The 143,358-nt window shown below is 40.9% G+C and overlaps 3 protein-coding genes across 12 annotated transcripts; 2 read left to right on the top strand and 1 right to left on the bottom strand.

Annotated features, from left to right (window-relative positions):
* Positions 1–5,474: 5,474 nt before the first annotated feature.
* Positions 5,475–27,613, bottom strand: PRIMPOL (primase and DNA directed polymerase). Its single transcript, XM_081332841.1, has 14 exons — positions 27,377–27,613; positions 22,832–22,906; positions 18,565–18,749; positions 17,820–17,911; positions 15,701–15,839; positions 13,757–13,904; positions 13,311–13,589; positions 9,846–10,008; positions 9,296–9,393; positions 8,156–8,242; positions 7,964–8,072; positions 7,446–7,528; positions 7,312–7,358; positions 5,475–6,161 (listed from the first exon to the last, which is right to left on the bottom strand). Exons 2-14 carry the CDS (start codon positions 22,839–22,841, stop codon positions 5,850–5,852), a joined length of 1,752 nt encoding a protein of 583 aa, XP_081188967.1. The 5' UTR covers positions 22,842–22,906; positions 27,377–27,613; the 3' UTR covers positions 5,475–5,849.
* Positions 27,593–43,485, top strand: CASP3 (caspase 3). 3 transcript variants are annotated; one of them, XM_081332842.1, is made up of 8 exons: positions 27,593–27,667; positions 27,995–28,059; positions 33,173–33,254; positions 34,632–34,756; positions 36,218–36,346; positions 37,348–37,523; positions 39,490–39,607; positions 40,570–43,485. In XM_081332842.1, exons 3-8 carry the CDS (start codon positions 33,181–33,183, stop codon positions 40,794–40,796), a joined length of 849 nt encoding a protein of 282 aa, XP_081188968.1. In that variant the 5' UTR covers positions 27,593–27,667; positions 27,995–28,059; positions 33,173–33,180; the 3' UTR covers positions 40,797–43,485. The 3 variants fall into 3 exon arrangements, with proteins under 3 accessions (XP_081188968.1, XP_081188970.1, XP_081188969.1); XM_081332844.1 differs by lacking the exon at positions 27,593–27,667 and having other exon boundaries at positions 27,812–28,059; XM_081332843.1 differs by lacking the exons at positions 27,593–27,667; positions 27,995–28,059 and having other exon boundaries at positions 33,088–33,254.
* A 9,830-nt stretch (positions 43,486–53,315) lies between these two features.
* On the top strand, positions 53,316–99,761 carry IRF2 (interferon regulatory factor 2). 8 transcript variants are annotated; one of them, XM_081333176.1, is made up of 10 exons: positions 77,522–77,592; positions 79,496–79,632; positions 81,959–82,053; positions 83,301–83,400; positions 85,173–85,349; positions 88,821–88,867; positions 90,857–90,971; positions 92,239–92,400; positions 93,230–93,279; positions 98,114–99,761. In XM_081333176.1, exons 3-10 carry the CDS (start codon positions 81,967–81,969, stop codon positions 98,432–98,434), a joined length of 1,059 nt encoding a protein of 352 aa, XP_081189302.1. In that variant the 5' UTR covers positions 77,522–77,592; positions 79,496–79,632; positions 81,959–81,966; the 3' UTR covers positions 98,435–99,761. The 8 variants fall into 8 exon arrangements, with proteins under 8 accessions (XP_081189301.1, XP_081189303.1, XP_081189305.1 ...); XM_081333175.1 differs by lacking the exons at positions 77,522–77,592; positions 79,496–79,632 and adding an exon at positions 53,316–53,527 and having other exon boundaries at positions 98,114–99,760; XM_081333177.1 differs by lacking the exons at positions 77,522–77,592; positions 79,496–79,632 and adding an exon at positions 53,322–53,532.
* Positions 99,762–143,358: the final 43,597 nt, after the last annotated feature.

The raw sequence follows: 143,358 nt of genomic DNA on the forward strand, positions 1-143,358 counted from the left end.
TTCCAGCAATTATTATGAGAAGAAACATCTCGGTGTTTGGGCTGCCATATTGATAAGGAGCACCTGTGGATCCCAAACTCTCCCCCCTCCCCCATAACTGTAGTCAAGCCTAGAAACACTACAGCGGTCCTAAAGACAGTAGGGTTCGTAGCTTGACGGGCCGGCCCCCTGGAAGGGAAGGGGAACCTGGAAAACAAAACGGAACACACACCATGGCTTATTAATTTTTTGCTTGTACTAGTTCTGGCTTCTGGAGGTATTTAAGTGTGTAATCGTTTTACCAAACAATCTGCTTTTCCGTGCTGGGCTTTTATCCATCTAACTTCTGATATTGAATAATCCTCCCACTGGATTAAGTACTGCAATTTCCATTTGTGGATTCTAGAATAGAGGATTCGCTTAACCTCAGAATGCATTTCCTATTCTACCATTACTGGGGCTGGGGTTGCCTTCCTCACTGGTCTCATTGTGGATCCCCTGTGTGGCTTCAGCAAACTGCAATGGAATACCAGGTGCACTTTTCCCAACAACCTTGGTAGCTTTAGCTCTACTGTCACTGGGTTAATTACTTTTACAATAGAGAAAGAACCTATGTATTTCAGCCCCAGCTTCTTGCAAGTTTTTCTCAACTTAAGATACTTAATAGACAGATACACTTTTATCTCCTACATGGAACATTACCTGGGGAGCTCGGTTTTTATCTGCTTGTTTTTTCTGGTTTTTGGATGCCTTAGTTAAAGCCTTCTTAGCATCGCTCCAGACCTATTGGAACGAACCCACCCAATCACTCAGGGTACTCAAGGATGGGGTTCCTGTGGGCACTCTGGTATTGGCACAAATTCCACTATTGTGGGTAACTTAAATAAAGTGAAGCCAGTGTTGCTGTGTACGGTTGTTATATGCCACTTCTGCAAACGGAAAAAGCTCTGCCCAGTTTGTTTGCTGGTAGTTAACAACACTGGTACTGCTCCACTATGGTGTTGGCTCATTTTGCAGATCCATTTGTACTCAGATGAAAAACAACTGAGCCCCTGGGAGGACCCTATCATCCTTACAAACTCCCTCCAGAACTTTGCAGTAAACTGGACCCCATAATCTGAAATGATGCACTTAGGCGCTCCAGGTAGCCGGTAGATATGTTGCAAAAACATCACTAGCTTCTGGGCTGAGGGGAGTTCAGCACAGGAGATGAAGTGGGCTTGCTTAGAAAATAGGTCTATTACAGTTCAAATCACTCCCCTCACTCTCCAGCAGCTTCACTATAAAGTCCATGGCTATCTCCTCCCAGGGTCTGACTGGATTAGCCACCTGCTGCAGCAGTCCCAGACTCTTCCCTGGCAATCTTCCTGACCGTGCAAACTGCATCTCTCCCTACACAGTTCTCAATGTATTTCTTCATTTTTGGCCACCAGAACTGACGATTGGTGAGGTGCAGCATGTTCAGGAACCCAAAATGACCCACTGCTTAGCATCGTGGCTGCTTTGTAGGACTTGTAGCTGCAGACGGTCTGGAACATACAATTTGTCCCCTTTCCATGCCAGCCCATCCCTCATGGTCAATTCTCTCTGAAAAGCCACAAACCAGGAGTCAGTTTGCAGCTCTTGCTTCAGCTATTGGACAAATGTATTGGGGTGTGTGTGTGTGTGTGTGTGAACTCTTTCTCTTGTCTGGTTGTTGCTTGTGCTGCTTGTTACCTATCGGGAATGACGGAGCTCAGCACTTCCTGCCGAGTGCTTTTCAATCGGTGTATGCAGGACAGGGCATCAGACAGGAAGTTCTTTTCCCCCTGGAATGTATTTTAGTTCAAAATCAAATCTTTTGAAATAGTGCCCATCTGACTTGCTTAGGAAAAAGCTTGCGGGGAGGGGAGGTGTTGTTTCAAGGCTTCTAAGTTTTTATAATCAGTCCAACACTTCAAAGGGGGCTTTGCTTCCCTCTAAAAACTGCCTCCAAGTTAGTAGCACCTATCACACCACAAAAGCCTTTCTCCCACACAGCCCATTGCCATTCTGTCTTATTTAGCTTGCCAGGTATGTACATGCACAGCTGTAGGTTCCCCTCCTCACTGCATTGGAGGACAGCTTCCACACCCACGTCACTGGCATCTGCCTGGATCACAAAAGACTCCTCGGGATTTGGGTGTTTTAACACTGGTTCAGTGGCAAATAGTCCCTTTAAGCTTTTGAATGCCACTTGGCACTTCATTGTCCAGTTCAAGGTTTGATTCGGCCAGGGATTGTCTCCCCCTTTTCCAGTCTTTAACAACTCAATGATTGATAAGGCAATTGTGGCAAAAGAGGGGATGAATTTGCCTGTAAAAATTTGCAAACCCTGGGGGAAACTGCAGCTGCTGTGGGTGCTAGGGACTTGCCACTCCAAGATGGACCACAATCCCCGGGTTCATCTCTTATCCCCTTGCAGGATACACAGTAGCTCAAGTAGTCCAGTTTAGATTTGTGAAACTCACATTTTAAGAGTTTGGTGTACAGCTTAGCCTCCAATAGCTTTTTCAGCACCAGTTGCACGAGCTTCATGTCCATGGTTTCGGTGTAAATGAGGATGTCATCCAGATACAGTAGAACCCCCTTATAAAGATGCTCATGCAACACCTTGTTTATGAGTTGCATGAACAAAGCAGGGGCCTCCTGTAGTCTAAATGGCATCACTTTGAATTCGTAGCTACTAAAGGGGCAGTTGAAAGCTGTTTTCCACGCATCACTTTCCTTAATTCTCACTCAGTAGTATGCCATCCTCAGGTCTAATTTTGTGCATATCTTCCCTTTGGCTAAATGTCCTAACATGTCCTTCATGAGAGTGAGGGGATACATGTTCTCCACGCACATAGTGTTGATCCCAGAGAAATCCATGCATAATCTTAGCGACCCATCTTTCTTTTTCTTTAATAGTACTGGTGCTGCTATTCGGGATTTTGCCACTTTGATAAACCCTCTTGCTAAATTCTTATCAATGTACTCCCTCATCTCCTTCAAAGTCATGGAATACATTTTCAGTTTAGGAAGTTTCGCCTCAGGCAGGATTTCAATAGTGCAGTCTGGGGTGGTGAGGGGGTAGGATGTTGCACTCTTTTTCACTGAACGCCTCTATAACGCTCTCTTGCTGCACTCAGGTTTTTTTCATGCCCCTTCCCTTCTCTGGCTGCTTTCTCCTTGTTCAGAGGGCTTGGGGCCCTCTTGCTCATAATCATACGTTTAGAGGTTTTCTCCCAATAGATCCAGGGCCCCCACTTGGCTAACCAAGACAGGCCCAGGATCATGTCCTCTGCCATCTTTGGGGCAACCATAAAGCGAACTTGGTGGTCCCCCAACTCTAACTGCACTGGCTCCGTCAAATGGGAAGCAGCTTTGCCTCCTATCAGCGTGCCCATCAACCTGTTCAAACTTCACTGTTTCTGTTTCTTGACTTCCTCACATGTAATCCTAGCCTCTGCACTGCAGCCTGACTGATTAGGCAATGGATGCTGCCTGCATCTGTGAGGGCTTTTACCATAGCCCCTGAGCAGGATGCCTTGACGTCTACCCTAACTTCAAGGTGGTTGACAGGTCCACTCACCATCAGGTCATCTTCTCCCTTGCTCTCGCTGTCATAGAGGATCATTGGCGCCTCCTCTTCAGTTAGAGTTCCCTCCCCTTCGCTCTCTGGGGAGTGGACCTCAATGATTGGGCTGATGCTCATGATTTCTCCTTCCCTTTCTTCGGTGGCTTCTTTGGCTTTGAGGGGGTCACTGCCGCGGGAGCCATCCAGGGTGGTGATGCTGGGCACATCACAGCCCTGTGACCCTCCTAACCACAGTGAAAGCACATGATGGGGGTGCGATTGGACGGTCATGCAACTGGGGCTGCTGCTGCTGCTTGCTTTTTCCCTAAAGCGTGTTTCTCTTAGCTCTTCTTCAGTCGTGCTCCAAAACCCTCGCAGCCCTTGTACACCAAATCTAGCTCCACGATGGTGACTAACTGTTACCAGTCACTGAGCCAATTTGGGATCCCCCGAGCCAGACAAAGGTGAAATAGGTCGTGGCTTAGTCCCTCTCAGAAGTATTGGGTCAAGAGTTGCCTTAGCCAGTGTCTCAGCTTCCCCGCAACCTTCCTGAAGTCTGTAATGTACAGAGCCACAAGTCTACCCACCTGCTTGACATTCTGGACCTCCACCTCCACTCATTGGGTCTGTGTGGGGTCCCCGAATCGGGCTTTGAGGCCACAGAGAAACATCCGGATGTCCCAGCTCGGGGGTGCCTTTGCCATGGAGAATTGTCACCCACTAGGCTGCCTCCCCTGCGAGGTTGGCCACTATGACATCCACCCAGGCCGCGTCATCAGGGTATTCTTCTCCACGTCAGTCGAAGTGGGTCCAGACTTGATTGAGGAAGAGCACCAGCTTCTATTGCCCTCAACAGTGGTGTCCGTATGGGTACATCCATGGGTGAACTCCAAACCTAGAGGCTGGCGCTGGTCGCCAATCTGCTGAGCAGGCACCAGTGGTGAGTTGTGGGCCCTCTGTCCCGGACTGCGACTGGGCTGGGGAGGCAGGCCTGGCTGCAGGCTAACTGATCCTCCAGACACCGTGGCTGCTGCTCCTGCTGAGTGCTGGGATAAAGGGACCGGTGTTGATGCTGGGAACGGAGCTGAGCCCCCTTGGGGTCTAGGATCCAACCATAGGACCGGCTCTCTTCCTTGGACCTCTAGGCTGCTAAACCTCTGCCTCAGTTGCTCCTCCAATTAGCTGCCACACCTTGGCAAGTAGCGCTCCTTGGGTGCTGTCTACTCTGAGGCTCCTCACTCCCACCACTCCAGCTCTCTGCCCTATTCGGGCTGAGGGTGGTGCAATGGGAATTCAGCTTCAGTGGTTTTCTGCAGCCCCTCTTGCCACTTCTTCAATTTGGGTCGGTTGAATGCCATTGCTCCACTTGTCCAATCCGGGATCGGGGTTGGCTCCTTTAATTCAACTCTCAGAGCATGTCAAGGCCGGTGGGGTTACGAAGCTGCTTTCAGCCCCAGCTGGAGTCCTGCTGGTCGATCCCGAACTGTCTCCAGATGCTGCTCCATTTCAGCCATCTTTTGAATCTTCACCACCCCTCTGGAGGGTACCAGAAGTGCGTAGAGGCTCAGGATCCTTTAATGGAATTGGAATTGTTTAGAAAGCTAGCTTAGTGTCAAGTTCTGGCTGTATTAGGCATTAACAAACCGGTTAAGATAGAAAGGAAGCTAGCTCTGAGAATATTCCAGGAAATAGATAATGAAGAGAGTAATTCTTTCCCTCCCCTCTCTGACAGGTCACATTGTCCAATTAATCTTCCAGCAACTGTTAGGAAAAGAAACTTCAGCCAACCAAAACATCTCAGCATTTTCAGCTCTCACGTTGATAAGGAGCACCTGTGGATCCCAAATTCCGCCCCCTCCCTTCGTAACTGTAGATAAGCCTAGAAACACTATGGCGGTCCTAAAGACAGTAGGGTTTATTTATTTATTTATTTATTTATTTTAATCCCATTTATATCCCGCCCTTCTCCGAAGACTCAGGGCGGCTTACAATTTAAGCACAAACCAATGTGCTTAGCAATAGCCTTCATTCTATGTATATGCCTGCTTATTAGGGCTTTCCCCCCCCAGCGGCATTATTACAAAGTCAGCTTATTGCCCCCAACAATCTGGGTCCTCATTTTACCTACCTCGGAAGGATGGAAGGCTGAGTCAACCTTTTGTAGCTTGACACAAAATTTATTATATACATAATGCCAGAGTAGTTTTAGATAATCAAATTAATTTTTTGCTAGGTTTTCAGTATTGCCAAATGTATCTGCTAGTGTGATATTTAATTCATCCACAAGATTTTTCTAACTTTCCTTTCTCCCCTTTGCTTCATAATTTCTTAAAACATCTGCTAGGAGCTCATCAGGTATTTCATTCACAGTATAGTTCTGGGTATGAAAAATATCAGTAGCTTCAATTAGTTCCACATCTTCAGAAGCTTCCAAAAGGTAGGTGTCAAGCTCATGATCCCATTCAACACTGGAACTTTTCTTGTTTAGCTTGTTATTTTCTTGCATTGAAGTAAAAGGTATGCTGTCCAATAAGTCTGTAACATCAACTGTATTTGCTCTGTCTTCAGTGTTATTTTCACCTATTGTACCTACATAATCTTCATCCTTTGAAGAGCAAACATTAAAATTTACAATATTAGATTATACTTTTCTGGTGAGATTACCTTATAGCATACCAATTACATACTGACTAAACCTAACCCCAAAGTTCTAGGCTTATCTCGCTCTGAGCAACAGAACACTGCTGGGAGGGTATTTAGGACTCGGGTGGGTGGAGTAAACTGGCTGAGAAGTTCTGGAAAGTGAAGTCCACACATCTTAAAGCTGCCAAGGTTGAAAAACACTGCTATAGAGGATGAACTGTGATTATCTATGCGGTGTCCCATATTTGATGAATAGAGAGAGGTGGAATTTAACTTGTAGCCACTGTATATTTTATTATTATTTTTCACCTGCAGTGCCCTTTTCCAGCCCGTATTAATTTGTTTTGTTCCCATAGGGATATGCTGAAAAAAAGTATAGCTTTATCACAGCAAGTGGGAGGAACAAAACCTGGTTAATAGAACAACCTCCATCCTTCGTAGAAAAGAAACTCTAAGTACTGATACTTTGTTCTAGAAAACAAACTAGTTATATTTATGGTTTTTGATATGCAGTTATTGTTCGAAATAGGTGGTTTCCATAAGAATGTTGTTCTGCACAGAACTGTAAACATTTTTTTCAAATTTAAAGAACTGTATGCAAGCTGCTTAAAACTAGCAGAATATAGAGGGACAACTCCAGTTTAAAAGAGTTAAATGCAGTCTTCCATATCTCTCAGTTCATATAGAAATATTCTACTCAACTATTCCCATTCCAGGTTACTGATATTATTTACTTTGTCCTCCTCTAATGGAGGGAACAAATCTATTTTTAATTGCACACTGAACAAATTATAAGGATTCATGCTGAACTTCATTCATTTACAGTTTTGTACACCTATTCCTAGAAATCAGATTCCAACAAGCTTCAACTGATGTAGCACATACTGCTAAAGTAAGGTTTCCAAATATAGCCTTATAATACAAAATACATTTAGTAAAGTTTTATGGCTGTAATAATTAAGTTGCTTATAAGGTAAACAAAGATAAAATGGTATTATATATAATTCTGCTAAAGTATTACATATATCAGTTCCTATTTTGAAATTATCTTCTATGATTAAGCATATGTCTTATTTTATGCTGAATTTCAGTATTAAGAGAGAAAAATATACCTCTTTGAAAAGGAAGGGCAAACATACTTCAGCTGGTAGTGGAAAACCTACGTCATGAATACAAGTGGAATTATATTAGCAATAATTTATTTAAAATAGGTAATGATAATGTGATAATTACAGAATGTACTCACATTCTGACTTGAAGTTTTCAGCTCTGCAAATAGGATCATGACATTTCTGATACCAATTTTCATTTTTCAAATCTATTATAATCCTTAAAACATAAATGATTTTACAATGACAAAGTTTATTCTGTAATAAATAAATATTTGATTTCTGTATACCGTACCAGGAAATTAATTTCCCCCTTTTCTGTTACTGTTAAGAAAAATAGGACGAGCATTCATATAAGATTAAGCATTACTGAATGAAATTTGATTTACTATTCATGCTGAACTCTGCATGCATGCACACACATGTATATGAACATAGAGAAACACCCATATATTAGATCTAGAATGTTCATTGCCATGTAATGTGCTGACTAAAAATGTTCACCAGTCAAACTTATCCAACATACATCAAATCTTCCCATTACCTTTCTTTGCAAATTCTAAACATAATTACAAAAGCCTATACCATGAAATAAATATAATTCAGGTTCCAAAACATTAAGTAGATATTAAGAGTAACAAAAAAGTGAACCTACATTATATTATTACTTTTGTGCATTCTGCCAATATTTCTGCACCACCGATAGTTGGAGATGTCATATACAATAAGCTGTTCAAGTGAAAAGTAATTCCATCTTCTTATCCCTGAAAAACAAGACAGTCTATTTCTTAAAAACAGTATAAGTGCATTTAGAAAACATATTTCTCCTAGGTACAATTTTTTTTACCTCCTTGAACATTATCTTTCTTGATTAAAGTGCGAACAAAATTATCAATTTCTGGGTAAGGTGAACAATGGCATCCTTCTACTGGAGCTGTAAAAAAATTACATCTTTATTATCAGCAAATTTAAAGAAAAAATAATCATAGTAAGAACCAGCTAGGTTTCAATAGGGCACATTTGCATTATACATCAAAATATGTTTGCTAGTTCATCTCTTGACTAACAAGAATAGCCTGATTTTCAAACTAAGAAAGGGCACTGTGTATGAATGAGGCACTGGGAGGCACATTTACGATTAATCCATACAGTGGGTTAACATTTTGTAACAATATGCCTGGTGTTTTAAAACAAAAGTACTTTAAAAATGTTAAAAGTATGATTTCTTATTTCATTAACGTGAGCACTGATCCTCTCTAGTTAAGTCTGCATTAGAAAATACAGTACAAAAAGTCCTCAAGTTACAACTGTAATGGAGCCTGCCTATTATAGTTGTAAGTCATAACAGTTGTAAAAATGTTTCAGTCATGTGACACCCATTATACAGCCTTTTTGTGGCAGTCATTAAATGAACATGGGAGTCACAAGTGAACCCACTGTTTGGTATGGGCACTGTTGCCAAAAACTGGAAGTACTGGTTTTCAGCAAAACTGTTGTAAAATGTGGTCACATAACCATGAAATGCTTCAAACTGCCATCAATGCAGTGGTGTTGCTAAGCTCCAGTTGCAGTCATGTGTCTGGGGGTGGGGGGTGTTGACTGTCAGAACTACAAATCTGGGTTGTAAGTCCCCTTTTTCAGGTAGCTTATAATTTCAAGTGGACGCGAAGTTATCAATTGTAAGTTGAGAACTACCTGTAAGTATTTTCTAAGCTGCTTTTCATAATTAGTCATCGTCAATATTACAAATGCAAGAACCTTAGTCTTGCTCAGAAGCAAAACACGTTTTCAAATCTGCAATATTGTTTCATCAATTACCTTACAGAAATTTAAAGCAATAGTTATTTTACAGCACAGAACTTTTTGATGAAAATGCACTCGTGATGCACAGTTAAGTTTGAAAATTACATTTATTTATATACAAATACTGATGTCAGTGCCATACAATTACTAGAACCAACATTTCAATTTAATGTAATGGAAATACCCAGACAGTTCCTTGACATTTTATCTTCTAAATATAGGGATGGTTCTCTCGAATGCTCTTGGTTGTCACAGGTCAAAATTTTTAAGCAGTCTGAAAATCTGATGGAAAACAACAAGAATTATGAGCATAATTTTTTTCAAGCCATACTTCCCTATTCATCTTTTCCATTCTATAGTTGCTCATTAGAAAATACTATTTTGAGTTTGCAAAGTATTCTAAGAGTGTTTTCACTGCAATATATACTACATATAAAATGACAGAAGTTGACTTAAAGAAATTTTAAGATGCAGACTTGAAATAGAGGAGAAGCAAACCCGGACAAGGTTTTCCTTCTTCTATGACAGAGCATTTTATCTTCAAGGATCCGAAGCTGAGAAAACCCACCTCCTCAAACTAGTAACTCTTAGCATGCTTAAAGTCTAGTATGATTCTGTGTAACACAGTTGCATCAAATACTATTGCCTCAAGCATTCTCAAAAGACAAAAGGACAACAAACAAAGGAAATCACTGCTGCTACAAAGAAATAATGCAGTAACTTGACGTTACTACCTTACATTGCAGATCAAGGAGGACAAAAAATACTGTTCGTCTATGCAAGAATTGTTTACAGGTTTAGGAACAAACTTGTTATCTTCTGCAATATTCAAAGTGACCGTGTGTCCTGCTTTTGATGACATGTATAATCGAAAATTTCTATTTTTTGTATATACTCCTAAGGAAAGAAAAATATAGAAAGTATGGGGTTTTTTTAAATCCATGAATACAAATTATTTCAACACGCATCTTTAAGACTGGATTTCAGTCTGCATAAGTATGTTTAGCCCTACTTAAGTTTAGTCTTCAATTTATCATTGCATTCCTTTAAATATGAAGAGGCAAATTATACATGTGTATGAGTTCAAAAGTTAAAGTACAATTGTCTTCATTTTTTAAAGAAATACAGAATCCAAAGATTCTCCTTCATATGGCAGTTTTTTAAAGAAAACATTTTATTGAAACAAGTTTGCTAAAAAAATTACTTTGAAGGATTGCTTTTTATTTAAATGAGTGCTTTCCAAGTAAATTACCCAAATTGGGTAAAAGTGATTTTCTTTGGGTCACAACACACAAACCCATTAAAATGGTTTTGCAGAGCAAATGCTACCTTGAGATATTTGTCAAAATAATAAAGGCGGGATACAAATTAAATCACTGAAGCAGTAGGCGTGAGCTTAAATGGACTCCAGAAGATGGTAGAGGACAGGAAGGCCTGGAGGAACATTGTCCATAGGGTCGCGATGGGTCAGACATGACTTCGCAACTAACAACAACAACAAATTAAATAAATGATTGAGCTTAGGTCAGTCAATGCAACATGTTAATTGAAAAAAGGATTATCTGAAGTTTTTCTTGTTAACAATTTTTTTAATTTTTTATATTTTAATCCCATTTATATCCCGCCATTCTCCGAAGACTCAGGGTGGCTTACAATCTAAGAAGCACAAATCAATGTGCTTAGCAATAGCCTTCATTCTATGTATATGCCTGCTTATTAGGGCTTTCGCCCCCCCCCAAGCAGCATTATTACAAAGTCAGCTTATTGCCCCCAACAATCTGGGTCCTCATTTTACCTACCTCGGAAGGATGGAAGGCTGAGTCAACCTTGAGCCTGGTGGGACTTGAACCTGCACTAATTGCAGGCAGCTGGTGTTACTTAAGGAGGCATTAGCCCACTGCTCCACCAAGGCTCCTATATCACAATTCTCTGTGGTAGATGGGGAGGCTGTGATGCCATTTCCAAAAACCTACATGTATGAAGTAGGATTTTCCACACCTGCTTTCGTAAAGAACACAAAACTTTGTCAGGCGCAAAAGACTAGGTCCACATGTGAGGGTTTAATTAAGCTGATTTATTGTTAATTTATTTATTGCACAGGAATCTTATCAATTAACGGTCAGCACTTGGTTAGTCAGATAAGGGTAAAGAGCGCTCTAGGGGGGATTGGACATAGTTCACTTACGACTTCGTAGGGTTTCTGGATTGATCCCTCTTTTCTCTACACCCTGCCATTCCTTCTTCTACACTATTAGAATATTTTATTGACCTGTGTGATTGGACACACAAGGAATTTGTCTCCAGTGCAAAAGCTTTCATACAAACAACAAAGTAATATAATCATACCAATAGAAGATGGTAGAAAAGATGAGAAGGATAACAGTAATACAGTCATATTACATGGGTAAATCATAATCATAATAGTAAAGTTGGAAGGGACCTTGGAGATCATCTAGTCCAACCCGCTGCCCAGGCAGGAAACCCTATACCATTTCAGACAAATGGCTGTCCAGTCTCTTCTTAAAAACTTCCATTGTTGGAGCATTCACAGCTTCTGGAGGCAGGTTGTTCCACTGGTTAATTGTTCTAACTGTCAGGAAGTTTCTCCTTAGTTCTAGGTTGCTTCTCTCCTTGACTAGTTTCCATCCGTTGCTTCTTGTCCTGCCTTCGGGTGCTTTGGAGAATAGCTTGACTCCCTCTTCTTTGTGGCAGCCCCTGAGATATCCTTAGACTTAAGACAGTACTGTGGTAATTAAGTATTCAGCAAAGTGATGATCCAAGAGAAAAAAAAACTCTCTTTGTGTCTAGTTGTTTGGGTGTGCAATACCCTATAGCAGGGTCCTAAAGGGAGGAGTTGAAACAGTTTATGTCCAGGATGTGAGGGCTCCGTAGATATATTCTCAGCCCTCCTTCTGACCTGTACCGTATATAGGTCCTTAGTGGAAAGCAGGCTGGTTGCAACTGTTTTTTCTGCAGTCCTAATTATACATTGAAGTTTGTACGTGTGCTATTTGGTTGCTATACAAAACCAGATAGTTACAGAAGTACAAATGACAGACTCAATAACTCCTCTGTAGAACTGTATTAACAGCTCCTGGGGCAGCCTGAACTTTCTGACTATTTGTTGAACTATGAAAATACTTTTGGGCAATGAAGGAAAAAGTTCGGAAAGCACTGATTTAAACACAAATCAAGTTATTATGACTCAGAATTTAACGTTCTGAATTTTGAACTTTTCAAGTTTTGACATGTTCTTTAGTCTGAATGATAAGGGAACAATATTTTAAGCAACACTTAGTAGACACTGAAATTACTTTTTTCTTAAATAATAAATGTTCATAAATGAAAATACAAGGATATTAAGCAGCAAAATATAAATTTAAGGACATACGGTGTTAAAGACCAATTTGATGATAGTTCAATTCTAAAAATCTATTCAAAAATGAATTTCTGCTCTATTACCTGAAGATTATATTACACATATTAATTCTTCAAAAAATTATATCAAAAATGATACAATTGCCTATAATTTTTTGTATTTGTAGGTGCATATAATTGTACAAAAGAAGTCCTACAGGTATTCTTCCTGTTGCCCCCTTATAAGATTCATTTTTATACATGGAGAAGAAATTGAGCCTGGCCTACACTGTGGCATCAGATGCCATGTAACATTCAAATTTGAGCTAGAATTCTGAAACATAGAAGTATATTGGGGGGAAAAAGGTTAAGCAATATACAAATATTACCTGGAGTGCATAACCTATTCTATAGACTAAGAGAAAAACACATAATACTAGATTTAGACTTTCAGATGTATTTGCCAGCTATTTTCCTGTGAATGTCACATTTGAAAATAGTGGAACTATTCACACAACACAAGCCAATCGTGTTCTTAACTAATCAATACCTGATTGCTGTCCAACTCATATATATTTGTAGTAGCTGTTCATGACTTTTTTATACCTTAAAATGTTATCAGGCACATTGGAGTTTCATAGTTAAGAACATATCCATTAACCATGTTACCCACATGGAAATGCTCTGTTTGTCCCAATATGCTAATTCTGTAGTAAACCCTACACAAGCCAAGAATTACGGTTTTCAAAGCTGCATGTCTCAGGGAAAGAAACGTTTGCCATGTTAAAACAATTGTAGCATGCTATGCAATGCCTAAGTACAATATTTAGGTTAATATTTACCAAGATCCACAAACAGTTGCTTTTTTCCTTGTTTACTATTCACTATTAAAAAAGAAAGATCAGTATTTTCTTCTGATGTCCCTTTTTCTGATATTTTGTAAGAGTTGAGTTTCCAGTTCTGAGATCCATCCTTGACTAAACTCTTGTTGTCAAGACATGTAGGCAAATCAGGTGTAGTTTTATAACACTGACCAACAGAGTTGATTTTTGGGGGGTCCATTGCATCTTTACTCTTAGTTAAAAGAATAGCAGGTTGCAAAATTGTTCTTAAAAAGTTACCTTTAAAATAATCAGAATAGAGAAAAACAATATATAAACATTTGGAAAATCACCATAAAACCTGTAATTTTCTCTTGTAAAATGTTTAGTTACAATATTCATGTAATAGTATAAAGTTTATAAAAGCAATTGGATTGGAATGTGCATTTGAAATATGAAATATTTACCTATGTGGATATTATTCTTAAATGCAGCATTTTCAAATAAAAATATTAAATGACAGCTATATTTTTCTTCAGTGCTGGAATCCAATTTCAAAATATTTTCAGCTGAGCATTTTATTCCATAATATTCATCTAGTTTTCTATCTATAAACTAAAAGAAAACAATCACAAAGATACTTCATTTCATATTTATGTATGTTCATATGAAAAGGCAAACAATCAAAAAAATAGTTCCATATACCAGCAGCAATCTATAACATTTTTATGTTTTTGAGAACTTTTTTTTTTTTTTAAAAATCGGTCTCTGAGAACCACTGAGAATGTACGGTAGCTGTGGCTTCATTATCTCCTAATAATAGGTGGGACAATAAGTTTTGAAACTGGAAAGAAAATTTGAGGAGTGAAATCAGTAATCTTTGAAGAGGCTCGAAGTACTCATTTTGTCCTTTCATGTTCTATGCCAAATAGGAAAAACTGGCCCACATTTCAGAATTTAAGGAATCTTTAATGACTGCCATAAACTTCTGCAAGGCATCCATTTTGTATCCTCTACAGACCTGAAAAAAATCTGAAAAGGTTGGCTCTCTTCCAGGAGTGGGTGGGCTGGTGGTGATAAAATGGTCCCAGGGTAAGCATGGTGGCCTAGAGATTACATGTAGAGAAGACTCCCTCAAGCCCCTTATACATACCCATTTACAGGGAAGCATCTGCCATTTCTTTTCCCTCAAACAGCAACCTTTTCAGCTGTTCACTTTGATTATATCAACAGATATATTACAGACACAACAGAGCATGGGAATGGTATGCCCTTTGGATTGTAGCGGTTTAAAAAAAGTGGTGGTCTTAACTGACCAAAAAATAATTGTTACATAATTCAAATACTTTTGAACTGTTTTCTTAAATTATAGTTGATACTTCAGTTGTCATTCGCATAGTATGTGGTAGGTTAAAGTATGTAATCTCTTTTCCCAGAATCTCCACTTAGATTCAGATATATAAAAACATATACAGATAGTCCTCGAGTTACGATGACAACTGAGCCCAAAATTTATGTTGTTAGGTGAAACATTTCGTAAGTGAGTTTGCCCCATTTTATGACTTTTCTTGCCATAGTTCTTAAGTGAATCATTGCATTTGTTAAGTTAATAACTTGGCTGTTAAGTGAATCCGAATTCCCCACTGACTTTGCTTGTCAGAAGGTCGCAAAAGCTGATCATATGACTCCAGGACACTGCAACTGTCATAAATACGAACCACTTGCCAAGCATCTGAATATTGATGATGTGACCATGGGGAGGCTGCAACGTTCATAAGTGTGAAAATGGTCATAAGGCACGTTTTTCAGTGCCATTTAACTTTGAACGGTCATTAAATGAACTGTTGTTAAGTCAAGGACTACCTGTATTTAGTTTCCTCATCTGACACTGTAAAAAAAAATCCTTCAAACCAGGCTTAATTCCTGATGACTTTGTGGACACTTCATGTACACTATAGATTCTTTTTCAACTTATCACTCTAGTATTTCCATGTATTATTCTTGTCTGAGCTTTGCTTTGCTTCTAAGCCCAGCAGCCCTTTTCAGATGTCAGAATGTATCTTGAGCCCGACTGTATTGTGTTTCAGATACATAAGTTGATGCATTTCTACTACTGATTTAATTTTCATTCCTTCTTCTGAACCTATTCTATGCACTTCCCCATTTACATTTACATTCATTTTTATATGTAAAAATTTAAGATACCCTAATACAAGATATATAATTCTTATATATCACCTCTCTCCGGGCAAATAATATTTTCTAAAACTGTACTGCAACTTATTTTCAAATTTAAACTTTAATTTATAGACAATTTTCAGCTTCCATTGGCTATTAATTCTGACATTAATCTATTATTACAATTGTAAGCTGTTATGTTGCTAATTGCATTTTTCTTTAAAAAAAATTACCTTAATTAAGTCTGCTACCATCTGATTTGCATTGGCTTCCTGATTTGTTGGTTTGTAGAATTCCAAATCAAAGTAAAGTTTGCAAACAGCTGTTTCTGGGATAACTTCATAGCAATGCCTCAGTTTTCTTTCATATTTGCTATATTGAACACCAGAAATATTATTGTCATCATAATTAGGTAAACTATTTCAACTTCTCCCCTGTATAGTACTGGTGACTAAGGATTACCCCCTCCCAACTACCAGCAGTTTTAGCAAACACAGATAATGGTGAATTATATGAGAATTGCCATTCAGTAACTCAGTAACATTTGGAACACAGCTGTCAAACTTGATCGCATCATGTGATGTATCATGACACATTGTGACATTTTTTGCCTTTGCGGAGCTGGGGTGGGCATGGCCTGCACCTGATGCATTGAGCCCATGGGCTGCCAGTGTGACTCCCCTGATCTGGAAAGTCTTAGGTTCCTCAGCCAGGAACTAAAACATAGTAGAACTCTGTGATCTATAGAACCATCTCAAGAATACTAATCAGGGCACACACGTAGAACTGTATGAATGTTGCAGAAATATTATACAAGATATTTTATACAATATTTTACAATTGTACAATCCTTCATGTTTGTTTGGTTTCTGACTTGACAACTCTAGAAAACCACAATGCCAAATGTTAGCTGCTTATTTAGGCAGACTTTCATGAGTTACTATATCAAGAACACATTATCTCTAGCTATTCAAATTAAGCCTTAGATATCCCCAAGGCCTTTCAAAAAACTGTCAACTAAGACTGAAAGGGAAAGTCATTAAATGCATGGGAAAAATATTAACTATATTTACTTAATTTAAATGTAATATATCAGATTTATTTTTATCCTGGCTTTGACTTGTTAGTACATTTCTCATTTTTAAAGGACCACCTTAAAATCATAAAACCACAGGTGTACCAAATATAAGGTACTACATAAGCCAAAAACGTTTGAGAGTGAAGATTTAAAATATATCCATGTTATTTATTATTCCTACAACAGAATGCTCCCAGTGTTTTTTAAATACAGGTAGTCCTCGAGTTACTAATGTAATGGAGCCGGCCCATTCCATTTGTAACTTGAAAACTCATAGGAGTGAATCACTCCCTGCTCTTTAAAACGCATGCGGCTCGTTAAGTGAACATGAAGTATCTCAGGGTGGGGAAGGCCATGGAGGACCGAGTGATGGAACAGGCCCCCAAGGCTTCCCGGATACGTCATGCTTCCTCCTCTCTTCATGCCGCAGCAGACTCACCTTGAAAAGATCTGTCTCCTGTCTGCTGCGGTTCTTGCTGACACCCAGATCTGAGGCTGGGGAACGCTTCTGCGTGCCTCCAGTCCCCAGATTGGGCCTCCAGAGGGCCGCAGAAGCATCCCCCGGCCTCAGATCCTGGTGGCAGCAGCCTGGAAAAGGCCTCCGGCACCTGGATTCAGCCTCCAGAGGCACTCGGAACAGAGGCCTAAAGTACCATGAGATCATGCGAGATCAGTAGCGTGAACTCTCGCTACTGATCTTGCATGATCTTGTGTTACTTTAGGCCTCCATTCTCTTTGAACACACCAAAGGCCTGGAGCAGCCAAGAAAGCAAAGGATCTCGATCTTCGCAGGCTGAGTACTGAAGGCCCAGTGCCTAGGGAAAACCGGGGTGGGGGTGGGGAGGGAGGGAATAACCAGGGTGAATGCCACTGTGGCCACTCATAAGGGTGAATGACTGCTGTGGTGCCGCTATATTCGTAATTTCGGGATTTGATTGTAAGCACTAGGGGATGCTTATCACATAACTTCGAACCTTCACTAAGGGAACACTCGCAACTTGGGGATTACCTGTACTTCAAGAAGCTGTTTAAGAATTGATGCAAGATGTTTGATGTGCAAGACGTTTGATCAGCATCACAGCAAAAAGCTAGCTAGTCTGAATTTAAGCTTTATTTTTTAAAAAGTCTGATAAAATTCATTATATTTCATAATAATGGGAAAAATAACCCACAAATACTAAAGACTGCAATTCTACATACATTTTGGAATAAATAAACTTTGCTAGACAGAATGTGCATCAATAAACAATTTTGTCCTTGATCTTCAGACATACCTGTAGTAGAACCAAAGTTCTGTATATGTTGTCACAAGATAGAGCCGTTGATTATTTCCATCATACTTTTCCAAAGCAAATACATGAACATCCTTTTGAAATAACATCAATGACATACATAACTACAAATGTTTTTCTAAAAATCATATCCAAACCTAGTTATTTATTTCTGTTGTCTTATTTGGGCTTTTAACATGCAAGAACTTCGCGGGTAAACAATTTTAAATACGTATTTGTATTTTTATTATTTGCTGTGTATTATTATATCTAAATCCTCCAGTGTACTAAGTTTCTGCTTAATATACAGATGGTCCTGCTTCTTCCAGATAATTGTAATAATCTAAAAATATCTCCAAACATAATTATACCTTTTATTTTTTAATGATGCTGATTCAGCCACAATTCTGTAAGCAATATTAAGCCATTTCTATTGAAGGAGGTACTTGTTATTGACCGTTTCTGACTTCTTTCAAAAGAAATAGAAGCAAGTTGGCTTCGTGTATTTTAATTTTCACAGTTTCTTCACTATATAATTTAAAATGTGGCTGTTTCCTAAGCTTATTAGCTCATATTTTAATATCCAAGGATTTGTACCATAAAGTCAGACTAAATATGTGTTTATGAATATGGAACATTTCATAAATAAAAATCATTAATAAGAGATTAATTTCTAAATTGTCAAAATCCTATAACAGTTGTTAACATCCAATAGTCAAAAATGCTGCCCTATTGATTACTACTGTACCTCTTTACAAGTCTTGGCAAAGTTAAATGCATGAGTTTGCCGATAGAATAGTTTCCAAACTGAAGGTGGTTGCAATGGACTGGACAGTTTTGGCTTGTAACTCGAACAGAGAGGCCTCCGCTTATAGCAAGATGCTAGTTCCTCAACATTCTTCAGTTTTTCTTCCCACTTTCTCTTGGTTGAACCTGAAGCAATTAACAGTAAACACTTAGACCTTTCCAGTAAAAATCCCAATTCAATCCAATAGCAAGATTATATTTACCAAAATGTAAATGTATAAATTGTGAAGAAGTTTCATGGTACTTTACAAACATATTATACAATGTATTCCAGGATGTAGAAGAAAGTTAGATGTTTATTTTCCCCAAATGCCTGTATTTAGATTGGCTGTTGGAGCAAGTTGGGGATCTTCCTGCAGTCTGGCAGGATCCCAGCCATGGGCTTGTCTCATATAATCCTGGACCAGACATATTAGGCTGGAATCCACTTCTCCAGATTTAGGAAGCCACACGTTGTATTTGCTTTAGATACTTAGCAATCTGGATATGGAAGTTATTCCTATCACCCTTTGTCAGATCTCTTCCTAGTTGAAAGAAGATTAATTGTTCTATATGGGATGAGTAAACCAATCAACATGGTCTGCCACAGGATTTTAGGGATCAAAATCAATTCCAGAGGGCATTTGGGCAGTTAACCACTGATTTTGTAGAGTTAAGGTGCTATGTTAATGTGCTCTCTGGCTGTTTCTGGCCACTTATAGATTGGATCCTCTCCTGAGTTCAAAGATCAGAAGTGTGTGATCATCTGGGTCCAAACAGGCTTCAGAAGAGACTGATTCTGAAAGGCTTCTAGTCCCAAAAGCTAGCATCCTTTCCCTTGGGAAAGTTACTGAGGATATAATTACAGCACATTTCAAGAGCATAATAGAGAAAGTGAATTAGTAGGACTGTTTTCGGTCAGGATGTAGGCCTCAACATAGAATGAGACAATATCGGCTTTTTTAGAAGCTGGATGAGGGTGGCATATGTCTGGTTCTTTTAGATTTTTTGGGGGCCTTCTATAAAATTTAGTGTGGCATCTTTCTGGACCATTTGAAAAGATTGGGGATTAAAAGCACTATCTTATAGCAGTTCTGCTGTTTCTTTAGTGGGTCATTCCATTTGGGCAGTGGGAGGAGAGACTGGCCTGGTAAGTTGCTCCCCTATGCAGTGTTTCGTCTTCTTTTACGTGGTGATCCTGGGACATCGAAGAGATTTGTGAATGGCTTCTCCTGGCATCTGAGAATTATTAGGGGCCAGAAGGAACAAAACAACCCTAACCCTATTCAGAACAGAGCTACTGTTTGTACATCAAGGAGTTCTGTCAACGGCTGTGTGGTGCAATATCCCAAAAAGAACAGGTACTGGCAGGTGGAGAGAGTGGCAGCAACTCTGATTGTTGTGCCCGTTGCAGGCTTACTTAGACTGGGAGGACCACCTAATGGTGTTTCTTGCTGATCACTACAATGTATTCAAGAAGTAGCTATATTTGAAGACCACTTAAAAGTTAGATCTAGTCCAAAATGCAATAGTCCAAATGCTGGCTGGCATATGTTGGCAACAGCATTACACTTCTGACCTGACAACAGCTCTCTGTTCAGCTCCTGGTGCAATTATAAAGAGCTGTATAGCTTTGTACTACATTAACAGGGCCAATAATGATTTGACCTGCCTAGCAGTTTGAAAGCACGTAAAAATGCAAGTAGAAAAATAGGGACCACTATGGTGGGAAGGTAACAGCGTTCCGTGCGCCTTTGGCGTCTAGTCATGCCGGCCACATGACCATGGAGACGTCCTTGGACAAGCGCTTGCTTTTCGGCTTTGAAACGGAGATGAGCACCGGCCCCTAGAGTCGGAAACGAGTAGCACGCATGTGCGGGGGAACCTTTACCTTTTTTATATATGTGTCAGGAAATGTATTGGTATTTATTTGTTGCAGTAAGGGTGATAAGGCATACAAGCACTATTATTCAGTGAGTACATCTGCATTATGAATAGTTTACCCAGGGAAATTACACTGATCTCTCTGTAAGCTATTAAAAGCTAAATTATTTTGAGTGCCTTTGAAAGTCGAAATGCTATGATTGATATGGATGGAGCTATGTTGCCATGGTCTTTAATTTTGTACTACAGTGTGTATGTTTTAGGATGTTATTCTTATAACTAAACTGCAAAGTGCAGACTCTTTTGATAGTGGCAGGTACAAATCCAATAAATAAATAGTCACCATATGTAACGCGGTGGCTCAGTGGGTTAGGACGCTGAGCTTGTCGATCACAAGGTCGGCAGTTTGGCAGGTCGAATCCCAAGTGCCGCGTAACAGAGTGAGCACCTGTTACTCGTCCCAGCTTCTGCCAACCTAGCAGTTCGAAAGCACATAAAAATGCAAGTAGAAAAATAGGGACCACTACGGTGGGAAGGTAACAGCGTTCCGTGTGCCTTTGGCGTCTAGTCATGCCGGCCACATGACCACGGAGACGTCCTCGGACAAGCGCTGGCTCTTCGGCTTTGAAACGGAGATGAGCACCGGCCCCTAGAGTCGGAAATGACTAGCACGCATGTGCGGGGGAACCTTTACCTTATATGTAACTAATAGCATACACTGTTGGATACTTTTGCAACAATTGTGTAGCCAAGTATTGAAATCTGATTACAAATAAGGAAAAGCCAATAGCCTACAATGGGAAAGAAAAACCTCTCTATGCTGGTGTGTACAGGTAATTCCCGAGTTATGAGTGTGCACTTAACGCTTGTTTGAAGTTACGTGATGAGTGCGCCCTAGTGCTTACGAGCAAGTCCCGAAGTTACGAATATTGCAGCACCACGGCAGTCATTCCCCTACAAGATACTTCAGTGGCACTGCAACGTTCACCCCATTTCCCCCCTCCACTCCTCACAACTGCTTCCCCGGGGACTCCCTGCTACGTCGGACTCACTTACCTTGCAAAAATCCTCTGCCACGGTTTCTTTCCCTTTGGAGGAGAGTCGTCTTGGAAATGTTTTTTGCACCGAGAATGGAAGTTTCTGGAGTCCATGATCTCGCATGAGTGTTTAAACTTGTGCCAAATCACGGACCTCAGAAACTTTCATTCTCTAGGTGCCTGTCTCCTGCTCCTGCCCCCAACTCCTTTCTGCCTGACAGCAAGCCTAAAGCCTTCAACTGAGGAAGAAGGCCAGGCCCCTCGCACCCACAACCAGCCCGGCGGAGCTCGTCATGCTGGGGGAGGAGGTTGGATCCAGCCCTTGGAGGACTGCTCCAAGCTGCTGCCACCCAGAACAGAACTTCCAAGGGTCTCATCCAAGCCTCGGAGGCGTTTTCCTAGCTGTTTGCGCCAGGAGCGGAGGTTGGGGAGAGACTTCTGTATGCCTCCGGAGGTTGGATCCAGCCCTCGGGAGGACTGCTCCAAGCTGCTGCCACCCGGAACAGAGCTTTCAAGGGCCTGATCCAAGCCTCGGAAGCGTTTTTCTAGCCGTTTGCACCAGGAACGGAGGTATGGGGGGGAACTGCAGAAGTGTTCCCTGGCCTTAAATCTGGGCTTCAGCGGCCTGGAAAAGGCCTCCAGAGCCCGGATCGGGGCATGCAGGGGTTGCGGAAGTGTTTCCCGGCCTCAAATCTGGGGAGCAGCAGAAACCGCAGCAGAGAGGAGATGGATCTTTTCTAGGCGAGTCCAGCATGGCAGGAAGGGTGGGGGAAGCATGCAGTATCTTAGTGGGTCAGGGAGGCCTTGTGGGCATTAGGCCCTCCATGGCCTTCCCCACCCTGATACTTCATCTTTGCTTAACCAGCCATGTGTGTTTTAACGAGCAAGGGAATGATCTCGTAGCTCGAACAAGATTCACTCTAAGAATTTTTGAGTTATAAGTGGAATGGGCAGGCTCCATTACACTCCTAACTCGAGGACTACCTGTATAATCATTCCATTAGCTTAGCATCAAGATTCTCAAAGTACATTCTCAGTATATACATGAAAACATATTAAAAATGTTATTTCACTTATTGAAGGAATTAGGATACATTAAAAATGTGGTAATGAAATTGGAGGGGGGAAAGAGATAGCTTTTAAAAAAAAAATCTTTCCAGTTAACTTTCTACTCTTTCAAGCAGATTTTCATAGAATATAAAAAAGCAGAGCAAAATAAATTACAGAAATCAAAACTTAATTGCAAGCCTTTTTACTTGTGAGCAAATTCATTATAAACATTATCAGGCTTTCAAATAATGAACTTACCGATATTCATGACAGTTTCCTTGCACAGTAATCAATAGCTTTCAATCTTTAGTTTTCAAAAGTAAAGAAAAATATCTGCATGAAAATACATGAAGTATTAGATTAATATGCTGTTACAGCCAGTCTGTTACTGAACTTTTACCAATAGAAACTTGTTATCCTTGATGCATCTTAGGACATGCCTCCCACTGGACTTTGATAAACATCAATTTGCCTACAGGGGAAATAGGTCGACAGACGATGCCATAGCTACTGCTTTACACTCTGTAGCAAGTCATCTCGAGAAGCCTGGAAGTTACGTCAGGATGCTTTTTGTTGACTACAGCTCGGCTTTCAACACCATTTTGCCGAGCATTCTCATCGAGAAGCTGACTGACTTGAAATTCTCCCCCGCCATCTGCGATTGGATTCAAGACTTTCTTAGGGATCGGTTACAAACAGTGAGGGTCGGGTCTGCTTTGTCCACCCCCCTGAAGCTTTGCACCGGCACGCCACAGGGCTGTGTGCTTAGCCCCTACCTGTACTCTTTATACACTTATGATTGTGTATCATCTGACCCATCCACTGTGATAATCAAGTTCGCAGATGATACAACTGTGGTGGGTCTTATTACAGGTGGGGATGAGATAGCATATAGGGCGGAGGTACAAAAACTATCCATATGGTGTAGTAACAACAACTTGCACCTAAACATCGGCAAGACGAAAGAGATGGTGTTAGACTTCCGGAGAAAAAAGGAGGAACCTGCCCCACTTTACATCGGAGAAAACTGTGTAGAGTTTCCTCCTTTAAATTTCTGGGAGTCTACCTCTGTGAAGATCTGACCTGGAAAGTTAACACAACTCAGGTGGCTAGAAAGGCCCAACAGAGGCTTCACTTTCTTAGGGTCTTGCGGAAGAACAGGGTAGAACAACAGCTAATGACCCTCTTTTACCGGTCTACTATAGAGAGCGTCCTCTCGTATGGTATTGTGGTTTGGTATGCTGGTCTGACAGCCGCGGATAGGAAAGTATTACAGAGGGTAGTGAGCACAGCACAAGACATTGTGGGCTGTTCCCTGACACCACTGGATGACATCGCCAGGGCTCGTTGCCTTGGAAGAGTGAGGAAGATTCTCAGGGATGACTCACACCCTGGACGGTATCTCTTTACTCTCCTACCATCCGGTAGGAGATATAGGAATATAGCCAGCCATACCAACAGGCTGAAAAATAGCTTTTATCCGTGGGCTGTTGGGCTTTTAAATGGGACATAATCTTATGCAGAATTGAATTGGGAGGCCGGTGTGTGGTGTAGTTGGTTCACATAGTGTGGTGGGATGGAGGGTTTGTTGTCACTGTGTGTTGGGGGGAGAGAGCATGGGGGGAGGCTCAGCTAATCTCAATGTACACATGTTGTACTTTGACAATAAAGGTTTATTATTATTATTTGATGCATTTTTCAAGTTAATGATGAAGTGAGATTAGATTATTTTAACAGAAAAGGATATATATAGAATAATTAATACAATAGTATATTACTCTAATAAAGAAAAATACTATATATATCCAAAATGCTGTTAGCTTTTGTTTACTAAACTGTAAGTGAACTTATCTTTTTTCCCCCCTTCTGTTTAATTGTGTCTGATTCATGGAGACTGTCTGGACAAGTTCCTGTAGTTTTCTTGGTATTTATACATCAGTGATGGAAAAAGAATTTGATTTGAGTTTTAGTCTTGGATTGCCAATATGTGTTCACTTTATATTAAGAACTGGATCTCTAACAATGCAGCCTTAGTCAATATTATTTCCTGTGATAAAGGTTTAATGATGCATTTATACCTTGGATTTTAAGTACATGTAATACGTTTTTTCTAGTTTTCAGCTTTTTTTCCTTTTTTACAATTTCTTTTTTATATTGTAGTAATTAAAGTAGAAAATATTAAAAATAGTTGTGAAGTAATAAATATAATCAAGGTACATAGGTTATAACTGCAATTTTAGGATTGTGCCTAAACATTAGTAACATAAATCACAAGAAATGTAAGATTTAATCTTGACATTTTTATGATTGAAATGACAGCATAGAAAAGAGTATTTTCACAACCACAATGTACATATCTAGTCACTTATTCCAGTGGTTCTCAATCTGTGGTCCGCGGACCCCTGGGAAGGCCACAATGTCATCCCAGTGGGTTTGCAAAGGCTTGAAGAAATGTTATGATATAAATCTTGAGGTAAGTCGTGGTAGTATGTGGCCATGCTTCATGGCCACAAAAGGTATTTAAAGGGTGTCCATCATGAAGAAAAGGTTGAGAACCCACTTATTCTGTAATGGGTGTGTGTGTGTGTGTGTGCGCGCGCGTGCACACTCATTCTGAATCCAAAATTTTACAAAAATGCATTAAAGCTGAATGCATGCTGAGATGACTACAGAAACATGATCCTCAAATAGAAAGTGAAATAGGCAGAAATAGCTTAAGAATTTCAGCTAGTTTAAGAAACAAGAAGGTGAGAGAAGTCAGCTCCCCAGAGAAGGAAATATTAAAAAGGCAGAAAAATCTATTTCCTAAAAACAAATTGAAGAAGCAGGAAAGCATGCCCAGTTTTCTTAATAGTCTCAGGTCTCCTTCCCCCCCAAGCAGAAAACCAGTTCTATAGACATGCAAATGTGAGCATCAAGAAGGTTGGAGCCAGGAGCTTAGGTAGACAAAGGCTTAACATCTACACACTCCAGCCCCAGGGAAGCAGGGGCTGTGACATACCCACAGCCAGCAAGTTTCCTAGAAGGGCACACCTGGACTCAGGGTACGTGACACAGGAAATAGCCTCAAACAGGAACCAGAAATAACTCCAAACAATAGAGTCCAGGGGGTATAAAACCCCACTACCCACAGGTGGTCAGTCTTTTTTCTGGATCCATCTTGCTGTCTGGCTTTTTTCTGCAATAAACTGTAACCTTCTTCCCAAAGCAGTCTCCATGTTGTTTATCCCCGGCTTGGATGGAACCATGATGAAGACTTTTCTTCCTACAGAGGGATGCACTATGTAGGAAGAAAAGACTTCATCATGGTTCCATCCAAGCTGGGGATAAACAACATGGCGACTGCTTTAGGAAGGTTATAGTTTATTGCAGAGGAAAGCCAGACAGAAAGATGGATCCAGCAAAAAAAGGACTGAGCACATGTAGGGAGTGGGGTTTTATACCCTCTAGTCTAGAGCCTTTTGTTTTGGAGCTATTTCCTGTGTCAGGCTTTTTATTTCCTGTGTCACATATTTTGACCTGAGTCTGGGTGTGCCTTTCTGGTATTCTTGATGGTGGTGGGTTAATCCTATTATGTCCCCTGCTTCTCTGGGGCTGTGGCTGATGTTGACTCTAGAGATCTTTCTTCCTAATCCCAGTTTCCTGACAAGATTTTCCAGTGCTTTTTTTGTAAAAAAAAAAGGTGCCAGAACTCACACGTCATACAACCCGCCTTGCCTACCCTACAAGGTTCCATCCAAAAAAGGTGCCAGAACTCCATTCTGGGCATTCTATGACAAAAAAAAGCCGAGATTATCACATCTGCATTCCTGCAGACTTGGTTTCTGCTTGTGAGACTTGGGGGCAGGCTTGGTTTCTGCTTTTAAAATCCTTTAGGGAAATATACTGCTCAAAAAAATAAAGGGAACAGAAAATAAGACATCCTACTATTGAATTCAGTACATTGTGTTGTTTAAGTGTTCCCTTTATTTTTTGAGCAGTATATATTCTGCCCTTTTAATATTTCCTTCTGGGGGGGGGGACTTCCCACAACTATTTCATCAATGGATGTGTAAAATAAAAAGAAAATCCAGCCTTTCATTCTTCCATCAGTGAACTTGTAACAAAAAAGCCCACTGTTTCTCTGGTCCATAGGTTCAGCTACTGAAGGCTTTTCAAGAGACAAGTAACCCAGAGAAGAGCAACGAGCAAGTGGAAGGGAGGCGCCACTGCATAGTAGCCAAGTACAATGGAGGCATTTGCCCAAAATGAACTGAAGTGTAGCAGATGACTAAACCAAAACACTCCTGTCTGCACAAACTGGAAAGCACTTTTGATACATAGTGAGAAAAGGAGTTAGAGGCTGCCCGCTCAGATCGGCTGAGAGTAAACAGAAACTTGCATTCCGCCTGCTGCAAATGATTAATGGGCCACGCTCACGCTAGGCGTTTTGTTGTGCAAACGAGCCCATAGTTCCCAATTTCTCATCAAGTTATATTTGGCGGTTTGATTAGACTGCGCACACCAAACTGGACGTGCATCTCCTATAAGCTTTGAGAATTAAAGCAGCGCCTCTTCACAAAAGGTGTCCTCCCGTGTCTCTCCGCCTAATTATATGGACATAGAGAGAGGGCGGGATCTGCAGCATAGCAGTTTTTGAACCTTCGCTTCCTTGCCAGCCCTAAAGAAAAACTCAAAGGCCCGCGCAACTTGCAAAAACAACATGCAGTTGGGAAAACAAAAGAATCGGGAGGCCGCGTGATTACATCATCTTATACTCGTCCCAGCGACGGGGATGAAACGGAGGTCGCTCATCCCACCTACCTCGGCGGGGAGAGGGGGCGGCTTCCAAAGCAGCCCCTTCTCCAGGGAGGGCCGCAGTTGCCAGCCTAGCTTCGAAAGTCGGCAGGAAGAAAACCGCGCCCGCGCTCGCGATTGGACAAACGTCCCTGTTGCTGGGGTCGTCGTCAATACTAGGCAGCGGCAACTCTTCCTCCCTTCCTCCAGGGCGGGGTTAAAAGCGAGGCTGGGCTGGGGAACCGAGCGTAGAGAGAACGGTCGGAGGCAGCCCTGGAAGCGAGTAAAACCGTAGGAGCGAAGGAGGAGTCACTAGAGGTCAGTGATCTTGCCTCCGGTTGTGTGTATGTGTGTGTGGCGGGGTGTTTCCCACGTAAGTCATTTTTTCACTCCCAGGCTGGTGCTGGTGCTGTTGAGTTCCTCGAGCAGTTCTTTCCTAGCCCGGTGCGGTGTGGTCCTTGCGTCTCGGTTGGAAATAAAGCATTTTTTTTTCTTTAAACGGTTGCTTCCAGCCAAGCTAACCCGCTAAGAGAGGCGGGACGCGTTCCTGTTGCTGCTCTCTCGGATCGCCATTCTTTCCTTTCTCTAGAAGCTGCTAATTGGCGCCATCGTGGTTAATTGTTCTTGCTTACTTCTACCCCGCAGACTTTCTCACCTGCATAAGCCTCGGAGATTAAGAAGTGGCCGAGCAGCTGCTGGCAAGTTGCATAGTAGGTATCGGCGTCCTTCCTGGAAACAAAAGTCTTACCCGTTCTCTTCGAGGCCCATCCCGAGACCACTTGTGCAACAGTTTAAAAAAGATTTTTAAAAGATTTTGGTTTGGCAGTGGATTGGGACTACCTTCCTTTCTGTCTTTGTCCTTTGCTTCATGACGTTTCAATAAGAGAAAGAGAAATGAAAGTTAAAAATCAATTTTTATTACAGTCACAGACCAGCACTGAATATTAAAATAAACACCAAACAACCTACAGTTAACTAAGTGAAGAAAAGGAAGGCTCTTAATACTCAAAGCTGTATTCCTAAAAGAGAAGTTTAATTCTCAAAAGTATTAAGGCATTTGGTAGATTGGCTACTATAAATTAAACTACCCTTTAACATTGATTCTCCACCTCTATTTTGGCATCCCAAGAGCATGGCTTGCAAAACAAAATTTAACAATTTTGGGTTCACTATTAGTTTTAGTTCCTGACTTTGGGTTTGACAGGCCTTTTATATAGATCAAGATTACAATGAATGTATGGCAGTTTATGAGTTCATGAACAGTCTTCAAGGGGTAGTTCACACTGAAATTGCCTACCAAAACTACATCTGCAGTGTGAAGAACAAGCACTAAAGTGCTTCCTTAGAGACGTAGGACCAAATATTTTGCATAATTCTAGAAATATCTTTACCCAAATAATTGTCAGATCTTTAGAACAAGTTAATTTGGAGCCAAGTCTGATAAATTGCAGCACAATCTTAGTGTAGTTTATTCAGAAATACAGCCCAGTAGAAACAAGGGGCACTTGCTACCAAGAAAATGTTAATACTGTATGCAGTATCTATATGAAAAGCCTCCTTGAGAATGCCGTTCTCTAAATATTTGGCTTCCCTCAAAATTCTTTACCGTTTTCAACTGAGGACAGCATAAAATTAACTATTTGTTAGATTTATAGTCTCCTTTTCCTTCAGGAGTTAAATTATGGGTTGTATTGTATTTTCTAATTTTGCAGAGTTCTGAAACTAAAGTATTTGATGACATAACCAAGAGAAAATTTCATATAGTGCCTTTACACAGCTGGTGCAAAGAGATCTAATAGGAGAACACATGGGGATAAAATTGGTGACTTTTAAAAACTCTTAGAATGCCAGTAGATGACATTTCCTGACCTTTGCAGCAATCTTAAGAGCAGTTTACTATGTGTATCTTTTATATGCTAGTAGTACCTGGGCAGTGTAGCTTTACTTGCTAATAATGAAAGCTACACAGAGTAGAAGTGATATAATATATCCACAGATGGAACCAGCAACTCAGTCATTAAGCAGAGCGGTTGCTAAGTGAAATTGCATCTGTGCTTATGATTTTATTTTAGCTTTCCATTGTTTAACGGACTTGCAAGAATTGGTAATAGTTACTTTTTCATCAATCTTGTAACTGCCAATGATGACTAAACAAAGTTACTATATAGGGCTAGCTGGTTTTATTATTTCACTTATTTGTATTCTGAGGCTAACCTTAAATTATTTGATTTTTGTAAGAAGTTCATCACAAACCATTTATTTGCTTATTTGATTTATATCCTGTCTTCCATTCTAAAATTCCAGACAGACTATATGGTTTCATTTTATCCCAACAATGACAATTCTGGGTAGTGGGGTGAATTGATGCACTGTAATTGGTCTATTATCTAGTGAATTTTCAAGGCTTGAAGGTGTGCCTCCCCTTTTGTAGCCAGTGCTTTAACTACTACACCATACTGGAAGCAGATGTAATTGGAACAAATCTGTATTTTCCATTGCTTTTTGAAATGTAGCAATCACCTAAGAGATTAGGCAGATTAATCAAGGTTGCATGCAGGTTCTGTCAATAATTATAGCCTTCAACCATAAAGATTGGAAAAGGACCACTCCCAGCCTTCACTAAGAGATTAAGCAGATTAATGAAGGCTGCCTCCAGTTCCTGTAAATAAAGCATCAAACCACAAAGATTGGATAAGACCACGCCTACCCTATGCCTGTTAAAGAGTTATTTCAACTCTGCTTTCAATAAGGATTTTATAATCCAAGATAAAAATAATTTCTGGTTTCCCAATATATTGCATCAAGTTGAGAATGCTGTATGATTGCATTCTTTGCATTCCTACCTTTTCTTAATTTTGCTTTCAAGAATCTTTCAATTTATGAATTAATGGGATGCCAGCATAAAGTAAGTAAACGTCTCAAGTAAAATGTAGGTTGCCTCTCCGTGCCTCAAGTCTGATGCAGTCCACAACTGGAAGAAAGTGTCCTGTCCTGGATACTTCCTTGGTTCTTTATAGTTAATAGTATTTGTGACCTGCTCATTTAGTTGGGAATCTGGATTCTATTTTTCTTGGTATATCATGTTTACTATATTTAAAATTATAAATTACAGTAATGCTGAATGAAAAACATCTTACTGAAATGTATTTTAAAAGTATTTTAAAACATTACAATTTCTAGAGGAATACTACTCTAGGCAAGCAGTAGTTTGGGGAAGAATATGGAAAATCGTGATTTCAAATATTACCTAGAACAGAGGTCTACAACCTTTTGGGCACCAGGGACCGGCTCTGTGGAGAGAGATTTTTTCGCTGACCAGAGGGTGCATGGTTTTGTGTACTGCCTGCATCCAACAGATGGGGCTTTGCTTTTTTGTGCGGACCGGTTGCTGGCATGCAGTGGCCCTGTACCAGTTCACGGAGCAGGAGTTGGGGACCCCTGACCTAGAAGTTAAGTTTTATTTACTCTTCAGTGCCTCTAAGGAAGCCAACACTACCTATTATTGTATAAAAAGGGCTATCTTTAACTATATTGACCTAGATCATGTGACGTGCCGCAACATTTCGTGACTTTTTTTCCATTGCTGGCAATGGGATGGGCACGGTTTTGGCATGACGCATCCGGCCTATGGGCCGGCACTTTGACACCCCTGACCTAGATTATCAGATATGTCAGTTGTATTATTGCTAACTTTTCATAGAACCATCTTAACTTTCTTAATTGTGTTTCTGTCAAAGAAACTCAGGGGAGCAAGTGGTAGTACCAAAAAGCAGACAAGCGTAAACTTAACGCTTGTCTTAGACAGATTTCTTTTCCCCTTTGAGAAATGAAATCATCTTCCCCAGAGGAATGTATATTCTGCTTGATAGATGATGACATCAGTGCATTAGCTAACCAGGATGAGGTAATGCTTTGATACATGAGTGAGGTTAGTTGGTAATAGCATGGTCCTCTCAAGAGATATGTTGCTTCTGTATGTTAGTATCACTGTAGTGGAACAGAAGTAAATAATTGCTGACAGAGCATGTATCAGATTCTACAGAATTAGAACAGATGTCTACTTATGAGAAAGTCTTTTAGTAATTCTTTTTCCTAGGAAAATATATGGCCAATTTGCTTTTAGAAAATACTGTTTTTCAAGTGAAATTTAGTTATTTTTAAGCAATATTCATTTAACTCATGCAGGTAATGTTCTTTGTATTCTTTGAGTTTTCTTATAAGTATTTTGGTTTCTGTGTATTGACTGAATTTCCCCTAATTAAATCTATATGTTTTTGTGTGTTCTGGACATTACAAAAATTGAACCCTCAATTTCTGTAGCTAGATAAACATTTCTTCAGAATAATCAGCTAAGTCTTAGTAGTAACTACAGTAGATTGTATTTTCTTTGAGAATTATTGAAGGGAATCATTTAATTATTGACATGGATATGATAGCTAGCTAGTAGCCAATAAGTTTTTTTTATGATTCAGAGACAATAGGCTCAAATAAGGATGAAATGACCCCAAGATATGTGGAGTAAATATTAAGAATCACAGGAAAAAAGATACATCAGTTCACATCCTCATAGCTTTCCATCCATGTGCTCCATCACTGTTCTGCCTTGAACAGACCCACAGAGGAAGGAGAACCTCTTTTAAATGTCACACCCTTATGCTTGCTATCAGGAATCCAACGTCGGGACCTCAGAAAGTGTTCGCATAGATTCCTGCTGTAGGTTATCTGGCACATAAAGTTAGGGCAGTCCAATTGAAGAGAAGGGAAATAGCATCCTGAGACCCCTTCAAGTATTGATCTATCATAGGTCAGTAGACAAATTGCCTCACTGAAATAATTCCACATTCACTGAAAAAACACTGTATATATTTTGATCCCATAGATGCAGTAACTATTGACCTTGTTTCTCAAAACAGATTAACAAGGCAAGGATGCAATCCACAAAGCTTGCTAAGCAGTGGTGGGATTCAAATATGTGAACAACTGGTTCTCTGTGGATGCTGTTTTCGGAGATCCATTTGGGGTCTGGGCAACAAAAAATTGGCTACCGGTTCTGCTGAAGTGGTGTGAACCAGCTGAATCCCACCACTGTTGCTAAGTAACTAAGTGCATATGTGCAAGAATTTACAATACAAAGTCACATTTTGCTAAATCACATACTGTTTGCAATGGTTAGCTGGGTATGGTTTATTTATTATTCATGTATATAACTACCCATCTCACACAAGTGACTTTAATCTGGTTTACCAGATTAAAAACAGAACCTCCCCAAAGACTTCTCCACCTGGATGCCAGAGGAGAAACTATTAACCATCCATAGGCATAGAGCAGACATGTCAAACACAAGGCCCGGGGGCCACATCCGGCCCACGAAGTGGTTTCATGCGGTCCGCAAAGCCATCCTGGAAACAGTGAGGGAAGGGCCCCCACTGCCTTGGCCCTGGCCCAGAGACCCTCCTTCTGCCAGAGACCCTCAGATCTGTCCCACTCCTGCCCAGGCCCCCATAGGCACCCTTGATGCGAATGATGTAGAGCTGGCCACGCCCACCCAGTAGGCCATACGCACTCTAGCCACGCCCACCCAGCAGGCCACGCCTACCCTGGCCATACCCACCCGGCCCCCTGAGGGCAACCGCAGTGCTGATGCGGCCCTCAATGAAATTGAGTTTGACACCCCTGGCATAGAGGAAGAAACAGGTCTTCAGTTCCTTACAAAAGTCAAACCTAGTTGGGTATCTATCTTACATTTTAAGGTGCAAGGAAGCAAAAGGTGCTCACTATTTAATTATACAATTAAAATTATATTTTTCCTTTATTTACAAACAGAACCAACTATGGCAGAAGAAAACCATGTCCTGAAATCACCACATAGTGTAACAGACGCAAAGACTTTATCTGGTTCTGAAGGGTAAGCAGGGTTTATTGGGGGGAGTGGGGTGTCTCTTGGGTCGTGTGTGTGTGTACAATTATTTTTCTAGTTAAAGAATTGGTTTATGGGAAATCTCACCTATTTAAGCCAAAATTAATAGTCACATTGCATCCAGTTCCTACAATGAGCCTGGCATCAACTAAGAGTGTGTCAATCAGTAGTGGATGTTTCATTTGGCACTTCCTACCACTCATTGAGGGACGCGGTGGCTCAGTGGGTTAGGATGTTGAGCTTGTCGATCAGATGGTCGGCAGTTTGGCGGGTCGAATCCCGAGTGCCGCATAACAGAGTGAGCGCCTGTTACTCGTCCCAACTTCTGCCAACCTAGCAGTTCGAAAGCACGTAAAAATGCAAGTAGAAAAATAGGGACCACTACGGTGGGAAGGTAACAGCGTTCCGTGCGCCTTTGGCGTCTAGTCATGCCGCCACATGACCACAGAGACGTCCTCGGACAAGCGCTGGCTCTTCGGCTTTGAAATGGAGATGAGCACCGGCCCCTAGAGTCGGAAACGACTAGCACGCCTGTGCGGGGGAACCTTTACCTTTACCTTTACCTTTACCACTCATTACTGTATAGCAAAAGCAAAGAAAAATAAAGCTATGAGGAATGTAGCAGCACTCTTACTTTACATTCTGTATGAAAATTTGGGTACCTTGGGAAGTGCCAGTTTTCATAAATAAATAAGAGAATATATTAAACAGTAGGCAGCCAGATAATTACAAATTAATCCTAACTTAGTTCAGTGTCTTAAATTTTATAACTAAAAGTTCACTATGTTTCCTTGAGCTTGGGTACACACTCATCACAAGAAGTTTTTGGGACTTTGTGTAAATGCAACATCTCTTTTTTATTCATTAAAGCACACTGTCTTTCACTTAGATTTTCACATGAGCATTAAAAAAGATTCTGTTCCTTTAACAAGTCAGTTCTTAAAGCAAACAAATATTTTTTCAACTTGCATGAAAGCTAGAAAAAGACTGTTTAATGAATAACAGAGAGGTGTGTGTTTGTACTGGGTCCAAATCACATCTTCTAAATCATTGGGATGCACACAGCCCTATTGTGTACATCTCATTTCTTTTCAATAATATCATCTCGTACATTATTCTGATTTTATGTATCAAAAATTAACTCATTTTTTTGCATTAAATAGCTTTGAGATGTGTAATTATTTCACTCATTCTTCAAGATCTGATTCCTTATCATTTTTATAACTAGTATTTTTTTGCCAGCAACCCTTTATCTTAACATTGGTAAATTTCTCAGTGCATACAAAATGCATAGAATCAAACACTGATCTTCAATTTGTAACTTGAATGACAACATTAGCTTTACATTGTTTTATTTCTTCATAGGAAAAGCATTCCTTTTAGCAAATCTGTTGATTCTGTGATACAAGCAGATGAAAGTTATAGAATGGACTGTCCAGAAATGGGGATATGCATTCTAGTCAACAATAAACATTTCCTTCCAGATACTGGTAAATATGTTTTTATTTATTAAAATTAAAATATAAGCAGGTAATTTACTTGGAACAGTCAGATGCTTTTCTTTGAATTTGAATTCTTTGAATTTCCTAGAACCTGCATTCTCTCTATGGCAGGGGTGTCAAACTCGCAATGTCACATGACGTGTCACAATGTAGCATGAGTTTTTTTCCATTGCCGGCAATGGGGTGGGCGTGGTTTCGGCATGACACATCCGGCCCATGAGCCGGCAGTTTGACACCCCTGCTTTACGGTGTCAACCTTTGGAGTTATATTTCCTAAGGTCATCAACCTATGTTGTATGGTTAAGCGTGCACTTCTGATCACAGCTTTAAAGACATCCAATATCCCCTCCCAGTGATCCAAAAAAGGAATATTCATGGTCAGTAGAATGTCTCGAGCAAATTTCCAATATCCCAGTTCATCTCTAGGAACATTTAAGTCAGGGGTGTCAAACTGCCGGCCCACAGGCCAGAGCATCATGGAGAAACCACGCCCGTCCCATTTTCGGCAATGGGAAAAAGTTCCGATACGTTGCGCGATGTCACGTGACATCGCGAGTTTGACATGCCTGATTTAAGTTATGGATACAGAAACGTCAAATGGTAAAGAAGAGGCTAAAGGGGAGGAAAGCAGAAGAGAAGATCAAGCCAGCTTCATTTCTCCTAGTAACAAAGGTTGGAGATTTAGAATCAGTAAATTACAGTCGTGTACGGGCATGTACATCATTAAGGAAGAACCTGACTTCCTCTTGTTGTCTTTTAAAAGAGAAATAATTCCCTGAATACAAAGGGATAGAAATAACACTGCCGTGGAGTGAAATCTAATTCCCTTGACAACTTGCGTGGCATTTAAATAAAGTTTCTCATAATCTATTCTGCAGCCATTCTTCAGAATACATGCAAGTTCAAAGTCTGTAGGGTGTCACAGCTACACCCTGTGTCTGTTTGTTACATCTGCCCCACTTCCACGAATTCAGACACTCTAGCCATTTCTAAAAGAAGACTATGGAAGGGCATTACAGATACAGCATTCCTAGATTGTGGAAATAAAGGCACGTTAAGTGAACCCTCCTCTCCTTCCAGTGTCCCAGAGGACTCAGCTGCCTGTTAGATCATTGAACACTCACCATGAAATTCTAAAAAGACTGTTCTGAAGAGGTTGGTTTGTTTGTTTGTTTGCCCACTCACCTAAAATCCACAATTCTCAATGGCTTAAAGAGTAAATATAACTGGAAATTCTGCCTTGCCAGGATACCCAACTGTAAATACCTTCATGGCCTTGTATGATGGGACATCTGTTTGATGTCACATGTATAACTGTTATTTCACATTTTATATATTCTCTAGCTGGGCAGATGCTGCCTGTTAATATACACTGTCTTGCTGCATTATAGTGTTTTCAAAATGCAAGATGTCTTATGATTTCCCCCCCCCCTCTTTTTTAACATGAAGGAATGACACTTCGATCTGGTACAGATGCAGACGCAGCACTTGTTTTAGACACTTTCAGAACATTGGGATATAATGTGAAAACTTACAATGATCTTTCATGTAAACAAATTATTGATGTGTTGCAAAACAGTGAGTAGTCACTTTATGATGTATCATCAGTTGTACTGAAGTATATTACAGAACGAGCTAATATTTTAAGTTTGGAGCTATCTGTTCTTATTGACACATAAAAGTCTATGCCTCGAATTAAAGGAATTGTATGGCATATCAGTAAGAAAGTAGATTTTTGAAGAGTCTTGGTATTATTAAATTGAATCAGATCTACATTTCAGAATAAAATTTGCTGTATCCAAAGGTGTTTTGTTTCATTCAATTTTCATCATTTTTGTTACTTTCTGGTTTTAATAAAATAATGTTTAATGTAGAACATTTTATTGCTATAGACTAGAGTCAAATTATGTACAGGTAGTCCTTGATTTACGACCACAGTTAGAACCAGAACTTTCATCACTAAGCAAAGCAGTTGTTGAATGAGTCATGCCTTATTTATTTTGGTTTTCTTGCAGTCATTAAGCAAATCACCATGGTTATTAAGTGAATCACAGGGTTGTTAAGCAAATCTGGCTCCCCGCAATGACTTTGCTTCTTGGAGTAGGAAAGTTGCAAATGGCAATCGTGATCCTGGGACACAGCAACTTATCATAAATACATATCAGTTACCAAGTACCCAAATTTTGATCATGTAATCATAGGGACACTGCTGTGGTCTTAAGTGTAAGGACCAGTTGTACATAACTTTTTTCAGCATCATTGTAACTATGAACAGTCGCTAAAAATGGTCATAAACTGAGAACTACCGGTACTACATCTTGAAAGTTATGTGACTACTTAAAATAAGAAAGTACTTGACTATGACTATCCTGATGAAGATAGCAAAATTATAGATTGTTTTTGGAAGTGCAAAAAGCAAACTATTGCACTAAAAATGTTTCTCTGCTTCTACAGACTAATTATATCTTAACATTCAAAAGTCTTATTTTTTTTAACAAATATAATTATCTTGGTTAATTTGAAGAAAATTGTTATTTAGGAATTTCTGATCGCAATATAAACATTATCTTCTCTTTAAGTTGCCAAGGACGATCATAGAAAGAGAAATAGTTTTGTTTGTGTCTTGCTAAGCCATGGGGAGGATGGATTGATTTATGGCACGGATGGCCCTCTAGAACTGAAAACGTTAACCAACCTCTTCAGAGGAGACAGGTGTAAGACCCTGCGAGGGAAGCCAAAGCTCTTTTTTATCCAGGTAATAAGAAACACAAAGTAGAAAGATAGAAATCTTTCAGTAAAAGACTTCCTCAAAGGGCCAGATTGTTGCCCATCCCCCCAACATACACATTAAATTGGGAATAGTAATGAAGTAGAATCCTTTTAGCATCTATAGGGAAGCACTGAACCCTCTTTAGATGTTGCAATTATCCTTGTGCAGTATAGTAATACAAATTATTCTTACGTATCAATAAAGGAAAATATTTGTGGCTCAGGATTTAAACCAGGGGGCCTTGGTTCTCTCTGCACTTGTTTGTTTCCTTGCAGACATTTCATTGCCCAAACTAGGTAACATCATCAGTGCTAGTCATTAGCACTGAAGATGTTACTTTGTTTAGGTAATGAAATGTCTGCAAGGAAACAACCAAACTCAGAGAGCACTAAGGACCCCTTATTCATGTGTGTTTACACAAGAATTGACAGGTCTATCAGTCCCTCCCAAAAGAGTTACGTCCTTTCTTTAAGAAATTAAGCCAGATGCATTATTTTTTAGTGGACTTATTTTCAGAGTAAAGCAATCTAATTCATAATCCTTAAAATAACTAGAAATTTTCATATATTCTCCTTTAGAAATTAAAATAATCAAACTTCGCTTGACCCAAATCGAAATTATGCACATGATTTCATCTATCCATTGCAGTAGGGCAGTCTAAAGATGTTGTGAAATTTTAATATGATTTGGAGAGTAATGATAAAACTTCCAAACTTAATATAGAACTTAGGTTTTGCATATTACAGTTTATGTGCCTTTTGTATATAAAAGTGCACTTATTCTCCTCTGTTTTAGGGATACTGTTATATTCAAAGCTGATGTGGATATGGCTCATTGTATTTGTCAACAACATCTTAAGCCATGTCAGTCAGTCAATCTTTATTATGGTCATAGACCAGCAAATAAAAGCATTAAAATATAACTAAAAAATAAAAGACAGACATAATAATATATTGTGATTGGTGGTAGATTTTATTTATTTATTTATTTATTTAATTGGATTTGTATACCGCCCTTTCCCGAAGGACTCAGGGTGGTTTACAGGGAATTAAAACAAGAAATACAAAAATTAAAAACAATTAAAAAGATTATAGCAGTCCCTGAAAGAGTAAAAACCCCAATTAAAATTAAAATTCTCAGCCTGGGCCAGAGAGCTCGAAGAGCCAGGTCTTCAGGTCCCGGCGGAATGAATGGAGGTTGGGGGCAGTCCTCAGCTCCACGGGCAGCTGGTTCCAGAGGGCAGGCGCACCCACTGAGAAGGCCCTCCCCCTGGGCCTTACCCGCCGGCAACCTTTTACCGGCGGCACCCTGAGAAGACCCTCCCTGTGAGAGCGCACTGGACGAAGGGAACTTGATGCTGGCAGCAGGTGTTCCCTCAGATATCCTGGACCCAAGCCATTTAGGGCTTTATAGGTCATTACCAGCACCTTGAATCTCACAGTAGATCAACAGTAGGCAGTTAAAATTTGCCTGATTTTACATATAGCATAGCAGAATTTAGCCACATTCAGAGAAATTACTTCATATTGATCTGGCATGTAAAAAAGTTTAGTATTTCCTGGATATTTTATTAGATAAAGTGTTATAAATTGAGTCTTTGAGTCCTTATATAAGATGCAGTATAGCGGGACGTGTGCTATAGTTTCAATGGTCCCTTGTCCACAGGGGCACAGTCTCCACTCATATGGTTTTAAGCCATGCCTTTTCCTGGCCTTGCATGGTACTTGTCTGGACCCAGAGAGCTGTTTTGTGAGACCAGGAAAAGACTTAACTTCTTTAAGATGTTGCTGTGAGATACAGCAAATGCATCAATGCTGGATCCAAAATAATTTTTCTGCTTTGAATCAGAATACTGCTCACCTCTACTCTGTATGTACTCATTTATATCCCATCAGTGTTAGTGAAGAATGTTAGTAATATTTATGATATTTTCCTGTTTTGTATTGGGTAGGCTTGTAGAGGAACAGATCTTGATTCTGGAGTTGAAACAGACAGCAGCTCAGATGAAAGAATGTGTCAGAAAATACCTGTTGAGGCAGACTTCCTATATGCTTATTCTACTGCACCGGGTAAGATAAATTAATGGAAAATGCAACTTTTACGTAAATTTCATTAGATTTATAACCTTATCTTGAATAGATCTATTAACCTCAGTCCTCTTCAATACCCTAACTTGTATAATTCAAGTGTTTTCTCATTTTCACAAATGCAATATTCTCCAGCTTTGCCAGAGCTTAATTATATAATATAATATGGCTTCCTATTCTGACACTTCCTCTGGCGATCTTCCCTGCTGATCTACAATCCACACAGTCTACTCAGGATACATGTTGTCTTTGTCAGATTTCATCTCAATAGACAGGAAAGGAACATATTTTTATTCCTTTATAAGAAGAAATTAGCATTATTGATATGGATAATATGTACATCACCTCTGACCAATACATAGAGGATTCTCACCATAAAGACTAATTCTCTTGCCTTATACTGGTTGGTAGAACCAACACTATATCTATTGTGTCTATAAGAGGAGTTAAAGGACACATTTTAGTGTTCAGGCTATTTTGTTGGAAAGCATTTTTCCTCATTCTGTCCAGTCTTTTGTCTTTCAAGATATTTTTTGGAAGGCTTCTCAGATCAATTTCTGTTTCAAGCTTCATGTCGGGATACAACAGAGAAAGACATTCTGTGAATGATTTTGTGATCATTGATTTTTCTGATCAATGGAATGATTTACCTCTATTGAAGACTTTGGAAATAAATAGAGGTTATTTCTTTCATCCTTCCATTTTCCTTAAGAAAACATACTTGGAAAGGTTGGTGGGAGGAAGGGAAGAATGAGGTATGCCAAATAAATAATTTTGGGTAGAATGTGATCAAATGCTTTAAATATCAGAATATTGCTTTAGATGCTCTCATTGGATTCTATGCTGCTGGTTTGATAATTGCATAATATTGTGGAGAACAAATTCTATGGCTGGCTTTTATAATTATTGCTTGAACAATATAATTTATTTTTACTTTCTCTTAGGCTACTACTCATGGAGGAATTCCTTAGAAGGTTCCTGGTTTATACAGTCATTGTGTGTGATGTTGAAACAATATGCTAAGAAACTTGAACTTTTGCATATCCTAACACGTGTAAATCGCAAAGTTGCAGAATTCAGTTCCTATTCAAACAGACCTGACTTTCATGGAAAGAAGCAGATCCCATGTATTGTGTCTATGCTAACAAAAGATTTTTATTTTCCATTCTGAAGAGTTCTTTATCTTCTGATACAGAAGCTAAAAGAAGGGAGATGGCAGAATTTGTTTTATTCCGAGCTATGTTTATTTCCTGGTGCCCAGGTGGCATTAAGATTTATAAAGATAACTATTTCAGTCAATAGAACAATAGTACAGAATTGTGCAGATTTAGTGATAGAGAAATTGTGATTTAGAAAATGAAAAAAAATCCATTTGACTTGGAGTAATTTTCAATAAAAATATGAAAGATTCAGTAACTTTCTGTTGACAAAATAATTTGCAAGTAAAAAGTAATAAAGTGTACCATTTTCAGAATAAATGGTTAACTTTGGTAACAATGTTACAGCCTAATGTGAATAAACGTTCATCCAAATACTTTATATCCTTGTTAGTTGAAACTTCTTGCCAATCAGATTATTTAAGACTAGATTGTAATATCATGATGCAACAGAAGTTTTCCAAAATGGTGTAAAGACTAAACTATAAGTGGGACTAAGCTATTGAAAGTAGAATCAAATTCCTTATAGCTGTCTCTTTGTGCATTTGTGCTTTGTGCTCAGTGATGGACTTTTAGACTTTATTCAGAGCATTTTGCTCTTTTAAAATACCAGCAATACCTTTAAATGGACTTAAGCTTAAAAGATGACAAAAGGTGCTTAGAACTTGAGTCAGAATGGGATCCTGGATTTCAGTTTGTAATGCAGTAGTGTGTGGTTTTTAACTTGTAGCATATACACTTTGTATATTCTAAAAGGCATGCAAAAGTGTGAGTTCTCAATTCTAATTTTGAATGTGTAGTTTGTAGAAATATGAATCATTTAAAAATAGAATAAAAGAGAGAGGCTTCTAAAACTTAAGTATACATTTCCTGTGAAATTCAGACTTTGAGCATCTACAATGCATGTCTCTCTTCTTTTTATAAACTTGGGAATAAAGGTAAGGCTAGCTCACTTTTTAACAGTGTTTGCTGTTAAATTTTTCATACTGCTTAACAGAAATCTGTCTTCCTGGAACTTAATTTTGTCCTGGTTAAAGATTTGCTAAAGACTTTCCATTTTAAAGATCCAGGACCTCTGTTGCCTCCATTCCAGTGATCTTCATATATTCACTAGGATTTTTCAGAGTGATAGGCTAGAATTCTGAGAGCATACTAGGAACTCAGAAAAACAACAGATATTTAAAAAATATTTAGAACACATTTGAATCCTGAAGACATTAACTCATTTAATGTTAATATTTTAAGCTAATTCCTTAGCAGTCTTCAACTACAGTAAAATACTCTTCCTCAATTGTCACATAGTTTTAAGATACTAGTCTTTTGACAGAGGCAAGCATAGGAGCTCAGCACCTGCTTTCTTTTTTACTTGTTATAACATTCTGACATTTTTTATTAATTCAAAAGATTTTTCACATGCTTTGATTACTGTTGCCTATCTTTGCTGTCCTCAACTTGTTTTAAATTTTAACTTTCTAGACAGTGTTGCTTGCTTCACAAATCTTGCTAAGGCAAAAAGGGGTTATTTCTAGTTTTGTGAGAAGAATCAGTGAATAAACCATGGCTTATTTTAGGATTATTGTTTTAAATTGTGGTTGTTGGCTTATTGATTACACCCATGGCTCTGGGTGATCAGCAGAGAAAGTGTCAGGTGTCAGAAAGAGACTCATTTCTTTGTGATTTCCTGCATATTCTTGGATTATTACCTGTCCTGTCTTCCAATTAGTATCTCCTAACCAATAATAAAAGATTCAAAGTAATACAGATGGTCCTTGATTTATGACCATAATTGAGCCTGGAATTATTGTCCTGGAATACATTTCCCACCTTTTTCACGTAAGCCAATGCCATAGTTATCAAATGCTGCAGTCATTAAGTGAACCTGCAGTTGTTGAGTGAAACATTCATTTGTTTTTTGCCAGTTTGGTCTTGTGGTTAAGGCACAAGGCTAGAAACCAGGAGATGGTGCATTCTAGTCCTTCCTTAGACATGAAAGCCAGCTGGGTGACCTTGGGCTAATCACTAAGCCCAACCCACCTTGCAAGTTTGTTGTGAGAAAAGTAGGAAGGAATATTAGGTATACTTGCTGCCTTGAATTATTTATAAAAATAATAAAAGTGGGGATAAAAATAAATAACATAAAAACATACTTATAAATACATGCAAAACAAAGCTTCTACCTCTCCTGGTAATGTATATTGAAACAAAAGGATGCACAGGATGCACATTTTTATCAGGACAATTGAGTTTGCTTTGCTGGTCTTTGTTTTGGTTACCAATACCACAGTAAAAAAAATTGATTCTTATCAATTACAAAAAATGCAAATGGGTGGGACAGGTAAGAGCACTATAGCAACTGCTATGTTCTTGACAGAAAGGAAGATCTTAAGTAACAGGGATCCTAGAATTTAAGAAATATCCACTCTTACAAGGCTTGCTGAACAGTAGGTTGGTACTTCAGTAGTAAGCCCATGGTGTATTTGCTTGATACCGTAAGTTGCATATTCTCAGTTTATTGCTAAATAAATTACGGTAGTTGTAGAATAAGCATGCAGTTATTAAACTTTAAAAAGATTTCTTCGTCTCATACAAAAGTAATATCAAAGATATCCCCATTTCAAGAAATATTTAATTTATTAAATAATTACATTTGTGACTGTTTGAATTTTCATATGACAATTTAATAAATTGTATTCATTGTTTTAATCAACTGAGTGACCATCTTATATTTTTTTTGCACCAAAAAATGCATTAGGGCTTATTTTGGGGGAAACACAGTATCAGGGTGATCAGCCCAGCCTGGCATCCCACCCCCAGCGCATGCACAAGAGGCAGCGAGCGCATGGGGGGCGATGATGTCCTGCCACAGCCCACTGGCCCCTTGGCGCAGCACAGGTAAGTCAGAGCGTGGAAGCAGAGGCACGGGAAGGCAGGCAATCCTGATGCGCAGTGTGGCTGCCTGCCCCGGCACAGCTGTGAGCAAGCCGAGAGACAGTGGAACAGAGTGGGCGGCGCATTGGGATCGCCTGCCTCCCCCCCCATACCTCTGCTTCTGCCTGCTGCCAGTGCCACTATGTGAGCTTCCCGCAAGCCAGGCGGCCGCACCCTACATCCAGATCGCCTGCCTCCCACCGCATCTCCTTCTATGCTCGGACTTGTTCTGTGTGGGGTGCGGCTGTTGCCAGACACTGTTCAGCCCCCGTGCGCTTGCCACCTCCTGTGTCGGCCACACCCATCCCCCTGGGCTTATTTTTGGGGTAGGGCTTGTATTAGATGTACCCTACAAAATCAGGCTAGGGCTTATTTTCTGGGTGGGTCCTATTTTCAGGGAAACACGGTATCAACCGGTATCCAGGCAGTAGAATCTTCTTAATGTACAATTATGTCTGCACAGTTGCCATGGAAAGTTATTATATGCAAACAATGATACAAAGCTTAGTGTGCTTGACTGACTGATAAATTAATATGACCTCCCAACTTGAACATCTATGATTCTGGATTGTGTACATTAAACATCAAAGTAAAGAAACAACCAATAAGGTTATAAACAACAGAAATTAATAGGAATCAGGAACCCAAATTTATATCACAGCCTTCCTGGCTCTAATGCCTGATTTTGTGTTGATAGTACAATAAATTACAAAGGTTGAGGGGAGAGTGTTTCCCCCTTTTTACTTCACAAAGCAAGGTTAAATACTTTATATACTTTACATCTTCAACTTACAACCACAATTGGGTGCCAAATTTCTGTTGCTACATGAGACAGGCGAATTTTGCTCCATTTTACAACTCTTTGTGCCATAGTTAAGTGAATCACTGCTGTCATTAGTAACATTAACTGAATCTAGCTTCCCCATTGATTTTGCTTGAGAGTGATCACACGACCCTGGGACACTACAGCTGTCTTAAATATGAATTGCCAAGCATTCAAATTTTGATCATGTGACCATGGGGATGCTGCAATGGTTGTGTGGAAAACTATTATGTCACTTTTTCAGTGCTTTTATAACTTCAAACAATCACTAAATGAATAGTTGTAAGTTGAGGACTACTTGTACTGACATTCTTATGTGCCAACATCATAGCTAGTATAAAGGATCACTTATTAATCTCATCCATGTAACTGAGGTGTCCTCTGTATCCACAGGGTGTCACTAGAGATAAGGAAGTAAACCAAACTAAATAAAAATATTGTGAAGGAAGGGTGGAAATCCTATGCAAAGTAATCTTAAATGTAAACTGTATCCCTGTTAACACAAAGTTCCCAATAACTGGTCTGTTTCTGTTAAAATTTAATTTCCATGGAAAAAATGCATAAACTGCTAGAACGATCCTAATTTATCTACTATAACTAGAATGTATGGTTTTATATACCTCCCTGAGATTGTTGCAGAATCCTTTAGTATTTCTTATGGTACAGCTTCTTTTTCAAAGAATGCATGAAGTGTCACCCCTCTTGGTGGGAAAAAAATTAATTGTACATTAACTGTTAATAGTCCTGCTGTAGATGTCCTAAGTATTTAAGTATTTAAGACTAAAAATACCGTAGTTCCTTGCTATTGGTTTTGATTGAGATTGAAACCCAAACATTACTTACTATAGTACTATAGTAGTATGGTACTTCCTTAGATGGATCATCAAGAAGAGCTCCTCCATCAATTGACAGTGAAAAAACTGTGATAGAAGATAGATATTTAGTTATCCTTCTTGTAAGAAGGTTGAACTTTAAACAAGTCTTAAACTATTAACATTTTGAATTGACTTCATGCAACCTATTAAACAAAATGATGTTTTACATGGGGGAATTAGAATTTATTATAATGGCTCATCTTTTTTATCCATTTCAGTAGAACATGGGTGTCAAACTGCTGGCCTGCGGGCTGGATGCATCACGTCAAAACCACATTGCCGGCAATGGGGAAAAAATTGCAATATGTTGTGACACATGTGACGTCGCAAGTTTGACACCCGTGCAGTAGAATAACCAAAACCCTTCTCATACCTTTAGAGAGGAAAAAAATTAAAAATCCCACTTCACGTACGTGATCATCACTTTCAGAAAAGAAACTGAAATCTTGCCATTTTCATTCCTATTAAATTAGGCCACCATTCCCCTAAAATGACATGGAGGAGGTGGGTATTAGTGGAAAATTTTCTCTTCAGTGAGAAATTAATTACAAATAAACAAAAGAAATGTCTATTACATGTAGCTGAGTAGAAAACTATGCAAGAGTTTAAGTTACCAATATTATGAGCTTGCAAATACCACATGCAGATTTTGAACTGGCACTATAAATCTGTGGAATGTTTGAAATTAATTTGGAACAGCTTTTTCACATAAGATCAGAAACCATTGAGCTAAATGTAATTTAAAACCATATGAATGTATACAAAGCATATATAGTATACATTTTTAAACATCACATCAACTTCTCGCTTGGATATATGGCTGAGGAGGAAGATATATAATAATTTTTATGCAATTTTCTTTCTGGTAAAGGAGCTCCAACTGCTCTTTCATTGGTTTGTTTTCATTTTTTGAAATAGCAAAGTATTTCCATCTCACCATAAAGAATGAAAAAATAATTAAAGCTAGAATTCCCCCCCCCCAGATCTTATAAACAGAAGGATGTAATAGTCAGAGGTAGGAAAGCCTCAGTTACATATATCAAATAGAAATTTACAGTGATGTGTTGTGTCTTAACTCCAGTGTTATACTTTAGTTCCACACAGACGGGAGGACTAAGCTGGTTTACATGAGTATCTAGAGCTTATGGCTGATCTCATAAGCCTGTCTTGCCATGTGGATTTCTGCTTTCTTTCTGTGCTGCCATAAGGGAAATGATTTTCTGGGGATTTATCTGTACATAAGGTAATACTCTGAATTCCACACAAAACATTCTTTTATTTATGAATCAGCAAGACTCTCATAGCTGTAATTTCACAGAATGATGTGACAGATTGTCTCCAAAGATTGTTCATCTGTCCCAGAAGCAACTGCTTTGGTGATCATGGGCTGCATTTAAGATTTTTGATAATTCAACCTGTTCTCTTGAGAGCAACAAGGTAGCACACAGTCTTCCTTCATTTTAGTCCCATATCAATAATCTAGAGGGAAAGTTGCCTGAAAGAGAATGAGTGAAAGTCACTTACACTAGGAAATGGAAGATTACTTGCATTCTCCTAAAACACAGGTGTCAAACTCGATCATGTCACATGACGTATCGTGACGTATCATGACATTTTTTGCCTTTGCGGAGTTGGGCTGGGCATGGCCTGCATGTGATGCATCCAGCCCACGGGCTGCCAGTTTGACATCCCTGTCCTAAAATAAATGATTGCCTGAACCCTCCCTTATAAAAAAGTGAGCAAAAATCTAAGTGAACCTGGAAGGTGAGGGAGATGTAACAGCTAGGCGAAATTACGTGTGCCTCGGCATATAGTCATGCTGGCCACATGACCACAGAAATGTCTTCAGACAATGCTGACTCCCTCAGCTAACAAAAGGAGATGAATATCATCTCCTAGAGTCAGACATGACTGGACAGGGAAAACCTTTACCTTTAGGCTAAGTAAAAAGAAAGAAGAGATCATCAGGTATATCAGGAGTATCTTCAGCTACTAGTCAAAAAAGTCAAGATGGTGGCTGTTTTTTATGTGTTGTGTATGCATAGGTTTGATTATACATTGCAGCCACTATCTTTTTTCATTATACTATGTGAATACCTCCAGTGTACATGGAGAAGAGATCCTTGTAAAAGTCCACTGGCTTTCATCCTTCTCAATGGAAACAGCTTGTATCCTATCATTTCTGTTCGTATAATATTGTTAAACTAAGTTGCTGCCCTTGAGGACCACTCGGAGGCTTCAGCTGGTGCAGAATGCAGCCACGCGGGTTGTGATGGGGGTTTCCCGATACTCCCATGTAACACCTCTGCTCCGCGAGCTGCATTGGCTTCCGGTTGCCCTCCGGGTGAGATTCAAGGTGCTGGTGATGACCTATAAAGCCCTAAATGGCTTGGGTCCGGGATATCTGAGGGAACACCTGCTGCCGGCATCAAGCTCCCTTCGTCCTGTGCGCTCCCACAGGGAGGGTCTTCTCAGGGTACCGCTGGTAAAAGATTGCCGGCGGATAACACCCAGGGGGAGGGCCTTCTCTGTGGGTGCACCTGCCCTTTGGAACCAGCTGCCCGTAGAGCTTAGGACTGCCCCTAACCTTCGCTCATTCCGCCGGGACCTGAAGACTTGGCTCTTTGAGCTTTCTGGCCTGGACTGAGAGTATTAATTGGGGTTTTAATTGGATTTTAATTGGGGTTTTATATTTATTCAAGGTCTAAATGTAATCATTTTAACTGTTCTTAATTTTTGTAATTGTTGTATTGTTATTTTAAAAACCTTGTGAACCACCCTGAGTCCTATGGGAGAAGGGCGGTATATAAGTCTAATAAAGATAAAGATAAGTTTTAATTATTTGTTAATCAATTGCTCCACTGACTGAATGAGATAACACAATATTTTTCACTAGTTTCACTAGTTTTCATGTGTTTCACACAACAGGAAGCTGTGCCATCAATTTTCAGCAACTGTAATCAGAGCAATAAAATCAATTTTTTTCAATGAAAAAAGGGAGAAATATGATGAGAAACAATCATCTGGAGAACTCACAAAGTTGTAAATAATGTTGAAAGTTGTAAATAATGTTGGGCAATGTATCAATCAAACAATTTTTATTATGGTCACAGACATTACAGCATTAAAAACAATAATAATAAACATAAAGATAAAAGACAGACATAATAATATATTACAATTGGTGGTGGATTATGAGTGGGCCATTAGTTGTGCAATGTATATGTATGAATGTGAGTTTGTCTTATTCCTCAAATTCAAGGCAAATAAAACAATCTGAAATATTTTAAAATGAAACTAATATGCAGAGAAAAATATGACCATGAAGAAACTTCTATACAAAGACATAATAGCTCATTATGCTCACCATTGTATAGTTGGAAAGCTATTGTATTTATAATATTGCAGCTGCTTTCTATGGCACAAAATAAAACTCATCAAGTCTTATTTTGTGCCTGAGTATAGACAGCAGGTTGAGCACCTGGCCCTGTGGTAAAGCTGTAACAATCTGGAGCTGAACATGCTTAAAACTGTAAAGATGAGGGTGAATATCAGGAGGAGCCTTTCTATTTTACCACCTCTTATTATATTCAACAGCACGGTATCAGCAGTAGAGTCTTTCACGTTTTTGGGTTTTATAATCTCCCAGGACTTGAAATGGACACTCAATATTAGAACCATCATTTAAAAGGCACAACAAAGAATGTTCTTCCTACATCAGCTCAGGAAGTTCAGACTGTCCCAGGAGCTGTTGATACAATTTTACAGAGGAATTATGAGTCTGTCATTTGTACTTCTATAACTGACTTGATGCAGGATAGGTACAGACCAGCGAATAGTTAGGACTGCAGAAATAACAATTCCGACTAGCTTGCCTTCCATAGACAACCTACCGTATATTTTAGTTGGGTCAGAAGGAGGGCTGAGAAGAAATCTGCACATCCCTGGACATAAACTGTTTCCATTCCTTCCCTCAGGATGGTGTTTTAGGGCATTGTGTGCCGAAACAACAAGACTCAGGGACTGTTTTTTCTTTTGTGCCACACCTAATTCTCTCAATGCTGCCTAATGTCTATTAACCCATATACAGTGTGATTGTGGTATTATTTATGCTTATTATCTTCTTTACCCCCCCCCTTTTATTGTTGTTGCTGTTATTATTATGTTGCTTTCATGTGCATTGAGTGCTTCCGTACCAGAGACAAATTCCCTATGTGTCTAATCACATTTGGCAAAATAAAGTATTCAATTCAATTCAATTCCTAGAACAGACATGTCAAACTCGTGATGTCACGTGACGTCGTGTGACATATCGGAACTTTTCCCCCATTGCCAGCAATGGGGTGGGCGCAGTTTCATTGTGACACATCGCCATGGGCCAGCAGTTTGACACCCCTGCCCTAGAATGGATCAATTTTAAGACCTCACGAAAAATGAAAGGAGATGACATGAGTTATATTTTGCTGGATGCAATATATTGCATGAAACATGTTAACACATAGATCCTTGTCCCAAAATTATATTTTGCAAATAGCAACACATTTACTTAGATGAACTAAAGTAATTATACTTTGTACTTGAAGTCAGCCTTTGGTAAACAATCAATCAGATTAATTTCTAGACTCAGCATGTACAGTTATAGCATTTTACTAGCTTCTCATACTCTGGTTAGAGATCACTACCAACAATCCACATTTTTCCAAATAATAGCATTAGTTTATGGTAACATGTATATGGTTCAGCTCAACCATATACATGTCTACCATATAGACCAGGGGTGTCAAACTGCCGGCCCATGGGCCGGACGCATCATCCGGAAGCCGCGCCTACCCCATTGCCGGCAATGGCAAAACCGTCCTGATACATTGTGCAGTGTCACGTGACATCGCAAGTTTGACATGTCTGATAATAGACTTTTATGTTAAAGAGGAGAAAGAGATTACAGGCAATCTTCAACTTACAACATTTCACTTAGTGACCATTTGAAGTTGCAAAAGCACTGAAAAAAGTGACTTACATATATTGCATGCATGGTAAGGCTTAAGAGAGTGCTCAATATACTATGGCGAATAGTATTTTTAGATTCCTATGATTAAGTATTCTTTAAAGGATAAATCATATGCATTTAGTATTGACTTCATAAAATATTTTTGGCAACTCAGACTTGATATTTTAATTGATACCTTATTTCTAATGCAAAAAGTATAAATAATTTATTATTTGGTAGAACTGTAAACTAAAATACTGAATATTAATAAAGCAATGGGTAAGCATGTAAGAGTATTGAGTATGTTCCTTGTGATCTTAAAATGATACTATATCTGCCAAGCATTAGTTTTCACTTTTACTGGATATCCCAGAGGACTTTAAAAGCAATATGCTGTTAAACTCATTATGTAGCAAGTGTAAAATGGAAGAAAGAACATTTACTCAAATGACATAGGCTTTTCTTTCTTTTGCCCCATTTCAATTTAATATCTGTAAGTTTGTTAATATGGTGTTATAAGATCAGTAAGGTTTAAAGATATGAATGTATTTTGGTTACATATCAAAAATGTTTATTCATAATGAAATAATTATAAGTGGAGGTGAGAATGGAGAGGGGGTGGCAAAAAAACCTGTTCCTTAATGTGGGAAAGACAGTGTATTCCCATTTTAAAACTTTTTTTTTATTATTGACATGGATTCCCTTCCTACTTATTAACTATTCCTGCAGTGGAAAGACTAAGCAATATTGTTCTACATATCAAGATCTAATGATGTGATTAAAAACTAGACTACGGCTACACTAGTAGTCTTCGACTTATGACCATAATGGAAACTGCCCATCACAATTTTAAATCACAATGGTCAAGATTTTAAATCAAATGGGTTGATCAGATGACCAACCAGATTTTATGACTTTTTAGGGGAAGTTAAGCAATGTTGAAGTCATTAAGCAAACCAATGGTTTGCTATAGGTGGGTGCCAAAAACAGCAAAATCATTGTAAAATGTAGTTACATGATTATGGGATGCTGCATAAATGCGGCCCAGTTGCAAAGCCCCTAAAATTCAGTCATGTGACTATCAAAATTTTAAGTAGCTCCCAGTTAGGTCCATTGTAACTTTGGTCACTGAGTGATCAGTTATAAGTTGAGGACTACCTATATGTAGCACAATGTACACTATATTATTTCCTTTGCACTGTATTTTTTTAATACTACAATTAAATTAATGCATAATCCCAGTGAACCATTAAGATTCTTTTTTTAAAAAAAGGAAAAGTGAATGCAATTACTGAATAGCCAGTCCTTAAGGGTTTGGTTATTTGCCTCTTCAGAAGTGGCTACTAGGTTGTTACTGAGGAATATTGGCCAAACCAATAGCCTGCAGCTTGTGGGAATTGGACTACAGCCAGATTTTTCCTGGCTATTTTTGATATGATGACACAGCAAAGATGCAAACATTGGTGTCACCCATTTGGGGTTTATTTTTCCCATAGCGGGACTTGACATCATATCTCAAGCCTGAGCGTCTAAGATGGTGCACAGAAATGGCCTTTGAAAATTCTGACTCAAATTGGTATGTATCAAAACTGAGTTTCTCCAAACTGATTAAGGCAGGGGTGTCAAACTCAATTTCATTGAGGGCCGCATCAGCATTGCGGTTGCCCTCAAGGTGCCGGGTGGGTGTGGCCTACTGGGTGGGCGTGGCTAGAGTGCCTATGGCCTACTGGGTGAGCATGGCCAGCTCTACATCATTCGCATCAAGGGTGCCTATGGGGGCCTGGGCAGGAGTGGGACAGATCTGAGGGTCTCTGGCAGGAGGAGGGTCTCTGGGCCAGGGCCAAGGCAGTGGGAGCCGTTCCCTCACTGTTTCCAGGATGGCTTCGTGGGCCACATGAAACCACTTCGCAGGCCGGATCTGGCCCCCGGGGCCTTGTGTTTGACATGTCTGGATTAAGGGAAGAGAAAAAATCTCAAACAATTTGCAAGAAGTTTCAGAAGAATGTATTATTACTACTATTTTTTAGTGATGATGGAAGAATTGAGACTGAAAAAGTTCCAAGGGAGAAATTCCTTAGCGATCTCTTTCTTCAGGATTTAAGTAAACCCAGGGAGGCTGCAGACCTCTGGAGAAATAACTTTGCAATTAAAAGCCAGGATCTTCATGCAGATTCTTCAAGAAGCCCTCTAAATAACAAAAACATCTCACTTATTCCATGAACATTTTATCGGAAATGCCCTTCTCCTTTGACAGAAAAATTGAAAAGCATTTTTTTCCCCTTAAACGAGAACTACAGGAAATTTTCTTGGCCAGTCACTAGGTGAGGAAGCCACCGGTCTCCGAGCAAAAAAACAAAAAACAAAAACAAAACCCCAACCCAATTATAATAGTCCTGGCACAGGATGATTTTCTAGCTCTTTCCAGAGCGATGCACCAACGAGATCGTTTCTCTCCAGCCAAACGCCGAGTCGTGCAGCTGTAAGATTCGAGCTTCTCCGGCGACGTCCTTCCTCCGTGTAAGGAAATGCTGCAAGATGCTCCCATGTCATTCACAGCTCCAGAGACCGAGGCTCTGGCGGTTGGAAGAGAGCAGCCCGTTTTTTTAAAAAAAAAATGGGGCGGCGGGAGCGAGGTCTTTTGAGCTCTCCGCCTTTCCTAGCCAAGGAACGGAAATTTGTCTTCCGTCCTCCACTTTCCGCCCCCTCCCCGGTGCTGGTGTCGCTGTTGCTGAAGGGAAGTGAAAATGAAATCGGCTTTTCTGAGAAATGATGAAAGCGGCCGAGCCCGCCAATGAGCAGCTGCGCCCAACTTCCGCACCTCTTTCACTCCAGCCCCCACCTCCCTTCTGCACAAACAGGCCTCGGAGAGGTGGAGGAAAGGGTGGGGGGGTGGGGGGAGGAAGGGAAGGGAGGAGGGGGAGGAATTTCCAAGATTGGACTCCTCGCTCCTTCTCGCCTTGTTTTGCTTTCGATCTGGCGTCAGGACTAATCCCCGCCAAATAACAGAGGAGGAATAACTTTTAGTTTTGCTCCCGCGATTTATTCCGCCGCCGGTTTTCCTTTCCATTTTGCGTCTCTTGGCAACCGTGACAACCTTGAGGAATTACATAAATACCGGGAAACGCATAATTGGTAAGGTAAATTCAGAACAATCTTTTTTTGTTGTTGTTTTTTTACAACCAGAAAACCAAGACCCAATAACCGTAACACATTTCTTTCATCTGATTTTGCATTTACGCATATGCCGGACGCGTTTTAACCCAAATGCAAAGGCCGTGGCGGGTCATATGATGTTAGGCTCAGCTACTGGCAAGAGAAAGCCGGGCTTTTAATTTCACTTTTGGATTTGCAGGGAAGAGGCACGGGAAGGACGTGTTTCTCTTTCAGGCTCGGCAGTCGAGGACGGACCTGGGGTGGGGGCGGCTGGCGCGGCGGCGAAGCATGTCGGTGGCAGAAACCCCAAGCCCCAGCCTCCCTTTGGTTCTCTTTTTTCCTCTCGGCGTCGGCGGGCCGCGGAGAAACGGGCTTTCGGAGTGCGCAAAAACTCGGAATGTCACAGCCGAGACGATTCTCGTCGAGCGGGGATTCTCTTCCCCCCCCCGGCAATTTTCCTTGAACCCCCAGCGGAGACGAGCTCTTGGGAGTTGCGGAAAGGGCGCTGCTTTGCCATCCGCTGGCCAGGCGGATAGTCTCTCTGGTAATCGGAAAACCGAGGTGAGCCAGCAGAGCCCTCTGCTTTGCTTTCCCATTTTCGGGCAGGGGAAACGCGGGCAGGTCGGAGGAGACCTTGGCCTTCTCGGTTCCCACCCTTGCAGGACTTTTGACCGGCTCATGGCGGGATCGGGCCCTGTTGAGAGGCGCTGCCAAGAGCGCCCCGGCTGGGGAGAGGTTTTTGCCTGATTTTTCTCGATGTTTGTGCTGCAAGGGGAAGGCGGGCTCGGAAGGAGCGGGGGCCCTAAGTGTGCATCGCAGGGAAGGGTGCGTTTTGCTGTCCCCCGAGACACCGCGCCAGACTTCGCTGCAGGCAAGCGAGAGGTAGAACTCCGGGCGGATCAGCCCTGCCGAGGGGCAGGGGTAAGACGGGTCGTTCTCTCCTAACAAGTCATTGGTGCTTTGGGGAGAAGCAGGAGGGGCCGCTGTGTCAGCATAATGGCCCCCCTCCCCAATATCCCGCGAAGGCGGCTGTTACACAAGCCAGCTGGGTCACTTCCTTTTCTCAGCGGCCGGGTCAAGTCGTGACGTAGGTGCTCGTCTGGCCAATCGGGGAACGGATCCTCGTCTATAGAACGCCTCTCTCGATGCTTTTACCGCTCGCGCGCTACGTTGGGTTCCAGGAAGCAGGGAATGGGAAAGGGCCCAAGGGAAGCCCGACGACTCCCAGGCGCTGATCTGATGCTTTTCGAGTGGGAAGTGCGGAAGAGGCCTTCCTAGCCTGATGCCCCCTAACTGTGTTACATTTCAGGCTCCTTACGCTTTGAAAAAAAATATGGCTGGGAATGGTAGAGGTTGCCCTTCCAAGAAGGCTAAGGTTAAAGCCAGCACATCTGGTACAGGTACTAAATAGAACACAGTTAGATCAGGTGCACGGACTTCGGGGAAGTCTGTTGTGCTTCAGTTCTTTCTGCAGGCAGGTCCTTTAGAAATGGCTCTAAATGATTATGTGGGCGGCTGTACTGTACTAGATCAAGCTCTCGGGCTGGTTGAATTGATGTGGGGTATCTTTCACCATGCTTTAAGTATTGCACTTTCACCATGCTTTAAGTATTGCAGATTTGTGAGGGTTGTGAGAGCCAGTGTGGTCCAGTGGTTTAAGCACCAGATTAGAAACCAGGAGTTTGTGAGTTTTAGTCCTGCCTTAGGCACGAAAGAAGGCCTTGCAGGGTTGCTGTTGTGGGGAAAATAAGAGGAAGGAGGCGTATTAGGTATGTTTGCCATCTTGAATTAGGTACCTCAAAAAAGCAAAGCAGGGTTGGACCTGGTTTGTCCATGAATAGAAGACCACTAGGAGATACCAGGCTAGATTGGAAAAAGATACCAGAAGAAGGGAATAGCAAATCTTACTGTTGTCCAGATAGAGGCTTTACATATCTTGAAACACACATAGTGTTACCACAACTAAGCGTTTTGGTGGGTTTTAGCTGCTAGTGATATGAATGGAAGCAGCCTTGGGGATGCTAACAGCTAATAGCACAAACCATGCAAATACTGTTCACTATGATACTTAAATATTTTTGAGTACTGACTGTACTGAGTCTAAAAATAGGTTATCCTGAGTTTTGTGCATTTTGATTTTCGACATGAAACTGCAGTTAGCTTTGCAAGCAGCAATTAAAATCTAGTATTAATGTGTTTCCTTAATACTGTGCACTATACACAAAGCGAACAGATTAAAATGCATGGAACATTAAAGTTAATGTTCTATAATTATTTTTTCGATACAATAAGATTTTCTTATGAATTGATGTGCGTAAGAACAAAGCTAAATAATTTGCCATATCTTTTTCTGGTTTCCAAGTTGTATCTTGCAATGTATACCATTGCCTTTTTTTGTGTAGAAAAGATTATTCATCTGGAAGATTCAATTGTTGGAAGATAAGGAACATTTATGGCTTCAGTCTAGAAAAAGTTCTGGTGTTTTATTACGTCAATAAGACAACTTGTGAAATACCTGTATAATGAAGTGAACACATCTGAAATTTGAAAACTGAAAAGCAGATTTAATCTGCTTCTGTTTGGAAGAAGACATGTTACCTCTGGTATTATGGCAATATATGCAGCTTCATTTGTGTTTCTTAGATTTCATTAAGTATTTTTAAGTTATGTCCTTTCCTTAAATTCCTTTACTCCTTGTACATAAAGTTATTTATGTGCTCTACGTGTGTATTCAAAAATGAAATAGAAGTGGTATTTATAATTTTTAAACAGTACAAATAATTGGCTGAACAAATGAGCTTTAAGTTCTATAACTCTTACAAAATAGTAAAAAAAATATTGAAAACAATATCTTATACTTTTCTTTCTTAGATGATAATTAGGTTTCAAATATATGGATACCAAAGAATTAATACCAACACCTGGTTTGCTAAAACCAGATCTGCCTTATTTCCACCTCTTGTGTATTGCTACCCACTAGAGGAAATATTTCTCTTGCATTTGATGTTTGTTGGGGGTTATAAATAAAATGCAAGGTAGCAAAGGGGTGGTTTTCAGTCCATCTTAAAATATCTGTGGGAAATTCATTTTATCGGAAAGTTATCTCTCCCACTTAAAGAATGTTACTGATTTACTTTGGTCAAACATCAATTGAAAATAGCTTGATTATTTTTTTTTTGCCTCTCTCACTTTAAGGATATTAGTGGTTTACTTTGAGTCACATTTAGTTTGCCATCAATGTGGACATGAAGTTCTGGATTTTACAGTTCTACTTGCCCTGTTTGATGTGGTAGATATCCCATGCTATGTCAGCCTTTGTTGCTTTGTTACTTCTTCTCAAGGTTTTAGCTGAATGGCTTTCAGCAGAGGTCTTTATACTGCATGAGGAGAAAAAAGAAAAGCCACATTAAGTTTTTGTTGTGTTTTGAAGACCAAGCTTGGAAACAGGGACAAGATTTCATGCCTTAAGGATGGAGCAAGACTCTGGCATCCACAAACTTCGTGTTGACTGACAAACTCAGCTAAAATGTGTGAGAATCTCTGCATGCTCTAGCAATCGATTAATGAATGCTTATTTTAATGTGATATTTCTTTGTTCATCTGTATAAAATAAACATTCTTTATGGAAATAGATCTTGAAGTCTTTGCAGTGTAAATAAATTCATCTCTAGGGAGCGGCTACAGTGAAAATCCTGTACCTACTAAATGTGGATGCAGTTATTAAAGGTGCTATTGTTTTGGGAAAACCTGGGAACTGTGAGGTTATATAAAGTTTGGCATATTGAAAACAATGACTATTGTTTAAACAAAGAAAAATGTGTTTCTATGTGTGGGTGAATCTTCTGAATCAAGGAAATGGAGTGGAGTAAAAGCATATTCACTGTTCGTTGACCACGTGAAGAGATTTAGGCAACTTGATCTTGCTTATGGAGCAACAGGTTTTGTGGAACAGAATGGAAATTGCTCATAAATATAGAAACATAATATTGCATTCACAGAACTTTCAATGCCAATAATACTGAAGTACAATCACAAGTCACAATCCATTTGGAATGATTTTTATTAATGAAACATATTTTATATTGGTTCCTACAATTTTAGAAAAAAATGTACTTTCAAAATTGCTTAGTAGTACAGGTGCAAGAAGTGCTTTAAGACAATGACCAGGACAGCAACCAACATAAATGAATGAGTCATTCTCTCCCATTAAAGCAAGAAAAAACATCCTGTCAACATATTGTTAATATTCTTTATAGCAAGTTATTCACAGCACTGAGAATCTGTTTGATGGAACAGTTAAGGCATCAGGCTAAAAACCCAGAGACTGAGTTCTAATCCTGCACTAGGTACAAGTCACTCTCTCAGTCCGATGAAATAGCCAATAGCAAATTGCTTCTGGAAAAACCTTGCCGAGAAAACTGCTCGACTTATGAGGGCAGTCTCTAGTAATCAGACACAATAAAAGGTATACATTTTCTCGCCATCAACAACTTTCTAAGCAATGCCTTCTAGTACAGAATTATTTTTAAAAGATGCAGGGAGCTATATTTTCTGTTTAGTATATTTTTGATGTGAATGGAATAAGTGACAGGCCTATCTCATCCCTTTAGGAGGTGAGAGTTTTTTTTACAAAAGGGAAATAGGTTCACACCCCTAGAAAAACCTTTATAAGCATGTCCAAAATTTGGATTATGCATGTTTTGCTGCCTCTGATTTGAGTAGCAGATCTTATGTAATGTTGCAAATCAGTATTGATGAAGGGTGGCCTTCCACTTCTGAATCCATTATTTGGAAATGCCCATCTCTAATTGCATGTAGAAAATAGGTCATTTTTCTGTCATATTTAGGCAGTGTATAGCCAGTTTGCAGAATGAACATTGGGGATTGCCTGGACCCTTGCCATGAAAAACATCACATATTCAAGGAGTTAGGGGCTCCTTGACACTAAGAATGCATTTTCTTCAGGAGATAGTTCTTTGCCAGAGTTTGGCTATTTGTCTGGGAAAACAGTTTAAAAACTTTTTTGTCTGAAACTAATCTAATAGGATGGGTCCCTGGTTCATTCCATCCTTCCTGATAGATTGTTTCCCTCCCCTCCCACTTCGTTTAGTGGTTGTTTGTGGTTACAACAGCAATGAAAAACTTTATGACCAATCCATGCATGTATGACCTTTGCAGGTCTGTAAAGCAAATAAAGCTGAATAAGATCATAAGCACAGTTGCAGTTTCACTTAGCATCTGCTTCACTTAATAATCAAATTGCCAGTTCCAATTCTGGTTGCTAAACAAAGACTACCTGAATGGAGATCCAATAAAAACTGATTGAGACAAGCAGAAAGAGAGGCCTTGAACCATTCCAATGAAGCTCCTTCTCTACATTTAAATACTGTAATTCTGCAATATTTTCTCTGTTTCTCAACAGACAGCTTTTATCTTAGTAAGGCTTAATGTCTTGTCTTCTGGGGTGTTGGGGGAAGGTACAGTGACAGAAAAAATTATTTGATCCCCTGCTGATTTTGTACATTTGCCCACTGACAAAGAAATGATCAGTCTATAATTGTAATGGTAGGTTTATTTTAATAGTGAGAGACAGAATAACAAAAAAAATCTGGAAAAACACATATCAAAAAAGTTATAAATTGATTTGCATTTTAATAATTGAAATAAGTATTTGATCCCCTATCAGTCAGCAAGATTTCTGGTTCCCAGGTGTCTTATACAGGTAATGAGCTGAGATTAGGAGTACTCTCTTAAAGGGAGTGCTCCTAATTTCAGCTGGTTAATTGTATAAAAGACATCTGTCCACAGAAGCAATCGATCAGATTCCAAACTCTACCATGGCCAAGACCAAAGAGCTGTCCAAGGATGTCAGGGACAAGATTGTAGACCAGGGGTGTCAAACTCAATTTCATTGAGGGCCGCATCAGCATTGCGGTTGCCCTCAAGGGGCCGGGTGGGTATGGCCAGGGTGGGCGTGGCCTACTGGGTGGGTGTGGCTAGAGTGCGTATGGCCTACTGGATGGGCATGGCCAGCTCTACATCGTTCGCATCAAGGGTGCCTATGGGGGCCTGGGCAGGAGTGGGACAGATCTGAGGGTCTCTGGCAGAAGGATGGTCTCTGGGCCAGGGCCAAGGCAGTGGGGGCCATTCCCTCACTGTTTCCAGAATGGCTTCATGGACCACATGAAACCACTTCGCGGGCCGGATCTGGCCCCCGGGCCTTGTGTTTGACATGTCTGTTGTAGACTTACACAAGGCTGGAATGGGGTACAAGACTATCGCCAAGCATCTTGGTGAGAAAGTGACAACAGTTGGTGCGATTATTCACAAAAGGAAGAATAAAAAAATAACTGTCAATCTCTTGGTCTGGATTTCCATGCAAGATCTCACCTCATGGAGTTTCAGTGATCATGAGAACGGTGAGGAATCAGCCCAGAACTACACGAGAGGATCTTGTCAATGATTTCAAGGCAGCTGGGACCATAGTCACCTAGAAAACAATTGGTAACATACTATGCCGTGAAGGACTGAAATCCTGCAGCGCTTGCAAGGTCCCTCTGCTCAAGAAAGTACATGTACAGGCCCATCTGAAGTTTGCCAATGAACATCTGAATGATTCAGAGGAGAACTGGCTGAAAGTATTGTGGTCAGCTGAGACCAAAATCTAGCTCTGGCATCAACTCAACTCGCTGTGTTTGGAGAAGGAGGAATGCTGCCTATGATCCCAAGAACACCATCCCCACCATCAAACATGGAGGTGGAAACATTATGCTTTGGGGATGTTTTTCTGCTAAGGGGACAGTACAACTTCACCTCATCAAAGGGACGATGGACGGGGCCATGTACTGTCAAATCTTGGGTGAGAACCTCCTTCCCTCAGTCAGGGCATTGAAAATGGGTCGTGGATGGGTATTCCAGCATGACAATGACCCACAACACACGGCCAAGGCAACAGCAGTGGCTCAAGAAGAAGCACATCAAGGTCCTGGAGAGGCCTAGCCAGTCTCCAGACCTTAATCCCATAGAAAATCTGTGGAGGGTGCTGAAAGTTTGAGCTGCCAAACATCAGCCTCAAAACCTCAATGACTTGGAGAGGATCTGCAGAGAAGATTGGGACAAAATCCCTCCTGAGATGTGTACAAATCTGGTGGCCAACTACAAGAAGTGTCTGACCTCTGCCAATAAGGGTTTTGCCACCAAGTACTAAGTCATGTTTTGCGAAGGAGTCAGATACTTATTTCATTCATTAAAATGCAAATCATTTTATAACTTTTTTGAAATGCATTTTTCTGGCTTTTTTGTTGTTACCGTATATACTTGAGTATAAGCCAAATTTTTCAGCCCACTTTTTGGGCTGAAAAATTCCACTTCGGCTTATACTCCAGTCAACAAAAAAACTTACCGAGGACTTGTGCGTGGCCGAGGCTTTGGTGCTTCCGGGATCGCCCGCACCTCTCCCAAGCCACCGCCGTCCGAGACCTGCCGAAGTTTGGGGAGGTTTGGGGAGGTGCGCGCGCACCTCCCCAAACTCCGCGCCTTGCCTGCCTGCTTCTTTCCGCAGCGGAAAGAAGCAGGCAGGCAGGGCGCGGAGGAACGGAGACTTGCCGACGTTTGGGGAGGTTTGGGCGCCTCCCCAAACCTCGGCAGGTCTCCGTTCCTCCGCGCAGACCTGCCGACGTTTGGGGAGGTTTGGGCGCCTCCCCAAACCTCCCCAAACCTCGGCAGGTCTCCGTTCCTCCTGCCGACCTTTGGGGAGGTTTGGGCGCCTCCCCAAACCTCCCCAAACCTCGGCAGGTCTCTGTTCCTCCTGCCGACCTTTGGGGAGGTTTGGGCGCCTCCCCAAACCTCCCCAAACCTCGGCAGGTCTCCGTTCCTCCTGCCGACCTTTGGGGAGGTTTGGGCGCCTCCCCAAACCTCCCCAAACCTCGGCAGGTCTCCGTTCCTCCTGCCGACCTTTGGGGAGGTTTGGGCGCCTCCCCAAACCTCGGCAGGTCTCCGTTCCTCCGCGCAGACCTGCCGACGTTTGGGAAGGTTTGGGTGCCTCCCCAAACCTCCCCAGGTCTCCGTTCCTGTTTGGGGAGGTTTGGGCGCCTCCCCAAACCTCCCCAAACCTCGGCAGGTCTCCGTTCTTCCTGCCGACCTTTGGGGAGGTTTGGGCGCCTCCCCAAACCTCCCCAAACCTCGGCAGGTCTCCGTTCCTGTTTGGGGAGGTTTGGGCGCCTCCCCAAACCTCCCCAAACCTCGGCAGGTCTCCGTTCCTGTTTGGGGAGGTTTGGGCGCCTCCCCAAACCTCGGCAGGTCTCCGTTCCTCCGCGCAGACCTGCCGACCTTTGGGGAGGTTTGGGCGCCTCCCCAAACGTCCCCAAACCTCGGCAGGTCTCCGTTCCTGTTTGGGGAGGTTTGGGCGCCTCCCCAAACCTCCCCAAACCTCGGCAGGTCTCCGTTCCTCCGCGCAGACCTGCCGACGTTTGGGGAGGTTTGGGCGCCTCCCCAAACCTCCCCAAACCTCGGCAGGTCTCCGTTCCTGTTTGGGGAGGTTTGGGCGCCTCCCCAAACCTCCCCAAACCTCGGCAGGTCTCCGTTCCTCCGCGCAGACCTGCCGACCTTTGGGGAGGTTTGGGCGCCTCCCCAAACCTCGGCAGGTCTCCGTTCCTCCTGCCGACCTTTGGGGAGGTTTGGGCGCCTCCCCAAACCTCGGCAGGTCTCCGTTCCTCCGCGCAGACCTGCCGACGTTTGGGGAGGTTTGGGCGCCTCCCCAAACCTCCCCAAACCTCAGCAGGTCTCCGTTCCTGTTTGGGGAGGTTTGGGCGCCTCCCCAAACCTCGGCAGGTCTCCGTTCTTCCTGCCGACCTTTGGGGAGGTTTGGGCGCCTCCCCAAACCTCCCCAAACGTCGGCAGGTCTGCGCGGAGGAACGGAGACCTGCCGAGGTTTGGGGAGGTTTGGGGAGGCGCCCAAACCTCCCCAAACAGGAACGGAGACCTGCCGAGGTTTGGGGAGGTTTGGGGAGGCGCCCAAACCTCCCCAAAGGTCGGCAGGTCTGCGCGGAGGAACGGAGACCTGCCGAGGTTTGGGGAGGCGCCCAAACCTCCCCAAAGGTCGGCAGGAGGAACGGAGACCTGCCGAGGTTTGGGGAGGCGCCCAAACCTCCCCAAAGGTCGGCAGGAGGAACGGAGACCTGCCGAGGTTTGGGGAGGCGCCCAAACCTCCCCAAACAGGAACGGAGACCTGGGGAGGTTTGGGGAGGCGCCCAAACCTCCCCAAAGGTCGGCAGGTCTGCGCGGAGGAACGGAGACCTGCAGAGGTTTGGGGAGGTTTGGGGAGGCGCCCAAACCTCCCCAAAGGTCGGCAGGAGGAACGGAGACCTGCCGAGGTTTGGGGAGGTTTGGGGAGGCGCCCAAACCTCCCCAAAGGTCGGCAGGAGGAACGGAGACCTGCCGAGGTTTGGGGAGGCGCCCAAACCTCCCCAAAGGTCGGCAGGAGGAACGGAGACCTGCCGAGGTTTGGGGAGGTTTGGGGAGGCGCCCAAACCTCCCCAAAGGTCGGCAGGAGGAACGGAGACCTGCCGAGGTTTGGGGAGGCGCCCAAACCTCCCCAAAGGTCGGCAGGTCTGCGCGGAGGAACGGAGACCTGCAGAGGTTTGGGGAGGTTTGGGGAGGCGCCCAAACCTCCCCAAAGGTCGGCAGGAGGAACGGAGACCTGCCGAGGTTTGGGGAGGTTTGGGGAGGCGCCCAAACCTCCCCAAAGGTCGGCAGGAGGAACGGAGACCTGCCGAGGTTTGGGGAGGCGCCCAAACCTCCCCAAAGGTCGGCAGGTCTGCGCGGAGGAACGGAGACCTGCCGAGGTTTGGGGAGGTTTGGGGAGGCGCCCAAACCTCCCCAAAGGTCGGCAGGAGGAACGGAGACCTGCCGAGGTTTGGGGAGGTTTGGGGAGGCGCCCAAACCTCCCCAAAGGTCGGCAGGAGGAACGGAGACCTGCCGACGTTTGGGGAGGTTTGGGGAGGCGCCCAAACCTCCCCAAAGGTCGGCAGGAGGAACGGAGACCTGCCGACGAGCCTTGGCCACACAGGGTATTCCTGTGTATTCAGGCTTGCAAAATGGCGGATCGAGCCTCTGCTGGCGGCAGAGGCTTGCAGAACGGCGGATCGGCTTATACTCGAGTCAATAACTTTTTCCAGTTTTTGGGGGTGAAATTGGGGGTCTCGGCTTATACTCGAGTCGGCTTATACTCAAGTATATACGGTATTTTGTCTCTCACTGTTAAACCTACCATTACAATTATAGACTGATCATTTCTTTGTCAGTGGGCAAACGTACAAAATCAGCAGGGGATCAAATAATTCTTTCCTTCACTGTATGTATTCCATTTTGCAAAATGCTGATGTCCATGTTTGGATGAAGCTTTAGAAAAAGTTGCTTCATGTGTTGATGCACTGCTCATTTTATGCCATCTGGTGCCTAAAGCTTAAAGCCCCTCATTAATAAGAGCTTGTGCTGTTCTGAAGAGAAGATTGTGCATTTTGTATTAGCATATTGGTCACCAATACCTCCATGTGACCAGCTAAATTCTTTTCAGCTGAGATTGCTATCAAGATATGTTGGGTTGGAATCTGATCTTATGGTCATTCTATAAATCTATAATTTTTTAAATTCCAGGTTACTATATTTTACTTCCATTTTTTGGCTGTCTTTGGTGGTAAATAAAGCAATGATATTTGTGGTATGATATTTTTATTTATTATTAAATCCTTGTCCAATTCTGTGCCATCATTGTGGATGATGAACTTAAAATATTCTATTTTCTAAGTGGCATTTAAAAGTTACAGCTGGCACTTCTTGGTAAAACCTGAAAGAATGAAAAAAATAGAGTAGCATAAACAGTAATTGCATAGTTTGTAGAGACGTGAAGGCCAAAGTCCATTGGTTTTATTTGAACATAGTCAAACTTGTATGCATACAACTGTCTCTAAGCTCTTAAGCTTGAATTGTTTGGAAAATCTAATCAGCTAGCTAGCCTAACAATTGTGGCCCCCAAACCTCCTATCCTCCTACATTGTTGCCCAGAATGTAAAATAATGTGTTTTTCAAACTTGCCAACTTTAAGCTGTGTGACTTCAATCCCCAGAGTTCTCCAGCCAGCCATGACTATATGCTCAAGCTTTTATATTTTTAATAAATATTCCAAAGGGGATTGATGATTTTTTTTGAAATTTTTTAATTAGTTTTATAGGGTTAAAAAGGAAGGTAGGGAAATGGGGGTTTGGAGTAGGGTAGAGGAAAGGTTAAGGGTAGGGGTTGTGGTATATACATGTATTTGTCAACCAATATGGTGGTTGGGTATTCAAAAGTAACAACAAGTTGTTTGTAGATAGTTCAGGTTGCATTAATAAAAATTCTTTCTCTGATTCCCTTAATTTTCACATAGTCAAAGTAATCAAGTTAATACATTTCTAGTTATGGGCTAGTCAATTAACAAAGTTTTCAATATAGTTAGACTAATACATATCAAAATCCTGTTTTTAAGTTTTACCTAATTGCAGTAAAATATTCTAAGGTAGCCTATAATATACAGAAAAGAGCTTACTTTTTGGGTAACCTACAATTCCCTATTTCAGTAAAGAATAATTCTCTTGTCTACAAAACTTACATTGTTCATTACAAATCAAAGTTTTATTCTAAAAGCTTAATTTTGTTTTCCTTTAAAAATCTAAAACCTAAATATGAAATCAGTTTATATATTTTTTAAGATTCCCCTTAGTCCATCAAAAGAAATTTTTTAAGTTCTGTCTTTACAAATCCCAAAAAAGAGACAAGTCTAAATCTTTAAATCTAACTCTCGCCGTCTTTTTGTGCCAATCAGGCTTCCATTTTAATGCCTTTAAGTTCTCCAATGTGTCTCCCTTTCTTCCTCCACCTCTTATTTGAATCCACGGAGACCATCCAGATGACAGTTTTGCCAAGCTAATGTCCCCTTTATAATCATTGAAGTATTGCTTTAATAGCTCAGTTTTTGATGTTTGTTATGATATGATTGTCATTAATTCAGTCTGATCTTTTTCTTGTTCCAAAGGGGGGATTGATGATTGATGACTCACAAAAGAGCAATAGAGCTACATGAAGGAGCCTAGAACACTGATTTCAAATCTTACCAAGCAATACTGTAATTTAGTTGTCTGAACACAATTTCTGGCAACGTGAGTCATTAGGTACATCAGAAATTCCCTACTCACTTGCAAAAGAGCAGCAACAACAGCAAAAAATCAGCTTGTGGATCAACTGGACTTAGGAGAATCGCTCCTTAATCAGGAGGAAGTACAGTGTACCTTGTCAAGTAAAATTCCCCTTGGCAGCTTTGTATATTTGTTTATGGATGGGGTGATTAAGCTCAGTGTTGATTGTGTAATAAGTAATAATGGACTTTGGGCTTTTTGTCTGCTTCAGAGTGGCATTGAGTAATTTTGTTGCCACTCTAATGGTTCACTTTTGAAAAGCAGTATCTGCACCCTCTCTGATTTTGTAGAACTTTACTTAATGCTGTGGAACAGATAGAAAGTTGGGCATCTAAAATCAATTGTCAGTCCTTAACCCAAGCCTAAATATTTTGTGTCCTAATTATTTGAGCTGCTGAATTGAGGTAGTAGCTTGGTTCAAACACAATCATTGCTAGCTGTTTTGTCTGGTTTACTTCTACATACATGGTTAAATCTCAGTTTGCAGTCCTACTTTGTGGCTCAAAGCCTAGCCATGATCTTTCACTTCATATGATGAGGTAAATGATAGCTTGTTCCAGGGTTGAAAAGGTAGAAGAGAATTTCTGTAAGTTAGAAAAAAAGTGCAAGCCTAATCCCTTTAAAGGTTCATTCAGTTTCTTATAGCACTGTCGTCAATGATGTTTTTTGGAGGGTTTTGTTTTGTTTTGTTTTGTTTTGTTGTCTTCAAGCCAGTCATGACTCCTGGTGACTGCCTAGAGGGGCGTCAAACTGCTGGCCCGCGGGCCAGTTGCATCATGTGGAGTCTGCGCCCACCCCTGCTCTGGCAATGCAAAAAAAGTTGTGATACGCCGCCACACATCACGTGATGTGGCGAGTTTGACATCCATGGCCTAGACCAGGGGTCAGCAACCTGAAACAGTGAAAGAGCCACTCGGAACCGGTTCCCTCAGAAAAGGAAAAACTGGGAGCCGCAAAAATTGTGTGCGCATACGCGTACATGCACAAATGCGCAGAACAGGGTTTGACTGAAGAGTGGAGCCAAGGCGAGATATGCACCTACCCTGCATATTTGAATTGATTGGTTGAACTTTTTTAGTCCCGCTTTTTTTTTTTTTTTTGGACTACACATAGCAGAAGACTGGGAGCTGCAGGAGACGGCTGAAAGAGCCGCATGAGGCTCCGGAGCCGCGGGTTGCAGACCTGTGGCCTAGACTGTAGTTTTGTTGGCAGCATTTCATAACTGATTTGCCATTGCCTACTTCTTAGGGCTGAGAAAGTGACTGGCCCAAGGCACTGAACCAAGTTTATCTAAAACCTAATTGTCAACCCTAAAGTAAACTGGATAATACCTTAGTGTTGGCTCCAGAAGTAAGAGGAAAATTCTTGCATTAGGGGTCTTTTCATATTTTGTATAAATTGCTTTCAATATGACAGGCATTTATTGCAAAGAACATTGATATGACTTTGTATTGACTTAAGTGGCAAGTGGTTTCTGTCCTATACAGTGCCAAATATGCTGAATCACCATATTGGGTCATTCAAGCCTTTCCAGATTTTTCCACAAGTGATAGATATCTTTATATTAAGAAAATAGGTTTCGACTTATACATATAGGTTCCAACATAAGTAGTAATGGCGTCTGTCTTTATCCCTATTAGGCCATCTCTGATGGCAGTATTGCTTTGAGGCCATCTTGGGTTGTAATGGCTCAGATAGAAGATACTGCAGATTCTAGCTGTACCTTTGAACCACTTGAATATACTGTATAATCTATGGCAGTGTTTTTCAACCACTGTTCCGCGGCACACTAGTGTGCCGCGAGATGTTGCCTGGTGTGCCGTGGGAAAAATTGAAAAAACACTGACCTAGGAGACAGCGGTGAGAGGAGGAGGAGGAGGAACAGCCGCGGGCGGAGCGGCGCTGCAAGACTCTCTGGCGGGGAGCGCTGGGCACCGGAGCCTTGGCTAAGCTGACGGCCCTACTTCGCTGGAAGCAAAAGCCCGGGAAAAGAAGTGGGCTCGACCTCTCTAGGCACCAGGGCTCCACGGCAGCATAGCTCCGCCCCCTTCTCTGGCTTCGGAGGGTCTCTTGCAGAAGAGAGAGAAGCTGGGGAGAGGCAACCGGCTCGCTTATCGGAAGAGGACGGGCAGGCGGCCAGCCCGGCTCGCCTGAGCTGTCGCGTGGTTGGTTGCCTGCAACGTTCGAAAAAGCTCTTCTTCCCCAGCACGCGCCGCTTACTCCTTACTCCCCGCGCGGCTGAGGATGCGAGACTCCCGCCTGGTCGGCTGCCTGGCTCCGCTTTCTTTGCTCGCCGCGACCCCTCGCCCCAGCCCGAAATAGAGGGATCTGACCGCTTCGCTCTTGGAGGCTTCGCTTGCGTCTGAAAAATTACATGGCTGATTTTTTTTTAACCTGTCCTTTTGATACGTTGCATAATAAAATGTCCTTTGGACCAAAGCAATTAAAAACCTTTGGGGTTTCCCCCCGCCTCTGGAGTGAAGTGCTTTTGATGGTAAAGGTGAGAAAGAAAGAAAAAAGGAAGGGGAAAAAGGAGAAAGGGGGAAGGGGAAAAGGGAGGGAGAAAGAAAAAAAAGGAGAATAGAAAAGAAAGAGAGAGAGGGAGGAAGGAAGGAAGGAAAAAAAGCAGGAAGAAAAATTAAAAAGAAATGCAAGTAGCTTCCAGTTTCCACAACAAGTAGAAAGCAAGAAATTGAGAGAGGGAGGGAAAGAAAGTGGGAGAGAGAAAGGAAGGAAGGAAGATAAAGAAAGAAAAGAGAGGGAGGGAAGAGAAGGAAGGAAGGAAGAAAAGAAGAGAAAAAAGAAAATACAGAAAGGTAAATTAAAAAGAAATGCAAGCTTTCCTTTTCCTTCACAGCAAAAACAAACAAACAAAAGCCCCAAAATAAAATAAAATAAAATAAAGAGGCTAATAATAATAATAATAATAATAATAATAATAATAATAATAATAATAAGAAGAAGAAGAAGAAGAAGAAGAAGAAGAAGAAGAAGAAGAAGTTGGAAGGGACCTTGGAGGTCATCTAGTCCAACCCCTTGAGAACACAGGCCATCCTCGACTTACGACCGTTCGTGTAGCGACCGTGGGGAGGTCCAACGGTGTGGAAAACGGTGGAGTGCCTCGTGATTTTTTTCATGAAACTAGTGTGCCTTTGCCCAAAAAAGGTTGAAAAACACTGATCTATGGTGTTAGAATGAAGAAGCCCATTGCTATCTATAAATGAAGTGCAGACAGCTTGTGTGCATCCCCAAACACTTGGATAACTGTGAACCAGTTTTGATGAGGGACTCACATTTGGGATTGGGAAGCCGTTGTTAGTCACATCAAATTGGATAGCAACCTGAGTTGATAAAGCAAGGGAGTGTCCCTTTACTATGCTTTTTATTATTTTGTGACCATGATTTTATTTAAAATATTGCTGAGGTATTATTTATACAGAGACTGATATAATTGTATTTATCTGTCATTCCAAATAAAGCAAGTCAGAGTTCTTAATTAGTGATTGCTTGGGCAATGGGCAAAAGTGATGCTATTCACAGTAGTTCCACGTTTATTGGTTTGTGGATTGTTGTGTATATTTCTCGGTAGGAAGCAAAATAAGTCCTGGCATTAAATCTGCATGCTTGTTATGCAAATTGTGTGAAAGTGTGTAAAAAAAACTTGATTAAAAAGAGGTTTTATGACACGTTGAAGCAGACGGGCACTTGAGCACTTCTCTTTCTGCAGTACTTGGGAGCATTCCTTCAGAAGTACAAAGAGCCTTGGTGGAGCAGTGGGCTAATGCCTCCTTAAGTAACACCAGCTGCCTGCAATTAGTGCAGGTTCGAGTCCCACCAGGCTCAAGGTTGACTCAGCCTTCCATCCTTCCGAGGTAGGTAAAATGAGGACCCAGATTGTTGGGGGCAATTAAGCTGACTTTGTAATAATGCCGCTTGGGGGGGGGTGTATGAAAGCCCTAATAAGCAGGCATATACATAGAATGAAGGCTACTGCTAAGCTTGTAAGCCGCCCTGAGTCTTCGGAGAAGGGCGGGATATAAATGGAATTAAAATAAAATAAAATAAATAAATTTTACAATGGTCATTGCAGCTATTATCACTGAACAGAGGTCATTGGGCCATTACTGAATGGGACCCAATACAGCTGAAGAGAAACAAGTTGGTAGGATCTTGAGGCATACCAAGCAGGTGTAGGAAACCTGTAGTCTGATGGGCATACTTGGGACCTTGAGTGCACACTTTAATTAAAGATGAGGGTGGGAACTAACACTTTGGCTTGTAACATGCTAGGTTTTTAAGTCAAAGTATTTGCCAACAACAAAATTACTGCTGTTCATGGTGGAAAAATACTTTCTACTTGGGAATGGAGAACTAAGAAATGTTTATTTCATATCTGTCTAGTGAACTTACTAGAAGTATTCAGTATTCATTTTTATAGTATTCATTTGTTACAGGAAAGTAAGACTATCTTCCATAAAAGGCTCTCACTGCACAGAGCTTTTTATAAAAAGAGTTCACAGCAACAAAAGCAACAAAAGCAACGAGATGTTTTATGAAGCATCTTATTTAAATGTGGGGCAGAGAAGAAAGAAATGTACATGTGATTTCTACATGGTCCTAATCCAAATTCTCTTGAAAGAAAGATCTGTCGCCTACATAATAGTGGAGACTTGTGCCCATATTTTTAAGGCTGTGCCTTAACAAATAGATACAGATGGTCCTCCTTTAAGGACCAAAATTGGGACTGGCAATTTGGTTATTAAGTGAAGCGGTCAAAATGAAATTGTGACTGTGCTTTTGGTCTTACTTCAGTTTTTTTTCCTCTGTACAGACTTGTGAAAGCCATAAATGCAAGGATTGGTTGCAAAATTATTTTTTCATCACTATTGTAACTGCAGTCAGTCACTAAATGAGGCAGCTGCTAAACAAGGACTGCCTGTAGTTTACCTCTTATGAACCCGCCAAACACCTCTTTGGAGAGTTTTATAATTTGCCCCCTGACCTTAAAGCAATTACTATAGAACATGTATTTACTGTATAACAGGACCGAAAGTAATCTTAAAACACCTGGAGGTTAGAGAATCCTAAATAAAACTGAAACGGTGTCAAAACTAACAAAAAGCTGACAGCAATCATAGTTGCTGCATAGTTTTTTCCAGTTGCTGACTAAAACCAATCTAAGTATAATACCCAGTCCAGTTTCATTTCTTATTTCTTCTGTTCACTGGTTTCAGTTTGTGTTTCCGATTTTGACAAGACACTTGCTTGGTCTTTTATAATTTGTGTAAACTTCTTGCTTTTTTCAAGCTTTTAAAAAATTCTTACAGCAAGAGACTTCCCAGTCTGGTCTGACTCAAAGAAAAAATTCCACTGATTTTATTAGTAGTTTACTTTTGAATCATTGTGCAATCTACTGGTTACCCAGCTTTGTGTTGAAGATGTGTGAAACAGTACTGATCCTAAAGCAGTAGTAGTATTTTTTTTTTATTGAAAAGTTTTAAAAATACAGTTTTCCTTTAAAAAACCCCCTTCCCCCTCCCTCCTCCCCTCCCTACCTCCCCCCTTCCCCCCCCTCCCCCCCTCCCTCCTCCCCCCCCACCTCCCCCTAACCCCCCTCCCCCCCCCGGACTTCCCAGAGCTAAATACAAGGTATATATATATAAAAAAGCAATCATAAACAACCATATACTAACAACTATAAATTCTAAAATCCCTCACTCTCTAACTTATATAGGATCAAACAAAACTTAGCATTATTAAATATATATAGAAGACAAAATAAAAAAAGAAAAAAGAAAACGAAAGAAGACTTATTCAAATGCTAGATAAAACTTCTTGACCCTATACTTATTCTGGATAAACTCAATCCATTTTCTCCATTCCATAATATAATGTTCTTGCGAGTAATCTTTCAAATAGGCCGAAATCTTCGCCATCTCTGCCAAGTCGGAAACCTTTAAAATCCACTCTTGTATAGTCGGCAGTTCCTCTTTCTTCCAATATTGACCTATCAAAAGTCTTGCTGCCGTAACTAAATTCAACATCAACTTAGAGTCCACAACTGTAGCGTCAACAATTATTCCCAACAAAAAAAATTGCGGACAAAACTTTATCCTCCGTTTAAAAATCTTCTGCATATTCCACCAGACTTTTATCCAAAAAGCCTTGACCTTTTTACATGTCCACCATATGTGAAAATATGTTGCCTCTTCATCACCACACCTCCAACATTTAGGCTGATAATTCGGATACATACTTGCAAGCTTTTTAGGATCTAGATGCCATCTATAAAACATTTTGTAAAAGTTCTCTCTTAAACTTTGAGCTTGAGTGAATTTTACATTCCTCACCCAGATCTTTTCCCACGTGTCCATTGTAATAACTTCCTGAATGTTTTGGGCCCATTTTATCATACAATCCTTAACAAGCTCTGTTTCTGAATCGATCTCTATCAATGCAAGATATATCCGTTTAATATGTGCTGGTCCTTGATTTCTAATTTGCTTTATCAAATTTTCATCAGTCGTTGCAAATCCATTTTTTTGGTCTTCTTTCCACCTGGCCTGTAACTGAATATATTGAAACCAAGTCTGAACAACCTTCTCTTCTCGCAAGAAACTATATGATTTCAAGCACCAAATATTCCTTTCCAAACTTAAAATTTCCTTGTAAGTAGTCTCATCATGTTTGAAACCAGCATGTATATTTTCTATTGCGTGTTTTGGGATTGCCCACAATGGTATCTTGCTGCTTAACTTATGTCTATACTTCTTCCAAACTCTCAGCAATGCCTGTCTTAAAATATGCATCCTAAACACAGTATCTACCTTCTTATCATACACCAAATATGCATGCCAGCCAAACAACAGATCATGGCCCTCAAGATTTAATAACCTCGATTGTGTCAAATTAATCCAATCACTTATTCCTACTAGTGCAGCAGCTTCATAATATAATTTAAAATTAGGCATTTTAAGGCCACCTCTCTCACGAGTATCCTGCATAATCTTAAGTTTAACTCGTGGCTTTTTCCCTGCCCACACAAATTTATTGATACCACGCTGCCATTCCTCCAAGTTAGAGTCTTTCTTAAGAATCGGTATCATTTGAAATAAGAATAAAAATTTGGGCAGGACATTCATTTTCACTGCTGCAATCCGTCCCAACAAAGACAATTGCAATTTTTCCCAACTCTCCAGTTCTTTTTGAATTTTCCCCCATAACTTTTCATAATTATTTTTATATAGCTTTGTATTAGAGGGCGACAAAATCACCCCCAAATATTTAACCCTTTTAACAATCTCAAATCCAGTTAATCCTTCTAGGAGAGCCTTCTGCGAAACTGTCATATTTCTAGCCAAAATTTTAGTTTTCTGTATATTTACTTTAAATCCAGAAACCTTCCCATATTGTGTTATTATCTCCATCAGGTCCACAACAGAGTTCTCTGGCTGGGTCACTGTAACAACCAGATCATCTGCAAATGCTCTCAATCTGTAATCCTGATCTCCAACTTGTATCCCCTTAATTTTTTCCGAATTCCGAATCTTAACCAATAATATCTCTAATGTTAATATAAATAACAAGGGCGATAGCGGACAGCCTTGCCTTGTGCCCTTCTCAATATTACATACTGTTGTCAAACTATTGTTAACTATAATTCGGGCAGTTTGTTTTTGGTATAATGCCCTAATCGGTTGTAAAAATTTTTCCCCAAAATCCATTTTGTCTAAAACTTTCAACAAAAATTGCCAGTTCAATTGATCAAAAGCCTTTTCAGCATCTAAAAAGATTAGCGCAGCAGAGATCTGGTTGTGCCTTTCCAAAAACTCTAACACATCAACTATATGTCTCACATTAGTTTTCATTTGTCTTCCACTAATAAACCCCGTTTGGTCCCCATGAATCACCTGTTGCAGAACCCTCATCAGTCTATTAGCCAAAACCTTAGCAAATATCTTATAATCTGTATTTAAAAGCGATATCGGTCTGTAATTTTTAACTAAAGTAGCATCCTGGTCTTCCTTCGGAATCAAAGAGATAAAAGCTGTTCTCCAAGACGGGGGCACCTTTCCCCCCCTCTGGATTGTCTGGAACAGTTCCTTTAACGGTTTTATCATCTCTAATTGTAAGTTTTTATAATAGGCCGCAGTCAAGCCATCAGTGCCTGGTGCTTTATCCACCTTCAGTTCCTTAATAGCTGTAAAAATTTCTTCTTCTGTAATCAGTTGGTTAATCCCCTCTTTTTGTACTTGCGTAAGAACCGGGATGCTAGCCTTCTCCAAATACGTATCAATATCTTTTGCATTAATGTCCTCTTTAGTATATAATTTCGAATAAAAATCCACAAAGGCATCCTTAATAAGATTCTGTTGATACACAACCCTTCCTTTATGCTCAATCTTATCTATATTAGATGCCCTTTGTTTTTTCCTCAGTCTATAAGCCAACCATCTGCCTGGCTTATTAGCATTGCAAAAAGTATTATGCCTAGCAAACCGCAGATTGGTCGCCACTTGATCAGCCATTAATTTATCAAATTGTCCTCGTAACAGTCTAATAGCCTCCTTGATCTTCACCTCCTCTGGGTTCAAAATCAAAGCCTTTTCTTTTTCCTTTATTTCATTCTCCAGTTCTTTCCTTCTAGTTTCCACTGCACGTCTATGTCTATTATTCATATATATCAACACCCCTCTCATATAGGCCTTGCTAGCATCCCAAACCATATCCATAGAGGTACCCTTATTCATATTCATCTCAAAAAAATCCTTCATCCGCTGTTTGCATTCTTCCACATTTCTCTGATTTCTAAACAAATTCTCATTTACGCGCCATGAGCGTCTATCTCCTCTTTCCTTATCAATCTCCAACCACACTGGACTGTGATCAGAGATAATTCTTGCGCAGATTTTCACCTTTTTAGTTCTCAAAAGAAGATCATTAGTCAACAAAATAAAATCAATCCTCGAAAAAGATTGGTGTCTATCAGAATAAAATGTATAATCCTTCTCCCGCAAATGTCTCTCACGCCAAATATCTCGCAATTCCAGGTCATCCTTCATTTCAAAAAAAGATTTAGGCAGTCTAGCATGACTTGGAATGCGTTTAAAGGCTCCAGCCTTATCCAACTGTACATCCGTAGTAGTATTTTTTTTAAATAGGTGATGAGTGAGGGGCAAGGACTGCATGTGAGAAAGTAGGTAGGGACAAGGGAAAAAACGAAACTGAAGATAATTAATTTTTACAGCTAATAATAGCAATAGCACTTAGACTTATATATTATTTCATAGTGCTTTACAATCCTCTAAGCATTTTACAGAGTCAGCATATTGCCCCCAACAATCTGGGCCCTCATTTGACTAATCTCGGAAGATGGAAGGCTGAATGAACCTTGAGCCAGTCAGAATCGAACTCCTGGCTCGACTCTGGCAGTGAGTAGAGTTAGATTGCAATACTGCATTCTAACCACTGCACCACCACGGCTCAGTTCTTACAATATACTCTGTATATTAAATGATTGTCTCCTTTTGTCATATTGAAAATTAAAATTTGACGCTAAATATTGAAGAAACTTTGAAAACTGCATTAGAAACTCCGAAGGGCACAAGAGGCAGGGCTTTTTTTGTCATAGAACGCTCAGAATGGAGTTCCGGCACCTTTTTTGGATGGAACCTTGTAGGTTCGGCAAGGCGGGTTGTATGACATGTGTGAGTTCCAGCACCTTTTTCTTTTACAAAAAAAAGCACTGACAAGAGGTAAACCTAATTTCTCGAGTAGGTATGCGTCCTAGAGAAACTCTTTCTCAAAAGACATACTGGTAGCAACAAAGACTAGAAGCATTACAGTCCAGTGAGAACTGTACATCTCAGGATGAATGTGAGCAAGTTGCTTTATTAATTGCACCTCTCTCTCAAACTTCCCCTTTCTTTTGAACAGTTAAATATTGTGAAGAGTGCAGACAGTTTAAACATACCACATTACATACAGAAGCACCATTAACCTGTTGACATAACGCCAGATACCCACATCACTTAACCAACAGAACCCAGTAGAATTTGACTTCATGTTAGGGCTACACCATCTGCTCTTTCTTTTGAAGTGATACATGTCATCACCCACCAATAATAACTTTTAGGTTTCTATCTAGAACATGGATCAGTCTCAATACAAGAGAATAAATAGAAGTATGATTTTAAAATAGTATATTTAGAAACTAGTGGAAGAACATTTTAACTGATTATAAATTTAATCTGCATCAAAGATAAGCCCTGGGTGATTATTTACAGTGTGAAATTTATTAGCAAATTTTATTTTAACCAAACAAAAGGCTTATGTCCACTGGAGATATTAAATTAGAGCAGTTGAAAGTATTACTAGTAAATAGATTTCATTTTTATTTTATTCATGTTTATTTTATATGTACTTAGTCTCTTTAGAACTATCATGGATCTGACACTTTTGGGCATTCAGTGTTTTTATTTTTTCATACTGAGGAGAAGACATCATGTAACTGTCAGACAAGATCATAAACCTGTTACAGTCCTCTGGTGTGCGATTATTTCTTTGTTGCAAGTAGCTCTTGATGCCACAATTTTGCTTATGAACAAAATTGAGTAACGGTGCTATTTGAAACTATACATTGTCTTTTAGGGATGTATTTGTGGGTCTTCATTACTACCTTCTTGTATGTATTATGGCTGGGTTTCTACTACATGGGACTTTTGATGAGAAGTGGATTATCTGCACTGCTGAGTCAATAGAGAAAATGTTTTAGCTTGCAGCTGTTTAGGAGAGATAGGGAAGTCTCTTGAGAGAAGTATCTTGGTACTAGCTTCTGTTCTCTTCTGCGTTGTAGCTGTAGAGATGATTAAGAGAAAGCAACCACCATACTGGGGTGTGTGTGTAGGAAGAACAGGGAGAATGGAGAGCGGGAAAGAGGACACATGGGTGTGGGCAACAGGGTACAAGTGATGTCACATGCATTATATCATCAAACAAATACAATTTGCTAGGCTTCTAGCTAATGCCTTTGAGGGGATAAAGAAAGCATATTCTATATTCTCTGGGTTGTGGCTGATTTACACCATTATTTTGTTAACCATTAGTTGTTGAGTAAAACATAATTGCTAAAGTGTACATATGCTAAGTGATACACCATAGCTTACCAATTGTAATGGCTAACTTCACACCACATAGATGACACCAGAGGCAAATAAATCAGCTTATGAATTGGGTGTGTTGTGCAAACAAAGTCTGAGATTAGTCTCTATAATAGGTGGTTGTATTAGCTTTCAAAGAAAATGTACATTTCTTTGAATTGATTGAATTAGTTTTTTCTGTCCATTATCTATGAAATTGATATTTTATTGTGCTTTGTGGGAATTTGTGTGTTTTGTCAGATTTGGGTCTCAGGCTTCAATTCTAACTTACAGAGTTTTTTGGCTAAAATTTCCATAAAAGTCATCAACTCAACTTCTGTAAAATGAATATTGAAACAGAAAACAGGAACACAGATAGACTTCCCTTCATCTAAGAGCCAAAAAAAAAAAGAAAACTGCTCTTTAAGCTCTTCTGCCCTGTGGACAAAGAAGAAATTAAATTACTCTTCAGGAAAGTGTATATGAGGTTATAGTTTCTCTGCTCTGGGTTCTTTAGATTCAGGTTAGTAAATGTCTCCTAATTAGACTGGACCAGAATTGCTGAAGGGTGAATTCTGTGGCTCCCTCCCACTGCTGATTTTTTTCAGAGCCAAGAGCCACCACCAACAGTACACTTTAATGGCTGTCCTCAGATCTGGTTCCAGAAGGCTTGTTTCAGGTGAGGAGACCAACATGAAGCAACAACCGTACCTTACATTGTAATATGTTTATTAGTCAGGGAGACTGCAAGTTGACAACTTATAGGACTAACCTGAATCCTTGTTTAGTTTGCATTTATGCTAATGCCTGAATGCAGATGGTGACAGGGATGCTTAATAAGAGCAGTTATAGCAGTCTGCAGGGTCTCATCTTAGACTGTGTTTTGTACAGGTGTCACTTGAGAAGGTAACTTAAGCTTCTTCAGTTCAACCTCCCCCTCACTTTTGAATGCACTCTTATGTTTTACCTGGGTCACAATATCTATTTGGCAGGTGAATGTACTGAAATCCCTAGACCCCCTTTAGGTGCATGCAAAATATACTCATTTATATTATGAGTAAGGATACTAAGTAAGTCTCAGAAAGTGCGATGGTTACAATGGTGTCAGCAGACAAGAAAATACCCACCCCCACCCCACCCAGCAAGTTTCTGTTCCACTATTGCAAGATGTGGAATAGGTAACAGCTTATATGGCTTTAAAGTGACATTTGACAAATTCGAAGAGGATACATAGAGGATAGATTTCACATTATTTCCATGTTATGGGAATATCAGTTAAAAAAATATGCCCATTGTGGGAATTAATAACTACCTAATGACAAATACATGGAGATGAGTAGCCATGATAGGATGTGTATGAACCTAGAATATCCAAACTTTTTTTGGAAATAGGTGAATTAGAGCCCTTTTAAAAATGGTTAGGTGTTGTTGAATATATATTCATAATTAATATAGTCCTAGATAAAACCCCTGGAGGTCCTTGAATTTCTAAGTACCTCTTCCAGCTGTGCTCTAGTGTTAATGCAGAGTGTTAACTTACATTAACTTGTAATTATTCATATTTACATCAAAAAATAAACCAAAGCTTGATGTTGGTTAATAAATCAGAATCCTCCCTTATGAATTTGTCTTGTTAATCAGGAATAAGACAACATTATCCAATTTCATTATACTAGGAAATAGGCTATTGCAAGCACGATTTCCTTGTGGATTTGGGAAGTAGTAAAGGAGCACTGCATGACTTTTAACTTCTTTAATCAGTGTGCAAATAATTGATTACTAGGATTTATGTATAACATGATCTTGTTTGTTTGTGGAAAGAATTCTAACACAGGAGCCAGGCCTTTGTGGGGAAACAGCTTATGCAACTAGCTTGTTATGTACCGAAAGAAGACATTCCAATGCTGCTGTTGCATAAAAATTGTAAAAGCTTTGGGTCTTTCTTGACACAGCTGCCTTAATATACTTCTTAGTATAAGTGTTTGTCGAGGCCCACTTCTCATGTTACAGATAAAGTATGTTCCACTCTATAAATGCTTGAAAAAGTAATGAAAAATATGATAAGAAAGGACTTTTCAGAATTAAAACACAGCTATCCTCTGGTGCAGCACAAATGCAGCATCTGGCTGGGAGGAAAGTTCTTAGGGTTGCACAAATCTCTCAAAGAAGGCAGGGGTTGTAGCTATTTTTCCTGGTGCCATTCCAAAGGGACAACCTTGTTTTTATGACAGAGTAGATCACTCTTTTCACATACAATAAAGCATATGGTGGAACTTTCAACTTTTGCCTTGGCATTGAAGTCACGGAACCAGCAAGCACTACTAACATTGCTGATGTTATCTTTCTTCCTCTTCATGCTTCTGCTGACTTGTTCTTCTATCCTTAAACCATACTGCATTTTAGGTCATTGAATTTGCTGATTTCCAAGCCCAGGCAGTTGGTCCTCCACATTGCTGCAATTCATAATCCATGGCCTGGGTGGCAACCTATCCTTTGCTTTTCATCCAAAGCAGGGTCATAATAAAGCTCAAAACCCTCATTGTCAGAATTTGCTAATCAACTAGATGTTTTCCTTCTTCCAGCATATCAGTGGCAAATTGCTGAGGGTGATAGTATGAGATCATTGGAAATGCTCCAAGGACATAAACGGGGTTTCTCGCACTTGTGACAACTTTGCTTATGAAATTGTCTCAAGTAATTCTTCTGACGTGAAGAGAAGGTATTGAGATGCTCTGCTTAACCTATGTAGCTACGCTTTTCTTAGCTAGTTTCCAGAGTATGGAAAGTGAGGAGAGAACCATTTATTTATCTATTTACTTATTTTAAATGATTTATATAGCTGTTCATCTTGTAAGAACAAGCACAGGTGGCATTCATAACAATTATCAATTTCCATGATGCCTCTGAATAGCTTGAGTCATTTGAACCCTTTTGCCTGGTTCTGCCTGAGCCCAGAGAAGAGACAGTCCAATCCTTTATTTGCTTACACTTAGTGGACAATATCTTGCCAATCTAAAGCCATAAGATACTAAATATATCCTGAGAGATTCTAGGATGTGGTTACCCTGAACCTCTTCCCTCCTTCCTCATCCAGCTGAGGACTGTACAGTCTCTTGATCTCAGTCCTTTTCTGAGAAAGCTCTGATTTGGCCAAATCATCCCCCTCTGCTGCTGCAGGTGTAAATTTCACCATACCAATTGGGTCTTATGAGGGATGTCCAACAAAGCTACAAGGACGGCTGTGCTATCCTAAGTGCATGGAGAGCAGCAAGCCTTGGCCTTGCACACCTGTATTTCCTAGACATTGTGGCAGAAAGATTAGAAATCTTAGCTTTTTGTTTTAATTTAGCTAGGCTTCCTCCAAAGTGACCATTCTGTTTAGTTTAAACTGCAGCATACTAATAAGCCAAGTCATAAATCACAGCTAAATTCTAATCTCCTTGTAGCAAATATAGTTTAAATGAAACATAGCCTCCCTATAGAAAATTCAGCTAGTTTAAAAGCAGAAGTAACTTTCTGATCGATTTCTATGGAGATTCTCACTCACGCAGGCCGTGGTTGTCCCAATGGTGTGTTTTTAAAAGGCAACTGGACTTCCTTTGATTTTCCTTGAAGATGTTTCCCTTCTCATCCAAGAGGTTTCTTCAGTTCTGAACTGAAAAAGCTTCTTGGGTGAGAAGCAAAATGTCTTCAAAAACAAACAAAATAAAGAAAGTCCAGTTGTCTCTTGAAAAAGCACCTTTGAGACATTTCTAATTGATTCCTCAGACCCACTCTAAAGGAGGGGAAATTAATACTTTAGTTTAACACTGCATGTGAAACAGTTTTTTAGTCCTTCCTGAAAATCAGTTCTCATAAAATATGAGTAGTAGGCATATGGTATTCCAGAGGTTGTTAAACTACCTCCTCCTTTATACCTGGAATTGAGTGTTGTGGCTTAGGACTGAAAGGACGTGTAATCTGACAGCCTCTGGGAAGATGCATTTTTCTAACTGCTGCCTTAAACATTCTTATTTGAGCCATCTAGGAATAGTAGCATCTTTGAAGCTCTCCAGCTATTTGATATAGTGGAACTAATGTATAAAATGGTAAACCAGGAGAAAACAAATTTTTGGGGTTGTTTTTTTTTGTTTTAGAACAATGCTCTACTAATTAATTTATGTTTGGTGTCTTTTTGACTAAACAAGGTTATGCTCTAAATTCTTGAAATCTTACATGTCCACTTTCTAACTGTTGATCTGGTGTGAAGTCAGTTCTGTATTCAACCTAGCCCAGCATATCGGTTTATTTTCTTGAAGCGTGACAACATCTGTCCAGAGGTTATGACATTGCTGAATCATACATTGTAAGCATGTAATATATGCTGTCTAGAATGACTGTGGTATCATTTTACTGATGAACTATATCGCAGGTACATTATTTATGATCCCTTTTGCTCTCTGGACACTGTTATGGTTTATGGTACCTGATAAATGATTCAAATCTCAATAAACTAAATAAAAATAGGTTGATGTATTCTTGGCAAAGTATAAAGGGCCCAACAATGTGATCCACATTCATTCACCAATGTCTGCTTGGACTGAGTTCCTTGGATAACTCCCAGTTAGTGTATAAGCTTATAGGGTATAAGGTTAGAAACTTTACCAGTCTTAGCTTTAACGTATTTTCCCAATTATGTGTGTATAAATATGCCAAAATTCTCACTGATGTCTTACGAAAAAAGTTGGGGGTACACTTAGCTTTTCCCTTGAGATCAGCAAGATTCAAAGAGGGCTTAACTTTTCTTACGAAAATATTCTTAAGCTGAAGGAGTGTTGAAAATTGTCAACAGATGTAGACATTTCACTGATTCAGTATAAGGTAAATGCTCATAAGGACTAAATAACCATTCAGGGAAGATTAACCAAGATTCAATCTGTTGATATGAAGGCCTTGATATTGTTTTACTGTAGATCAAAACCTTCAGCATTCATTGGCTTGAGTATTTAATCAAAAGGAAATATGAATTTGGCTTTCAAAATAATCAGTACTTCCTCTTCTTGCAGAGGAAACAATGCCTGTGGAAAGAATGCGAATGCGGCCATGGCTAGAGGAACAAATAAATTCAAACAAAATCCCAGGGCTGAAATGGCTAAATGAGGTAAGGCAAGCCTGTACTTTTAAGCAGTGAGAAATAAACCAGACTGTCTTTTTCTAAAGCAAGAATGTTTTGAATAGTATTTTACTACAAGAAAAATAAAAGAGCCACAGCCTTTGTTTTGCTTTTGCTTCCTAGAAGTTTAACACACACACACACACACCCTGTGTGTCTGTGTGTGTGTGCCCATCCATGCACACAGAGAATTTCTTCTGGGACTAAGTGCACATATGTGCATACCTGAGTCTTCCAAAAGATGTGACTGCATTAATTCTCCAGGAAAGGGGAGCTTTACTCATGGTAACACATTACAAAGCACTCATTTCAAATGCTTTGTTTAGCCTTAATAAAAAACACTTTGCTCACTTTAGTCAAGTCATTGTTTATAATTCTGATTTATAGAGCAGAAATAACCCAGTCACCTGATTCACTTGTAACCAGAAACTTTGCCTCCCCATTTTTTTGTATCAAACAAGGAGGTATACAGTTACCGGTACATATCTCTATAAAAAGGAGGTGGATTTTAGAGGTAAGTCTTCCCTCAAGAAACTAATAAAATCTAAAAATGTTGTTTTGCAAGTATAATAACACAAACTCATTAGTACCCTAAACATAGTAGACTAAGTTAAAGTACCTCAGTCTTAATATTAATTGATTTATGCATCATGTACTAATTGTATACTGTATTATTTTGGGAGGATACCACAATTTCAAATGAGAAAGAGCTGTCTCATTAGCATCCTCATTTTTAAAGATTTAAATAAATGCTTTTCCAGCTTGGCAATTTAAGATGTGTGGATTTAAACTCCCAGGATCCTCCAACCAGCAACAGAATTCTGAGAGTTGAAGTCCACACAAGCCAAGTTTGAGAAACACCTATTTAAAAATTCTATCATCTCTTGTTTGCTGTCCCAGAATACTCTTATTCCAGCATCTCTCTGTCTCTTCTTCTAAACCCTATTTTTAACATGTGGATTGCACCAATCACTGTGTTCATTTTCTAAGAATGCTGCTTGTGGTATGTGAACCAAAGAAGCAATATTATAAATAAAGTAAATGCTATGGGCAGATTGTCAAATTGCCATTAAAAAAGTAAAATATTTAAAAATATACAAAGAAATCTAAAAGAGCCTGGCAGCATCCAGAGATGTGTCCTTAAACATTTGGGTGGTCTAGCTTTGCTTTAAGTACCTTAAGATTTAAGCTTGTGAGCTAATTCTTTATGTGTCCTATTTGTTCCCCACCCCCAGGAAAAGAAGATTTTTCAGATTCCTTGGATGCATGCCGCACGTCATGGTTGGGATGTTGAGAAAGATGCTCCTTTATTTCGGAATTGGGCCATTCACACTGGTATGGGAAACGTATTTTTACTGGGGCAGTTTCTCATTGAATTTCTGTATTTTTCTCATTGATACTACTTTCTGTTTTGCTGTTCTGTGTGATCAGACTCATTAGTACCCTAAACATAGTAGAGTAAGTTAAAGTGCCCTCTCTGTTTCAAATGGATGGAGCAGTATTTTTCAACCCCGGAAACTTGAAAATGTGTAGACTTCAACTCCCAGAATTCTCCAGCCAAGATGGCTGCCTGGGAAAGTCCTCACATCTTCAAGTTGCTGATGTTGAGAAACACTGGGATAGAGAGTCCTTGAAGTATAGCAAAGTCCTTAACTATCAGGTGTGTCCATGTGCTTTGCTCCTGAAAATTGATTTCTGGGACCACATGTGGGTAAATATGGACTGTCAATGAGAACCTTGCTGGTTTGCTTATCTAGAACAATGGTTCTCAATCTTTTCTTCATCACGGGACCCCCTTTAAGTACCTTTTGTGGCCCTGGACCACCAAGACTTAACTCAAGATTTAAATCATAACATTTATTCAAGCCTTCACGGACCTCTTGTGATGACATCACGGACCTCCAGGGGTCAATGGACCACAGGTTGAGAAGCACTGATCTAGAATTCTGTGTAGCTGTAAAGTCTTTAAAAGGTATTGGTTCTGACTCCTCTATCGCAAATACCTGAGTTGTGAAACCAAAAGAAAGTAAATCCTCCCTATCCATATGCTGGAGGTGATTTGGCCCTCAATCCCCACTTCTTAAGAATTACCACACTTGAATATGGGGATACGCTTGTGGCCTACAAAAAGCATTTTGTTATATTTGACCTTTGGGCAGGTGCAAAAAACAGTCAACTATACAGTTAACTTCCAGAAGTTGGATTCAAGGACATGAGTAAGGGTGGAGCAGGTTCAATGGGCTCCAGGGAAGTCTGCCTTGGGAGTAGTCGTCAATTGATACCACATCCACATAGGTGATGGAACAACTTAGGTTCAATCCAGGACATCTTCAGCTCATGCTGAACTCTTCTTGGCAGTGTGCAGCCCAGTTAACCCTTACATTTCTTCAATGTTTTTGTTCAGCTCTTTAGGAATAGTTTTTGGTAGATTAAGCCAATAGCGTTATGGGCTTATATCAGAAAATCTCCAAAGCACCTGAAAGTCTCCCAAGCACCTGAAGGTGGAATAAGAAGCAATGATTGGAAACTAATCAAGGAAAGAACCAACCTAGAATTAAGGAGACATTTCCTGACTGATAGAACAATTAATGGAACAGCTTGCCTCCAGAAATTGTAGGTGCTCCATCACTGGAGATTTTTAAGAAAGATTGGGTAATCATTTGTTGGTAATGATATAGGATTTCCTGCTTAAGCAGGGGGTTGGACTAGAACAGACATGTCAAACTCGCGATGTCACGTGACAGTTTTGCCATTGCCGGCAGTGGGGTGGGCGTGGCTTCCAGATGACGCAGCTGGCCCGTGGGCCGGCAGTTTGACACCCCTGGACTAGAAGACCTCCAAGGTCCTTTCCAACTCTGTTGTCCATCAATGTTTAATTGAAACTGATTTTGAGGCTCTTTAATGGGAGGCACTACACAAATATTTTAAAGAAGAATTCTGTATCAGTTTTTCACAGTTCCTGTCTTTCTGTGGCCTTTGTTTGCACTGCATTTCCTTCCCCTCGTCAAATTAATCATTGATTTTTAAACCGGTGTTGCAACAACACTCTCTTCCACTTCAAGATAAAGTCTGGTTACCAAGATTTTTTTTCTTCCCTTTTTGCTTAGGAAAGTACCAGCCAGGAGTTGATAAAGCAGATCCAAAAACATGGAAAGCCAATTTTCGATGTGCGATGAACTCCTTGCCAGATATAGAAGAAGTTAAAGACAAAAGCATCAAGAAAGGCAACAATGCTTTCAGAGTGTATCGGATGTTGCCGTTATCCGAGAGGCCTTCTAAGAAAGGTAAATGAAAGGACTATGATAATTAGTGACTTGCTGGACATCAGCTAACTGTTTTTTAAGAGACTTCCCAATAAATTGAGACTCCAGTTCACAGAATTTCCACTTGATCAAAACAAATAAAGCTTACAGCCACAACACACTTAGGAAACCAGAGGGGAAATCTGGGAAAAGACAGATTAGGCGCATGTGGATAATTAGGCAGGCATTCTTTATGTGGTGGCGCATCAGCTCCCTCTGGTCCTGGATGAAGCGGATTATCTAGACCCGTACCAATCGGGTTTCAGGCCCGGGCACAGCACGGAGACGGCATTGGTCGCGCTGGTGAATGATCTCTGGAGGGCGCGGGACAGGGGATATTCCTCTGTTCTAGTCCTATTAGACCTCTCGGCGGCTTTCGATACCATCGACCATGGTATCTTGCTGCGGCGTCTCAGGGGATTGGGAGTGGGAGGCACAGTTTTACAGTGGTTCTCCTCCTATCTCCAGGGACGTTCGCAGTCGGTGTTGGCAGGAGGACAGAGGTCGACCGCGAGGTCTCTCATTTGCGGAGTTCCTCAGGGGTCGGTCCTCTCGCCTCTCCTGTTCAACATCTACATGAAACCGCTGGGTGAGATCATTCGTGGCTTTGGAGTTGGGTATCATCAGTACGCTGATGATACCCAACTTTTCCTTTCGACCCCAAACCACCCCAGTGATGCCCTCAACGTGATGTCCCGTTGCCTGGAGGCGGTCCGGGTCTGGATGGGGAGGAACAGACTTCAACTCAACCCCGACAAGACTGAGTGGCTTTGCATACCTTCATCCCGGGTTTATTCGGACATTCCACCTCTGGCTATGGGGGGTGAACTATTACCCCCCGTAGATAGGGCTCGCAACTTGGGAGTCCTCCTAGATTCACGGCTCACCTTGGAAGACCATATAGGAGCTGTGACTAGGGGGGCCTTCGCCCAGGTTCGCCTGGTGCGCCAGTTGCGGCCCTATCTTAGCCGGGATGATTTGTGCACGGTCACTCATGCGCTCGTGTCCTCTCGTCTGGACTACTGCAACGCTCTCTACATGGGGCTGCCCTTGAGGACCACCCGGAAGCTCCAACTGGTACAGAATGCAGCCGCGAGAGTTGTGTTGGGAGTCTCCCGATACTCCCACGTTACACCTCTGCTCCGTGAGCTGCATTGGTTGCCAGTTGTCTTCCGGGTGAGATTCAAGGTACTGGTAACGGTCTTCAAAGCCCTTCATGGCATGGGGCCGGAGTACCTTAGGGAACATCTGCTGCCGGCATCAAGCTCCCTGCGCCCTGTGCGTTCCCACAGAGAGGGCCTCCTCAGGGTGCCACCGATCAGAGAATGTCGATTGGTGGCCCCCAGGGGGAGATCCTTCTCTGTGGGCGCTCCGGAGCTGTGGAATCAGCTGCCGGTAGAGCTCCGGATGGCGCCCGATCTTCGCTCCTTTCGTCGCGATCTTAAGACGTTTTTGTTTGTACAAGCCGGCCTAGCCTGATGGGGATCGGTGGGGTTGTTTTATTTTTTGCTGTCTTAATTTTATTTTGGGGTTTTTAGAATTGTATTTTTATTGTTTTTACTTGGGCAATTATTTAATCTCTTTTTAATGTTTGTAATTGGTATTTTATTCTGCCCTGTGAACCGCCCTGAGTCCTCAGGGAGAAGGGCGGTATATAAATATTATTAAATTAAATTAAATTAAATTACTGCTAAGCTTGTAAGCCGCCCTGAGTCTTCGGAGAAGGGTGGGATATAAATGGAATTAAAATAAAAAATAAAATATGACACCATCAAATTGCATATTTTTTCCTTTTCTTAAAACTGATAACCAAAGAAGAAAAGGAAAGCTGCGCACGGTCCAGCAGATGACAGTACTGAATTAATTCCTAGCACCCCCAGTTTTTTTTAAAAAATGACCCTTTTCAGAAAATGGGGAAAAGTCTTTCATTGCTAATCAGAATAGAAAATATTGTAAATGATGATAAGAACCCCGGCATTCATCCCCTTCTGATAATATAATAATGATATGAATTATTGTCAAAGAAATGCAGTAGGATCAAAACCATGATAGCCCCAGTGATACATTGTTCACCTTCCTGACATGAATAATTACAAATGGAAATTTTACATGAGATGCCAAAGTCTCATAAGATTTTGCAGAAAATTTTAGCTTCTTTATTTCCCCTTGCTTTGGCAGCTGGTGGTTAGAAAAGTATAGTTTCTTATTATTTGGGAAGACAACCCCAGAAACTGGAAAAAAATCCCAATAATACTAGCTATTGTATTTCCAATGTAAAGAGGATATACCCTGCAGTGTAAGATTTGGGAAAGAGAGTTAAGAATTACTCACCTGTTATGCCACCTGCCCCTGTTCAAAGGAATATCAGCAACGTGGAGTAGAATCCTATGCCTCTGTAGAACTAGCCTCTCCTCCGTGTCTTCTCTATCTTGAAGCCCCCGATCCATGTGGATTGTCCGTAAAGTAGAAGTAAGTTTTGGAGCATGGGCTTCACTATTTCTTCATTATCTAATTTAGAGAGATAGTTTCCCATTATAAATTTTAATTCTTCAATCTTTTTATTTGCCTCCAAGAGCTGATCAAATATAGCAATAACTGTTTGTGCTGTCAAGAGGCAATTCTTGGCAATCAAGTCCAAGTCTCCCTTAAAATTGCTCTTAATATTATCCTTGTTCTCCCCTCCGTCTCCTATTGGAGCTTCATTTTCCACAGAAAGGCAGTCATCCTCCTCCCAATCCAGTAAGGAGAGGTTACAAGGGGAAAAGAGAAAAAAAGGAGGCTTGCAGTGTTCACTATCTGAAATAAGTCCTTTATCTTTGCTTGTCTGGGTGACTTGCGGCCATGTTGTGTTTAAGGTTTATCCAATTTATGCCTCCTTTTAAACTTTATTTTTGAGTCCCTTTTGGCTTTTACTATTAGCTTTTGTTTTGGCTTCCTTGGGTAGTTTAAAGGATTTTAAAACATACTCCCAGTTCATCGGCAAGTGCTTGAAGCTGATAAGTTAAGGAACTCGTAGTCTAAAACCTAATCCTACCTAATCCTAAATCTAAAATCAAAATTACTACTCCTAGTAAACCTTTACTAATTAATAGTTAATATTAGATAAAAATGAACTATTTTATAATCATACAAAAGTTACTAAAATAAGAGAATGAGGAGCTTACTAAAAGAGCTGTTACATGGCAACCAACTTTGGCAGTAATCCCAGTGTAGAGAGGGATCTCATTCCTCATTGACATGGGGAATCTTGGAAAATAATGTCAGTTCTGTTTGTCTATCTTCATGTATTTTCAGTATGATTTGAACAAGTAGCATTTTTCAAGTATTATTGACCTGATTGTTATTATGTTAAATTCAGGTGAAAATCTTTTATTTGCAAAGAATAGACTTAAGCCAAGATGACTAATTTTTGTCAGGAAATGACTGTAAATATCTTTTCTTACATTTCTACAGGAAAGAAACCCAAGTCTGACAAGGAAGATAAAATTAAACAAATTAAGGTATTTTTTGTTACCATTTCAAAGCTAAAGAAGATGTATACCACTTCTGAATTTATGATACAGAAATTTCCAAAACATTCTGAAAACTTATTTCAGTTTATTAACACTTTTTATCAAAAGGACTAAACAGACTTTCCCCCCCAATAAACTGCATTCAGACAAAATACTTGGCCCAGCAGCAACATATGCTTAATATAATTGGTTTTTATTTTAAGTAATTGGAGGTGAAGATTGATCCTTTTCAGGAACATGGTCTATGGGAGAGGACGCTCACATTTTCCCTTCCCCATGTGACTGGAAGAAATATAATGTACTTATTCCAATACTGCATTTCTAATAAGGAGTCTCCTTTTCTCAAATCCATGATTATTGAAATGAAAACCAAAGTGTAGCAGACTGATAAGACGCTCTCATCAAAATATGTTTCTAATCATTGGATTGAGACTATTCTGCTGGCTCATGAAAAATTTTGACTTTTTTTTGGTTATTCATATTTCTAGTTACTGAACTCTTGGCAAATAGCACCATGATGGGTAGTGGTCTTGCATTCACAAAAGTATGTGTAGTACTCAAATCTCTCTAGGAGGACACAATGTGATAATTGCCAGTTGCTTGTGTGTTACATAATTGGTTGTGTTTTTGAAAGGTTAATTCTCATAATATATTCTGCACAAAGAATTAAACAAGGCAGAGTCCTTTCTCTTCCTCTTGTCGGCACATATGTCATTAGTAACAGCCTATACCGGGGTATAGCTGGCTCAGGAATTCTGGGAGTTGAAGTCCACGAGTCATAAAAGAGCCAAGGTTGCGTACCCCTGGCCTATACAGTTATCTGACTACACTTTCCAATGTGGATAGGCGTTAACTACACAGTTTCAGTACTATGTTTGCAGGCTTCAGGAACAGAAACAGAAATATAGAATTTTGCCATATGAGGAGGCAAGAAGCTTCCTTCTCAGGCAGCAGATGTTTGTTTTATTGGAAAGACCCAAATCAGTTATGATTTCTGTTTTCCTGTTGTATCTATCTCTGTTTTTATTATATTGTACTTTTGCTGTGGGTGAACGTTATGGTTGATAATTGTAAAGACTTGTTAAATACTCTGACTAAGGCACAAGTACTGGAAGGGCAAGTTATTCAATGTAATGATTATTTCTGTTGTTAAAATATATTTTAGTTAACAGAATAAGTATTTTATTATGAACATATTAAGAAGTCTAACTCGGGAACTAGGACATTTTCTTCATTTTCATAGTGTCATAGTTTATACCTACAACCTTCTATATCAGCAACTAGAAATTAGAGGAACCTCTCAGTGATCAAAATGAAGGAGGGTTTTATTTCTATTACTTTCTTTTTCCTTTGAAGGATAAGGAACAAAAACCCCTAAAGGGATGAAAACAAACACAAGAATTCTTTCTTGTCCTGGACTACCAAATATACAATCAGAAATTGATTAAAAAGGAGGATTTCCTTGTCCATGTTGCATTTTTCTTGTAAAGAAAGAACATGTACTACTATCAAAGGGCATTTTGTGGCTTTAAGACCCTGGGATTTTTGCATTGAGGCCAATGCCCAAGAGTGCTTAATTAAGTTTTATGGATTTGATTTTGCAGGAAGTAGAAATTTGCTAAGTTCACGCATCTTAGTTAGAACCATGAGTTTATTTGGAAGGCTATGATAAATATTTAATAAGAGTTGTTGGAGATGGTGATACCTAAGTTAATTTCTTAATGCAAAGCATATTTCTTAGAAGTCCTCTGAATAAACTCTGTGCATTGCCTTTCTGAATGCAGAATATTTTTATGAATAAAATGGCTGGTGTTTCAGTTCTGAGATTGGACAGCATGAGACACTAGTCTGCTTTAACTTGATCTGCAGAATGCCAAAGGAATGGTATGGGATAGGTTTAGCTGATGACTAGCCAGGAGATGACATATATTTCTGAGTGCCTACTAATGTATCATCCTTCCATTGCTTTCTTTCTAGCAAGAACCAGAGGAGTGCTCTTATCAGCTGAGTAATGGAACAAGTCCAGAATTTTCTAATTACTGCTTGTCTTCTGCAATAAAAACTGAAGTCGACAGTACAATAAACATTGTAGGTAAGCAGCTCCAGTAGACCGGCCCATTCTTTTCCTTGTGTGGCAAACTTCTAGACCAAGGATTTTGGCTTTTAAAGTTCAGTTTTCATACTAAACAGTAATATATCAGATGTATCATAGCAACAGAATAATTAGGTCTTGGTTTAGTTAGGAATCTTGAACAAAACTCCTGGGAAATGGTAAATGTGAAGAAATTTAACCGTTTGTCTAGCAGTTATTTGGCTACAGATTTAGTCCTGCTTAGAGCAGACCCATCAGAGTTATGAATCATGAGTTCCACTGTATCTTTCCGAACACAAATAAGACTGCAGATCAGCAGACTTTGGATGGGCAACCCTGAACATAAGATTTTCGGAATTTTTTCACCTGGGTGACGAGAGAATTCTGATCTGAGTGGGAAAATTCTCACTTTAGAAACTCTCCTTCCTTCCCTCGGGGCTTCCAAAACCCATCCTTTCTAATCTGACAATTTCCAAATGACGTTATTAGAAAAATGGCCCAAGGATTACTGTAAATATGACTGTAGAACTATAAAACCCAATGTTCCTCGAACACATATTATACACCTACCCTGAAGCTGGGATAGAGAAAATATGCTGTGGATAGTCAAAGAAAAATGTAAATCTTGTTCTCCGGACCTTCTGTTGGAATGAACTTAGCGACTCTGGGTATATTGGAGGTGTTGAAAGGTGTTGAAAAACACAAATGTGGCGGAGTGCTTTAAAACAGGGTCACTTTTTTTAGCTAGAATACATCTTTAACTGAAGAAAAAAATAATACCTGTTCTCATTCACAAAATACAATTTTAGTACACTAAGTGATTAATTTATTAGATTTCTTCCCTTTCTTTGATTAGTTCAGTGCCAAGGTTAGATGGCCTCTGCAAACTATGGTTTTGCTAATGATCACCCTTCTTCCCTCCCTCCTTTCCTCCCTTTTGGACCATGTTGCCTGAAGTAGTAAAAAGGTACTCTTCCTGTACATACAAGCTTCATCCACTATCAAAATTCTGAGATGCCCTCCCATACTGTATGTGTGAGGTGGTTAAGGTGCTGTAATAAAATATTCACAACAAGCTGATTGACTCCGAGTAGTGATGGGGAAAGAATGACTCAGTAAAATTTTGTAAAGTAGATTCTCTGATGTTTTCTCATTTTATGGTATAAAAATATGATAACCATAGTGCATTCAGAATCACTGAAAAATATGCTATTAGTTCATATGACTGCATGTCATCACCATTATTATAATTTGCTCTCATATCCAGTTGTAGGAGAATCACACTTTGAGGTTGGTTCTGGGGATCACATGATAGTTCCCAATCCTCCAGATATTTGCCAAGTAGTAGAGGTAACGACAGAATGTGATGACCAGCCCAGCTCCATGAGTCAATTATATCCACTACAGATCTCTCCTGTCTCCTATGCAGGTCAGTAGCTTTGTAATACTAGAATTTTTAACAAATGTTTCCTTTTCTGCTTAGGTTACTTGGAAGTGATTTTATTGTTGCTCTGGGAAAAGCATAGTAATCAACATAAACAATTTTCTTCTAGGAAAGAAAGCTGTATTGAAATCAGAGATAGGAACTAAATTTGAATGCTCCTTAAAAGTACTTAAAATTAAATTTAATAAAACTCAGTCAATAAAAAATTAGTTCCTTAAAGACAGTAGCTGTTTTGAAGAGCATTTAATCTTCATTTTATTTTTATATACAGTATTTTAAACTGTCTTTGAAAATGGAAATCATTGTCATTTATATGGACTCCAGGAATGCAGATCAGGGTCTTTTTTGTATTTCCCTATGTGAAATCTAAGACTCAATCTGAGACCTATTGTATGTAATGCAGCTGCTTTACCAATGATTTAGTCTTTATCTGCTATTATGCATAAAATCTTGTCATGCATTTTGTCTTTCAGGTATATCATAATACAGCCAAAGACAAATAATGTTTGGTAAAACATAATTTACTAGGAAATCAATGTATCTTCAGTTGAAAAAAGCAGCCTTAAGTCTAGATCAGGGGTAGGCAACCTTGGCTCTTTTATGACTTGTGGACTTCAACTCCCAGAATTCCTGAGCCAGCATGGCTCAGCATGGAAACCTCTCCCTTCTCCTCAGCATGGCTGGCTCAGGAATTCTGGGAGTTGAAGTCCACGAGTCATAAAAGAGTTAAAACAAAATAACCATAGTGAATTTCTATATATATTGGCTATTCATACTTATCTAGAATTTATATTTTTATCCCTATTTTGTCCAGCAGAAAGTGAAACAACAGATAGTATGCCAAGTGATGAAGAAAAGGCACAAGTAAGTAAAACATTACCAGGTTTTCTTTTTACTGTTATAAATAGGTTTTTCCATTGCTTTTAGGAACTTTGGTTTATTGATGTTTAGAAGTCAACATCCTTTCTGTTCTTTATAAAGGTTTGCATGATGTCTTATGATGAATGGTAACAGTGTACAATAACATTTAGATGTTACTAATACAGTAATACAGTAACTGCCAACCTAGCAGTTCGAAAGCATGTAAAAATGGAAGTAGAAAAATAGGGACCACTACGGTGGGAAGGTAACGGCGTTCCGTGCGCCTTTGGCGTCTAGTCATGCTGGCCACATGACCACGGAGATGTCCTCGGACAAACGCTGGCTCTTTGGCTTTGAAACGGAGATGAGCACCGGCCCCTAGAGTTGGAAACGACTAGCACGCATGTGCGGGGGAACCTTTACCTTTACCTTTAATACAGTAATAGTAACAGATGAGGAAGGAAGCTGCATTAAATTTTCTGCATGAGCAGCATTAAAATGATTGTACCATTACAAAATGCCAAATACAAGTAGTCCTGGACTTAAAACAGTTCATTTAGTGACCATTTGAAGTTACAACAACGTTGAAAAAAATGACTTATGACCATTTTCCACAGTTACGACTTGCAGCATCCCTGTGGTCAAGTGATTAAAATTCAGATGCTTGGCAACTGACTCATATTTATGACAGCTGCCGTGTCCTGAGGTCATGTGATCATCTTTTGTGACCTGATAAGTAAATTCAATAGGGAAGCCAGATTCACTTAACAACCAAGTTGCTAACTTAACAACCGCAGTGATTCACTTAATCACTGTGGCAAGAAAAATCATTCGCTTAGCAACTGTCTTGCTTAGGAACAGAAATTTTAGGCTCAGTTGTGGTCATAGGTTGCGGACTACCTCAAACCTCTTCATAAAAAAATCTTCCCATTTGACTACCTCAAACCTCTTCATAAAAAAATCTTCCCATTTGACTTCCTCAAACCTCTTCATAAAAAAATCTTCCCATTTGACTACTTCAAACCTCTTCATAAAAAAATCTTCCCATTTTCCAAAAAGATGAAAAATAGGAACTGCCTAGGCTTTCTGGAGGGAGGAATCTTTCCTTTTTCCTCAGCAGTCACATTGGTGAAAGGGATCCTGAAGACAGCCACTATAGATGGGCTCCTTCAAACAGCTAGGCCCTGTTAAGGAAGCCGAGAGTGCGATGGCTGACACATTATCCTCCAGTCAGCTGAAACCAGAACAGAAGTCATGACTGAACTTCTCAGATATCCTTGTTTCTGATGAGGTTACTCTGTAAAAATTACAAGAAAAGTTTAAGCATCTTAACAAGAGCCATTTGAAATTCCATCACTAATAACATAGGCCGTATTTTCCCTTCTCCTCCTGTTGCAACTTGTGGCTTATGACCAAAGAGCAAGTTCAGCCACAGTATTGGCAAAATAATTTCCCCCATTTTCCCACATATCTAAAGTATTACGGTTAGGAATTTTGTAGTCAGGTTTTCCTGTCCACAAAAGATGAGCAGCTTGTAAAATACAAAAAGTATAAACAAGCATTAAACATATATAAAACAATCAAAAAATTAAAACTGAAATATTTGATATATAAGCAGCAGACAAGGGAACCGAAGCAAAAGGGAATGTGACTTTTTTTCAGCCCATTGCTCTATGTTATTAGTGATAGTTATTATTGATAGAATATTAAAGGCAACTCTTCATCATTACAGCCAGCTTTTAGACACCAATGGACTGGACGTTACATTCCAATAAATCTGGAATGCTATGACTGCTGAAGGATCATGGCAGGTCCAACAAAGATGCAACAAGTATATTAAATAATAGATGTGGCTGCTTGGGGCAGATATATTTTTAAGCTACTGCTGAATTTGGAAAAATACCCAAAACTTTAATTCCCCATAGTTAAATTTAATTTGCAGATCATCAGGTACAGAACAGGTTTACACATCAAGCTAAAAAATAATGTGATTTCCTTTGTTTTGGCTTTCTAAGTTGGGAGGTCAGGCAATTTTGATTAACTCATCAAATCTTGATTAAGTGAACTGGCTTAGCACAGCGTGTGAACCCAGTGAGAACCTCCATTGAGAACTTCACTGTATCTTTGACAGCAGTGACTTTTCTGTAACAGATGTGAAATCTAGTAACTTCTAGGGCCGTCGTAGCACCCGGTTTGGTAATTTTCAGTACTATGCAAGTTACATAGAATTATTCCAAGCCCATCTGAATACTTACTTGCCCAGTTTGTAGATTAGGCTGAGTTGAAGAAGTAGCTAAAGGAATCTAGCTCAGAGCCAGGAGACCATTTTCCAGGGCACACATGCAACACACAAAAGGCTAGGTCAATTCCTTTTCTATTTTTGCATTTTCATTTATAATGCAGTTTTAGCCATTGAATCTCTATATAAGACATTGAACCTGGTGAATCTCTACAGAAACGATAATACTTGTATGGGCTAGTAGTGGTTTGCAAAGCTCATGGGGTCGAATAAGCCATCTCAGAGTAAAATGTAAAAAATACAAACTTTCCAGATGTTGCAGCTATTTTGACATTTCAAGGAGTGGTAATGTGTAGATTTATGCATGTACAAGAGCTGCTGCTTTTCACTGGTGATCCAATTGTGGATGCACAAACGTGCATAGGCAACCTGAAATAGCCTTCCAAAGGATCACATTGTTTTCACATTTGCAAAGAATGTCCTTTAAATACTTTAGACAACCCTAATAAAGATTTGAGTTATCTATTTTGGTGCAATATATATTTTCCACTTCAACTTGCTTCTTATTCTTTTTGTTATATCTTAGTCAGAAGCTGTGTTTTTTGGATTTCCTGAGTTCACATGTGCTTGAACACAATGGCAGGAAGTTCTCCTAACCATGCACATTGTATCTGGGAGATGAATAGCATTTCTATCCAGTCTTATTCACAAGTTGCATGAGAAGCAATCAGGAAACAAATATTTCTTTTTTCATTGTAGTTTTTCCTCTTTATTTTTGATTTTTTTTAAAAAAAACCTGTCTGCTTTTCAAATGATCATTTCTCTCTTCTGTAAAGCCAGGGCCAAAGCTGAGCATTCTTGCTTTCTGCTGAACTTAATGAGAAAAGGTTAAACTAGGAGGTGTGTGATGGAACCATGTGGTAGATTGAAATCTGCAACTTCTCCAGAATGAAAAGAAATAATTTCAGCTACAAAATGGGGAAATTTCACTTTGCCCTTGCTAATTTTTTTCCTGGCTGGTAATATTTGTTTTGCTATATTTGCTATAAGATTGGAACAGACATGAATTTGAAGAGACCTGACCCTTAAATTTTCTATAGTAAGTCCTTGACTTACAACCACTTTTTTAGCAAATGTTCAAAGTTACAGTGGCACTGAAAAAAGTGATTTACATCTGTCACAGCATCCCAATGGTCATGTGATCAGAATTTGAGCACTTGGCAACTGGCATGAAAGGTCATTTGATTGCCATTTGTGATCTTCCCAGCAGGCCTCCAACCAGCAAGGTCATTGGGGAAAGCTGACTTTGTTTAACAACTGCATGATTCATTGAACAGTTATAGTGATTCGCTTAACATTCATGGCAAAAAGGAGGTCATAAAATTGGGCTCTTAACAACTGCCTTACTTAGCAAAGGAAATTTTGGTCTCCATTGTGGTTATTGAGAACTACCTGCATATATTTCTTCATTCATCAGCTATGATGCTGATTTGTATAGAAGCTTTATCGGTGTTTGTTAGAAAGTCTGAACAGGGGACCTACATAACTGAACAGGGGACCTACATCAAAATGCCCAATCAAGTAGGTACCCTGTTCAAACTTTCTTGGAACACTTGAGTCCCCCTGTATACACATGCAGAGCTTTCCCTAAAGGCATGGAGATCAGAAGTCAGTGCTGGGAGTAAGGTCAGTGAATATGTCCAACTGGTCCTTCCACTTGTTTATGCATTGAGGAAAAATGCCCTTTTCTTTGCACACAATCATTGTCCCAAGCAACAAAACCTATATGGCACAGACTGGACTTGTTGCAACAAGATGTACAATTGAGGCAAGAAAAGTCTACCTTGTGTTTCACACACCACTGCAAGAATTCTGTCCTTGTCAGCATGCTTGCTCTTTTATGCAACAGATAACTTGAGCAATATTAGATATTTTTTAAATGTGTCAGTGCAATGCAGGTAATCATCACCTACTGACCACAATTAGGATCAGCAACTCTATTACTAAGCACCACATTTCTAAGCAAAATGTCATGTGACCATGCCAATTTAACAACATCATTTCTGGTTCTGGTCGTTAAGCATGATATCACATAACTGCAGCTTGCAACTTCCTGCCAGCTTCCCAGTAACTTTGCTTCTCGGAAGTTGACTGTGAACGTTTGCAAATGGAAATCATGTGACTGTGGGACATTACAACTGTCATAAATGGATGCTGGTTGCCAACTATCCAAATTGTGATCAGGTGACCAAAGTATGACCTCCATAGCTTTGAGCACTAGATGTAAATCTCTTTTTTAGTTACTGTTGTAACTTTGAATGGTCGTTGAACAAATGGACTACCTGTATACTATCTTGGGTACTGGAGTTTTGGCTAGGGACTAGGGACCAAGTTTCAAGTCCCCAGTTGATCAAAGAGCTATCTGGATGACTTTGAACTAGAGTAACCCATGGGATTGTAGTTCTGTGATTAAAATGAGGGAAGATCACGTATGCATTGGAGCTTCCAGAAGAAACACAGGATACAGATACCATAAATAAATAAAAATATTCTAATTGAGTTAACAAAATAAGTAACTTGATCAATTCTTCTCTACAGAGTCAACTTCAGTGGGAAAAGAAAAACATCGGTGGGAAACAATATTATAGCAATTTGGGCACAAGGAATCCACCTTACTCACTTCCTAGTATGGCCACCTTTGTGACTTCTAACCAACCTGACCTCCAGGTGACCATCAAAGAAGAAAGCTGCCCTTTGCCTTATAGCAGCTCATGGCCTTCTTTTCCAGATCACCCTCTCCAACAAATAGTTTGCTCAGCTTCTACCAGCTATACTAGCAGGCCTCCAGATCATGAAAATCGGGCAAGTGTCATCAAGAAAACCTCAGATATCACCCAGTCAAGAGTCAAGAGCAGCTAAGCCATTCACTGATATGTTGCTGGCAGATGGTATCTTATGGCTTTGAGGAGCATATCTAGTGGATGCTCTACAAATTTAAAGAAAACCTGGATAGTACAGGATATGACTGTGTTCAACTCCAGCATTGGAGCATCTTAAACTCAGGACTCTGACCATCAGAATGTCGGAGTTCCAAGATTACAGCCCAGGGAATGGAGGTTCACTTTGAAATGTATCGCCAAGCTTCATCAAGCATCCCTCCCAACAATTCCTCCAAACAGAAGCACTTCACTTCTTGCAGCCACCCTAATGAACCTCAAACCTTTGGAATGAAAGAGAAAATGTGAACTTGCTGGATTTTTTTTCTGCAGAATCTATTGTTAATATGTACATAATGCAGCACTAGCAATATTGCAGTCTGCTTTCGCACCTTATTAAAAAAATAGCACTTGCAAAAAAGGCCTTTTATTAATTAATGGCACATTTAAAGCTCCAGGTTTGATCTCTCCGAGGGCTTTTCTGACATATGTAGCCTTGGAATCTGGAAATACGAATTAAAAAGGAAGGTAAAACTTCCCATGTACATTTCACAGATTGTTCTGAAGAGTGCTTGTCTTATTTGTGTCTAATCTGCTATGCTTGAAATCTGTGTGGTACAATAGAAGAAAATCTATTACAGATATATTATGCAAATTCCTAGGTTTTAAAGAAAGAAAAAATTACCCTAATTCTAACCAGAGTAAACTTTTTTATTTTTTTATACAGTGGAATATTTTATTCAAAGTAAAATTCTAAAGTGAATATAATTGTTTCAAGTTTTTTATCTTTTCTACAGCAAATTTATAATTTTACAATTTAGTGTTTGGTTGTCAACAACTATCACATCTTTGTGGCACATTTCTTTTTTTCATTTTCTTCCTTTCTTGCTCTTCCTCTCTTCCTCTCCTTTTTACAATTTGTAAAGGTGAAATAATGAGTTTTATGTAGCAATCGAAGTATCCTGTGGATTGATAATAAATATTACATATAGCTAAATTTTAAATAAATACGTTGTCTACATTTATGAAATGATCAGAAATCCTATATGGGGTAAGTTGAGAAATATTTTGATGAGCAACAAGCTTGAGCAAGGAGGAGAGAATGATGAATGTCTGGGCTAAAAACTGTATTGAAAACACAAATATTTAACAAAATGCCATGGAATTCAATCGGAGAATTATATTCAGCAGGTCCTGAAATAAAATGAATAATATTTCCTAATTTTCAAACATGGAACATGTTAAACAGCCTCATGCCTCCTTTCAAATAAAATACTTCATATTTAATTTATGAATTGTTAAAAGTACACAATGTGTCATTTTTTCCCCAGAATTTCAAATACATGCGCTGAGGTTTGGGGTACTTTGCAATTGAGCTGGAAAATCAAAAGACATGAAATTCCTTCTGATTTCCTCACCACAAATAGATCCTACTGCTTTAAAGAAGGGCTGTGCTGCCACCCCAAATATCATGAAGCACTTTTTCAGAATAATTTTTGAAGCACATCCTAGTTCATATCCAATTTGCAGATCAGAATATCTTTATACCAGTTTTGGAAAGGGTCAAAAGTGTAGCAAAAAGACTGACAGAGCAACTTTAATGTTAACTGATAGACAACATGGTAGCTTTAATTCTGAATTGTAATTAAACATAAAGATTCTATAGGGTTAAGGTTATGGTTATGATTCCCACTTATTCTCTATAATTGGATTAAGAGATTAACCCAAGTATGGAGCTGAACAGCATACAACACCAGCAAACAAATCTTGGGCTTTAATAGTGGAAAATGTTTAAAGATACAGGAAGAACAGGAACAAATTAGACCAGACATAAAACACCTTCAAACTTGAAGATTATACTTGGTTTATTTTTAAAACCAGTAAAAACCTGAGACAAATATAGAAAATGCATTTTATGAAAAGATACTTAGCCTAGAAATACTGAAGATATACAAGGGGGGTTGTCTGGTTAGTGAAATGGGCATCAGTGGAACAGATGTTACAGGGCCATTTTTAGAACCAATTTGGAAAAAGCATGGCTGTATGAAGAAAAATAGGATTGCTCACACACTGTTGGACATCTCCCATTCAACAACTGTTCTTTTGAAAATATCTTTCTTTGGCACACATCAAGAGATCTAGTGACAGATCTACCTTGTGGTTATACCTGAGTTGTGGTTATTATTATTATTATTATTATTATTATTATTATTATTATTATTATTATTATTATTATTTTATTATAAGATATGGCAATTCTTTCAAATAGTTATTTAAAGTCTATATTGGCCTTTGACTATTTATTTATTTATTTATTTATTGATGGGATTTATATCCCGCCCTATCTCCTGAAGGACTCAGGGCGGCTCACAATAAAACATATAATAAGTGCATAAATCAAGATAAATGAAATTGAGAACATCAGTGCAATAAAAAATTAGAGAATTTAAAAATGAATTAAAAATACTAAATATAAATTAATTAAGATGCCTGTCAGTCTAGGTCAGCTTGGTGGAACAGGTGTGTTTTGAGGCCGCGGCGAAAGGATTGGAGGTTTTGGGCTATCCGAAGCTCAGGGGGAAGCTGATTCCATAGGGTTGGTGCTCCCACAGAGAAGGCCCTCCCCCTGGGGGTCGCCAGCCGACATTGCCTAGCTGACGGTACCCTGAGGAGGCCTTCTCTGTGTGAGCGTACTGGACGATGGGAATTTGTTCCCGGCAGCAGATGGTCCTGCAAGTATCCCGGACCTAAGCCATGTAGGGCTTTAAAGGTAAGTACCAGCACCTTAAATCTCACCCGGAGGGCAACTGGTAGCCAATGCAGCTCCCGCAGGAGGGGTGTAATATGGGAGTATCGGGAAGCTCCCATCACAACCCGCGCAGCTGCATTCTGCACCAGCTGAAGCCTCCGGGTGGTCTTTAAGGGCAGCCCCATGTAGAGAGCATTACAGTAATCAATACGGGAGGTAACGAGTGCGTGGGTGACTGTACGTAGGGCATCTCGGTCCAAAAAGGGGCGTAATTGGTATATAAGACGAATCTGGGCAAATGCCCCCCTAGCCACGGTTCCGATGTGATCTTCAAAACTGAGTCGTGAATCTAGGAGGACGCCCAGATTGCGTGCTTTATCAATGGGAGGTAACATCTCTCCTCCTATAGTCAGAGATGGAACCTCTTGGACTAAACGAGATGACGGTATGTACAGCCACTCAGTCTTGGCCGGGTTGAGTCGAAGCCTGTTTTCTCCCATCCAAATCTGTACCGCTTCCAGACAACGGGACATCACATCGAGGGCATCACTGGGTTGGTTCGGGGTGGAGATGAATAGCTGGGTATCATCAGCATATTGATGATATTTCACCCCGAAGCTACGGATGATCTCTCCCAGCGGCTTCATATAGATGTTGAACAGGAGGGGCGAGAGCACCGAACCCTGAGGCACTCCACAATTAAGAGGCCTAGGGCTTGACCTCTGCCCTCCTGCCAACACCGTCTGCGAACGGTCCGAGAGGTAGGAGGAGAACCAACGTAGAACGGTGCCTCCCACTCCCAGCCCCTCAAGACGACGCAGTAAGATACCATGGTCGATGGTATCAAAAGCCGCTGATAGATCTAATAGGACCAGGACAGAAGAATAACCTCTATCTCGGGCCCGCCAGAGATCATTCACCAGCGCGACCAATGCCGTCTCCGTGCTGTGCCCCGGTCTGAAACCCGATTGGTACGGATCTAGATATTCAGCTTCCTCCAGGTTCAAAGGGAGCTGTCGTGCCACCACGCTCTCAACGACCTTCGCAAGGAAGCGAAGGTTGGAGACAGGACGGAAGTTGTTTAAAACAGCTGGGTCCAGTGCCGGTTTCTTGAGGAGGGGCCTTACCACCGCCTCTTTCAAGGCAGCAGGGAAGTACCCTTCACTCAGTGAGGCATTGCACAGAAATATTTTTCACATGAAATGGTTCCCAAATAGGGCCTGACAATCTCTGGTGGTCTACAAGGATTGTTCTTTGGATACCAAAAATCTCACAAGATTGCATTTTTGCTTGAAATATCATGTGATTTCAGCATACGTATATGCCCCAAACCTTGCAATATTGCAACTAAGAATACCAACATTCTGTGCGATTCAATGATTATGAGATCAGTCACTATACTTTTCTAAAAAATTAAAGATTTCACATTTGCTGTGATGTCCACAGCCATCATGCGGTCTTCACTGGCTTATTCAATCCTCAAAACCTGATAATGTAGCAAATCCACATAAATGCGAAGGCTAAGAATTGGTCTTTGAAGGTTTTTTTTTACAGAAACCAATTTTTAATTCAAATGTAAAACATACCAACAAAACAATTGTTTCAAATGCTTTTCTATTATTTTCTATTCATTTTAACCAGAACAATCTACTTGCATCAGGGCTCAAAGACAATTTCTTTGTTTCTCTAAAACATTAAACATGGTTGTAGATTGTTTTATGTCTAAATTTTGAAGTACATTTTTAACACTCCCCAAATAGGAATGTTGAAATAAAATTTTGTTTTGGAAAGTAGTAAAATAAACACGGTTGGTTTAAGAAATTCAGTTTGATTTGCTACCATTTGCTTTAATCATGTGTGGATAGATTAGAAACTGGTGTGGTACGCTAAAAATAAAATGCAAATAAGTTAAGAAATTGCAAACCAAGTCTTTCTTTGAAGACAACATCTGGCCATTAGCGTTGGTACAATAGATAAGTGTTTCCAACTCATATACAACTAAAACAAATTAGGACCTGATGCATGTGCCATGCTGAGTCATTTATATGCTCAGACAAAAGAAGTACAACACAGTGTTGTTTAATAGATCACAAGATTCTAACCAACAACTCGTAGTTCAAAATTTCTTAAAATACTGTTGAGATGGAATAGTTATTATAATGCCAGTGATTTGTTTTTAATTAGTAATATAAAATATATATTAAAGCAGTTCTGGGAATTTAAGAAAGTTTATTCAATGGAACAATTAATCCTAGGTAAAATAGGCTGATGTTCCTTAATATGTAGAAGACATATAGGAAACTGAATTCAGTTTCCTGAATTCAATTCCTAAATTCAGAGAAAGGAATATTTCATTGCTAATTATTTTACCAGTTATTGACAAAAGTGCAGCAGCCACCAATATAAAAAGTTATATAAAGGGTCACAAATGTTTTCATGTTATTTATTTACAAGAATGCATCTGCTACAAATAAATGACACATTATTTTACAGCTATTGCTGATTTCTTTTTTCTTCCTCATGATTTCATTTATTTTTATAGAACAGAAAAAATAGTTTTATCTCCGTTTTGTTCCTGTCTATGTGAAAATATTTAATGAAGATCATGGTTGTTGAGTTTGACTAGAGAATAATGATACTGTATTTATTGCTCATGATTACATGGTCATCACATAATGGAAGTTTCAAATTGGGTTTTATTCCTGCTTGCCTTCTTGACCTATCTCTACAATAACTCTTCCAAATCTATTGTCATGGTTCAGACAGAGATGAATAAAGCAGAACTCCGAGATGTGCAAATTCCTCAAAGAACATGTTTATTAGTTATAAAGTATTGACACAGTCAAGAGTGAAACCAAGTCTGGATACACAAGTAACAATTTCCCAATACAAAGCTAAATGTCTCACCCATAAAACTGTGCAAGCAACTACATTCCCCAATATAATTATTTTGTAGGCTTTTTATGCAACGCCCAGTCCCTAGTCTTGGGAGCAGCCGATGTCCTTGGTTCCCACGGGATAGAATATTAGTTTGACTAATGAAGCATCTGGGCAACCCCCCTCCCCCCATTCTATATGGCAACCTAGAATGAGAAGGAAAATGGTTGCAGCCATGCTCATTTGTAGAATTGACATCCTAATCTTTTTGATCGTTTTCATCTATCTCATCCAATGATTTATTACTCTTTCAACATTTTCAAACATAATTGTTTTTTCATAAGCCGCCATCTACTCACATCCCATTCCTGAAATGCATGAGTTGTGCTTCTTTATGGTTCTTAGTTTCAGGATCGTGTCTAAAATTGTCATTGCCTCTATGCCTGGGATTAGATAGTAGCCCTTAACTGACTTTACCTGACTTTGAAAGAGATAAATTTAAACAGAGTTTGTCCTGATTAGTAACTGGGTGAGAGATCACCACTCCCAGAGATATAGCCCAGGTTGAACAAATACTTCAGAAAAAGGAGATTCTCCAGAAAAATCCCAGAAGGCATTAGCATGCTATTTTGTATTGTTGCCAAGAAAGTTATACTATAGTTTTTATTGTTCTTTCCCATCTTTATCAGTTCTGCAGCCTGAGAAAATAATATACTGCCTTAAGTTTTTCAGTTCAGTTGTAAGTTCATTAAACAAGCCAATCAGCTTTATATTCTTAATAGACAGTAGCATAGACTTTTTTAAAAAATTCTGTTGTTTATTTCATGGTGAGTTCTATTTCTTCACTTTTGTTTACGAAAACCATGTCTTGAGATCTCCAATTGTTAGTATTTCAGCTTCCTGATTCCAACTGTTTTCTTTTCCAATCGGGCCACTCTTTTTTAATTTTATTTATTAAATTTATACAGGTAGCCCTTGACCTACAACAACTCGTTTGGTTACTATTTGAAATTATAACGACACTGAAAAAGATGGCATGACTGTTTTTCCTACTTACAACTCTTGCAGCATCCCCGTGGTCAGGGACCAGAATTTGGGTGCTTGGCAACTGGCATGTATTTATGACAATTACACTGTGCCAGGGTCATGTGATCACCATTTGTAATTTTCCAGCCAGCTTCTCACAAGCAAAGTTAATGAGGAAGCCAGATTTGGTTAATGACTGCATGATTCACTTAACCACTGTAGCAAAAAAGGTCATAAGATGGGACAAAATTCACTTAACAATTGTAATGCTTAACAATAGAGATTTTGGGCTCGATTGTGGCCGTAAGTCAAGAACTACCTGTATGCCACCTGTCTTTTCTCACATGATTCTGGGTGGCTTAAAATAGTATAAAAGCATTAAGAGCATTAAAATTAAGTTTAACAACAACTCAATAAATAAAAGCTTAAAACCAAGAGTATGTATGATATAGTGCCTCAGATGAAGGGCTTTAAGCACTTTGGATTAGACCTGGAAGCAGACTGGCAACCAATATGTATAAATGTAGATATAATTTTTAGGTGTTTTTGGCAAATTCCTATAAAACAGGATTTGCTTGAGCACTACATTCCCTATTTCTTAACTATACTCTCAGTTTTCTGCATATTCACCTTGAAAATAATTTTTATATTTGAATTGCTTTTGAATAATTTTCTAAGTAGTTGAATAATTTTCTAAGTAGTTGAATAATTTTCTAAGGCCATCTAGTCATCTTAAGGGCCACTTAATCATTTTATTTTAAAAACATGGGTACAAATCTAAACTTAAAAGTTATGTCCGTTACATTTATATTTTAGGGAACTCAGTTTGTTTATGTAGCATGCAGTAGTTTAATGTATCTTTCCTATTTTGTTTGCTGACTTTTGCTTTTCTTGTTCTTGAGTGTATTCTTATCAAGTTCATTAGTATACGTGTGTGCATGTTTCCCTTTTAATAGTTAATGAAAAGAGGAACATTCAGAAAAAAATCATACATGTTGAAGGTCAACCTTATCTTATCATTTTGAAGAATATAGCAGGACTGCTCATTTATAGAATGCAGGACCATAACATAATTAGGAAAACAGAAGTCAAGTGGGTATGTACAACACAAATGTGGCTGTTCATGATAACAGGTTTTTATCCATGCATATTAACAGTTCTTATAATAGTGGTAGCGTAATGGCAGAACATCTTCTTAACTGCTCTGTATCATGTGGAATTATTGGCCAAAGTACTTGCATGTTTGGACATGATAAGCATTCTAGGAATTCAAAGAAGACATCCCTCAGACCATCTTAGGTCTTCTTGTTGCTTCAGGTAAAAATATGTTGGATTTTTATTTGCTTCTTTGTTTTACATCTATAGACCTCTAGGCTACTCTATACTGTCCATAAGCTACAATAGTTGAGTTTACACAACATACTAATGCAAAAGTGAATAAACCATAATACTATGGTTTAGAGTAATGTGTGAATTCAGCATTAATTTATGATGATGCACTATAATGGCTCCAAAATTTTCCAGACTAACTAAAGCAATTAGCTCCAGCTGTTACTGACTAAAATCTATTACTCCTTTTTGCTGGAAGATGAAAAGAATTTGATGCTGACTCTACTCTGTAACAAAACGGTGCCACCGCCCATTCCGAGGTGTGTGCGCAGCTCTCCAAAGGTTTGGAGAGGTGCATGTGTACCTCCGCCCGAATGGGCGGCAGTGCCACCCGTTTGCAGACCTGCCGCCGCCGGTTTGGAAAGCTGCTGTGGCAGCCTGCAAATGTGCCGCGGCAGCTTTCCCAAAGAAAAAAAACATCAGGGTTAATCAGGCTTATTAGGGTAACTCGTATGGAACTTTTTTAACAGTCTACGGGCTCTAATATGCTTCTTATGTACTCATTTTGGAAGGCTGGGAGATCTTTCAAGGCTACCAGATATTGGGTGGAGCCATGATACTTTCTGGAATCTAGAATTTCCTTAATATCAAAATGTTGTTCGCTCTCTACCATAATGGATTGGGGGGGGGAATTTCATCTGGCCTTAAGGGTGAATATGACTCCCGTTTCAGTAAACTACAATGGAATACTGAGTGAACCTGTCTTAGTGTTTTAGGAAGTTCCAACTCCACTGTTACTGGGTTAATGTGTTTTATGGGAAATGGTCCCACAAACCTAGGGCCTAGTTCAGGGGTCGGCAACCTGAAAAAGGAAAAGAGCCACTGGGAACCGGTTCCATCACACATAAAAAAAGTGGGAGCCGCGTGTGTGCGTCCATGCACACACATGCGCAAAAACGTTTTGCGCATGCGCAAAACGGTTTTTTCTTGTGCATGCGCGGATGTGTGCAGTTGCCATTTTTTTTATGTGTGATGGAACCGGTTCCTGGTTGCGCGACGGCGACGGCCCGTCTGCAAAGCTGCCGCTTTTGGCAGCCTGCAAACGTGCCACGGCAGCTTTCTCAAAGAGCGGCGCCGCTGCCCGTTCGCGCAGAGGTACGTGCGCACCTCTCCAAAGGTTTGGGGAGGTGCGCGCGCACCTACAGTCATTCAGAGAGGTGCGCGCGCACCTCTTGGAATGGGCAGCGGCGCCGCTTGTTGGGAAAGCTGCCGCGGCCCGTCTGCAAAGCTGCCGCTTTTGGCAGCCTGCAAATGTGCCGCGGCAGCTTTCCCAAAGAGCGGCGCCGCTGCCCGTTCGCGCGGAGGTGCGCGCGCACCTCTCCAAAGGTTTGGGGAGGTGCGTGCGCACCTCCGCCCATTCGGAGAGGTGCACACGCACCTCTCCAAACGGGCAGTGCCACTCTCCATTTGGAGAGGTGCGCGCGCACCACTGCCTGTTCGAAGAGGTGCGCGCGCACCGGGTGGCTGGGAGCCGCAGGAGACGGCTCAAAGAGCCGCATGCAGCTCCGGAGCTGCGGGTTGCCGACCTGTGGCCTAGTTTCTTTAATGGCTGTGGAGAGGTATACTATTTTCCCCACTTTAAATGGTTTTGATTCCATTTGTTTTTTATCAGCTTGTGCTTTGTAAGCCTCCTTAACCTCATCTAGGGCTTTTCTAACCACTGGCCAAGTGTTTTGTAATTGTTTGATCCATTTCTTCATGGAAGGGATCATGGGTTCATTGACTGGTAGCTCATACATCGGGTTCTGCCCTGTCGCAACATGGAATGGAGTATAGACAGTGCTGGAATGTACTGCATTGGTAAGCCACCTCTGCAAAAGGCAGTAGTTCAGTCCAGTTATCTTGCTGATAATTTATAAAGCACCTCAGATACTGTTCTAGATCTGAGTTCGACCTTTCTGTCCCCCCATTTGTTTGCAGATGATGACTAGATGACAAGCCTTGACTAGTACCTAATAGATCCAAAAACGCTCTCCAAAATTCTGAAGTGAACTGGACCCCTCTATCCAAAATTATGTACCGTGGAGCACCATGCATCTGGTAGATGTGGTGCACAAATAACTTAGCCAAAGCCCTGGCTGTTGGGATTTTTTTGCAGGGAAAAAATGGACTTGTTTGGAGAATAGGTCTGTCATGACCCAAATGACAGTGTTCCCTGCACTCTCTGGCAGCTCCACTATAAAATCCATAGAAATCTCTCTCCAGGGTGCTGAAGGACTCGTAACTGCCTGTAATAGAGCTGGTGTTTCCCCCTGCCTCCGCTTTGCTTCCGTGCAGACAGGGCAGCTAGCTACATAATGTAGTTTTCAATGTTCTTTTTAATGGAGGGCTACCAGAATTGTCATTTGATTAGATGGAAGGTCTTTACAAACCCAAAGTGCCCAGCCACCTTCGAATCATGACAAAGCTGCATGAATTTCACTCTTTGGGATTTTGGCACATACAATCCCCCACACACACACTCAAGGTAGTCTTTCTTTCATTGAGCAAAGGTTTTTGTGGTTCAGGAACCACTCATCTTTTTCTAATGCTTCTCTGAACTCTGCTCCTGCTGTGCTCTCTAAGGTGGCTGGCTTCTTTGTCTGTGCCCTCATGGTCACTGGGGCCACTATCTGTTTAGGCATCATCAAGGGCTCAACCACTCAGGTTTTGTGCTGTTGTACTGTGGCTTCGGAGGAAGGCAGCAGCTCTGCAAATGGGCCACAGCAGCTTTCCAAACAGGCAGCACCACCGCCCATTCCGAGAGGTGCGCGCGCAACTCTCCAAACCTTTGAAGAGCTGTGCACGCACCTTTGCAGACCTGCTGCTGCCGGTTTGGAAAGCTGCTGCGGCCCATTTGCAGAGCTACCGCCGAAACGGTGCCACCGCCCATTCCGAGGTGTGTGCGCAGCTCTCCAAAGGTTTGGAGAGGTGCACGTGTACCTCTGCCCGAACGGGCGGCAGTGCCACCCGTTTGCAGACCTACCGCCACCGGTTTGGAAAGCTGCTGTGGCCAGTTTGCAGACCTGCTGCCTTCAAAGGAAGGTGGCAGCTCTGCAAATAGGCCACAGTAGCTTTCCAAACGGGCGGTACCACCGCCCATTCCGAGAGGTGCGCGTGCAACTCTCCAAACCTTTGGAGAGCTGCGCGCCACCCATTTGCACACCTGCCACCGGCGGTTTGGAAAGCTGCCACGGCCAGTTTGCAGACCTGCCGCCTTCAAAGGAAGGCAGCAGTTCTGCAAATGGGCCGCAGCAGCTTTCCAAATGGGCGGCGCCACTGCCTGTTCCAAGAGGTGCGCACGCAGCTCTCCAAACCTTTGGAGAGGTGTGCATGCACCTCCGCCCGAACGGGCGGCGGCGGCACCCGTTTGCAGACCTGCTGCCACTGGTTTGGAAAGCTGCTGCGGCCCATTTGCAGAGCTACCGCCTTCAGAGGAAGGCGGCAGCTCTGCAAATGGGCCACAGCAGCTTTTTAAACAGGCAGTGCCACTGCCCATTCGGAGAAGTGCGCACGCACCTCCGCCTGTTCGGAGAGGTGCATGTGCACCTCTCCAAACGGGCGGCGCCACTGCCCGTTTGGAGAGGTGCACGTACACCACTGCCCATTCAGAGAGGTGTGCATGCACCGGGTGACTGGGAGCCGCAGGAGACGGCTTAAAGAGCCGCATGCGGCTCCGGAGCCGCAGGTAGCCGACCCGTGCCCTAGGGGACAGTTAAATGCCATTTTCCATTCATCTCCTTCTTTAATCCTCACCTTGTAATAAACTTCTCAAGTCCAACTTGGAGAAAAATTTCCCCTTGGAAAGATGGCCAACATGTCCTTCATCATTGGCAAGGGATAAACATTGTTTTTGCGCACCGCATTCAAAGACCTATAATCCACACACAGGCAATGCGTCCTGTCTTTCTTTTCATGAAACAGCACAGGGGCAGCCGTTTTTGGCCTCGCTGGTTGAATAAAATGCCTTGGCAAATTCTTTTCAATGAACTCCTGCAACTCCTTAAGTTCCCTGGAGTTATTGAATAGAACTTGGGCTTAGGCAATTTAGGTCCTGGGAGAATCTCAATGGTCAGTCAGTCGGTCGATGGGGGGGGGCAATTCATCAGACTGCTCTTTGCTGAAAACCTCAGCCAGGTCCTAGTATTCTTTCAGTAGGCCTTCCTGTTCTGTTCCAGCCTACGACCGGCCCTGTTGGAATGTCAGGGACAACCCCTTTTTTATATTGAATAGGCTGGACTTAAGCCAACCAAATTTATTTGCAAAAACTAAACAAAACAGTTCAAAACAGAGTTAAACAAATACAGACTGAGACTATATCAGAAGCTCTTCAAACAGTTGCCTTCAGCAACCAGCACTTCCCACACGTTCCCCTTTTAAACAGCAGTCTCAAGGCGTGGCTTCTCTTTGCCTTCTCCCGAGGTGCCTCATTGCCTTTTTTTGTTCACTTCTGCTAGTCTGCCTCCTGCTTCGAGCGTCCCTGAACAGAGCCAGCTGTGGATCGTCTTCTTCCAATCTTTCAGGCTCACACAGCTGGGTCTGAGGAGGAACAAGACGGGAGAGCTCTGCGGTGCATCAGAACTTTCCTCTGCAACCAAAGGCTCTCCAAACCCCTCTTCCTCCTCCTCTTCAGAATTGTCCGACTCAGCTGCCGAAACCACAGGCTGACGCTGAATCACAACACTTCCAGCCTCCGTTCATGGGCGGCGGCTGCTACCTCCATTGTTTTCTTCCCTTTGGCCACATGACCATGGAGATGTCCTCAGACAAGCGCTGGCTCTTCGGCTTTGAAACAGAGATGAGCACCAGCCCCTAGAGTTGGAAACGACTAGCACGCATGTGTGGGGGAACCTTTACCTTTACCTTATAGCCCGACAGAGCCTTCAGGTTTACTTTCTCCTCCATCCCTGGGCTGAACAGTTCTATGGGTCTGGTGAGGGGTGCGGTGGGTCCACTTACCAGGGGTTTGTCATCAGAATTCCTGTCAGAAGTCTCCAATGGCTTCGCTGGTGGGGTTGGAGTTCACCCACCTGGATTTCCGGAGGGTTGGACCTCGACAAACTCATTTCAGTCTCCCAGGAACGCTGTGGGATCTTTCTGGGCTTCTTTTCCCCAGACCAGTCTGATTTGCACATGGGAGTCTTCGAGCAACATTCAGCACCTCGATGGCCCTCTTTCCCACAATTGAAACACGCGCCTCCAGGTTCTACTACCCCATCGTTGACTACGGGCCAGGTCGATCTCTACTTCTTCAGCCATAACACACCAGCCATGGAGGCGGGCTGGATCTCCCCGACGATGCATGCTTGGTAGAGGTTATCATTCAACCCATCCTTGAAATGGCCCACCAGGATTTCTTCTGGCCAGTTGAGGCAGCTGGCTAGGTCTTAGAACTTCTCAGTATATTCCACCACTGGCTGTCGACCTTGCCTCATGGTTTTAATGTGCTCTCTTGCTTTCCGGTCTGCCAAGGGGTCCTCGAACCTCCATCTCAGGGCTGCCATGAATTGGTTAAAATTACGGAGCTCAGGTGTGTCAGGGTCACCATCCACTGGGCAGCTGCACCTTTCATTGCCATGATTACCACTCTGACCCATCTGCTGTCGCTAGGCATGTCTTGCCCATACTTGTGCATGTAGCTCAAGGCTTGGGCCAAGAAAAACCCCAACTACTGTGGTGACCCATCATATTTCACTCCCAGGGCCAGGATTTTCTGATCGGATCCTTGAGCCCTCCTCCTTCTGGCCCAATGTCCATCTCCCCCAGCTGGGGTGGCTTGGGCTATAGTAGCAGCTTTGGCCATCGCCCCTGCAGCTTCTGAAGTGCTGGTGGAAGGTCCAGGGTTGATGAGCTCACTCTCCTGGACCTCTTCTCCCTCGTCCCGTCTCGTTGTTACCAAACCACAGCAGGAATCTGCTTTCTCCTCCTTGAGGTTCTTGAAAGCTTCCACTATCATGCTGATGGCCTGCCTAAGGAAGCAATCAGATAAGGCTGGCCTTTCGCCCTCTTCTTCGCTGAGGTTGAGTGATCTCTCCATCTCCCACTTCCACGCGGGTTGGTGGCTGCCTCAGTGGAGGGTCACCTTTCTGGCCTTCACTTCCCAATCATCTTTCTTCCCCACTCCGATTGACCATCTCAGTTTCTCTCAAGTATTGGCTTCATCAGATAAGCTGGCAGAGTCCGAGCTGCTGTTGCTCAAACAAGCTTTCGGTGGGGGGGGGGGAGCTCCTGCCAGCGCTCACTTTCCCCTTTCTCACCACCATGGTTAGACATTGTCTTGCATGGTCCCTGCAGTAGGAAGATTTCCTCTGGGTTGACCACTTTGCAGATCCTATCTAATGTAAGGACCTGCCTCCCTACTCCTACCAAGAAAGCAGAACTCTTGAAACACATATCATTTCAACAGGAAATTTTATTGGCAGGTAGGAAAACTAGGCAGGATCTGAGAGTTTCCTGCTTGAATCAATAGGTTAAAGGAGCAGTCGAAACCCCACCCCAACTGTCCATCCAGTCAGTTCAAACAGGCCAATCCATAGGTGTCACTTTGCTGTAGGAATGAACTTATAAGACACCTCTTCTCAAGGTTGTTAGGTCTCTACAGCTTCCTCCCACCTCCTGGAGATAAGACAGATGGCCTGCAGGGACATTCCATTCATGCTCCAAAACAGATACATTGAAGGAGATAGAGTAAAGCAGAGGAAGTAACCCTTCCCCAGGAGAATGGCAGAACCTGAAAAGGACAATATGTGAGAATATGGGTTCTGACAGAAAATGAAGATTTTCATTACTATTGCTTTCTCTCTGATGTTTAACAAAAGCAATATTATTCATTCTGTGAGATGATCTCACGAGGACGATGGATCGTTAAGGTGCTTCCAAGTAAAAAGCATCACGCAGAGATGCAATCATATTAGCTTTATTCAATGATAGATCAAAGAGAAAGAAATACTTGGCATGAAAGCATTCATGCCTGCATGTGAGAGAGAAACAAAATAAAAGAAAGCAAGCTAGCATTACATAACTAAAACAGAAGAAGAACTAGAAGCTAGGAGTAGAATCTTAAGAGCTAGGACTAGAACAAAGAGCAGCCCCTTGTGCAGAGGTATTTATGGGGGGTCTTGGTCCCTCCCTGACCATAAAACACTCTGCCAATGGGGTCTGAGACCCTTGGCTCATCAGTGGAAGCAAAGAAGCCTCTTTGCTCCCATCTGATGACCTTTTTGGGGAACTGCCATGGCTGGCACAAAACATCTAACAATTCCCCTTCTTGCCAGCCAATGACAGGGACCAGTGAATGTGTGTGAGGGGCGAGCAGGTGTCATGGACATGCATAAAACATTCAGAAGGCCAAACACAAACGCTTACACAGAAGGTTGTGCCGGTCAATGGGAACAGGTTTGGTGAACAGATCAGCTATCTGGTCAGTTGTGTGACAGTGTTCAACATGTATAAAACCCTCTTTGGTAAGGTGCCTGACATTTTTATAGCGTATGTCTATGTGGCGAGACCTAGATCCTACTGCATAAGCGCCTGAGATTGCAATTGCGGCTGTGTTGTCCTCTAGAATTTGGATGGGCAGAGGAGGAGATGCCCAGATGCTTGTTATCAGCTCATTGAACCAAGTCAAATCATTGGCCATGTCTGACAGGCTGGCATATTCAGCCTCGGCTGTGGAGCAAGAAATAAATTTTTGCTGCCTAACATGCCAATGTATTGGACAGCCATTTAGCAATATGAGGAAACCAGAGGTGCTCCGTCTACTTTTGGTGTCGCCAGCCCAGTCTGCGTCTGAGTAAGCGGAGAGCTGGGCCGTCTTCCCCTTCTCTGGTTCTAGCATAAGGAGAGCATCAGCTGTGCCCTTGAGGTATCTAAGCACCCTTTTAACAGCAGTCCAGTGGAATTCCTTTGGGTGTTCCACGTGCCTGGACAATAGATTCACAGCTAAAGCTATGTCAGGTCTGCTCCAATTGCTGATGTATAGCAAGGAGCCAATCACAGATCTGTAAAGCGTGTTATCTGTGAACTCAGGACCGTCCTTATGAGTGTGGTTGTAAAAGTCGCTTTGCATTGGGCTATGCGTAGGATTAGATTCTGTCATTTTGCATTTGGCCAATAATTCCTCTATCTTTTCTTTTTGAGATAGAGTGAACCCCCCCTTAGTGGCCAAAATATGCACACCCAAGTACTTGTCAACCCGCCCCAAAGACTTCAGAGTAAACTTTTCTTCCAGGGCCTTGGCAAATTCATCACACCCTTCCTTGTCAGGCCCTACATATAATAGATCATCCACATAAACTAACACCCGTTCTGTGGTACCCTTGGAGTTGCATGTGAAAACACATTCATCTGCATGGGATGTAGTGAAACCAACTCGTTCTAAACTTTTTCTAAGACAGTCATACCATAATTTCCCTGACTGCTTGAGACCATATAAGCCTTTGTGAAGCAACCATGTATTTCCCCCTTCTTGCTGGTAGCCAGGAGGAGCCCTCACGTAGATCTGCCGGTCCAAGTTGGCGTGGAGGTAAGCCGTTTGAATGTCGAACTGGAAGACTTCCTCTCCCAGAGCGGCTGCAGTCACGAGGGCGGCCTTGACGCTCTCTGCCCGGACGGTTGGAGAGTAAGTCTCGGCGTAGTCTTCCATGTAGCGCTGAGCGAAGCCCTGGGCTACCAAACGGGCCTTATACAGGTAGAGGCCATTGGCAAGTGGTTTGGCTTTGTAAACCCACCTTGTGCCAATGACTTTCCTCTCTTTTGGTGGTTGCTGGGGGGTGAAGACTTTGAGTTTCTTTAAGCTCTGCATCTCCTTCTCCATCGCGAGCTGCCATTTCTCCTGCTCTTCGATGGGCAGCTCCTGGATGTCAGAGAAGGATTTTGGGGTGACCACAACGCTGTTGACAGACGCGATGTGGCCAATGTCAATTCTCTTTGGCGGGACCCCTTTGTTGGACCGCTTTGACCTCCTTACCTTCTGCCACTCACCGCCCTTTTCTTCCGTGGGTCTCTGAGGCGTCGCTGGGGGTGAAGACGGCGTGTCTTCCTCCGTGGGACTGGATGCATCTTCGTCTTGTTCCTCACTTTCGTCGGTGGCAGGGTATGTGGTCGTCTCAGGTGATGTCATGGTCGGTGTGTCCTTGCTGGGTCAGTTGGCATATGGGCTCAGATCATTCGAGTGGATCTGGGTCCAATTGGAGTCCTCTTCGAAAGAGGCAGATTGGGAAGTCACAGGCCTGCCCCCTTCTCCCAGGAAACGATAGGCCTTGGAACCAGGAGCATAGCCCAAGAACCTTAGTCTCTGGGAAACAGATCTCCCCTTCTTCCGCAGCTGCTTGGGGATGTGCACCCATGCGTAGGAACCAAACACACGCAAATGTCCCAGATTTGGTTTCCTACCGTGAACCAGGAAATATGGGGTCTGGTTCACAACACTGCTCCAGGTGCGGTTTAAGGTTTAATTGGCGTAGTGGACTGCTTCCCCCCAGTATGATTCTGCGACACCAGCGTCTGCAATCAGACTACGCATCATGGTTTGCAGAATTCCATTTCTTTTCTCATCTACGCCATTCTGAGCGGGGTGAATGGTGCAGTAAGAAAATGGCGGATGCCCTTACGCCTTACCCAGTCCTGGAACTTTCGGGACATGAACTCAGCCCCGCGATCGCTCTGCAATTGTGCGATCTTGGTCTTATACTGGGTCTCTATAAAGTTGTACAGTGACTTTATGGCATCAAAGGCTTCAGATTTTTCTGTGAGGGTATACACGTGGCCGTATCGTGAAAAATCATCAACGGCAGTGAGAAAATACTTTTTCTTTCCTAGGGATGGTGTGAAAGGCCCAACCAGATCAACATGTACTAGTTGGTACGGGTACTGAGCCTTACGCAATGACACCTTTGGGGTAGGGGCAGCCTTCCTCTTTGTCTTCTTGCAAATGGCACAGTCCAGAAACACGTCACAATCCTTGAGCTGGACTCCCTCAGCAAATTCTCCCATCTTTTTAACTACAGGGAAGCTCGCATGACCTAATCTTCTGTGGGCACACTTATCGTGGAGCGGCTTCCCCACTGACACCCTCTTGGCTCTAGTTGCTATGAGTGGTGCTGTAGGTGCCTGCTGAGATTCAGGTTCCTTGCCCACACTGCCTTTGGAAAGCCTTGGGGCAGGCTGTGGGCTCTTAGGAGAAAAATATGGTAAGCCATTTATGATGGCAATATTTCCAATGACCCTCTGGTTCCGGGTGACATGACCTCCCCCCTTGCGAAATAAAACTTCCACCTTGTCATCGTCACATAATTTGATAATGCTTAATAGGTTGTTGGCGATGGAGGGGGCATGTAAAACACCTTCAACTTTTCCAAGTCCAGGTACAGAAACAAAGCCCTCGCCAACAACTAAAGCCTTATCACCATTTGCCACTTTGACAGATGAGTTAATTTTCTTTAACCTTTTAAAACCTTGACTCATATTAGTAATGTGAGAAGAAGCTCCAGAGTCCAGTAACCATAAGTCAGTGGAGCTATCAGCCTTTGTTGTGGGGGTGAGGGAACAAGTATGCAGAAAATTTCCTTTCCCCTGCCACACCCCCTTCCTTGCCCCTTGCCCCTTACTTGATTGGGACCACATTTAGGGGCTTGTTGTTGATGGGGGCAGTCTTTCTTGAGGTGCTCCTCAGAGCCACAGATGAAACACTTAAGTAGAGCATTAATTTGCTCTGAGTTGTGGCGCCCCCTTCTGGCTTGCTGAGTGGTGACTCTGGCGTATTCTCCTGCATCTCGTCTCCTTCTATCTTCCTCGATGAGTCTCCCTGTGAGGTACGACAGATTTATGTCGTCCCTCCTGGCCGCTTCGAGTGAAACAATGAAATTGCTCCAACTCCTGTCCAGGGAAGCAATAATGACCGCGACCATGTTCGCATCAGTTACTGGGTAATTTCTGGACATCAATTCTGCCCTGAGTACCTTTAATTTTGCAAGATGTTCAGGCATGCTGGCACCAAACCTCAGTCTGGTTGTATAAAACTCAGTTGTATGTCTGGTGATGGAACCAATGGTATCGCTGTTGAATAAATTGTATAATAACTGCCAAACTTCACCAGCTTTGAGTCCTGCTGGAATGCTGGAGAACAAGTTATTATCCAGCGAACTGAGCAGAGTCGAGTAAGCCTGCAGGTGTCGCCACTCTTCTCGAGGTCCCCATGGGAGAGAAGGAGGTTTCTGAACCATTTCTAGAGTCCCATTCTTTAAGAGATATACCTGTATATCTCTACTCCAACTGTTGTAATTCTCCCCCCCAAGTTGCAGCTTTTTAAAGTCACTCGGAAGATTGGTTGCTGGGGGAAAATCAGTTCCGTTAGCATACATTTCAGAAGTGTCCATCGACATAAAAGGTAAAGGGAAAGGGATCCCTCTAGTGGTCGAGGAGGGAATTTTTCCTTGATTATTTATTAAATCTAAATGGGCGTGCCCGGAAACCATGTGATCCGGGGGAGGGCGTTGTTCAGGATTTTTCCCTTCTTCCTGTGAGGCATTGGGGGGGCGGAGCCCAGATTTGCCGGTTTGCATTTGGTTCTTTGTTGTATGCTGCAATGATTCCTCCTGAGATCCCCTGGGCACTGGATTTCCAGGATTGCCTGATTTGCCTTGAGAAGCCCATCGCTGGTCCTGAAGACCTGAAGAGAAGGTGGGAGGCCACGGGGGTTGATTGTTGGGAGGCTCCAGGCTGGACCGCCCCCGGCAGTTGGGCCCTGGGGAGAGGGTAGGAGGCCTTGGAGGAAGGCTGGTCGCTCCCGATGTCTTTTTGGCCCCCAGGGCGGCAGCTAGGACCTGGATGGCAATTTCTATTGCGGCTGTATTTGTATCAGCCTCGGCTGGACAGACCTCATCGCCATCATAGGACTTTAGGCTTTGTGGTGGGGAGGACCCAGGAATTTGCATGCTACTTTGGCCAGATGCCAGGGATTGCATGCTATTTCGGCTGGATGCCAGGGATTGCATGCTATTTTGGCTGGATGCCAGGTATTGCTGGCCTTCCAGGCTTAGTTGAGGCTTGTCTTTGTTAGACCGTGTGGGGTTACTGGGGGCCGCCATCTTGTTTCCTGTGCCAGACCATGTGGGCACTGTGGGCGGAGCCGTCTTGTTTCCGCTTGCCCCAGGAAGCTGTAGCTCACAGCTGGGCGGGGGGGTTCGCGCCAAAAGCCCTGGGGTCCCGGGGTCACTAAGGGTGGTGGGCACCATATTTGGAGGCCTCGTGGTCGCTAGGGAAAGACTCACCAGGTGTTCAGAGGCTGTCTGCGCTGGTGTCCTCCTCTTTTTCGTTGCAAGTAGCTTTACAAGCAGCTCTTCACGTTCTTGTTCAGTCATCTTACTCACACGGAGTTTGGCTTCAGCCAGGTCCGTCTCTGCAGCATCAGAGCATCTGGGAGTCCTAGATGCTCTGCTGGATCCTCTGACGGGATGGAGGTCATCTGTGCTCTCACCTGCAGCGGAGATTGCTTCAGGGGCTGAAGGCTTGGCAGTAGGCAGGGACGCCGTCTTTGATCGATGACTCCTGGTCATGATGGGAGAGGTCCTGCCATCTGTTATAAATGGATTTTTGCTGGTTCTTCCAGTCATATTGTTGGACTTGGAAGCGATCCTTTAAACCATCCTCTTGCTACCAACTTGTGAGATGATCTCACGAGGACGATGGATCGTTAAGGTGCTTCCAAGTAAAAAGCATCACGCAGAGATGCAATCATATTAGCTTTATTCAATGATAGATCAAAGAGAAAGAAATACTTGGCATGAAAGCATTCATGCCTGCATGTGAGAGAGAAACAAAATAAAAGAAAGCAAGCTAGCATTACATAACTAAAACAGAAGAAGAACTAGAAGCTAGGAGTAGAATCTTAAGAGCTAGGACTAGAACAAAGAGCAGCCCCTCATGCAGAGGTATTTATGGGGGGTCTTGGTCCCTCCCTGACCATAAAACACTCTGCCAATGGGGTCTGAGACCCTTGGCTCATCAGTGGAAGCAAAGAAGCCTCTTTGCTCCCATCTGATGACCTTTTTGGGGAACTGCCATGGCTGGCACAAAACATCTAACACATTCACCCAGAACTATATCCATTAGCAGACTTTTATTTATTCCACAAGTAATTATGATTTTACAACAGAGCAATAATAAGAATTCCAAGGGTAAATACGAGATTTCTTTGCATCACATGCATTGCATTATAAAGTTATGTTTAAGAAATACCTTTGAAATTTGTGTAGTTCCTCTAAACAGTCCTGTATCTTCAGTTGAACTTTCTTTCCTCCTTATTCAGGCATTAGAAAACTTTTTTGGATGCATCTAAGAACTTCCTCATGCAGGAACAAGTCCAGTTTATATTGCAGCAATAATTTGCTTAGTAAGTCCTGGTATGAGTTCATTTCAAGGTAAATGTAGCTGTGATTTTGAAAGACAGTACATATTTGTATTTATACAATAGTAAATGGAAAATTTGCAGAAGAGGAAGAAAATATCCTCAGCCTTATTTCCACAAAGATTATTTCTAAGTAGCTTTGATCTTTTTCAAATAGAATATTTGTGTTAATTGTTTTTCTCTGTGAAATGCCAGGTTCATTTTGAAAAGACTAAAAATGTTTCTGGAAACTTGAGATAATTGGTGATGGGAGACAACGCTGCTACTATGAACACAATTGTGAATGCCTCTGCCTGGGTCTAATCTTCTCTATTTAATTGTCATTTGCTTTAGGCAAGAAAGTACTAATCAATGCATTGGTAGCTGCAGTACCCCTTCAGGGATTACTGCCTTCTCGTGGCAAAGGGGTTTGCGTAATTCAATGAAGCTATGAGCTATGCCGTGCAGGGCCACCCAAGACGGACAGGTCATAGCAGAGAGTTCTGACAAAACATGATCCACTGGAGAAGGAAATGACAACCCACTCCAGTATCTTTGCCATGAAAACCCTATGGACAGTACCAAAAGGCAAAACGATATGACACTGGAAGATGAGCCCCTCAGGTTGGAAGGCGTCCAATATGCTACTGGGGAAGAGCAGAGGGCTAGTACTAGTAGCACCAGAAAGAATGAAGCGACTGGGCCAAAGCCGAAAGGACGCTAAGCTGTGGATGTGTCTGGTGGTGAAAGGAAAGTCCGATGCTGTAAAGATTTTTTCTCCATAGGAACCTGGAATGTAAGATCCATGAATCAAGGAAAGCTGGACGTGGTCAAACAAGAGATGACAAGACTGAACATCGACATCTTAGGAATCAGCAAACTAAAATGGACAGGAATGGGTGAATTTAATTCAGATGACCATCAGGTATACTACTGCGGGCAAGAATCCCTCAGAAGAAATGGAGTAGCCTTCATAGTCAATAAAAGAGTAGGAAAAGCAATACTGGGATACAATCCTCAAAATGACAGAATGATCTCAGTTCGAATCCAAGGCAAACCATTCAATATCACAGTAGTCCAAGTCTATGCCCCAAACACCGGAGATGAAGGGAACGTTTAATGCAAAAATGGGCATGATAAAGGACCAAAACGGCAGGGACCTAACAGAGGCAGAAGAGATTAAGAAGAGGTGGCAAAATTACACAGAAGAACTATACAAGAATGAGCTTAACGTCCCTGATAATCACAGTGAGGTGGTCACTGACTTCCACCCAGATGTCCTAGAATGTGAAGTGAAGTGGGCCTTAGATAAGCTGAGCAACAACAAAGCTAGTGGAGGTGACAGTATTCCAGCTGAGCTATTCAAAATCTTAAAAGACGATGCAGTAAAAGTGCTACACTCAATTTGCCAGCAAATTTGGAAAACTCAACAGTGGCCACATCTATTCTCTTGGAAAAGATCAGTTTACATTCCAATTCCAAAGAAAGGCAGTGCCAAAGAATGTTCAAACTATTGCACCATTGCACTCATTTCTCATGCTAGTAAAGTTATGCTTAAAATCCTACAAGCTAGACTCCAGCAGTATATGGATCGAGAACTACCAGAAGTACAGGCAGGATTTCGAAGAGGCAGAGGAACTAGAGATCAAATTGCCAACATATGCTGGATCATGGAGAAAGCTAGGGAGTTCCAGAAAAACATCCACTTCTGCTTCATTGACTGTGCTAAAGCCTTTGATTGTGTGGATCATAACCAACTGTGGCAAGTTCTTAAAGAGATGGGCATACCAGACCACCTTATTTGTCTCTTGAGAAACCTATATGTGGGCCAAGAAGCAACAGTGAGAACTGGACACGGAAGCACTGATTGGTTCAAAATTGGGAAAGGAGTCCGGCAAGGCTGTATACTGTCGCCCTGCCTATTTAACTTATATGCAGAGCACATCATGAGAAAGGCAGGGCTAGATGAATCAAAAATTGGAATTAAGATTGCCGGAAGAAATATCAACAACCTAAGATATGCAGATGATACCACTCTAATGCAGAAAGTGAAGAAGAACTAAAGAGCCTCTTGTTGCAGGTGAAGAAGGAGAGTGCAAAAGTTGGGTTGAAACTAAACTAAGAAAACTAAGATCATAGCATCCGGCCCTCTCAATTCCTGGCAAATAGATGGGGAAGAAATGGAGGTAGTGACAGATTTTATTTTCCTGGGCTCCAAGATCACTGCAGATGGGGACTGTAGCCAAGAAATTAAAAGACGCTTGCTCCTCGGGAGGAAAGCCATGGCAAATCTAGACAGCACACTAAAAAGCAGAGACATCACCCTGTCAACAAAAGTGCGTATAGTCAAGGCTATGGTCTTCCCAGTTGCAATGTATGGCTGTGAAAGTTGGACCATAAGAAAGGCCGAGCGCCAAAGAATTGAGGCCTTTGAGCTATGGTGCTGGAGAAGACTCCTGCGAGTCCCTTGGACTGCAAGGCGATCAAACCGGTCAGTCCTAGAGGAGATCAACCCTGACTGCTCTTTAGAAGGCCTGATCCTTCTAATACTTTGGCCACCTAATGAGAAGGAAGGACTCACTGGAGAAGAGCCTAATGCTGGGAAAGATTGAGGGCAATAGAAGAAGGGGACGACAAAGAATGAGGTGGCTGGATGGAGTCACTGAAGCAGTAGGTGCGAGCTTAAATGGACTCCAGAAGATGGTAGAGGACAGGAAGGCCTGGAGGAACATTGTCCATAGGGTCGCGATGGGTCGGACACGACTTCACAGCTAACAACAACAAGCTGCAGTATCTTTTCATTCATATACAGCAAGATTTGATAGAATTATATTAAAAGAAAATGTTATTTAGAAAAAGACTATTTCATAAGGTAACATGCTTTTTTTTAAACTGAAAGGGCTTGAATCACATCAAAGGAACTGTCATAGTTCAAATAGACAGAGATGAATAAAGTGGAATTCCGAGGCTTGAAAATTCCTCAAAGAACATGTTTATTAGTTACAAAGTATCAGCACAATCAAAAGTGAAACCAAGTCTGAAATTCCCACTAAAATTTCCCAGTTACAAAGTATAATGTCCCACCCACAAAACTATGCCATCACTAATGCATTCATTTGGTGGGATTTCTAATACAACGCCCAGTCTCTGATCACAGGAACAGTAAATGACCTTGGTTCCCATGGGACAGAAGATTATTATGACTAGTGAAGCAACTGGGCAAGCCCCCTCCCTCCATTCTGTGTGGCAACCTAGAATGAAGAGAAAGATGGCTGCAGCCAGGCTCATTGTAGAGTTGACAGAAATCTGCAAATTATAATGTAAGTATTGAAAGAAAACACTTTATCCTATCTATATTAATCTGCACTTGTTCTGGGCTAGCAAGTGGAAGAAAGGATGGTAATTGCACAGTGCACCAAACACTCTGTAAACTTCAAATGGTATTCATTCATGAAAACTCACATAAAGTATTTGATTACAAAAGAAGCTAACTGTAATCTCTGCCGTAGAGCTCTTTGACTGAAGTAACCAAACAACCAAAAGATTAGCTTAGTGCTACATCACTAGTTTGATTTCAAAATATTATATTTTAATTTGATGCATTATTTACAATATTCTTTCAATGTATTGTTCACTATTTATAGCTTTTCTTTTTACTTTTATTGATTTCACTTGTGTTAACCAAATACTATTACAATTTATTAAATACATCTTTTGCCTGGAAATGGGTATGAAATCTTTTATGCTAGGTATTTTTTTAAAACATATATTTTATTTCAATTCTTGTTACTCTAGTTGCATTGGAGAGATGGACAGCCATATCAGACAAGATGAATGAATGAATATATGAGTGAATGAATAAATAAATAAATAAATAAAGTACCTTACAATATATTGTTGTTGTTGTTAGCTGTGAAGTCGTGTCCGACCCATCGCCACCCCATGGACAACGTTCCTCCAGGCCTTCCTGTCCTCTACCATCTTCTGGAGTACAATTTTGAACCAATCAGTGGTTCCGTGTCCAGTTCTCACTGTTGCTTCTTGACCCACACATAGGTTTCTCAAGAGACAAATAAGGTGGTCTGGTACTCCCATCTCTTTAAGAACTTGCCACAGTTTGTTGTGATCCACACAATCAAAGGCTTTAGCATAGTCAATGAAGCAGAAGTAGATGTTTTTCTGGAACTCCCTAGCTTTCACCATGATCCAGCTTATGTTGGCAATTTGTTCTCTAGTTCCTCTGCCTCTTCAAAATCCTGCCTGTACTTCTGGTAGTTCTCGATCCACATACTGCTGGAGTCTAGCTTGTAGGATTTTAAGCATAACTTTACTAGCATGAGAAATGAGTGCAATGGTGCGATAGTTTCAACATTCTTTGGCACTGCCTTTCTTTGCAATTGGAATGTAAACTGATCTTTTCCAATCCTGTGGCCAATGTTGAGTTTTCCAAATTTGCTGGCAAATTGAGTGTAGCATTTTTACTGCACCGTCTTTTAAGATTTTGAATAGCTCAGCTGGAATACTGTCACCTTCACTGGCTTTGTTGTTGCTCAGTTTTTTTAAGGCCCACTTCACTTCACATTCTAGGATGTTTGGCTCGAGGTCAGTGACCACCTCATCGTGGTTATCAGGGACGTTAAGCTCATTCTTGTATAGTTCTTCTGTGTACTTTTGCCACCTCTTCTTAAACTCTTCTGCCTCTGTTAGGTCCCTGCAGTTTTGGTCCTTTATCATGCCCATTTTTGCACGAAACGTTCCCTTCATCTCTCCAATTTTCTTGAAGAGATCTCTGGTCCTCCCTATTCTATTGTTTTCTTCTACTTCTTTGCACTGTTCATTTAAGAAGGCATTCTTATCTCTTCTAGCTATTCTCTGGAATTCTGCATTCAGTTGGGTGTATCTTTCTTTTTCTCCCTTGCCTTTCACTTTCCTCCTTTCCTCAGCTATTTGCAAAGTTTCCTCAGACAGCCATTTTGCTTTCTTGCATTTCTTTTTCTTTGGGATGGTTTTGGTTGCTACCTGTTGTACAATGTCGCGAACCTCTGTCCATAGTTCTTCAGGCACTCTGTCTATCAGATCTAATTCCTTAAATCTATTTGTCACCTCTACTGTATATTCAACAGGGATATGATTTAATTCATACCTGAGTGGCCTAGTGCTTTTCCCTACTTTCTTCAGTTTAAGCCTAAACTTTGCAATGGTCCTGGTCTTGTTTTTACTGACTGTATAGAGCTTCTCCATCTTTGGCTGCAGAGCACATAGTCAATCTGATTTCTGTGTTGACCATCTGGTGATGTCCATGTGTAAAGCCGTCTCTTGGGCTGTTGTAAAAGAGTGTTTGCTATGACCATCGTATTCTCTTGACAAAATTTTATCAGCCTGTGCCCTGCTTCATTTTGTACTCCAAGGCCAAACTTGCCTGTTATTCTGGTTATCTTTTGGCTTCCTACTTTAGCATTCCAATACCCCATGATGATAAGGACATCATTTTTTGGTGTTAGTTCTATAAGGTGCTGTAGGGCTTCATAGAACCGGTCAATTTCATCCTCTTCAGCACCGGTGTTTGGGGCATATACTTGGACTACTGTGATATTGAATGGTTTGCCTTGGATTCGAACTGAGATCATTCTGTCATTTTGGGGATTGTATCCCAGTATTGCTTTTCCTACTCTTTTATTGACTGTGAAGGCTACTCCATTTCTTCTGAGGGATTCTTGCCCGCAGTAGTATACCTGATGGTCATCTGAATTAAATTCACCCATTCCTGTCCATTTTAGTTCGCTGATTCCTAAGATGTCGATGTTCAGTCTTGTCATCTCTTGTTTGACCACTTCCAGCTTTCCTTGATTCATGGATCTTACATTCCAGGTTCCTATGAAGAAAAAATCTTTACAGCATTAGACTTTCCTTTCACAACCGGATACATCCACAGCTGAGCGTCCTTTCGGCTTTGACCCAGTTGCTTCATTCTTTCTGGCGCTACTAGTACTAGCCCTCTGCTCTTCCCCAGTAGCATACTGGATGCCTTCCGACCTGAGGGGCTCATCTTCCAGCATCATATCTTTTTTTCCTTTTGTTACTGTCCATGAGGTTTTCATGGCAAAGATACTGGAGTGGGTTGCCATTTCCTTCTCCAGTGGATCACGTTTTGTCAGAACTCTCTGCTATGATCTGTCCATCTTGGGTGGCCCTGCACGGCATAGCTCATAGCTTCATTGAATTATGCAAACCCCTTCGCCACAACAAGGCAGTAATCCATGAAGGGGTACAATATATTAGCTATTTGTTATTTTAGACCTGCTAGGTATTTGCTCATTATCCACTCACATTGTATTACTTTTTTAAATTGCATATTTTTTATTTGTTATATTTTCTACACTCTTTTAAATGTACATTTGTATCAGTCCCGACTACTAGGCCATTATTAAGATGATCTGAAGTTGTCTTCTATAAAACAACAATGAACAGAAAATTTTCCATTTCTACATTGAAACAGCATGGCTTCTACATGCAAACTATAGAACTACAGTATATGACAGCATGCAAAAGAGAGTTTTTCCTTTCTCCAGAAGTTGTTTTAATAGAGATTATGAAAGTTAAACAAGGAAATACCTCTTTGGAAATATGCTGCCACTCATCTGTGCACATATACGTACTTTCCCTGCTCTCTCCTTTTCCTTTCATGGTATTTTGCAAAAAGGATTATGTAAATGCAAAATGTTTTCAACTTACAATACAATTTTACAATAATGTTCTTAAAGCAGGCTTGCTGAATATTATTTTTTTAAAATCTAGGGAGTCAATTCCCTGCTGGCATTAAAAATCCAAAAACTTTGGACATGTTTTTCTGATTTTCTCAGTGTAATAATGTTTTTTTTAAAAAAAGAGGTGAATAAGTAGTAGAAGACTTCTAAATTCCCATATCTTTCCATGACCAAGGCAGAGCTACAGCATAATAAAACCTTTGTTTTAATAATTCCTGCTGAAAGCCAGATCCCAGCCCAATTTTAAATACTTTTTTAAAAAAATCCTTTGAGCACTGTTTGTGTATGTAGGCAATATTCAGAATAATTGTCTTTCAGGCAGTGCATTGATATAAACTTAAATATTTTCTTATAAATTTGAATAATTTGGGTTTCAAAGCAGGCTTCTCCTTTATAGCCCACCTTTATTATTTTTTAAAATAACTCAAGGCAGTAAACATATCAAACACACCTCCCTCCTATTTTTTCCAAAATAACAACCCTGTGAGGTGGGTTGGGTTGAGATAGAGTGACCGGCCCAAAGTCACCAAGCTGGCTTTCATGGCTAAGGTGGAACTAGAACTTACAGTCTCCTGGTTTATAACCTAGTGCAGGGGTAGGCAACCTTGGCTCTTTTATGACTCATGGACTTCAACTCCCAGAATTCCTGAGGCAGCTGACTCAGGAAATCTGGGAGTTGAAGTCCATGAGTCATAAAAGAGCTGAGGTTGCCTACCCCTGGCCTAGTGCCTTAACTAATACACCAAATTCAGATGAGTAGATTTTAAAGAAAGCATTAGATTATATTCACTTATACACACACACACACACACACACACAATGAATTTTCCAATGAAATAAAAGTATATTGTATTAAAACTTTAAGAAAAAAAGAATATAGAAAATAAGAACAAGAAAGTAGAAATGAAATAAAAAACATAAAATTATGATTTCCAAATTTTTTCTATCTAGTAATTATCACCTTATGCTTTTCTGTTCCTCTTTGACCCTGTTTAATTTTCACACTTTTATTTTCTAAGAATGGATATGGGGTTGGTGTGAGGTCCATTGACCACATGATATAAATAAAGATGAAGCTATTTGTAGCATGCCAGATTTCCCATTTAATTATTTTTAATTAAATATTTATAATTAAACTCCAGTAACTCAAGAGTTTCTCAGGTAGCCATGGAAGTGTCTGGAAGTGTAGCTATGCTGCTGGGACTACATTCCCTATTGTGGCTCAACAGAATATTATTTTATATGTAGATAGGTGGAGTATCATACACAAAAGATGGTGCTGCAATACATTTGTGTTTAAAATACACCAGGCTATATGCTGTTTTTGAAAGGACAGATGGATAATAGCTGAATTTTTACAGCTCTGTTTTATAAAAATAGAACAGTTAGCTGCTGTAATCAGCAGGTTCTACATATTTATTAAGTAGTCTCTAAAATAATATTGCAAAACCCATTCAAGAATCAATGTTTTTCAAAAGAAGGGCAGTATTAATACCACCAATGTTGTTGACAATATGTTTGCAGTTTCAGTTTACACAACAACTTGCTCAGCTATTCCATGTTGCCATAGTAACAGTTCATTGCCTTCCCATGGTAACAGCATATGATTTCTTAGTACCTGAATGACCTTTGTGCTACCGATAAATTCTTAAAGAAATAAGATAGGCAGGGTAAATATAAGCTGTTTTGTGCAATCCAGCATTTCTGAAGGCTCACAAGGAAATGCAATGTACAGACAGAAATGCACCCTTCCCTGAAAGAGGAATTAAAGCATCTTTTGGCAAACTAAGGTCCTGTAGCATTTTGGTTCCATCAATAACTCATTGTTCCTACTATGTTAAGTATCTTTATAGATATGGATAGGTTGCCTGGTAATTTGGGGGAAACCATGGACAATGTATTATTTAGAGCAAGGTTGTCCAACCTCGGCAACTTTAAGTCTGTGGACAATACTGAATTTCCCAGCAGCCAGCCAGAATTCTGAGAGTTGAAGTCCACAGGTCTTAAAGTTGCCAAGATTGGACACCACTGATTTAAAGTAATGAAATATCCAGCTAGCCTAATTCTGCCAATCTTTATGTACTGTAGGTATCAGGAAATAAAAATACCAGAAAATATATAGAAATAGTGGACAGGTTGCAGCTTTGTGTATCAAAACAAATGAAGAAACAGAGTCATTTTTTTCCATATTTGCCTTCCTCTTCTTTTATAACTCTGGCTCTCTGTGAAAACCCATGATGCAACCTGAACAAACATTGCATAATAGAAATAATCATATTTAAAAATAAGCCATTTGCACTAAATCAGTTCAAAGGTTACAACAGAGTATTTGAAACACTCCCAGCTACAACTGAACGGCTCAGCCACTTAAAAAAAAACCTGGAACAATCAACTTCCCAACCAATTAAAGCATTTACCAATAAATGGGTATTATTTTAAGCAAGTCACATGTTTAAAGCATCTCTGTTCATTCCCTCTTTTCCTCAGGTAAGCAATAAACAAAATAATAATGTAACATTTAAAAACTTTTATAGCTAGCACTCACTTTTTTTAAAAAGTACAGAATTAACACTATAAAATCAATCAAAACAAATAAAAGGTTAAATCTATTCAATAAAACGGAACTTTACAATTCAAATATATTTACTCTCCTGCAGAAATCTGGTAGAGATAAGCCCCCTTTGAAAGGAGTTTAACAGATAACATATTTTTGAAGATCCTGAAACTCCAATATGTCTCTGAAGATAGCAGAGAAAGCCAACCTCTCAGATATTCTGCAAAGGATGTCAATATATTTTCATGTTGTACTTTTTCCTCCCTGACTGGGTTTCTTTATTTCAAATCCTACATCTTTCTCAAAAAGAAAGGTCATGAAAATGCCAGCTTTAGGGTTGGTTAAAAACAATGAACATGCAACAAAGATATATAATTCATAAATACAAATGTTAAAATCACTGCAAATTGTCATTGAGATTGGCATAAAAAGGGACAAATTGGGTTATCTATTGGAAAAATGAGAAACTGAATTCATTTTAGAAGTGCAACCATAACAGGAAGTACTGATGTACCTGATGTTGGAGCTGCTTACCTCCAATCTGACAGTCATTATACCAATATAGGTTTTCCTGCAACCATCTAGACAAATATTGGCAGGAAAGAGGCCCTCACATGTTTCAGCTATCATGCAAAGTATTCCAGACAATCTGAAACCTTCTAATATCAGAAATTTGTGGTGTTTTTCCGCTTTCTTAAGGAAAAAACATGATGGCATCACATATGTCAAGTTTTCATTTGGGAAATGATGTGATTTGCCTCAGTTGTGTCATGATGTCATGACTGAAATGAAACCCAGTATAACAGTTATCTAATTTATACAATCACTCTTTCCATTTACAGATGCCCCCGACTGCACATATCCAGAGGAATACCAGTTTTAGGCTTAGGGTGAAAAGGGTAGAAGTCTGTGGCTGAGGGTGGCATTTTGAATACCCAGTATGATGAAAGAATGGAGAGAACTTGGCAAAAACTAAAATATATTATTGTAAGTTGTTACAAGGGTAAAGAAGATAATCCTGATGGAGAAATGCATGATGCAAGATCTAGGGAATAAAAGATAAAAATGTTTTTAAAACCACAAAAGACAGATAGTGTGTGTAAGCAGCTCAGATAGACACCTCCCTAATTCATCAAAGTATAAGAAGGAGAAGCAATTCTGTGGAGTTGATTTCTTGATCTGGTCTTCCTGGTGGGCTGAATGTTTATATAAACTGAGAGGTAGGGATGAAATTTAATAATAAAACAACCTTAAATGATAAGTGGACATATTGTTTCTTCCCTAGTTAGAATAGCTGGAAAACATCTTGCCCCTCAATGTATCTTTGTGCAGAACAACAGGCACCAGTGACTTTATGACACATAGCAAGCTTTAAGAATTCATTAAACCTGCTAATAAAAAGTGGAACTTGTAGACTTATTGTCTTTATCTTTTGATTTGATTTCTGTTACTAAGGAACAGGACAGGAAGGCCTGGAGGACTGTTGTCCATGGGGTCGTGATGGGTCAGACACGACTTCGCAACTAACAACAACAACAACAAATCCCACATACACCAATAAAACTTCTGACAATATGAAAGTGTGCTGTTGCTGTTGTAACATGGTGTGTTCCAGGAGTTAGACAAGGTCACAATAGATCCATGAAGACTATCAATACAGTTGCCTTTTTCTCTTCACCGAAATCTCCATGACAAGAATAAGACCTGCTGCCTCACTTATTCAACAATAAGTGAATATGAGTTTTGTCCAATTTAGCATAGTTTCTTCCTCATGAGCAACTACATAACCCATCCCATATTACCCAAGAAGCCCTCAAACACCTCATAGACCTCTGGAGGAAGAGCAGAAATGCCTTCGGGGGGAGGGGGAATACAAAGAAGAAGACTTTTCTTATTTCACTTAATCTCTTGGCAATAGTCATCATTTACACCATTTGGAAGCGATATTTCCAGGTATATCTTCTAAGAATTGTTACAGTTATATCTAGAAATGCAATGTTATTCTCACTTTCACTTACCACTGGAACCAAGCAGAGCCAAAAATAGAAAGATGAGTCTGGGAACTAGTTCAAGATATTAAAAATGTCCCTGTAAATAAACTGTGGAATGCGCAGTCATTTCTGGCTTATTTAAAACAAATGTTTCCTTCTCTATTTTGAATAAATATTTGTCTTTAAATTAGAATGGTCAGTGTCAGTATTAGCAGAACCTAAAAGTCAGAGTTGAATTATTCTTACCTTTGGTTACATCACATATTCCTATGTGTGCCTAGATAGACGTCTTTAGTGAGTAACTGCAACTGTGTCAGATGAAAATACTAGCCTTTTTCTAGTATTACTAAAATAGAAACACTCTGTGCAGATGGAGGGAAAGGCTGAAAGCTTTCTTTGCCTCCTTCCCTGGCCTTCATCATCTCTTAAACTCTCCATATCATTGAGGATCTTAGAAAATCTGGCTGCTCGCCATTTTGCCTCTGAGTATAGAAGAACCGTTGATGGAAAGAAACTTAAGAATGAATCATGCTCATTCAATCCAAGGGTTGTTTTTTCTTTGCTGTAGCAGCCATGGCAACAGTTATTCATTTATTAAACAGTGGTTGGGATGTCAGCCAAGCACCCAGTTAGAGGAGAGGAAATAGCAAAGATGCTAGCATTTTTTAAAAACAATCCAAGGAAGACCTATATTTAAAATGGTGCGTAATTTCTATAGCACACTCTTAAAAGAAACCTTACTTTCATTTATATTTCCTGGAAAAGAAGTCATACGAGACACATGACATATGAGATACCTGAGCAACTTGTATCCTCAAGGCTGTCAGGATGATAAAGAGAGAAAGAACAAGGATTGCCATTCAAGCCCTCCAGAGAACAACTGTATAAACATCTCTACAGAAAAGGAGAACTGGGGAAAAATTTTTTTTTCTAAGTGCTCATCTTCAGGTTCCCCTAATCACAGAATAGAAACCAGTAAGTCAGGAGTGTCCAACATTGGCAACTTTAAGACATGTGGATTTCAACTCCCAGAATTCCCCAGCCTCGTGGCTGGCTGGGGAATTCTGGGAGTTGAAGTCTACAGCTCTTAAAGTTGCCAAGCAGAATAACTCTGCAGTAAATTCTCATCACATTCATTTGTCTCATCTGTGGTCTCATCTCAGCAGCTTAAAGTCATCTTTAGCTATTCTGGCTTAAAATGAATATTTTTCCTTCTGCTAAGACAATTTTTCCCTACTTATGATGATGAGTATGATTTGTTTACCGTAGGTATGATTGATTTCAACATACAATGATGGGGATCCTACTGTCCACTTAAAGCTGGTACACATATGTTCCCTCCTTGCTGAGGCATGATTGCTGAGCATTATCCTATGTGTTTGGTTATCCTGAGCTGGAGGAGACAGAGAACAGGCCCTGGACTTAAACAACCTTCATGCGCACCACTCCCCAGCCTCATTACTTAGCTAAAATAGGTCTTAGCTAATCAAAGCAAGAAATTTATGGAACATTATTTGCCAGTTCTTGATAGGACTGGTAAATTGCACTTTAATATAATATATATCCGGCTGGACCTAGGATCTAGTTAATATACTCCAAGAATAGGGTTTTTTTTAAATAACCAAGACAAACACCAATTCAACCCATTCATTTTTGTAGCACCCAGAAAGTCAATTCACAGTGTCTGTAATTGTTAAAGCATGGAAGGTGTTATATATTCGGTTCGATAGGCATAAAGTGAGACGAGGCATTGTAAACAGGAACTGGTTTATTCGGAAGGTTAACAGGAACAGAAGCAAAGCAATTGCTGCTGCATAGCTATTTATACAGTTGGCCACTAGGTGGCAGCCAATAGGTTTGAAGGAGGCATTCCCCGCCTTAACCTCATTCCTATGTGTAAAATAGCTTTGGAACTCTGGTCCTTGGCTATTTTCAATCCATCTGGTGTGAACCCACGATAACACCCAACTCAAGGTTTTGTCTGTGGCTGTTTCCTCAGCAATGTCCCCTGCATGGAGAGGAAACTCTGGCAATTCTTGAATAGATAAGATGCGTGCAACTGGAGCTGGAGCTGGCTCCATGTGTGGCAATGGCAATCTACTAAGGCCGTCTGCGTGGCCCATGTCTTTTCCTGGTTTATGGATCAGCCTGTAGCTGTAGGCTACAAAAATATAGACCATCTCAACATTCTGGGGGACAGTATTTGAGGCGTCTGCCTGTCTGTTGTGAATAAGCCCAACAATGGCTTGTGGTCAGTAAAGACCATAAAATTTCTGCCATACAAATAATCATGGAATTTTTTAACCCTGGCCACGATGGCTAAAGCCTCTTTGTCAATCTGAGCATAATTCTGCTCTGCTGAGGACAAGGGCCCTGAATAATAGGCAATAGGGGACTGAGTCCCATCAGCCAACAAATGGCTGAACACAGCCACAACCCCATAAGGGGACGCATCACACGCGATGCAAACTGGCAAGTTTTTGTTAAAATGCATAAGCACTGAATTTGAGGACAGTAATGACTTTAGCACCTTGAAACTGCTTTCCTGGACCTTGGTCCACTTCCATGGAGTGTTTTCGTCTAAGAGCTGGTGTAATGGCTCTGCCACCACGGCCTTATTGGGAAGGAAGGCATGATAGAAATTTGGGAGGTCCAGGAAAACTTGGAGCTCTCCCTTTGACTGGGGACTTGGTGCTAGCTGAATTGCCTTCAGCTTCGACTCTGCAGGATGGATGCCATCGGTATCAATACAGAACCCCAGGAATTCAGTGGAAGGAACCCCAATCTTACATTTATCTTTTCTCAGCTTGAGTCCCGCTGCACAGAACCGCTGAAGAACGGCTTTGAGCTGCCCCGCCAGAACCTCTGTAGATTCCCTGGTGATGAGTACATCATCGAAGTAAGGGCAGACTCCGGGGATACCCTTGAGCATGTGCTCCATTATCCCCTGGAAGATCCCTGGGGCTACGCTAACCCCAAATTGGAGCCACTTGACCTTAAAGGCCCCCCTATGTGTCACAATTGTTTGTGCAGCCGTTGTGGCCTCATCCACTGGTAACTGTTGATAGGCCTGTGCCAAATCTAATTTAGCGAACACGCTACCCCCTTGCAGCGATGCCAAGATGTGGCTGACCACTGGTACGAGGTACGCGTGCTGCTGCAGTGCCCGGTTAATGATGCACTTGTAATCAGTGCATATCCTGACCTCCCTGTTGGCCTTCAGTGGTGTTACAATGGGAGTCTCCCACTGCCCACTATCTACAGGCTGCAATACCCCCTGACTGACTAGCTTGTCCAGGTCTGCATCGATTTTGTGCTTTAACGCAAAAGGCACCTGATGGGGCTTAATCCGAATTGGCGCTACCGAGGGGTCAAGTTTAAAGGCTATTGGAGGGCCCTTGTACTCTCCCAGGCTTGCACTGAAAACATCTGCAAATCCCTCGCAGACTGACACCAAGTCAGTCGCTTGTGTCCAGTGAATTCCGGTTACTTGGATGCATCAAACCAATCAAGCGCTATAAGACTCGATCGCTGGCGTTCCACCACAATCACATCGAGGGACCCCCAAAACCTCTTGAACTTAACAGCCAAAGTGGCCTCTCCTTCAACGACCACCTGGGAATTCTGGAAGTCAGTTAAATTAATATCAGACAGCTGAAGTTTGGCCCATCTGTTGCTAAGGCTGCAAATGTGCGAGAAGGTTCCAAGGGAAATAATAAACACAGCTGAACCAGTGTCCAGTTCCATCCTGCAAGGAATGCCTTGCAGCTCGACTTGAAGTCGAAATTTTTGTTTAAGGGGGAGGCGAGCTCCTGTGTGGCAGACACTCCTGTGACTGGAGAAGAACCCTACTTGATGTTCCCCTGGGGCCCTGGTACCTCTCCTGAATGGCTCATCCAGTTTGCGGTCCTTCTGGCAACCTCTACAAACAGCAGCTATGTGGCCTGGTTTCCCACACGCCTGGCACATGGCTGTTCTGAAACGGCAATCTGCTCATTGATGGCAGCCTCCGCAGCCCAAACATCGAAGGAAGGGAACTGCCTTGTCAGGGGGTCTTGGTCCTTTGTTTTGGTGCTGTTGAATCCTGTCGACTTCGTGGTCAGAGTCGACATCTTCCCATTGCTCGGTGTCCTCGTGGTAGACGGCTTCTGTGTGAAGTGTGCTTTTGGTGGGCTGCAACACCTTCATGGCCCCGCCGGTGGCTTCGTCCACCATGACCTCTTTCAAGGCTTCCTGGAGTGAGAGTCTCCTTCGCAAAAAGTTTTTGTTGGAGCTCTTGGCTCCTGAGTCCACATACAAGGCAGTCTTGCAGTATTTCTTCCAAGTCAGTGAATTGACAAAGACAAGACACCTGCCTCAATGCAACGATGAACTCCGTGGCCATCTCACTGGGTTGTTGTTCACGCTGTTCGAAGGCACACCTCCATGCTATCACTGACAGCTTTGGTTGAAAATGGTCACCAAGCAGTTTCTTCAGGTCTGCATAAGTGACGGACTCCAGCTGTGCCGGTGCTACCAAGTTCTCAGTGATATCAAATGTTACAGGCCTGCACACACAGAGAAGTGTTGCGGCCTTCAGTCCATCTTCGGCAACTTGGTTGGCTTGTAGGTAGTTTTCCACCCATGAGATGTAGGACGCTCATGTCTCCAGATGTGTGACATCAAACTCCTTGAGCTTGCCAATCTTCACCATGATGAGTAGCCTTCTTTTCTCCTTGCCTCTCTCATTGCCTCGTGCTGCTGGCTTCTGCTTAGGCCCTGGGACGGATCCCTAGGGCGTGATGGTCTCCAGCGTGGCTTGCTAGACAGACCGGTGGGAGGGGAGGAACATGGTTCCTGCCAGGCTCTGTGCTGGCCTCACCCCCAAGTGACTTCAGGCTCTTACAAGGATGCAGCGCGATCCCATCTTCGTCGCCAGTGTTGTATATTCGGTTTGATAGACATAAAGTGAGATGAGGCGTTGTAAACAGGAACTGGTTTAACAGGAACAGAAGCAAAGCAATAGCTGCTGCTGCAATAGTTTATGCAATTGACCACTAGGCAGCAGCCAATAGGTTTGAAGGAGGCATTCCCCGCCTCAACCTACGGCTCTGCCCTCGTAGACAGTCAGTCTGGCCAGACAGTAACCGATACCCCATACATACAATAAGGAGCAGCAGTTTAAAAATACATGTGAAATTAACCCAGCATCCAAGCCAATACATTACAGAAGGCGCATTCATCTGATCTACATTCTGAAGTAAGGCCCATTCTTCTTGGGCCTTGGACAGAACAGCTATTGCTGAGGATTCTGGTTACCTTGACATAATGCCCTTCTAGAATTTTCTTTATTTTATTTTAGAAAATGTATACACCTACTCCCTCTCAGAGAGTGTAGGCAGCTTACAAACAGTAAAAACACACAATAGAAATAACAATAAAATAAAATAAACACAATAAAAAACAACCTTCTCCCTGCGACAGCACATGATTAAATAAGCCATTTGATGGGCTCCCTTGTGCTCTGGGTTCACTAGATCTGCTGGCACAACATAGTCAGGGCCTTCCAAAAGACTGTCAAAGCCTTCCATCATCTCGGGATGATGTTCCAAAGGGAGAGAGCCACCACAGAGAAGGCCCTTTTTCTGGTTCCTGCCAGATGTACCTCCTTAGGGAATGGAACCCACAAAAACAATTCTGCTTCCCTCATCCTTTTTCCCTCGCTCAGAGATGAACTAAAATATCAGGTGTTTTCAAATACTGCATTATTTGACCTGCAGCTTTCCCCTTTGGAGAAGGCACAGGGCTCTCTCCCTGATTCCAAAGGTTTCTTTGATGGAATTAATTTGAATTCTTGGAATTGCTAGTTGATGGGAAGATTCTTGAGTGACTACTTTCTTATCATTTGCTTGGCTGGAAATACCATTTCTTCTTTTTGAAAGACATGGTATAGATAATGTAGTTGGATGCCAGTACCAGTATCAGTGCTAGGAAGGAACTGCTCCAAAATATTCTAATCACTTGAAGACTTCATTCCCAAAGTTCAATATATTTGTAGTTTTGAAGGAAAAGTCTTCATCATGGTTCAGTCCAAGCCGGGAATAAACAACATGGCGATTGCTTTAGAAAGAAGGTTGCAGTTTATTGAAGAGGAGAGCCAGAGAGAAAGATGGCTCTGGGAAAAAGAGGGAGCACATGTAGGGATGGGGTTTTATACCCTCTGGGGCTCTTGAGGTTGTTTCCTGTTCCTGTTTGAGGCTTTGTATTTTCTGTGTCATGTATTTTGACCTGAGTCTGAGTGTGTCCTTTGGTATCTGTGAATTAATCCTATTATGTCCTGTCTTAGACTTTGGGTGGGGTATGTAGATTTTAGGTGTCTTTGTCTTCCTAAGCTTCTAGCTGGCGGCCTCCAACCTTTCTAGATTTACATCTGCATTTCTACAGAGCTGGTTTCTGCTTGGAGGAGGGAGACTTGGGGCTATTAAGAAAACTGGGCATGCTTTTCTGCCTCTTTAAGATCCTTTGAGGAAATATATTTTTCTGCCCTTTTAATATTTCCTTCTCTGGGGGGCTGACTTCCCACAGTAGAACAAGCTAGAATGGATCATGTTCCTTACAGGTAGTCCTTATTTACTGACCACAACAGAGGCCCAAAAACCGGGTCACTAAGAGAGGTGGTCTGACTAATATAACTTCAGTTTTCCTTTGCTTCTTGCTACTACCTTCAAGTGAACTACATTCTTTCTCTGTGAGGAAATCTTGGTATGGTATAAATAAGCAAGTGAAAATAAGAGCAGAGAGATGTTGCAAAGTTTGTAAATGAAAGAACTGGTTACTAAGGTTTTTTTTAAGTATCACTACTGGAATCACCTTGTAGGCTGGTGTATGTTTATCTAATTATAATTTTTGTGCAGCATTAGGACAAGAAGAAGAGGCAAAAGTCTTGAGGCTTAGTTTCTTAGCATTAGAGATTTGCACAGAAACTCAATTCCTCTTTTACAATCAAGGAGAAAAAGCTATTTCTTTTCTGAAAGGATTTGAATTAGAGCTACCAAATTTGGACAATCAGTAGATGGCGATAAATCAGTACTTTTATCTCTTTTCTGACAGATAGTAGAAATTAAGATTTTTGCAATCCAGACCTGGCAGATTTAATCTATACACACCTCTGAGATGCTTTGAGAGAAACTCAAAAGTATGTTTAAAGAATGCTGACACCTAGTGGCTGCACACTACTCAGACATCCTGGCCTTTGACAAAAGTTATCCAATATACTGTAGATTTATCCAACCTGGTTTAGCTAGTCATTAAGGTACAAGGACCAAACATGTGCTTCCCATCTTCAAAAATGGGGGGGGGGGAAACAGATCCAGGAAACTACAGAGTAATCAGCCTGACCATTCTGAGAATATTCTGGAAAAGATAAGCAACAGATCTGTGAACATCTAGAAGCAAGCAAAGTTAAAACCAGAAGCCAACATAGGCTTGTCCTTCTGTTATGCAACCTAGGATTGTGTTTCTTTTTTTTGGTTGCTGCCACACACTGCTAGCTCATATTTGAGTGATTGTCCACTAGGACTCCAAGATCCCTCTCACAGTTACTGCTATTGAGCCAGATTTCACCTAATCTGTACCTCTACATTTGATGTTTCTTGCCTAAGTGTAACACCTTACTTTTCTCTAGACTGAATTTCATTTTGTTAAATAGGGCCCAGGGTTCATTTCTGTCGAGATCCATCTGGATCTTTAGCCTATCTTCTGGAGTGTTGGCTATTCTTCCCAGTTTAAGGTCTTTTACAAATTTGATGAGTTCCCCTTCTATTCCTTCATGTAAATTGTTTATGAAGATGTTGAAGAATACTGGGCCTAAAATGGGACCTTTCATATCCTGATGATATGAAAAAGAAATAGGTCTGTTAAGTAGTGGGCTCTTGGGTGCAGGAATGAAGACACGAGGCTGAGTACAGGATAACTCATACTTTATTCTTGCTAGAACTGTACTGAAATTTGAGCTGCAACCAGCCACAATATATAGTCTAGCCCCTAGGCGGCAGCCAATAGGTTTGAACCCACTCTTGCCGCCTGGGGCTAGCCAATTGCAGGACAGGAGACAGCCAGTCTGGGTTGCTGGAGAGCTGTTAGCTGCTCCAGCAACGCAGGTGATGTATCACCACAAGCCCAGTACATAACAAGGCCTATCTTTAAATTAGATTTTTTCCATTCTCTTTCTTAGAATTCTAAAGTTTCATGAGAATTTGGGGGCCTTGAGAGGGCCAAAAAAGTTGACTCAAATCTCAAATGTAAACAATTTTCTATCATGTGGCACCTTGCTCTTTTAATCAGTTATAAATGATCATCTCCCCATCACAGGCATATGACCGCATGTTGTTAACCTTTGTGTTCTGTTGTCAGATGACTGTGATTCACAATATTTGCTGTTGGTTTCTGGCATTTTTTGCCAATTTCCAAGAAAAAAACTGCCCATTCAAATGAATGGGTTCATTTAACAACTGCCATGTTCATTTTTTCACTGCTGTGAAAAAGTCTGAAAAATTACTTCTGGTCACATGGGTGCCTTGATTTATGACTGCAAAAACTTAAAACCATAATTCCAGTTCAATTATGGTTGTAAGTTGAGGGATACCTATAGCATCAAACATCTGACCACCAGAACACCAGATTTTGAATCATGAAAACCAAGTGATTCATTTTAATATAAAGATCCTGGACACAGTGCACTTTGACCATGAGAAGCACAAAGGAAGTAAACATTTAACTACCAACTCATAAATGTTTTGTCTGAGCTAATCCACCTATTTTTTTCAAACAATGAACACAGAGCAGCAAAGGATGAGAAGCAAAGACATGTATTAGTGAATAAACAATTTGTTGTATGTTAAATAGGCTGGAAACTTGTTATAGTTAATACAATAATTATGTAATTGCCTTATTAATGAATATTTTGATAAGATGCAAATCTGTCTGCAGCTACAAGAGCTAAGATCTTGAAACTGCGTATTACTTATTTTTCAGTTCCTGCTCTGTTATTAGGACATAGAGCCTGGTTTGATTGGATAAGCTTAGTGTGCTGTTTTTCTGCAAGTCATTTATTTCATTAAAAGACCTCTAGTTGTTAGTGATGTTTGAAGACATTTAGAAATATATAGGAAATGAATATGTCTTCTTATATATCTAACTATTTCTTGAATTAAGTCAAACTGTCCAGACTATTTTTCTCTTTCTGTCCAGGACTTGAGAAGGCTAGGCTGAGAAGAAATTCAGGAGGAAGAATCCAGTCCACAATCCCATCCAGCGCAATTTCTGAAGAAGCTAAGCAGTAAGATGGAGGAAAACTGCTGCTTAACGTGCTATACTTCTACAACAGCTTATTTCAGTGTAATGGAATTAGCATTACTTCTTTATTTTGGACTCTCATGAGTCCAAAAATGCATCATTGAAAGACCAAGTGAGGCAACTGATCAGACCACTTTACAGTGCAATTTGTAATAAAGTTTTGTCTGTTCCTTATCCCTAGTGAGCTCTGTTTTTAAGATCTATACTATCGAAATATGTGAAATTCCCAGAGTGAAGATTTAATACACTTTTAATTACACTTTTACACAGACCTAGTCAGTGCTTTTTTTCTAAAAAAAAAGGTGCCAGAACTCAGAGGTACTGTCACTGGGAGCGATGCTGGTGTCTTGCTACGGCATCGCCGCCCGTCCTTTGCACACCCGCCCCTGGGGCTCGGAGCCCCATGCCGTGGGTATTCCCCTCCCCACAGTTGCCATGCCATGCCCCGTGCTGAGCCCCCACCTGGAGCTGCTCCGAACCCCGACCTAGAGCTGTGTTCCTCATGGCAGTGGTCTCCAGCGCCAAACAGCCTCTTTCTAACCACATTCAGAAAAATTTGTAACTAACATTGGAATTCTCAAGGCCATGTTTGGTATTTCCCAGCAATCTGTTACTGGAAGGAAAAAGCAATCCCTGCTGCGTTACTGATCCCAGAGAAGCATTTGCATGTATGCAGGTATCCTTAGGGTGCCATAGTTATGGATGAAAAATAATGGTTGCAAAGTTGGCATTTCTGGATGTAATACAGATATTTTGGACTTATTTTTGTTTCTTTGCATGTTTGATATTTTTAAAAAGGCATATGCTACTGACTACACATATGCACATATGTAACATCTTTTGCTAGGATATATGACCACTGCTTGTCCAGAATGTGAAAAGTGAAAGATTGTGACTAAACAAAATTTTAATGTACAGATAATACCACCAGAAATTATTTTAGCCTTTTTAATAAATGTTGTTATTGATGTTAAGCTCACCATGGAAAACATCATATATTGTTATGTATATACTAGGTTAATTATTTAAAGACTGAAGTGCAACATAATTAGATTCTAAATAATCTATTTTTCAAAACACACAACAGTCCAAACAGTAAAAGTAAAGTCCAAATTAAGAATATTTCATTCTTAAGAATTGTTTAATTTAAAGTGGTTTAGTTGTAATAGACGGTTATAGATTCAAAATAGTTTTCAAGGGTGTACAAAAGATGCTATTTTTTCTAGCATCAGCTAAATTAGACATATTACATTGAGAAAAATGTTTCTCATTTCTTTCCTGTTACTTTTATTGATTTCATTGCAGAGATGTTAACATAGGAAATAGATTATTTTGTTATCTAATTTAACCTTCCAAAAGACAGATGAAAAATGTGAGGTTCTTTCCTGTTGGCTTTTTTGAATTAGCTGTTTTAGATTCTAAAAGTTTAGTTCCTAAAGAAGTAACTGTTAAGTAGCGGGTTCTTTGGTGCAGGAATGAAGACGAGGTAACTGAGTACAGGTAAACTCATAGTTTATTTCGTGCAGAATCTGTACTGGCAAATGCTGCAACTAGCCGCAATATATAGTCTAGCCCCTAGGCGGCAGACAATAGGTTTGAAGCAACCATTGCCACCTAGGGATAGCCAATTATAGCCCTGGAGACCTGTAGCTGTTAGCTCCTCCAGCAACCCACGTGGTATTACTAATGACCCCAGTACACAACAGTAACCTTGTAAATAATTTTAATGTCCTCCTCTAGTGCAGGGTAGGCAACCTTGGCTCTTTTATGACTCAAGGACTTCAACTCCCAGAATTCCTGAGCCAGCATGGCTCAGCTTGGAAACCTCTCTCTTTCCCCTCAACGTGGCTGGCTCAGGATTTCTGGGAGTTGAAGTCCACAAGTCATAAAAAAGAGCCAAGATTGCCTACTCCTAAAGCCAATAGAGGGAGCTTTTTTTTTTTTTTTTTGCAAAAAAAAAGTGCCGGAACACCGTTCTGAGCGTTCTATGAGAAAAAAAGCCCTGGGCCTAGTTAAGTGAGGAAAACGTGCCAACTTGGGCTGATCTCAGAAAACTGAGGAGGCCTGGTCTTTGTTAGGATTTGCATAGAAGATCATGAGGGCTGTAGGCTAGAAATAAAAAAAAATATCAAGGAGGACAAGTTGAGTGGGATCTCCAGTAGATTAATTTTGAGTCTATCGATGATAATGAAATTATCATTAGCTTTATTTATAATGAATTAATTAGACATTAAAAATGTAGGACTGGAACTCTGATTCAAAAGATTGTTGAAGAAACAGTTTGGCCTGGACTTTGAACTGAGCTGTGGCAATCATATCCATCACAAATGTGCTGCTATTGAATAAAAGACTTTCCCAATATACCAGGAGTTCAGAGCCCACTTTGTCGTAACGGCATCTTCATTTACTGTATGTAAATCATGATGGATTAGTTTTTATGGAGGCCTAAGCTAGTTCAGATATGCTGTCTCAGCAATGAAACATTCTGCAAGCACCTATTTTGATCTTTTTACTACTTGTTTTTTATACATAATGTACATACCTTTGTGTTTGGCCCTTTGTTTTATGATCTTTTTTCTGTTATTATTTTAAAAGCAATAAGATTATTTAAAAATGTCTAGGGGCCTGCCTGATCCCCTCCTGCAATATAACATTTATATACATAATGCTATGATAACACTAGTGAAATGGAGTCAATGGCTTTTACTATTGACATATTGTATGGTTTGGATTTTTTTTCTCAGCAAAAGCCATTCAGCCTGAGAAAAAGTGATTGCATTTTATCAGTCAATTAATTTTTTTTAGAAATGTCTTAATTTTTACAAAATATATTATCATCATATAATTCTAGTTGCACGATC

The sequence above is a fragment of the Vipera berus genome, assembly GCF_964194415.1.
Source record: "Vipera berus genome assembly, chromosome: 7".
In the NCBI taxonomy this organism is placed as follows: domain Eukaryota; kingdom Metazoa; phylum Chordata; class Lepidosauria; order Squamata; family Viperidae; genus Vipera; species Vipera berus.

Bases quoted from the DNA above. Each gene is read 5' to 3' on its own strand.
- PRIMPOL (XM_081332841.1), bottom strand. The intron at 17,912-18,564 runs GTACAGTAGTAA...TTATTTCAAAAG, and splicing joins TTGCCAAGACTTGTAAAGAG to GATGTTCATGTATTTGCTTT. The intron at 6,162-7,311 runs GTATATTTTTCT...TGCTCTTCAAAG, and splicing joins TGCCCTTCCTTTTCAAAGAG to GATGAAGATTATGTAGGTAC.
- CASP3 (XM_081332842.1), top strand. From the start codon at position 33,181: ATGGCAGAAGAAAACCATGTCCTGAAATCACCACATAGTGTAACAGAC. The intron at 34,757-36,217 runs GTAAATATGTTT...TTTAACATGAAG, and splicing joins ACATTTCCTTCCAGATACTG to GAATGACACTTCGATCTGGT. The intron at 39,608-40,569 runs GTAAGATAAATT...ACTTTCTCTTAG, and splicing joins TGCTTATTCTACTGCACCGG to GCTACTACTCATGGAGGAAT.
- IRF2 (XM_081333172.1), top strand. From the start codon at position 54,831: ATGCCCCCTAACTGTGTTACATTTCAGGCTCCTTACGCTTTGAAAAAA. The intron at 83,401-85,172 runs GTATGGGAAACG...CTTTTTGCTTAG, and splicing joins GAATTGGGCCATTCACACTG to GAAAGTACCAGCCAGGAGTT. The intron at 92,401-93,229 runs GTCAGTAGCTTT...TATTTTGTCCAG, and splicing joins CTCTCCTGTCTCCTATGCAG to CAGAAAGTGAAACAACAGAT.